Below are 135,766 nucleotides of genomic sequence, written 5' to 3'. Positions count from 1 at the left end.
TGCAGCCCGATCTCTGCTCGCCGGAGCTTTATTATGTCTTCCCTGGTGATCTCTCCCGCAGGCTGAGGGTGCTCTTCTCCCTGCCTGCTGGCCTTCGCCCCTTCCCGGGGCGGCGGCTCCCGCTGCCGGCCACGCAGTGCCCGCGGGGCGCCCAGGCAAGCCCCCCAGGCGGGGCAGCAGCAGCCGGGTGCTCGCACAGCCGGAGCGGCAGCTTGGCAGGGCCCCCTCAGTGCCCTCCGGGGGACATTTCTTCTCGTTTGGGGTGACTTGGGGCTGAATGCCCCCCGGCCGGGCCGCGCTCAGGAGGTGCAGCCGTGAAACTCCGGTCTGGGTACCCTGCTGGGTCTTGGTTCTGGGCAGGCACCGTGTCGCTCCGTGGTGCCGCCTCCCGCCGATTCCCACTGAATTCAGCCCTGCCGGTGGTTGCCGAGGGGTCGGGGCGCTGCTGGCGCCGTTACCGGCCCTGCCTGCCGGTGGGGCGAGCCAGGGGGGCAGCCTGTCACCGCAGGGGCTGCGAGGGGGCCGCACGCCTGCTGGCCCCGGCAACAGCTGAGCTGCTCCTCGTTTCTCTGAGAGATGGGCGAGTGTCCAGTAGTGTCAAGATTCACAAAGTATGCCTAAAATTGCTGCAACTATCTCGTTCTCCATTAGTGCTTAAGTTGTAGTATGCATCGTTATGTATATTGACATTAGACAGTCTTTCAGTTCTAACGTGCTGATGGTTTTGATTTCCTAGGGCTTGAGGAGTCTATGGTAGGTGTATTTTAACGGTCAGTGCACTCAGAAGAGTGGCACTTGCATAATTTGTGACAAAATCCTCCATGTTTTCTGAAAAATCACAGTGGTGAAGTGAAAACTGCTGGAAATTATTTTGATAGCTGTCAAAATGTTGTTGCTATGTTTTCTGTTTCAGCTGAGTTGCGCAGTCAGGCTGCCACTACAATTTTCCTTTAAAAACAGTTGTAATGATAGAGCATTTACTAACCACTGCTGCTCTGTAGTACTGCTGCAGCTCACAGCATACTGAAGGTTACTGCAGAGCTGCCCTCAGGGGCCTGTTGTCATCTAATGAGGTTCCATAGGTGCAGTCTTGAGAATTTCTACACTGACGTTTCATTTGATCACAAAGGGAAAAAAATAAAAAAAAGGCAATGGGAGTCTGTAAGAACTAAGCTCTTGAGTCTAAAGTCTCCTTTGTTCCATTAATGTTGCATTTCAAACAACTGTCCAACTGAGCAGTGAATTTATTATACCTTCAAGGATTTTGACATTTGAACAACTAAAAAAATGTAAATTGAACACTGATTTTCTAGTATTTTTAAAATACTCATGAAAACTGACATAGCCAAATTGGTGAGGTTTTTTTTCAGTGAGTGTGGTTTTAATAACTAGTGCAACAAGAGGCAGTAGCAACCTCACTTTTTTTTTTTTTTTCTCCTAAAAATGAAAAGATACTGCAATCACATTGGTTTAGGTTAAAATTTTCTTTTTCTTTCTGTTTTCAGTCACACTGGCAGGAAAGAAAATGCCCCCCCCCCCCCAAAAAAAATAATAATCAGGGAAAATTAGAAGCTTTCAGGTGTTCTTGTTTTTTACAAATAATGAAAATCTCATTTTTCATTTTCATGTTTTTGTATGTAGAAGGATATTTTCTGATAAATTTTAATAATAAGTCAGGTGGAAATCTCTTTTCTTGTCCTGTGTAAATCATCCACTCAAAAGTCTGAATAGCACATGCTGTGTCCTGATGATTAGTGGAAGCTGTGTATAACTACATTACAGACAAAAATGTATCTTTTTTCCACAGAAAGAAAGGATATTCTGCAGCTGGAGCTAACTTATGTTGTTAGTTGTTCATTCAGTAATTGTTAGTAACAGTTACTTTCCTATGTACAAGTATTCATAAAATACCCTCAATTTTATAATTTCTTTCTGTGTAAATACAAACAGTTAAGGTGCTTCAGGCTAAGTGTAGAAAATAATTAACAAGCATGGAAAATAATTAACCTGCCAGTGAGGAACACTCATTTCAACTGACTGACAGGGTGTCAAGGTACTCTAGGCAGAAGGAGGGTGGAAAACCAGAAAGGATTGTTTTGATGCTGAATAACTCAGGTGAAGAGTCTTTTCTGTTGAATACTGGGGGAAGAGACAAAACATTTCCCATATTAAACCTTTAGAAATCTACAGTTACTTGATCTCTTTGGAAGGAGATTGTTAAATAGCAGTCAATACCATTTTAACAAATCTGTGACAAAAGACGTCATTGCGCAATGAATTAATTGCGGGGATTACTGAGTTTGCAAATCCAAATTCCAAAAAATTGGCTATAGTCATTTCAACAGAAGCTGAGGAAGCTTTTGAGGAAGCCAGGGCTGCTGCCAGTGCAGCTGCCAGCTCCAGCTGTGTCTGAATTGAGCTGCCTCACCAAATGTCAAGGGAGAACAGCAGCAACACCAGCTTCGTGTTTCCAAGCCTTATCCATAAAGGGAGTCACCAGAGATTTTGTCATTCAGCCATTAGCGACTGCAGGATGGCAAACAAACATAAGTGATGTAGTAGCAGAGAAAGGTAAACATAGTGTTTTCCACGCATAGTGCTTTCACTTGTTTGGGTTTTTGTTTTTTTTTCCTTGATAAAATCTCCACCAAATGTCTTGTTTCTTAGAAAGACCAGAACAAACACCAGCTACCCTTCTCTGACCGCCAGTTTGTAAGGTGGCTATGGCAAAAATAGGAACTATGGGCTAGCAAAAGGGGGTGTACATTGCACCTTGTTGCATGAGCGGACTAGCTACTCACTCCAGCCACAATGTGGAGACCCTTGCTAACCTGGGAGTAGGGAGACAGACTCAGCTTGCAGGCAGAGTAGTATAGTCATGATTTAACCCCCTCCTACGAGACTGCCTATGATAAATCAACTCCAGACTGGCTGGGTCTTGACCGTGAAATTACAACATAAACCTCCTGGTGCCTGGTGGTTTTGGCAATTATTTTGTGTTGCATTGTCTCTAATCCTCAGCAAAATTTCCGTAGCCATTAAAAAAACCAGGAGCTCCACACTAAAATCCTGAAGCTGCTTGTTGAAGAACATTGCTGTTCAGCGTAACACTGGACTCTGCACCTTACAGGAACTAATGAAGTTGTTTCTCAGCTTCTGTGAGGACCTCTCTGGTGTTATTGCATGAGAGCTGCATTGTAAACTATTCTAAACATCCATGAAAAATTAGGAATTACCTTAGTTTCTGAGATATCCTTAGAGAGAGTTCTATTTATCGCTCAAAGTATATCTGAAACTTTATAAAAACTGAAGAAATTCTTAATAAAAGGGACAAATGAAACTGGAGGTATATCTGAGACTATTGTGTCTGGCAGTAACGCCTAAGATGAAGGCAGAAATCATCACATTTATGGGCACATCAAACTGTGTGGACTGAACTGTGGTTTTCAGATTTCTATCTGTAAAACCAGCATGAAGGGATGGTACATAGCTGAGCAAAGATCCAAGACACAAGGGCAATGTGAAGTTTCAGGAGACCCATTGCAAGACAGGTTCTAAACTGTACATCACGATGTCTCTTTGGAAAAAAATTACTTGGTCCTCTACAACTACTTGTTTCAGAATGTGTTAGTTTTACTCACCAGCATGCACCCCTTTTAATAAATACAAAAAAATATATTTTTTAAAAATTACCCGTTTTTTGGCTGTTATAGCCGTTCTCAAGAAAAATACAATGTGATAATATACTGACCACCTAATATTTCCTGTGTCATTGAAAAATGGCATAATCCTGCCTGCTTTCAGTTTTAGTTTGCCATATATTATTGCAAATTTAAAAACTGTTACTTTAATAGCTGTTAGATTGCTGGCAATAATACAAGCAAACGATGAAAAGCCTTTACATTAGCAATAGGAAATACTTGCTTGACAGTAATTGTCTTTCCAAGCTACACAATAATACCTTTATTTGATTTCAGAAAAAAAAAATGCCTAAACACCTTTAAACTATAAAATCCTGACATGATGACAATGTATCGGCAGTATTTGCTTGGAAGCACATTGTAAGATGTTTGAATACTTTAATGCTACCCAAGAAAACACACATTATGCTGTTATCAGTATAATCTTTCCAGCAATACCAATTTTAATACCTAATCCACAAACCATATCTAAGTGGTCTGCACAAGCAAGTCTATTACCAGGAAGAATACTTCTGTACCTATGGATGGTGGAAAAATTGTAGGATGTTCACCAATAAGAAGAAAAACAAAAAGAAAAATGCTGTAGTAGAGTAACTAGTCCAGTTGTTTCTTGAAGACCAGAAATGTTAATTCAATGCTGCTTCCAGTGAGATTAAAAGCAGTGCTCATCAATCTGAGAGGCATCTAGAACAATGCAATACTGTAGTACTGTAACAGCCACTGCAGCTAGCTGGTGATTTAAAGAAGATAAATCTTTCCTTCACAAGTTAAATGATGTGTTGCAATTTAAACTAGAAATATAAATAGCAAGTATGTTTGTGTTCTCATCCATTTTAGTCTCTGCATCATGTAGACATGCTACAACAAACTCCTCTTTCAGTTCCTGCCTTAAAACCCATTTCTTCTAAGACATCTATAACAACTTGGTGGTCCAGAGGGTAACATAGAAAGGTTGCTGTGAAATTACATCGACTAACTCTCCTCTGAATCTGTTAGATGAATTCCTAAGGCCCAGGCTCACCATCCTAAATCACATTGAGAAATCCTCTTACATCTCATAGATTTTTGACAACTCAGAGTGAACAAGATTCAACACAAACAGGGATGGAGGGGAAAAAAAAAAGGCTTTGAAAATAGATGGTCAACTAGGGGCAGAAATTTAAAAAAAATGTGTAAGGAATTTTGCAATGTACATCCTGCATCTCCAGACAGATTTATATTCCTAAATCACACAGTTTTGTAATCCACCTTTATTTCATGCTTAAGAGTACAACAACTGCAGTGTTAAATCAGGTTAAAGAGCGGTCAAAGATCTGCAACTGAGAACATTTTTAAGCCGGAGGGAAGGTCTCCTGCAAAACACTGTTTGAAGTAATTTTTCACCATGTCTAACCACTTTTTGGACACACGGATACTTTTAGCATCTACTCCATTCTGCAGTAAGAAGTTTTGCAGTTTAATTCTTGGTGTCTGAAGAGATACCTCTTTAAATTTTAGTATTTATTGTCATCATGTAAAATATGTAGGTCAGCGTAATCTGAGAAAGTCCTGTGCCCTGTATAGTAGCGCTACCATCCAGATGCTGCATGTCTCCATTTCAACAGCTACAGGCATTGGCATTCACTGCCTTTTTACTGGAAGCAAGTGCATGGTATGCCAAGCTTTTACTTCACTGTTAGAACAATGTCTATTTCATATGAATATACTAAAATGTCATCAAAACAAAATTCTGGAAAATTCTTTTGAAAAGTACCCAGAATGATGTTTAAGACTGACTGCACTGAATTATCACAGGGGGGAAAAATTGTGATTTTCACAATGCAAGTGATTTCTTCCAGTGTTCTAACAGACCATGAATGATCCAGGAACTTGTTGCACACTTAAGGAAACATCTGGTATTGTAAAATATGATATTACTCAATAAAATCCACACAAAATTAAAATACTATGTGTAGGGATAATGAGTACCATTTGTTATTCCTTTCAGAAAAAAAATAATGAAGGCATAAGACAGGAGTTTAAACATTATTAACATTAATGTTATACTTGGCAAGTATAACATTAAGACCAAGTGGAAAACTCAAGAGATAACACTCAAAGATCTCCAGAAGGGAGGGAGAGGAGCACACAGGAGGAAAGAGAGGGCAAGTTGTGTCTTTGGTTTTTAATGCTGCAGATGCAGTTTCTCATTCATCTGAATTTCAGTGCTGTATATGCAAGCATTGTAAGTTTAGGAGACAATCAGATTCAACAGAACAAACACCTAATGAAAACGTTTAGTTGTTCAGATCAAATTCCCCCTCCGTCAAAGGATATCTGTAAAGCCTCCAAGTAAATGGAATAGCTGTGGTATTTCTGTGCTTCAGAGTAATGACCACAACAAATACTCCATGTTTCTGGTCTTGACCTTCACAGCCTTCACTAGACATCTGGTTCTGCAATCCTGACAGGTCTGTGCACAAACACTTTTGAAAGCTTAAACATCTTTTAAGAACATCTGTATATATATTTTTTATCAACCAAGTGTTTGAGAGCTCTCTGCTCACCCGTTTTACTTCTGTGCTGCTTTTGGCTTGATGTGAGCATGTACATATAGAAAAATTCACCAAGCAGGGAAACCCTGTCTCCTGGTTGGAAATGTTCACACTCTTATCTCCAAACAGTGTGAGTGGATGTGACCAGTACCTGAGCTCACCCCAATCCTCCTTCAACTCTAGAGTCTTCAGCTCTGCCTTGTCACCCACCTAACCTGTGCCACTTCCTCTTAGATCCCACAACAAAAAACTACCCAGGGAAATTCCAGGAAAACATTTTAGTTATGATTCTTTTGGGCTTCATAGTTTGCCTCCTCTGCATTTATGAAAACCGGTGTCCAGAAGTATTTATAAAAGTACAAGAGGATGCAAAACATTGCTTCTGTTAAAGCTGCTTCAGAGTGATAAAATGAAATCATTTTCTAGGACATGGCCCAGGCAGGAAGCCCATTGGGAAAGGGAAACAATGCATGTTTATATGATTGTTTTAAAATAAACCAAAACAGGATGACATCTCAAGGATGCAGTAGGTGTTTTGGGGCAGGGCACTGCATTTACCCCTTTTTTCAAGAACCAGCAAGAAGCCTTTAGCAGACATGGCTGAATCTCTTCTACTTTAGGACCTGCACATATTATATCTGACCAAGGTATCATCAAAATACTCTTCAGAGATTCACCAGAGATAAGTGTTGGTAACAACAGCTAATTCAGGCTGTGGGGAACGCCAGGAATTGCATTCTTCCAAGTTTGATTCAAGGTCTATACAAGGTGACCTAGGCATGATCTTCAGGAGCCCAGAAGATCACAAGGGATATCTTGCCACCCAAACTCAACCCACTGCCCCACTTTCAGAGCAGAACTCAAGTATGTTGTTATGAATCATAATATTGTTGGTGGAAAAGAGGTGGTGGACAAAGACAACTGAAGTCTGCAGGTGAGGCTGACAGACCCCATCTAGGGAACATGCTAAACCAGTCCTAAAGGGACACATAGTGCAATGCACTATTGACTAATAGTCAATACTGGCTTCACAATCAGTTTAAAGAGATAGTGAAAATAAGTCTTCCAGTTCCTACTGCCTTCCTTTCATACCTTCCTGTAGCCCATAAATGAAGTGGAAGGCAATACTCTTGAATCTGTTCAGGAAGTGGAATAACAAAAAGAAGGTCTTTTACAAACAGAGCAGCCACTCCTCTGCTGACTCCAAGCCTGCACTGAGTATTACAGCCAGCCAACTGTCAGCCCATTCACTGCTCAATCCACCCTATGTTCCAGCTTAATTTGTGAATGAATCTTCTGAGAAGTTTATATCCTTTAAAAAAAATCTCCTATATCATTTGTCATTTGTTAGCAAACTTTTTTTTTTTGCAGATTTCTACATAAACTTAATCAGCAATGCCTACAAGAAATTCCTACAAGAAAAAAAGGCCTACAGGAAAACTGGAGAGGGACTTTTTACAAGGACATGTAGTGATAGGACAAGGGGGAATGACTTTAAACTGAAAGAGGGTAGAGATAGATTAGATATTAGGAAGAAAATCTTCACTGTGAGGGTGGTGAGATATTGGAACAGGTTTCCTGGAGAAGTTGTGGACACCCCATCCCTGGATGTGTTCAAGGCCAGGCTGGATGGGGCTTTAAGCAACCTGGTCTAGTGGAAGGTGTCCCTGCCCATGGCAGGGGCTTGGAACTAGATGATCTGTAGGGTCCCTTCCAACCCAAACCATTCTGTGATTCTGTGAATTCCCTTTTGTGGACACGACACAACCAGATTGTCTTTAGATGTCAGACAGATCTGCATATTCCATATTTGCTTCCCTTGCTTAAACTTGTTTGTCTCCAGTTTCTCAGTAGTCCATCACTTAACGAGAAAGTCTGTATTACTCAGTAAATCTTGACTAAGAATCACTCACTGTAGGATATGTAATGCAAACTCTGTGCTAGTGTTGCCTTCTCATATATGAGGTCTTCCTGCCAGGACTAAGAAGCTGGAATAAAGGAAACTATCTGAAAAGATGAGTGTATGGAATTCACATTACAAAGCACTCTCCTAGAGAGAAACCTAAAAGCTCATTTTTTATATTTTTTTTAATCCATTTGTATTTTTGTAAGATAGAAGGAAAAATTCCCCAGTTTTATTGCTGGCTCTTGTAGGGATGTTTCTTTAGAATGTCACCATTTAAAAACGAGTATGTTCCACCAAATCCAACTGTGTATTTTAAGGGAGGTTGAATTGACTGAACCAGGATGTTAATGGTGTCTAAAAGTCATTTTATTCTCACCCCAGAAGGAAACATGATGTATTTTTAGTAAATTTATTTTTTTCTGGGGTTCCTTTTTCATGTAAAGTTCAAAGAGTTCTATGTACCAGATATCTTGGCCACATACTTTACAAGTTATTGGTAAATCAGTTTGTCTCAACCTAGCTGTTTAAGCTTCTGAAGAATTGCTTGTCTTTGGAAGGTATCCTCCTATTATACTTTCAGGGTATTAACTCACCATGGAGTTGTTGCACTTTAGTCACCCTGGTACTTACTCTTACCTTCTGAATTGCAGCATAATTCACAGAGAAAGCATCTGAACAGTAGCATAGCTGACATTTTGAAGATGGCAAAGCATTTGTGCTAAGGTACTTCTTTGTTAGTTACTCCTGTAGATTTGTTCAGCATCAATAATCATGGTAGCATTCATCGACAGCAAGTTGCCTCATTTTGTTGCCCTATGACACATGGCTAGAACTGTTAATCAAACAGCTAGACAAGATCTTATATTTTGAATCTCAAATCATGTTTTTCATTGAGCCTATTTAGAAAAAGGTCCAGAGTTTACTTTTAATTGCTCTCCATGGAGGAGAGGGATAGGGCAAGCAATTCCTTAAGGTTAAATAATTGATTGACACTCAGAGGTCATTGCCTATATTCTTCTGGCTTAGCCATCCACCATGCCCACGGGCTTTCAGAGCATGTACAAACAATTACGGAACAAGGAAAATTCTGGGCATAGCTCCTTGTTCTTGGCATTCTTAGAGGGCAATGGGCGTGTCTAAGAAGATTCTGTAAATACAGATTAGCTTTTCCACAGAAACAACACTGACTATTTCTCTATGTAGGCAAGCCATAGCTTCTTCATCTGATACCTCACAGAGACATTTCCTCCGGCTTTTGTCACAGACCTCTTCACTAGCAGCAATTTATAGCACAGGAGCCCCAAGCCTGTCTCTTTCCGTGACTCACATCTCTCACATGAGGAAATCCAACTCAACAACTCTGAGATCAATCAGGAAGCCTGACATGATAAGGACGCCTACTTACAGAGGATCAGCGCATGGGGGTCCCACTGTGGTCTGGTCTCTCACCACAACCAGCAGTCCCCAAAATGAGCTAGTCAGTTGGCACCAGGGAATAAGGTGGGATGAATCCCCAACACTGGTGGCCAGTCCCAGCAATGCCACTGCCCTTGTACTCCATTCAATCTATACTTTGTCTATAAACAAAAGCCTACATATTAGCAAATATTATTATTGTTTAACTTCTCCACCATTTATTGGAAGTCAGATACCAATGGAATGGGTTTTGAGGATGCAAGGAAAATATAACTGTACTCCTTTCTCTGTGTGAGCTTAAAGCTTCAAAGTACATGCCAGTAATCTATCTTTTTAGAAGTTTTATGTGAAGAGCAGAGATAAGTAAGCATTAATTGTACCGTGTGAACTACATAAATGCTGGATCCTTGCAAGGCTTACATGAAAAACATTTGGAATAACCTTTTCATAAAAGCTACAAGGCAGTAAATCTGTTTATTCTTCCCCTTTGCAGTACAAAAATCCAAAGCGCCAGCATATCAGTTTTAGCTCATGTGCCAGCTGAAGCATATCAAACAATGTCCTTCTGATTTTCTTTCTGAGGTTATTTCTCAGCTATTGGTGTCTGTCATATACATTGTGTGTCCCCTAGGTAATTGAACAGAGAACAGAAAAGTAGAAATTTTTTTTCCCAACTACTCTGGAAGTCTGCAAACAATAGGACAGGCAGGACTTTCCACTGTCCAGCACCCTAGGGTAAGAGCTGAGCAGTCCTTTGTCACTAATGAAATAATGATAATGATGAATAGAGATCAACAGTTGCATCCTGTATCCTAAACAATAAAGAGGCAGGGATACAGCTATTATGATAGCCATGTAATAGTCACTCAGTCAATGAGCTCTCACTTCTAGATAATTTAATATATTTAATTGCCTTTGGCCTCCTGCATTTCTTCTCCATCTTCTGACTGAGTGCTCTCCATGGATATAAATGGAATGACTTGCAAGGCAGCTTCTCTGCAGTGAAAGCTTCTGAGCAGATCCAGTAACTACCATATCCTCCTTCAATGTGTCTGGGCTTTTTTGTGCCTGGCTGCCCTGCCCCAGTCTCTGTATATGTTCCAACTAAAATTCACATACCTTTTTCTTATGAGGAGTTGGAATAGGATTTTGGCAAAGAAAGCAAGGACAACAGCATGCATTTTGGATGTGCTGAAGAGGAGAGTCATGGCAGAAATGCTGTGCTGGAAAAGTTTCCTGTCCTCGGGGAATTTTTAGGGCTTCAGAAACTCACATTCTGCACCATGTCTGAGCCATCTTTCAGTCAGACAGAAAAGCAACAAAACAAGTAGCAGGTTAGCTGTTAAGACACTCAGTCAAGTTGTACAAAATCCAGCATCAAACTTATGTGTGCAAGCTGCTCCAATTATGGATTTTGACTGCTCAGCCAGCCATGGAGCAATATGGCTGTTAGCCAGAACTCAGTGAGTTCAGGTTGTTTGTCAGCTCAGAAGTCTGAAATGGAAACTCGTGGGGATGATGTGCTGGCATCTAACCTTGTTCATAGAATCATAGAATCATAGAATCATAGAATCATAGAATCATAGAATCATAGAATCATAGAATCATAGAATCATAGAATCATAGAATCATAGAATCATAGAATCATAGAATCATAGAATCATAGAATCATAGAATCAGAATCATGGAATCATGGAACCATAGAATCATAGAATGGTTTGGGTTGGAAGAGACCTTAAAAATCATCTAGTTCCACTCCTGCTGCCATGGGCAGGGACACCTTCCACTTTGAGCAGGTTGCTCAAAGCCCCATCCAGCCTGGCCTGGAACACTGCCAGGGATGGGGCATCCACAGCTTCTCCAGGAAACTTGTTCCAATATCTTACCACCCTCACAGTAAAGAATTTCTTCCTAATATCTAATCTATCTCTACCCACTTTCAGTTTAAAGCCATTCCCCCTTGTCCTATCACTACATGTCCTTGTAAAAAGTCCCTCTGCAGCTTTCCTGTAGGCCCCCTTTAGGTACTGGAAGGCTGCTATAAGGTCTCCCTGGATGCTTCTCTTCTTCAGGCTGAACAACCCCAACTCTCTCAGACTGTGCTCATAGGGGAGGTGCTCCAGCCCTCTGATCATTTTTTTGGCCCTCCTCTGGACTCGCTCCAACAGGTCCATGTCCTTTTTATGTTGGGGGCCCCACAGGTGAATGCAGTACTTCAGGTTGGGTCTCATGAGAGAAGAGTAGAGGTAGAGAATCACCTCGCTTGACCTGCTGTCCACACTTCTTTTCATGCAACCCAGGATACATTTGGCTTTCTGGGCTGCAAGTGCACATTGCTGGGCCATGTTGAGCTTCTCGTCAGCCAGCACCCCCAGGTTCTGAAAACTGTTTTGCTGACGAAGTTGTGTCTGAAAGCAAATTCAGACTCTTCAAAATGATTTCATCTCAGTGGGCTGACTAATTCATACCAAAAAAAATTCCAAAAAACCCAACTAAGTTTTATTAAGCTTTTTCTGACCAACTCTATCCATGCCCTTTTTTTCCCTAATTAGTAAAAGGCACTTTATACAAACATTTTCTGGCTCAGCATGATGCCTTCTGTTATTACCTTTCATAGAGGCTCTCTCTCACATACATTCTTGCAGATGCTGTGCAAAACAGTCAACAAAGTCAATACAGGAGGGAGGTATTGATGAGTTGCATTACAACTCCACCCTTGGAATAAAGACCCCTCCAAGCCCCCACCACCTTTTCCTTCAGTTGTTCATACACATACTTCCCATCCTCACAAACACAGCTGGAAGTAAAGGAGGTAGGAAACAGTTTCCCTATCCAAGTGTTCAGGAAAATGATTCAAAAGCAGTGAAAGTGGAGTGGGAGCTCGGACTGCTGAAATGGCAGCACAAGCAGTGCTAATACAAATCCTGGCAACATAGATACTTTTTATTGCAACAAACCCAGGTAACCATAAAGACTTCTGGTGTTAATTTCCATTAAATATCCTTGAGCACTGTCTCAATAAAACAGATCATGCATTATCTTTTACAGTAAAGATGCTTTATTTTTTTCTTTCATTTAATTTTCATTCATTGATGCAAAGAACACAGATCCAAATGAGTCATTGAGGCAGTTCCCTGTTATCATGGGTAACTGTAATTCAGGCTGATTCATAGGTTGCCCAAGCTCTTTCTTAAAAGTATTTTTGTTTATCCCTGCAATTTCCATTGAGTAGCTGTTCCAGAAATTTACTGTGAGAATCTGTCTTTCGTTTTCCAGCTGGAGTCTACTGGTAGCAAATATATATATATCATTCTAACTATTTGGTGCCAACATTTTTCTATACCATAGATAGCTCTTTTTTTTTCTTCCTCTGCTGTTCGTCACTACTATCAATCCTAGCAATACAACTAGAAAGAGTGGTTTATCTCCTTTCAGGTTCTGGGTTCGCTGCGGTAAACAAGGCAACCTTTTAACATCTCTTATTGTTTGGGAAGAGATTCAAGTGTCTAAGAATTTAGGGACTTAATTTTCCATGTCATAGCAGAAGCCTTCCTCTGCTACTGCTCCAGATTGAAATCACCTCTTCAGTAACTGGAATTACAGTGTTCCCTTACAGTTTGAAGTCCCTTTCACGTACTGAACAGGAACAAAAATGTATCATCAATGTGCATTAGCCAGACTTACATCAGATCTACTCTGTCTCTACTTACACCAATACTACCTCTGGAGACCATGTGAACAACTATTTGACAAGCTGCTTAGCTGCTGACAACTAGCAAACCAAGACAGGGAGGTGTTGCCAGTGACATTCACATTCTTTTTCACTTTGAAGCAAGCTTTTTGTTGGTAAGAGACTGCTGCAGCTCTGGGTGAACTCTGTACAGGCTTCAGGATGACTAAGGCCACTTTCTTGGAATTTTCACGGCCACTGACGATCATTCCAGGCCTACAACAGAATCCTTGTGCTATCTAATCTGAGCTGGCCAAACCTGTAAGTAGCTATATGCGAAAATTACTATCTAAAGAAGAAATTGTGCCATTCTTTGTTTCCTTCTCTACTTGGCCATTAGGACATTACTACAGTTGTTACTCAGTCCAGCCAAGCCCATGTGGCTATATAAACAGCAATACACATGTAATACCTCATTTGCATTCAAAGTGATACGCAGAAGTTAGAGCAGTTCACAAATGACACCAAGTAGTTAAAAAGCAGACGGATTATCAGAGACCAGGAGGAAATCATTGTTTTCTTCAGTTTAACCTCAAACCTCAGTAAACTATCCAACATGTCAGACAGGAAAATCCCCGAGCATAAACAACACACTGGTGCATGATGTCCCACATGTCATTATCCCATGCTATAGCTGTCCAGAATGCTATGCAGCTTTGTTGGACAAGAAGTAGACTGTGGATCCAGGGATTCATGAAGCAGAAGCTTTAATCAGACATCCAGAGTTTGTCATTGCTATTTTTCTCTGCAGTTATTCTGCCTTAATCACAGTATAGAAGCTTATAATAGAAAACAGAAATTCAATTCCTATGAAGGAATATAATCTTTCTTACAGCAGGTTTCATAAAGTTCCTGAGATACTCCAGAAATCAGACAACTTTCCTTTTGTCTTCATGTCATGCATTAATTGTGTTTCACCAGGACCTGTTTTTCACAGCAACCAATCAACAGATTTGTCAAGAAATATTACAGCCATCTGTCCATGGTTGTATTAGGCTGTTCATGACTGGAAAAGAGGGAGCTTTCCACAACTGCATTAACAGCAGATAACAATTTCTGCTACTTTGAAATATACACTGCTTGTCCTTGTGTGAGATACAAAAATATTTCATTCTATTTTATTTCTATTTCTAGATTTCTTTCACACTGCTTTTATGCACATCTTTTAACATTTGGTTAATAATAGCTTTTAATGCCTAGAACATTCGGCAGTGCTACTGACAAAATTTCGGCTGAGTTATTTCTCTTAAACATTTTTCATGTGAGGAAGATACTGAATGGAAGACTATACATACTTCTGCAATTCATACAGCTTTATAGCATCTCTCATACAATGATATTTACTTAGAAGTTCTTACCCACAAGTCATTCAGACCAACAGAAATTTTCTATCTAGGGGTCTTTACACCAGTACATTAAATTAAATCTGTACCTCAGAGGACAGTTACAATGACATATGTTATCATAAAATGTTGAAGTCTTTTGTTACTGAAAATGCTTATTTCTGGACTTCTCATAACTCATCATATTCCTTTGGCAGAAGCCATGTGATTGTATGACTAAATTCATCACTTTTACATTAAGCTTTCTGGAAGTCCTGAGTTGTAGAAGCAGCATGATCTGTGGTCTGAGGAAGCGTGGTTGGCAGTGATCACAGTCCCAAAGACTGAGTAGGGAAATAGTTTACATACTGGTTTTATACCAGTTTAATTGTTTGGGGAGTAAGGTTGGCACATGAACAGTTGCGCCAAATGCTAAGGGACAAGTTGGACAAAGGAACGGGGACTCCTTTCATTGCCAGTGGCAACAGCTGGAGAAGCCAAAGATCAATTGAGCCACAAGTGTGGGGGAGAAACACGACTGGGAAGACAAAAAGACACATATTGGAGTAAGACAAATGATAAGCAGGAGCCATGGCAAAAGGAAGATGCTGCTCAGCAGATACAGCCCGTGACACACTGCACAAAGAATAGAAAGTGATGTGGTTGCTTCTTATACCCAGTGTTTTGGGTCAGCTACAAAGAGGGGTCACCGGCCAGTTCTTGTGCTCTCCACAGCCCACAGTCTCCTAGGGAAATGTTACCAGTCCTTTTTGAAACATGCTTCACTGCCATCTCCTTCTCTTTTCTCATTCCTCTGCTTTCCCACCAGACAGCATCCTGTTTGCTGTCGCTCCATCTGACTGTGCCTTTAGGAACCAGGATTACAGGGAATTATTTGCTGCCAAACCACCAGAAGCATGTTTTATAATGACAAAGAGAGCCTCAAAATTATTAACAATGTTCATAAATAAAATTTTACTAAAAAAATATACAAGATCATATCATGTGCGTTTCCTAAGTCTATGCATATAAACTGTTTCCAAAACTATGTACTCCTCATAAGATTAAGTTGCGTACCACATAAAATGTGATCTAACTCATAACTGAGGAAAGGAAATGAGGCAAGTTTTCTCATTCTGTGGAAAGAATTAGAGTGAGCAACAGTTTGAACTCACCTTTCCCATAAGTCTGTAGTTAAGCTTTTAAAAATGCCAAGGAAGAAAAAGGAATATTTTGGGGTTTTCTGCCTTCAGACAGTGCTTTTTTTCTGCCTTTCTTCCTCCTTGTAACTGAAGACTGATCTGAAATGCTTAATGGTGCTACGGAGATATTCAGCATCCGTAATCTGAACAAAAAATTTAGAATATAAACCAGTGAGATGAAAAAATGTGGACAATGCCCCTTAGGGAAGACTGGAAAGGAGGGCTGCAAACTAATCTGTTTGGAATCTGCTGCTGCATGAGTATGTGCTCCCAGATAAAAGGCATCTTTTTGCCAAAATGGAAGAGAAATTCATAAGGAGAAATGAAACCCAACTATCATTTCTGAAGCATGTTTTGCATTCTTGGCTGATGGGCATAATCTTCAAATGTTCTAGAGATGATAGAAATGGTATTCACAAATCTGTCAGCTTACATCTGAAAACAAATAGAAATGGGATAAACCCCCAAACCAGAACAGCTGAATAGATGGAAATTACATTCACTGGCTTGCCTGCAAAGCAAAAGGAGCATTCCTTTCCAAAATGCTTTTTCTCAGCCATCCCCTGTCAGTCCTCTTTCTTCCCCTGGAGACCTCGTTACTGCTGAGATTTGAGAAAGAATTATGTGGCATGTCCTGCATATGATAATAAGAGAAGGACAGAAAGATTTTTAGTTCCATAGTTACTGGGGAGAGGCTTTTTGGTTGATCAGATTGTGTGGTTTATGTTTACAGCTGACTGATACAGCTTCCATCTGTGCTGATAAGTATTAAGCTGCTCATACAAAAAAGTCTGGCATATCTGAAACGCAGGACTTTGAGAAACATTTTACCCTGCCTACAGAATAACAAGCATGTTTTCTGCCACTAAGAAAATTTCATAACAATAAATAAAACCACTGGCTGCAAAAAGCATTCCTGATAAAGCATGACAATTAGCCTTGCAACTTTTGAGGCATTCCCATTGCTGAGTAGTCACTAGTGATCTATATCTGGCCTAATAGTATTCAACATCTTTATTCATCATCCACATGATAAGGCTGAGTGTACTGTCAGCAAGTTTGTTGATGACACTAAACTGGGAAGAGTGGCACACCAGAGGATTGTGCTGCTGTTCAGAGAGACCTCGACAAGCTGGAGAAATGGGCTGAACCTCATGAAGTTCAGCGAGAAGTGCAAAGTCCTGCACCTGGCTAGGACCAACCCCATGCACCAGCATATGCTGGGGGCCAGCCAGATGGAAAGCAGCTTGTCGGAAAAGAACCTGGGTGTCCTGGTGGACACCAAGATGAACACAAACCAGCAGTGTGCCCTTGTGAGAAAGGCAGACAATGGTACCCTGGGCTGCATTAGGAGGAGTGTTGCCAGCAGGCTGAGGGAAGTGATCCTTCCCTTCTACTCAGCACTTGTGATGACATACCTGGACTGCTGGGTCAAGGTCTGGGCTCACTGCAGGAATGACATGGACATACTGGAGAAAGTCCAATGAAGGGCTACTACAGTGATAAGGGACTGGAGCATCTCTCCTGCAAGGAAAGGCTGAGAGAGCTGGGACTGGTCAGTCTGGAGATGTCTTGGGGGATCTTATTGATGTGTACGAATACCTGAAGGGAGGGTGCAAAGAGGGCAAAGCCAGGCCCTTTTCAGTGGTGCTCAGTGCCAGGACAAGATGCAAAGGGCACAAACTAAACCACAGGAAATTCAACTGAAATGTAAGAAAAAATCTTCTTTGGTGTATTCAGATCCGCTGTGTTTTAAATTACCTAGAAAATGCATCTAGAATACCTTAAAGGTACAGGCCTTTTCAGGTTTTTCTTCCATCTTGCTCTATAAGTGGTCCTTGTAAGCACTCAGAGATCCTCCTGAATTACTGTGGATATCCTGCCTGGACCCTGCTTAGAAGAACACAGGTTGCTAAATGACAGAGAAAAAAAGGTGGGGGTTTCATTCTTAGGGGGATGAAAGAACTTTGTCTTACTACACCTTTGTCAAAGGGTAGAGCCTAACCAACAGTTCATTTCTCTTTCAGCTACGCGGCACTACAGACAGTCATATAAATGATTAAAAAGCTCTCAGATGCCTTTTTTGTATGCCTTGTAAGTGCATCGGAAGTTGGTATGGTTGGTATATATGTTTGTGAACTGTTGATCTCTCTGAAGTCACACTGTGGTCAAAATTCACTTGTCCAGCCATGGCTTTCGAAAGAAAGTGGCTTCTCAATCATCTCCTGCTGTCATTGTAACTGTGAACATCTGTGAATAACATCTCTTGTTGAGGTACAACCAGCCAGAGAAATCACAGAATCACAGAACCACAGAATGGTCAGGGTTGAAAAGCACTCCAGCGCGCTGCTAAAGCAGCTTCACCTGCAGCAGGTTGCACAGGTTTGCACCCAGGCAGGTTTTGGATGTCTCCAGAGAAGGAGACTCCACAGCCTCTCTGGGCAGCCTGTGCCAGGGCTCTGTCACCCTCAAGGTAAAGAAGTTTTTCCTCCTGTTCAGGTGGAACTTCTTGTGCTGCACTTTGTGCCCGTTGCCCCTTGTCCTCTTGCTGGGCACCACTGAAAAGAGCCCGGCCCTGTCATCTTGATACTCACCCTTAAGATATTTGTATGCATTGATAAGGTCCCCTCTCAGTCTTCTCCAAGCTAAACAGGCCCAGCTCCCTCAGCCTTTCCTCGTGAGGGAGATACTCCAGTCACCTAATCATCTTTGTAGAAATGGCTTCCTTACTGCCAAATATCAGATTAGTTGAGCCTCTTGTTTGGTAAATGTACCCACCATCTGCCCAGATGAAACCACCCTGCCTCTTAGCTTCTGACACCACCCTCTACAGTCCCTAATCTTGAGCAAAACCACACATGCCTTCAGTGAGTTGTTCCATCCATTAGGCAGCAATCTTACTCAGCGATAAGAGGCAGCGATAAGAAGCAAGCTAGACAACAAACAAAACTGCAAGTTTGCCTTTCCTTGGAGAGCCCCTGGAAAACTCTAGTCCTCTTCTCCCTAGCCATGTTTCTTTCACACGGAGTAAGACCTGGAGACCTGCCGTTCCTTGCAGCTAGTCTTGGGAAGCACTTGGTCTCCTTCCAACTTTCAGCCATTACAACTATCAGGCAAAGCAGGCTGTGGCTGAGCCTCACGGACAGTGGGCAGTCTGGTTTATGTGCCACATCTTTTGCCGGGTGTCCTTAATATACATTCATAAGTAATTTGAGTCCTTGGCAAAAGATTCCTCCCATTTCATGTCTGGTTGATCTCAAACACAAAGCTGTCCTAAGCCCTGACCCCGGCTGATGCTAAAACATGTTCCTCCCACCACTTTTCATCCTTCTGAGGACACTCCTGTTCTTTGTTTCCTGCTCTAGGGCCTGGGAAGGATTCAAATGTCCTGCTACTTCCAAACTGTGGGAAAGGAAGCAATTCCAGTAGTCTTCACTTCCCCTTCCCCAGGGGAAATGTGATGGGACAGGGAGGTGCTGCTTGATTAAGAGGACACTTCTGAACCTCCGCTTTTGCCAAGACATCAGGGCCAGAGGCATGACAGATTTGCCTGCCTCTGGATTGACAGCCCTTCACCTGGGGGCAGGAACACTCTGCCCTGCACAGAAATGGCACAGTTAGGGTAGAAAAAAAATTGTACTTACACAAGTGCACATTTTGCATATGAAAAATCCCAACATCCTATTTGAAAAAACAGCCTTTTCCATATCTATTAATACTATTTTCCTTAAGGAACAATGCCCAAGGTAGGAGTCAAGGGTATTCTGTGCCATTTAAGTGTTTGTGCTCAGCTTGGAGGGTAGCCTTCAGTGAGGTATTGGCAAAAAGCCAGTGGTCTCTATAATAAATATTAAGGGGAAAAAAAAAAAGTCGCAGAACCAGGGTGTGGTGTTAGGGAAACAGTAACACTTGCTAAAAGCCAGTGAAGCTTTTCCTTGCTCTGGCTGTAGGATTTTCTGGAGAAGCGTAGGCTGCTTCCCTTGCCTGCTCTCTTTCATTATTACTATGCCTTGCTACAGAGACAAGACTAGCTATAGGTAGCGCCAAATTTTTGTATTTGCTTACAGGTTTGGTTCTAATACTCTAAAACTCAAGAAGAAAAAGAAAAAACACAAACCAAACCCAGGCGTAAGAGAGGGAAACAGCCAGGTCCTCCTGAGTCCAAATTTTCAACGGCTACAGGAGTACTCAGTTTCTCAGCTTCAATAGAGGTCTATGGAAAATCACATTTTACAAGATTTACATTTTTAATTCTCACACATGAGGTGGCTGTGAGAGCTGGGACTCAGCAACATCTATTTTTACAGTGAGCAGATTGATTTATGCCTATTCCATTCCTGCTTTATACTTAGGGATCCCAAAACTGGCTGAAAAACATAGAAAAAAAAGGACTTGCCATTTATGGGAAGTTATACCCACATGTCCTAGGAAACAGGAGAAATTTGAAACTTTGAGAAACAGCATTTCTTAGTTCTCAGGACAAAGCAGAGGGGTGATCAAAGGAGTAGTATGTTTTTAAATTAAATATTTTCCATATGCTGGGTTTACTATGTGTTATTGTCTATTTGTTGTTACTTATGCTGTTTCTTCATTTTAACTTCTGAATTTCTCAGCATTTCCGAGTAAAAAAAATAATACATTTTATACATTCAGTGAACTGTTCTTTATCCTGCTTTTCTATAGTAAGGAATGTATCCCAAGTAGACTTCTTACAATGTCACATAGAGTTTCACTGCCTTTCAACTGCAAGCTAGATCCTATTCCCCTCCTACTCGCCTCTACATACCAGAACTTTTCTATATTTGATAACTTTAATGAAGAATAAGTATTCTTTGCTCTTGAAATGCAAACCAGGACAACCAGTTGAGAGTCTTGAAATGTAAGTGGCTGAAATGTTCCAGATCAATGTTATCGGAATTAAATAAATTTCTTAAATTCTTGGAATGACTGTGCTGCAGTTTGTAGCTTGGTGGCACATGAATTCTCTTTGAAGCTGTTTATTTCCATCTCCATGCAAACTGCAGAGGTTACTCTGTTTCAAGGAAAAGGTCTGTATAAATGTCTTAGGGAACTGCGTAAGTTTCAGGCTATATCCCTACTGGTAATGCAACCATATGTACACAGTATTGAGTGTATTCTCATGAACTGGAAAGATTTTTCCTTTCTTTTTTTTTTTTTTCTTTTTTTCTCTAAATGGATAAATTTATTTCCAAATTTAAACAAAAATGGTTGCGCAAGCCAATGAACCTATTAAAAATTTTATATAAGATCACCAAAGGCCAAACACTAATCATTTTCCCTTGCTTAAATCTCCAGGGTTTGAGAACTGCACTTCCTCCCGATTATGTGACACAAGGGCGGTACACAGAGCCAAATCTGTCCCCTAATCATCATTCTATCAACTTCACTACTAGTTCTACCAATTGCCAATGCAGGCACCAGCTCATGTAACTAGGGAAGGGAAAGCAAGAAAACTTGGCCCACAGTTTTCTACCAAATCAGTCAGAAATCCAGATGTGTTCTAAAGCAGTCAATGACTAGGCTCCCTGGTTGAGCTTAGTAGTGATGGGGAAAAAACTTCCCATGATTGTTCCTGTAAGTAACAAAAAAATGCAACGGGTTTAAGGATGTCTGTGAAACCACAAGATCAACTAACAGATGGACATTACAGCCTCTGGGGTGAAGGAGAGGGAACACAGTGCTGCCAGAAGCAATTTATAGCAAAGTTTATGTCATGGCACATGACAGATGCTGTATGATCCTGCACAGAGAATCAGCAATGAGAAAGCTGGAGATTCTGCAACATGAAGGGAGTACCCAGGCACCAGCACCAAGGGTAGAATAAAGGGCTAAGAACCAAATTCTTTATTCACACAAAATTTTCAGTGAGCAATCTGCATACTTTTATCTGTAAATGACCCACTACACTTTTGAACACTAGATATTATGATAGCTGAACAAATAGCAGGGGAAATAAACATGACTATAGCAAAACCACTTTCATATTTGCTTTCTCAGAGTAAACTTCAGACTCCGTTAGACAAAAGTCTGTGTAAAACCCAAATATGATCAAGATCCTCTTGTGTTGGATGCTATACAAATGCTGAATGAGAAATACAGTTTTTGTCAGCCTGATAGGCAGGGATCTTTACACAGAAGGGGCCAACTTTCATCAGCAGGGTGAGGTGCTTTTGGAGAGGGAGGCTACAAATTTTTATAAATATTAAAGAATCTTGTGAAGGAGGACATTGAATTAATTTTGCTGCTGTTTAACTCTGGTACCTGTCATGTGTGACAGCATGGATGAAATTAATTTTCAGAAGTCTGGGCAAACCTCAAAAACATTATTTCATCATGCAGGTACTCAGAAATGCACATAATTCAAACATGAGTGTAACTGTTCACAAAGGCATATCTACACCAGAAATTTGCTTTCATAATTGAACTAGAGTATTGGCCTGAAGCCTGTATTGCTGCCATGGTTGGTGATACAGGGGTTAATTCAAATTTAAAAATATCAAGTCATGACAACATCACAGCAGTCAAGCTAGTTCTACTTTAAATTGCTAATGTAGACATACCAAATATACTCTTCAGAAACTGTTTCTTCTTATCTCTGCAATTAATTTTATGATTCTAGACTAGTTAATTTACATGCTTAAACTAGTATGTGTTATGTAGATTCATCGTCTAGAATTAAGAATATGATTTACTATGCAGAAAATCAGTTGCATTCTTAATTGAAGCAGTTTAGCAGAAGTCTCCGATTTAGATGAACAGACTTTGATGCCCCAGTGTTGCCAGATGAAGTACAATTCCATGTTCAAGGAGGTGGTGTAATGGTTATCAAAGATAAAAACCTTGGCATTCAGCTTGGTTCCACATCTTGATCTAAGATAAATATTGCTGAGCTACATTGGGAGTGTATGTGCATACACTGATCATCTAAGACATAGGAAAAAAAATGTCCTGGGGTGATTTTGGTTTTTATAGCTTCCTTTTTTAAACAGAGATATGTCCTTCAGTCCACAATTAGTTACAGACTGAAATACTCTTAGACTATAAGACTCTGTCTCTTTAAAACTCTCCCACTCTACCTATAAATCAGACAAATGGTCAATTGTCTGCTGTAATTCATACCTGCGCTTAGCATCATTTTCAGTGGAGAAAATCAGCTCAACACTCAATTAACGCGTCACATTTCTGTAATAGCCGGATCTGGGGATTTCCACTGCCTTGCCCCGCTTACCTGCCCTCAGTAGTAGTGTACAGCACACTGTGATTTAAGAGTCTCTGTGTATAAAGTCTCTATGGAAAGGAACACCGACTATTTTTTTGATTTCACTGCCAATTTTGTGCTCTAATCTCAGGTTTAACTACTTAAAAATAGACACAAACATTTAGGTAGTGCCAGGCATTTGGAATTGCAAATACAGGTATATATCCAGAAAAGATTATTCTGGCTAGAGTGTTTCTTTTACCTCTTCATGTTCAGAATGCTTTACAATTTCTGAAGGGTACAGAACAGACCTCATTTACTCTAATTTCACTTCATTTGTTACTAGCATAATAAATTAACCCAACAGGGCATGATCATAGAAGACACTTGCATTATATACTATATTTTTGTGAGTCTAAGTAAGTTTTTTAAATAGATAGAAGTTTCCATGTGAACTAATAGGTGAGAAAGAGAAATTCAAAACATTTCAGGACTACTAGTATTAGATAACCATAACCTCTCTGATAAACACAAGGGAGAAAACACACACACTCCTCACAAACTGTCTCACTTTCCAACTCCATTACAGAAATATTTTCTATACAGTTTACAACACTGCAGTCTCTGCTACGAAACATGTTCCTTTTGTAAGTTTTTTCAAACCACTCCTAATAAAATACTCTTTATTTTGAAAGCCTGGCTCAGCAATGATGGTTTAATTTTTTTTAGATAATTTTTATTCAGTTGGCACAAAACACTTGACCAAAGAACCTGAACTTGAGAAAAGAAATTAGCTCCTCTAAGTGTGTTTTTCTATAGAAGAGCTGTAGTCATGTTTCCTACATACTTCAGCAACGAAAAAATTTAAATCACTTAAATTTGCCTTCTTCCAAGCACTGACACATTTTTAACAGATACTCAGTTAATTTCAGTCTCAAATACTGGCAAAAATGTCTTCAGTTGTAAGATATCGGAGATGGGTTCCTTTATTTCCTGGTAGAAGTCAAGCCCAGTTAGCAGTTCCACATCCCGAACACGTGCAGAATGAGCATGAATTCTTTCTTCAACCCATTCAGAAGGTGTCTTATTTTCCTGGCAAAACAAACAAGAACAATGTTTAAACGCATGAAAGGCATTCTGTTGTTTGGTGGTGATATTAGACAATAACTAGTGTTTGAACTGGTTTGACAGACTAACAGCTTCCAATTGGTAAAACTTTCAGGTTTTCCTACGCATCTTTTACAGACTTGCATTTAGGGATCTCATTTAAATAGAATCAAATGGATGTCCTCTCCTCCCCACCTTCAAAATATCAGAGAAGCAAAATGAAATGGCAAATGTACAGTTGAGTCATGTTTTAAACACTCACGTAAGGATAGTTTTAGTTACAATATCAATTAGCTGCAGTGCTCAGGCTAGCCAAACAACAGGCATCTGACAACCTGAACAAAGCCCTTACAGCAACTCAGTCTTGATTGTTGGACAGCAATAACAATTGCCAGATAGACAGGGAAAACAATGGAAATGTAAGCACTAATCAATCAAAAATGTTATTGGTCAATTTTTTTACTACAAAGTTTTTTTGCAAAAAGTAATTTGCATTTCTATTCACAACCTCTCCTGACACAAATGGTTCATTAAATTTACATCACTGCAAGACACAATGAATATAGTGCAATGATAATTGTGATTTGTTGTTAAACTAACAGATAATTTCTAAAGTATAAAGACTAACTAATTCTAATTATTTATTTTGTATATTTAGTCAGCTCTCAACTACCAAAAAGATCACTGGGAAGTTACGGATTTTCCACACCACAAATGAGGAGACACCCAAGTTGTTTCTAAGCAGTGTAAGCTCACACCTGCCTGCAGTTATGAGTTCAAAGTTATAAATAAACTAAATAAACACAACTGTACTGCTTTGAAAGCCAGTTCAAGTCTGTGCAGCTATACCTCTGTGTGTGGACACTCTTTTAATACACACACTGAGCTAAATAACTTTGCATCCCAGACTTTATGGACTAGACATTCAGCTGGCTCAGCCATACGTATTACATTCAGCTAATTTATTTTGTTTGCTACAAAACGCCAGCTTTATACTGTTAGTGGTAAGTATAGATTTTATTTAATTTTATTTAATTCAAGTATGAATTTCAACTGCAGAATCTTCCAAATGTCTAATTTTTGATAAATGTGGAAAAAAGGATTGAAGGAATTCTTCTAGCTATACTTCTAGCTATGCACCCTTCCATAAAGCTACCTCATCACCTTGTTGGCTGTGCTGCTGTTCTCACCTCTTCTCAGGTGACAGCATTTCCAAGCCCTCTTGTCAAAGCCTCCTTTCTTCTTCTTCCTTGCTTCCTATCAGCTCATTAGTTTACAGCTACCTGTCCTGGAGCTTCTTGGTCTCCTAGTCATACACTTAAGCTCTCAAGTCACTCTCAACTCATGGGGAATGAATTCATTAAACACATGGACTTCTAAAGATTGTCCAGATGACTGGATTACACTGGGAATTTGTTCAGAAAGTTCACTGACACACAGGAGCATAGAATTATACTTACAGCACAGCTTTCAGTGTTGTCAGGTCGATGAGGAATGATAAAAGACAAAGCATCCAAGGAGCCTAAACAGTTCAGTGGAGTAAAGGTCTTGTTCTTGCAGCTAGTCAGAACCACAAAGTAATGGGTTGGGACAGGGATTTCTGTATTGCCTACGTGCCTGCAAAACAAACGTTAATTAAGATGTATCTAGATACCAAGTATTAAAACTACTGATACCACTAGTAACTTACAGAACTTGCGCCAGCACAGATCTTTCACTACTATATGACTTTGATTTATTTTATAACTGAAATAAATTCTTGATGGGATATACAGCCTCATTATGTTTCACAAACAGCCAAACACACATGGATTAGTCCTTTTGCTACAAGCAGTCCCACTGAAACCAAGAGGATTACCTACACAGTCAACACACTATTTTACCAAAGCCAGAGATCTGTACATCCTGAAGAGGCAGAATAGACCACTATATTTGCCCCTCATTACGTTAAGAATTTCAATCACATGAAACTGAATTGGAGAAGAATGACAAGAAAATTAGCTTCTGTTTCCTTGCCAGCAAGAAATGCCAGAATGATTACTTGTGGCCATGTGGTATAGAAACCAATTCAGGATACCTAATTGAAAATATCTTTGCCTCCTTTTCCTGTCTATTCTGTAAACATGGTCACTTTTGTGTGTAAACTTGTGAGGAGCTTAATGCTCCCCAAATTTGCTGTACATCTTCAGTATCCAAAAACTACCATCACTGAAGTCATTATACTGCTTCGTATGACTGACTAACCACGTTGAACAAAACATGCTTATTCCAAACTGTAGACAACATTCTGTGGTCAACTGGCTATTACAGCACTCTGCTTGGAAGGAAGTTCTAGTCTCTCCTCCCTTCCACCCTCCTACTTCGCGGCAGAGCTGATTTTCCTATTCTCAAACCATTTTTGACAGATGTGGTATTAAGTCTAGCCTTGAATAAAACATCTCCAGTGACAGATTCAGCTATGCAGATTTCCCAGCACTTTTCTACTACATAAGTGTTCTTACTGCCACAAGGCATTTTCCCTATGTTTGGAACAATCTGTTTGTTCTTATTCTGTTTTTAACTCCTCCTGCCCTCATTCACTAACATAAATAATTGTTCTTTATATTTTATTTTTCTATTTTATAGATTTTTTTTTTAATGTAAGTCTCCTCATACATCTGTTTCTACACACAGATGAATTTTTAAATGTATTTTGTTATGCTACCAGAGCTTGCTTAAATGTAGCTGGTGTAAGCCATAGCTATGCAAAGATACCACTCAGGAACATTACATTTTACTTTCCTGGTTATATGATTCAGTGAAGGCAAACACAGAAACCTGATCTTTGATAAAACACATTCATTTGAGACAACAGGGAGGAACAACAAACAGGTGAGTGAGCACAGCATGAAAGTGAGAAAATTATGCTTAAGCACATCTGCATATTTAGATGTCACATGTTCTCCCAGTATTTCTATTACAGAGGCCCAGAAATCTAGGCATACATTTTGGGAAACAAATTACTGGTCTGTATCTGTGCATACAGATAGATACACATGCAACTGCAAAGCTTTTTCCTCTTTACTGGAACTTCCACTTCTGCAGTACTGTATCTGTTTGCAAGATTATTTGCTGTTGTATGAGCAACGGTGGATGCAGTATTATAAAGGGAATACTTCATTCTCCATGATACTGGTTTCTTATTCTTTTTGCATAGAAGTTTTTTTGTGTGGAAATGCAGTGGGAAATAATCTGGAGTTTGACTTCTGGCTTTTCCATGTACTTACTGCTTAATTTCACCAAGAGTATCAAAATGGCCATCATAATTGTAATCAAACACCGGTCCACTGATAACATTTACTCCATTCCTTTCTCTAGCATACACCTGAAGAAGCACATTATGGAAATAGTCCCATATGTCTGTCATTAAAAGAAAATATAAGCATATTTTACATAAATTTGAAGTTATTTCACCTCTAAAGAAAAAGAACGTATTTTCTTTTCTGCTATAGATGAATAATAAAAAGTTTCAAACTGAACCACCTGCAAAATTAGCTCTTTGTTACACAAAATTTGAATTTCATCAGAAGGGACATACTCACTCACCACTGAAGAGGCATGGTAAATGTTATTATAGCTCTGCAAGGCCCACTGCACTTCTGGAGAAAATGCATTCAATTTGAAGCTGAAACTACAATTATAGAACTGAGAGGTCATTCATTTCTGGCTTATCTGCTAGGACTTGCAACTGTGCCAATTAGTAGGAACTGAGATAATGGCTTTGTGAGAGGAATATTCACTACCTGAGAGTCAGTCTAAGTCTACAGAACTCTTGTCAAATGTCACTAGACAATTTGGCTTATTTCACAGATGATATTTGAGAAAATACAGTTTGTAGGATATAAGCTAGTGAGACTATTCAGATATTTACAGCCATTATGGAAAAAAAACCCTCCAAAAAACAGGTGGGTTTTGGGGATTGAGGGCATCTCCGTCTTGCTTATGATCTAGAGTAACTTTTTGTAAGTTTAATTATCTTGTAGAGTTTTCCTTGAAAAAATGGATTTTTCATAATGTCTGATATACTTGGATGATTAAAGCCACTTAGCCTTTTTTGGATCTCTGTTTTTATACAACATGAGTGAATGAATTAATGAGATCTGAATGCATTAGAAAGGTAATTACACCAGTGCTTTTCCTCCAGCTTTTTCTTTACGCATTGCCTCTTTCTTATCAGTGATTATAAACGAATGTGTGTCAGGCTGGATGAAAAGAGTTAAGGTAAGCTGTCCTGGGTTCAGCTGTGACAGAGTTAATTTTCTTTAGTAGCTGGTGCAGTGCTGTGTTTTGGATTTGGTGAGAGAACAATGTTGATAGCACACTGATGGTTTTAATTGTTGCTGGGTAATATTTATACTAAGTCAAGGACTTTTCAGTTTCTCAGGCCCTGCCAGCGAGAGGGCTGGAGGGGCACAAGAAATTGGGAGGGGACACAGCCAGGACAGATGACCTGAACTAGCCAAAGAGGTATTCCATACTATATGATGTCATGCTGAGTATATAAACTGGGGGAAGAAGAAGGAAGGGGGGACATCTGGCATTATGGCATTTGTCTTCCTGAGTAACTGTTACGCATGCTGGAGCCTGGCTTTCCTGGGGATGGCCGAACACATGCCTGCTGATGGAAAGTAGTGAATTAATTTCTTGCTTTGCTTTGCTTGCATGAGTGGGTTTTGCTTTACCTATTAAATTGTTCTTATCTCAACCCTCAAGTTTTACATTCCTCTCCAATTCTCCTCCCCGTTCCTCTGGGTGAAGGGGAATGAGTGAGTGGCTGTGTGGGGCTTGGTTGCTGGCCAGGGTTAAACCATGGCAGTAGCTTAATAGAAACACCTGCCTGAAATTAATATTCCAAGATTAATATTTTCTAGTTTGAGTTCTTGTTTGATGAAACAGCCACTGTATCAGAGCATTGTTTACAAACTTCCTTTTGTCTTCTCTTGAGACCTTGCAAGAGGAAAGAAAAAATGTATTTTCATTCACTTTAAGCATTTCCCCAAGGGGATATTTTCATGAGAGGTTCATAGCTAGCTTTTAATGTTAGGTCAGCACACAGGAGATGAAGAGAAAATTCAAATGTGAACAGGTACACCTAAGCAGAGGTCAGACAGGACTATACAAAAAAATTTAATTAACTTACATAAATGCATTTTGAAATTTCAGACATCTACTTTTAAAAAGTTTTAAATATATTTACATAAGATCCGGATATACTGCAGGCCATGCATTAATGTTTCTAAGTCTTTGTCATAACTTTATCAAATCCAGAAATATAATTACAGAAAATTAATCAAAACTTTGCAACCTACCTCTGAAAGCTCCATACATGGGAACAATATTGCTGGTGAGTAAGGCATCATACTGTTCAAGAGCAGATGAATTGTAGTCTGTATAAAAGAACAAAGTGTAAATTAATGAAATACTATACAAAGACAAATTTGATTCATGTCACTATACATTGCAGGTACATGTAATTCAATTACATTTTACATTTGAGCTTGAGTGTATGTTCCCACTGCAAACATATCTCCACATTTGTTTGTAGAATCTCTTCAATAAAGTAATTATCAAAATTGACAATAGGAAATGAATATTCATACAGAGAAAGAGCCACTCAGTCCAACCCTTTACATCTTTCCAACTAGTTTTCATCTCAGTCAAGTTATTCCATTTTTTAACAAAAAACTTGAATGTTCTAAACTGAAAATATTTAGATACAAGTTGCCCTGCTTTTGGTCAGTCTACAAACACTGGAAAGCTTTTTCTGCCCAACACGCTGATCCAAAGAAGTTTGTTTTGGTGTTTGGGTATATGCTTAAACATAAACCCACATCCAGCTGATTAAGACTTTCTAAGCTCTAGCTATAAAAAGAACCATGCTCACTGGGAGGATAGAGGAAACTGCGGGTGAAGGTCAGCCCTGCTGGGTAGTCGGAACAATTTTGGCTCTGAGCAACAGGGATTCTAACATCAGCCCGCAGACAGTCTGAAACAGTGGGAGGAAGAGATGTGTTTTCCTGTGAAAAGGGAAAAAAAATATATTACACCCACGGCTGTGGCTAACCCAATGCTTTGTACGGTTATAACTTTCTAGAACAGACTTCATTGAATCTTCTATTTTCATAGTGAATCAGGTCAATGCAAGTAATAGACACTGATGTTTTCTGCCTAGTGTTTTTCCTCTACTTCTGTTTTTAGGTAATTCAGGGAAATCCTTATGCAGCATGTAAAATTGTAGTAGCAAAATAAGGTTATACCTTAGGCAAAAACAGGTGACAAGTTTGGCTCATTCACCAATTTTACATATTTCTGGAAACACAAACTTGATGTCACATCCTCCTGAAAAGCAGCTAGCCTATAAAGATGACACTATCACCTCATCTTAGCATCTGAGGATGCTGTCTCCATAATAAGAGTGTGTGCTGCTAAAGAGTGAAGGTTAAACAAATTCATAATAAATTCAGTACATTTTACTGGTCAGCTTCACTAACTTCAATGAAACATGTTAACATGCACACTAGCTAAAATCAAGCCAAAAGTGATTCTAATTCATATAATTTTTTCTATAACCTTTACTTTTTTCTCTATAACATTTTCTGTAACCTTTACCATAATTTTACGATAACGTTAACTGAAACATCAGAATATGCTTTTCCATGTTTAACTGCATTTTCCTTTTCATACTTATTTACATGTAATTTATTTTCATTTTGGTAAGAACGGAATGTATTTATTTGCTTTATACCTTTATAAATGATAGTTAAACATTGATTTTTGGTACATTGTTTATTTTGATTGGTTAAAATTGAGCAGAAATAAAGAACTGGAACTTTCTTCTCATGCATCTTTATACCCCTTGATTTAATTTCTTTACTTACTTTTATAAAAATTCTTGTAGATGCCCATATTATGGTCAGGTTGTATATTAATGGAAAATATATATACACCACATAGAATGAAATATAAAAGACAAAAGACTGCCTTTGCCACCTAAGCAGATAAGCTGTCATTGTCAGCCACATGTAAATCCCAATACAAAACTGACATCCAATTCATTTGAGCAATTTGTCCTTTCTAGTGTCCAAATCAATAAGGCAAGATTAATGGATCAGGGTCACTGAAGAAACCAATATTTTAAACTTAGTAATTGAGCTGTGATATTCAACAATGAATGGCTTCAACTTCTTTATGGTCTCTGAAGGGAAACCTGAATCAAAGTAACAAAGGTCTGAGTAAATATGCCAAGAATTGTCCTGAAGAAAGCTTCATTATTCTCAGTAAATACCACAGTCACACTTAATGTTATCCAAATACAGCAGGGAATCTATTTTTGGCTTATATAATGAATCTGGGTTATTAATAGCATTCACATTTTCTTCAATATGAAGTGATGAGGACAACATTCAACTGTCTTATTACATCACGTTTCCTGAAACTAAGTACATGATCTATGAGCTCTAATCCAACTGTCAAGGCCAGAGGGGACAGTGTTTTAGAGCTGGCTGTCCATCACATATGTAATATATCATATAACCTGTATTTTCACAAACACTCCCATATGTTTAGGAAATGAAGGCTGCTCACGGCTATTTCCATTGGACATTACAGGAAAAAATTCTCCAAGTGAAGAAATAAGAATTCATAATGAACCTACGAACTCTCAAAATAATGAAAAAGCAACAACTCAAGACTATTTCAGCTTGTTTTTTCAAGGATCTACAAGTCAGAAAGTAAACAATATCAAAAGCTGTTGAGAGATGAGAATGGCTGTCGGTGTCATCTTGCAATACAATGAGATCAACAGTTAATGCAACCCCAGATCGAAAGACATATTGCTAATGCTCTGTGAACACTCGCTGCTACAACCTCTCTTTGTTTCTTTTCCTCAAAATAGAGGGATAAGATATTTTTGATCATTTGTCAACAAGAATAGAATGATTCTCAAAGAAGGTGTTGAAAGTGCTCATTTATTAAGAAATGAGATCCTGACAGTGATAACAACTGCCTCAAAACATCAGTCAGAAAAAAAACATTCCTCACCAATTCAACAGTTTTAGCCCTTTGTCTCCTTGTCTTTCAGGTCAAAGAACCATTATGTCTTTTGAAAGAAACAGTTACAACTAAAAAATGGCTTTGCCTATCACATCATGCGTGACCTTTTCTGATGCAAGTTATTGTCTTTTGATGAGCTAGTAATTAATGTCAAGAAGCATGAACTATCTGCATTACAGACTTTCAGCACCTGCCGTGGTCTGTCATGTCAACTTCAGCCACCTCCAGGAATCTTTTTTCAGTAGTCAAGAAGAAAAAATACTAAACCGCAAAAAACAAAACTCCCATAATCTCCAGTGCACTGAGCTTTAGTTCCAAAAATCCCAATGTTTTATACAAGTCTCATTGCTGTTTTCATCCCATTGCAGGATAGATTGGATTGTTACACATTTTAATATATTTTTACAGTAAACTTTAGTGATTCTACACAGCAAAACTGTTTAAATTCTACAAGTGTCTGCAGGCAGGTGGAGGGACTATCTTTTTGCAAGATAATCTGCCTTCCTCCCTGGCAGACGAATATAGAACCTCAAGAAAATAAATGTCCTTCAATCTTAAATTTTTCTTTGACTGAGAATACTAAGTAACCAAAACTCTATCTGACATCATTTATTTAAGAACTGTAACTATATACTATTCATAATAACCCTGATTCTGATATCACATGCAGATACAATAAGTCTGTGTGGGCTTGAATGGCCAGCCCAGTTTCAGAACTTTGAAATCACACAAAACCAGCAGAACTCCAGCCTGCATGATCGATTTTATTGTTTAAGCCTTTCTTTATAGCTACCTAATGACCATAAATGCCCCACCTCACAACTTGTGTAAATCACTGCACCGACTTTATTCACATCATAAATACCTAGGATGCAATAAAAATTCTGTAGAAATTGCAATTTTCTGTCATTCCCAAGTATTTTAGCCAGCTCTATCCCTCCGTACTTCCACTGCTGTTATAATTTATAAAGCTTTTTTCTCCTGATTAGTACATGCTGTAATAAAAAATCATTATGTCAGCTTACTCTATAAGGTCAGCTGACTCTATGAGGTGTCAGTGAGTGAGCTCTGACACTGACGGCCTTTCACCATTGTGACTGTGAGAGTATTACAGAGGAAATTTATTCTTTCCTATCCTTTCTATAGAAAACATACATCATTGTGTTAGAGTCTGCTGTGAAATATACGCTCTAATACTTTAGTTTCAATCATTTGCTGCTTCCCACAATGTTGCATAAACCACTATAAGAAACTCCCACAAATACGTATTTCTGTTGATTTAGATGTTATATCGGGCAAGAACTTTCTTTATACACTTCTTTTCCAATTAAGAATTTGGTTTCCAACAAAGGAAAATGTCTGAAAAGTTACTTGCTTTTATTGAGATTTTTTCTGCTGGTGCTGAAATATTAGAAAGGCTCCAACTCTAGCAAGACTTTTTAATCCTTTTAAAGCAAAATCAGAAAAAAATCTGCCTACAATTACCTGGTTTTCATTATGGTAATTCACTTTCATAGTAAGCTATAAGAACAGATCTTCAAACATGACGAAGTAAAACAAATCTTTGTTGACATGGACATTTGTTTCACATGACTAGGAGCCTTCTTAGGGCTGGATTCATGATCTTTCACTCAGATTGTGAAAAATCAGTAGAAAGGATGGAATAAAACTTTCTGAAATATTGACATTCTAGCAGCATATATGTGATTAAAATAATTTCCCCATATTTATAGTAATAAAATAAGAAATTATGTAGACATCAATAACAGTTCCTTTCAGACAGAAAAATCAATGTAAAAGTTATTTCCTCAGGGCGACTTAGAAAAAAGGTCAAAATTATAGGAGGAAACAAACCCATGAATGTCCACTAGTTTACTGACCCTGAAAATTCTGTGTGTTTCAGAGCCACATACTTGTGCACTCTCAGAGGTTCATTCAGCTATAATTATATTTTTCAGAAATTATATAGCATGATAGGGAGCAAATAAACAGAACACAGAGAAATATGCATTAGTACAAACTGTCTTGGAGAGCTGTACAAAGGTTTGTTAAGTGCAGAAAGATCATGATATACATATAAAAGCTTAAAAGTTGCTGATTTTGGAAATCACAGCCTGCTTTTCCTCAGGAATGACAGACAAGTTGGAGTCCTGCCCTGACAGCTTATCCCATTTACAGAACTTAATGGAACTATTACAGGCTTAATGGAACCAGCTCACCAGCAAGTAGCTCTATTCTTCTATATTGTTTGTGTCGGTAACAGGTGGCCATTCCTATTTTTTAAACAATATATTAAGGTAGTTGAAATTAAAAACATATCAAAGACATTTTTTCTTTTTCAGATATAAGGGCCTTAGTCACATGATATCAATCAGTCCTTAACCAGAATTCCTGATGAATGAACCACATTTTCAATTCATTATATTACATACTTAAGAATAGTATGGGTATTTGATAACCTACAGGCTTATTCACAGTGTATGCAGTCCACAGTGGCATCCAGATATCATAGCTGTATCCGCTCACATACTGATGATGAGAAAGGAGGCAGTAGATATTGTTCTCCTGAAGAACTTTGGGTCTCCCATATGGCAAATGATATGAGTTTGCCTTCTGTACTAGAATTTAAACAATAATTATTAATTCATTCCTCTATAACATCCTGGGTGGCACAAAGGTTTAAGGGAGTAGAGAAAAAATGTAAATTAAAACATTAACAAATACAAATAAACCCTACAGTAAACACAGGTGTATGTTTCTTTAAGATTTTAGTTTGAGTGAAATAAAAAAATGTAGAAAATAGTTTTTATGTTGTTTAACGTAAAAAAGTCAATGTAAGTATCAGACTTGCAAATTCTTGGTTTTATGCAATTTAATACCCATATAAATCTTTTTAACTTATCGTGCCAGTAAAGTGAAATTTACATCTTATTTGGCTAGGAAGCATTATAACACTTGCTAAGATTTCCAGAAAGCCCATAAAAAAGCACACAAAGCAAAGTTATGGTTACAAGGTGGGGAACAAGTGTTATTCTATATAGCCTGTAAGTGCTCAGGCTTTTTCCAAAGACCACTGAAACCTGTATGTTTTTTTCTGAGATTTTAATGGGAATCAGATCCAATTCCTATGCATAAATGTTGCTATAACAGTATCAGTTAGCAATTTTTAAAGAAATGCAAAGAAAAAAGAAAAAAAGTTATGCTTCTGACTTGGTTTTCCTACTTCACTTTAAATTGTAATTAACATTGCAAAAAATCCCACTGAAACCAATACTGTAAAATCTAAACTGGGCATAGATTTTAAAATATTGCTGTTCATTTAATTCCTTGCTACTTACTTTCTTCTGTGGTCAGATTTAACCTCTCGTTTAGTACTGACTCATCTACTATCTGTAAAACATGACAATCATTCAGAATGAAATCATAGTTTAGAAAACCAAAGAAAAGACAATACAGTTGACAAAGACGATTAAAAAAACCCAGAAGCCCCTACTTACACCCAGGCATGTGCATCCCAGGTCATGTACGGGAATCAGATGGGAAACTGGACATGAAGAAGGAGATGAGTTTTCTTTTGCATGTGAAGGAATGTAAAAAGGTTTTTTTAAGAGGTGATTCAAGCTGCCATGTGTTCCATTGTTTGGTGCTGGTGTTATATGAAGCAAATCTGTTTAAACATTTGAAATTTAAAACATATTTTAAGACTAAAATGGCATTTTTAAAAGTCATTATCTTTGCAATTCTATGCATTCATTCTAACTATAGAAGAAATAGCTTATTCCATTATCTAAACCATTATGGTAACTGCTACCATCAACTTGCAATTTTCTAGGTATGAAAGTTCATTGCTATCTTCCACTGCATCAAGATTTGGTAATTATGTATTTGAATATCAACAGTATTTTTTTTTTATACAAAGCCATAATATTCATAAGGTTAGATGATTTAATGCAGAGTACAAATGTGACTACAAATGCATCACATTGTGAAGCGTATTAGCCTGTTGCATTTTTGTGCAATGCCTTAATCCATATTTTCTGAGGCGCATGCTTCCTACATGCTCACTGCTGGGACTGCAATGGTCCATCTTAAGTTATGAACAAGAATGATAACTCTCTACGAGATTCTTATCCCACAGGTATCATTTCAACAGCAAGCCCATGGGGCAGGAGCACTTTTCTCTGTTTCTTTAGTGGAATACTTTTGCAATCAGAAACAACCTTCAAATCAGAATAATATTTGGCAGTTAAACTTTTAGCACTGTACAGAAGACAAAAGCACAGAGCTTCAGTGTTCTGTGTGAAAAACCTAGCTTCTGAATGAATTCACTCAATTTTTTGTTACCCTTCTTTTAGCTCACTGGTATTTGAAAACACCATTGGTTTAATATCTAAAGTACTGGATTGTTTCTACTCACCACACATAAGGTTGTAAACCTCAATGTTTTCAAAAGCATCCACTTCTGTTTTCTCTTTAAAGCTTGGGCCATATGCTAAGAATATAGCCTAGATTGTAATAAAACAAAAGTTGTTATCTAAAGGAATCAAAAAAAAAAATTCAGTTGCACTTTACAGAAACAGGGACCCTGGTACAAAAAAGTATTTTCACAGTCATAAAAGCTAAAATACAGGATTGTTCTGGTAAAGAAGGAAAATTTTGCCATTGCATATAATTTGAAGAAAAATGCAAAACAAAGTCATTTCTCAGGATACTTTGAACTATTGGAATGAATCAGGGAGGGGATATGTTCTTTAATACTTTGATGCCTACTTACAAAAATTGTTTGTTATGTTTCAAATTCACACATTTTTATGTTTTCATTGCAACAGCTAGTAGCAATGCCATTTCAAGAAGTGAAGAGTTATGACACAGGCACATCCTATCTAAAGGCTAATATTGAGACAGAAATATAAGCAATGGTGGTGGTGGGTGGAGTTTGTTTTAATACATGTTGCATTTTCAAAAGTCTTTGGGTCGCTGAAAAGCCTATAGCCATGGCTAAAGCAAGGAGCAGGGAACTGCAGAGACCCATCCCAAGCTCAGCAGAGACCTGCATCAGTACCATCAATGGTACAATGTAGTGCTGGGCAGGCCTTGCTGGGGTCTGCAAGCACTGTGGCAGAACACTGATAGCTACTTACAGTCCTACATTATTTCTACTACTTTATAAGCCTCCTGAGCTGCTGTAAGACACAGGAAACACAACAAAGCATGACAATGATCTGTTCTAAAAGAATATTCTTATATTCTCATAATAGAAAAGGAATTTTTAATTTATTTTAAAAGGACAACATTAAGATATTTTGCTCCTTTATAAAGAAAAAAAAATCTTCCTCAGTCATTGTGCCACCAGCATAAAGTTATTTATGATTAAGGTTTCTATGGTAACCAAAATTTACCTTTTCTTTGCATACAAATATTCAGCACCATTCTAATCAGTATATTGACATATGGTTTTAATATACTTGTGAAGATCTAGAAGAATCTGATTCTCAGGCACAGAATAGGGGACTAGTAGTGGCATGCTTGACCTTACTTACAGGTTCACATCACATAAAGTATACGAAAAACCAAACGCTCAAGACCTCATAATACTCTCATTGTAACCAGAAGTGAAAATGAGATGAAACTGCAATACAGGCTATACTAACATTCAGGTTATACTAATGACTTCTTTTCTCTGATGAAAAGAATAAGTCTTGTAAGAGAAGCAGAGACAGTGAGATTGAGTTTATTTGAGCACACAGGCTTTCAGGTGCAAAACTGAACTCCCAGATCCTACGGAGATTTTTCATTCATTGCTTCAGTAGAAGAATGAAAGAATGAAATAATTCAGCGTCTCATAGCTAAACATACGATCCTGTTTACTGTGGTCTATGTGGCTCCATGGAGCTAAAGTGAGTCCAAACAAGTTTTACTACAGGATCTCAAGGAAGCAGGCCTCATACACATCAATGAAAGGAAATATGAATATGTGGCCCCAGTATTTGTCCACAGTTTATGTCTGGGTGACACAGAAGAAATATTACACTGCAATAAGTATCATCTATTCTATTCTGGTGGTTTACCTAGCACATCATGATTCTCTATATAAGAAGGTGCAAGACTTGAATCAAAATCATCTTACCTCCATACTTTTAAATTCATTGTTATAGCCGTGGTTACCCCTATCACAAAATGTGTAACTTCCATCCCTAAGGAAAAACCATGAAATAGTGTAAATAAAAATGGCACAAATAGAACCAGTTCATAATAGTCATCCTGACCCACTGGACTTGGGATCATGTCTTAAGAACTGACTCTGGCATTATACTGTAGTACTTTTTGCTCATCCAGTGTTCACATATATGAAGACCTCTTCTCCTGTAACAGATACCTATGGACAGAAATAAATAGTTCTAGGTAGCTACTGAGTGTACAGTGAATCAATGTTTAAAAAATAAATTGAAAAAATCATGATTTTTGAACTGAAGCTTTCACCTAGCTAGAATTTGCAGAATATGTGTAATCTGTTTAGGAAGATTTCCTCAGTTATGTTCTGTGGCATCTGCTTTTTAACAGAAAACTTCTAATGGGAGACCTCCGCTGTTAGCCTCTGTGGAACAATACAAATAAGACTGCAAGTGATTTTGCCTTACAAGACAGTGCATTTTCATCACGGGTTCTAAAGGGTGAAGGAGAGATGTGGATGTGTGTGTTATAGAACTAAAAACATGCCAGAATAGTCTGATTTATAATGACTAACACTTGTTTTAATTTACCCATTGCTGAGATACATGGAAAGACAAAGAGATAGTCATCCCATACTGATCCAATGCACAGCTGTCAAGCACATGTATCCTGTTTTCAGAGGCACAAGAACATCTAAGCACAATTTTTAAAAGCGTGAGTATGAGATTTTTCAGTGGGCATCTATTTTTATATGTCCAGGACAATTATTTGGTTGCATCAAAACAATCAAGTCATATACTGATCAGGCATTTTCTATTATTTGAATAGTCTTGAAATTCCAAGTCAGCCCATGCTCCTCCTACTGTAATGCTGTAGCTCAGTATATACAGTATTGCTACTAACACCACAGGCTTCGCATTGAGTTTTCAAAGCCTCAGAGGACTAAGACTTCTCTGAACTCCTCTTGACCTGCTATTTTTTTATTGGTTAGCTCTTACAGCAATTTTTTTTAATGACAAGGTGGTTATGTCTAACTTGTTATCAGCTTATCTTTGCACAGCAAAGACATCGTTGTTGCACAGGCAGCAGTAACGACTAGTTATTCTGTGAGACCCCAAGGCTAAAAACAGCTCACTGATGATCAATTAAGGAAATACAGATCTGGAACTGAGCAAAGCCAGACTTAGAGGTAAAAAAGAGAATAAAGAACAAATATCTAACACGTGCAGAATGCATCATATCTAGTGAACTGAGGTGTAATGCTAACTTGCAGGCCAGTGAAGAATAAGCAAGTTGTAGTGTTAGCATACATATAGGAAGGACTCCATTCAGATCACAGAGCAAGGAAGAAGAAACATCATAATATTCTCCCGATGAAGGACTCATAATGATGATTACTGCCATATCCACACATTCACCACATTGAAGCCATCAACCTTAGGACCCAGAAGTGGTGGAAGAGTGACTGTAACACCAGGAAAAGGGCGAGATACTGGGAAGGCTTTGTATAACAATTTTAATTGCAATATTTTTGAGACTTTTTGTGTGTAGTATTCATTTATTTTCTTTTTTCTTCCTTTTTTTTTTCCTGTAAAACTTTGATCTGGAGTGATGATTATTCTTTTTATTAGACTTAAGATTTGAATCACACTAATAATGCATTCTTTTTACATATAATAAGATTTTAAACATAAGAACATGGAAATGTAACAAGTCTAAAACAAAATATGAAATGAGGCATCTGAAGGAAATTAAAAGGATGAGAATGGGATGAAAAAGATAAGGTAACAGTCACATAAATTAAGTTACCTCACAGCCAGCCACTGTCGATCCACCAAAAGATGAACTTTATCAATACGAATATTGTTAGCATAGTGGAATCGTTTTGGCAAGTCAGGCGTCAGATAAGGCTTGAAGTGCTGAGGGGATCTTTTGCACTGTGCAAAAGGAAAGAGCTCAGTCATGAGCTTTGCTCAGCATAAAAATAAACCCACCATTCAACATTATCACAAGCATCTTAGTGACAGGAATATAAGCAGAAAGCATATTATTCACAGATAGCTTCTTGGATAACCTGCAGATCTCATTTTTGGCCCAAGAAGCAATGGAGGAAAAAAGCAGCTTTTTTTGGAACAGTTTGAAAATATACTGCTATAACATGTATAGCAAGTTCACAAATACTGTGGTAAAATACTCCTAAGGGTGAAAGATATTTAGTAGTAGCATTTAGTCTGTATGTCCATACTAAGGTCACTGGCATCTAGTATATAAGATTACACTTTACAAGAGAAATTTCCTGAGCAGCTTATTTCTGTCACCTTCTATACTTTACCATTCACAAAATAACAAAGAAAACAAAGTACACGTAACATAGCACAGTCTAGGGTTTTCGTTTCAAGGCTGAACATGTACTCTTATGCCATGTAAATGTCCAGTGCTCAGCTGTTAGCTAAAAGCCTTAGATTTCACATCCACATTTAATGTGTTATTGTAACTATTGTGTTAGCAGGCATGCCATGAATGAGTTTGGCATTGAGAGCCTAATGACAACCATATGAGATACTGCAAAGATTAACTACATGTGGCCATCAGTAGCCATTCCAGCTGGCTGCAAGCATCATGGCAATGTTTCAGAAGTGTTGCTCCTGATCAGGAATCCAGCACTGGGACAACACAGAACATCTAAAACGCTGAGGGAAGAGCTGCTATGAAGCTGGGTAAACCACCCCCCCAAAAAAAAAGTTTTACCACACCAACTGTCCAAACTATAGCATACTTGGAGTCTGATCTGACATTTTCACCTCTAAGTACTAGAATTGTATATTCTATACAGAATGACATTAATGTGAAATGAGAGTAAATGTGCCTGAACAGTCACCAAAGAAGCACAGTGGAATCCAGGAACATGAAAAATAAGGATTCAATGGGCTTGCTAGCTCAGGAGAGGTCATTCTACAAAGGATAATCTAATTAAAAGGAAAATTAAGGAAATCAACGTACATTATGACTTTATGTCCATTGATTAGCAATTAATATACAATATACAACTCCCTTCTCTGCCCAAAACTCTTGTTCTAAGAACATGAAAGGGACAAAATACACTATTTATGAACAGAAAGGGGAAGCGGAAGTATCCTGATACTAGGCTATTCCTGTAAGACACAGATGTTACTGTTACATCTCTGTAACTATTAGCAGTTGCAGTTTCAACTAGAGTTGAGAACATGCAAATTGTGCTGTTCCCCTCACATACACTCTTGAATATGACAGGCTCCACATCACACGATGGCGTAGGGGATGTAACACTGAAAAAGCTCCTTCTGCTATTCCCAACCACGGATATACTACTCTCACCTCTGCTTTGGATGCTGGGGAATAAGGGACGTGTTCTTAGGTATTCATAATCAAGAAAAAAAAAAAAAAAAAAGTAAAAAATCACTGCCTTTTGGACTTCAGTGGCAGGCAAAAGCTACCTGCAATATTGCACAACTGAGCTGTTCAACAGTTTAAAGGAAGACCTCTAGTGGTGGTTTATCAGAAATATACGCAGCTGAAACAGCTCAGAATTTTTCCAAGCTGATAGAATTTATTCTAAAACTATCAGAACATCTGTCCACTGCTTGAACTAGGACTAGTCACAGAATAGAAAAAAAACTGGCAATGAAGGAAAGAAGGGAAAACTATGACAATACACAGAGAGCAAGCAGTTTAAATGTTTAACTCACTGTAAATCATAAATGCAAATAAATAAAAAAAAGACAGCTTTCCTACAAGCATTTTAGTTTGCCCACCACATTCATCCTACAAGTAATAATGTATATCTTGAACACTAAAAAAGAAAAAAAAAAAGAAAAAAAGAGCCAGCGAATTATCTATCTAAAAAAGTATAAGAAAAAAATGCATTATCACCTTTCCTTAATAGAAATAGGCTTGGTCTTCCATGTTTTGCCCTCTGTTCTGTACTCTCTTGTTTGCACCCTTCAGAGCTCAGATGTCACGGAGTGTACCCACAAGGAGCAATGGTCTACACGGGAGACACCAACAAGCTTGCACCTGCCCTGAAGTCTACATCCATACAGCATGGCAGAGATCCAAGCAGAACTACTGGTATGAGGCCCAGTGGTAGTACAGCATACCTGAAAGTTCTGTGGTTACCTAAGTGAAATGTCATAAAAGATCCTCAAATAGCCATACTGCCTCATGCCAAAGGTTAATCTTGCCTAGTACTCTGTTTCCATTCAGATCTCCAGAATTTCTAGAATCAGATACTTAAAGTTTGTAAGAACAACTGAAGTATTGAATGAACCTTCTTTCTTGTACCTGCTCAGTTTTCTCTAGGCTTCTTAAGTCAGAGGTTGCTTGTGGATCACATTTAATAGCCCTTACAGGCCTGTCCCCCATTAATTTGTCTAAAATACTTCCTTCCTATTTATATTTCTAGCCTCTACAACACCCTGTGGCAATGTGCTCTACAGTGTCATTATCTGTTTTGTGGTAAAGTTGCTTTAACGTAGTGTGGGTGCAACACTTGTGGTCCAGAGCTAACAGATACCTATTACCTAAAGCATCTCTGTGTTGTATTCTGTTCTATAATAAAGATACACTCTTCTTTCTCCACGTGAAGTCAGCCACTTTTTTCAAAGTGAAGTACAGAAGACTCTTTTTCTCTGAACAGAGATTCCCCATGGCAAACTTTTGTGCACCATCTTTGAATAACTTCCAGAACTGCTTGCAATTGTACACTGGAATCAAGACACTATTTAAACTGGCACTGTAGCCTCAGTTTTTCACAAATTGTGCTTTCTGATCAGATTCATATTAAGAGGAACTACATGGAAAAACTATGAAAATATTACTCACTGTGAGGTTTTTAACAGTTCCTTCCGAGTCAACTGTTAAAAAGAAAAGAGAAATTTACATACATTTAAACAGCAGAAGGTCCAAAGGCTCATGAGAAAAATTTCAACATGTTTTTTGTCTGTAAAATTGAATTTCTTTATTATCCTGTGAAGATTATGGTAACCATAACCTTCCAGGGGTAGGAATGGTATGTTTCCAAGGGTAACTGTCTGTCAGTGTGATACCCTGTGGAAATACCTAGTACTTTGGGTACATCAAGACAGACTGTAGAAAGCTGTCATGGTACTGACTGCCTACACCTAAAGCTGACACATGATCAGAACCAAATTTTCTTCTCCCACCTAACCTCTGTTGGAAGTATAAGCTTTTTTACATTAAACTGGACCTGGAGCACTTGTCCTGTATTCCACTTCCAGTGGCAGTCACAGAGACAAATCCAGTCTGTCTTAGTACTTTCACCTTCTACATTTTCAAAGAGTGACTTTAACCTTTTGACATTAGCTTTTTAAAAAACAAATCTGAGCACTTTACAGAAGGAAAAATCCTTCAGAAAAAGTAAGACTGTTAGAAGAAATGAGGCAACAATTATATTAAGACATATACAAAATATCATTATTCTTTCCACTGCTTATTACTCTGCTCCTGTCTGACTTAGACTGTCTTCTATGTAAAACAAGGAAAGTCTGCTTTATGCTTTATAAATATTGTGCCTACAAATATAAATACAATTAGAAAAGCTAAGTAAAACATACAATGGGATCCTATCTCTTATTTGAGATTTGCAGAAATTATACCTTTTAGAATACTTTATGAATTATATATATGCTCACTAAACAGAGAGCTTCCATGCTTTACCTCTTTCCATTTACTTCCTTGATACAGGAAGTTTGGGGATGTTTTGGTTTTGGTTTTTTTTTTTTCCTCAGTCTGGTACCACAGTATCTGTTCTGAGTCAGAGTCAGCTCACATGGTTTCAATTTTCTGTTCTTTTGAGATACCAGCCAAAGGGCTCAACTAACTCTTGGATTCCACTGTGCTAAGATTCAGATTTTGTAACTTTGTACAGAGTTAGAAATAGTCATTGCTTCAAAAAGACTGATTCTGTCAATGTTGCACAAGGAATTTATGAAGAGCAATGCACTTACAAAAGACCTGAAGTTCCAGTTCAAAACAATAAAACTAGCTTTACTTACGTCCTAAGCTCCTTAAGTAAAACTTTCCACATGCCAAGAAAATGTCAGCATCTGCAACAAGTTTTTCTAATCTTCAATGTCATCTAAAGAGGTCATTCTTGCAAAAAAACTCCCAGCTTCCATGGATGTTTAAGCCAGGTTAAGGGAAATGGAAAGCTGTTCACTCTGTTGATTATTACTGATTATCCATTTTCCCTATTTATTTATTTCCTGTTATACTGAGTTTGCAATCCCAGAATTGGTCCACACTTACAGGTAAAATAGTCCTTTGGAACATTTCTTGCTCGAATGCGAGCTGCAGGCCCAGCATATATGTAGAAATCAATCTGTTTGAAGTAATTAGTCATATATTCTAACTGTCTGCAGTAGGTCATCTCCATCCCTAAAGGACAACATAGAAACAGTTATTTTTTATATACAATATATGGCAAGGAAGATGCAGTGAATTACAAAATAGATTAAAACTAGTAAGCACACATATTACACAGAGGAAGAAAATAATGACTCAGTAAAATTAGATTGAAAAAATAACTATATACCATGATCAGCTACAACAATGAGGTTTACACATTTGTGCAGGTTTCTTTGTTTAAGTCCATCCATTAGCATCCCCAGTGCTTGATCTGCTATCTGTAAGGCTTTGATTACCTGTGAAATAAACCAGTTTCATTAGAATTTTTCTTATTTCAAGTTCTTGCTTAAATACAATCATAGAAGTCTAAAAAAAGTGAGCTTTTCTGTCAGTTTTCAGTTTCTTAATATTGTTTCTTCTTTTCTTTTTCCATCACTACTAGAATATAGATGCACGGAATTCCACTACTCTACCACAGAATATGTGACTTAAAAAGTGACAAATAGTTTTTTTTCTATTACCTTAGAAAAATTGAGCTTCAAAAAATGTTTATTGAAACAAAAAAAAAATCAACACATTCAGATCAAATTTGTTCCTCACTCCAAAATTTATATAAAATATCAGATTTATAACATTCAATACAATTTTTATTATAGTATGAGCAAGTCATTTTATGAACAATAAGCAGTGCTTCAAAAATATTTACAGGCATGTATTGCCTGTAAGACCAGGGGGGGCATCCAAGAAAGCATGGTGCCCTTCTCTCATGTATACATTCTCCTTCCTACAGAAAACCATTAACCACCACTTAAGTAATACAGGAGAAATTCAGCACAACCCACCCTACAGCCACTCACAGAGGATGGCTATTCCCTAAGATGGCACAGCTGTAAGTCCTACAGCCAGAACGACAGCTGATTGAATCTGAGGACTCCATGTCTGAGCACCTGCACCCTTCTTGTCCCCCTAACTCTGCTGCATTCTCTTGAATGTTTTGTGTGCAAATAATACAATTGCATATACAGTAATGGGGTTTTAAGTCCTTTATGTACCAAGAGACATAGAGTTCCCTTTCCAATCAGGGAGCCTAAAGCTATCCAATAAAGATCAGTTTTTCTGTCCTTGTCCACTGCAACAAGGTCTTTTGCTGAAGACCATTTTCAAATATATTAAACAAGATCATTCCAGGAAGGAGGTGAGGTGATATGAGGAGTCCTAAGCTCCTTAAAGACTGAATTTTTTCCTACATGCAAGAAAAAAATGTACTATTTTTGAGTTACAAATTAACAAACATTGAAGTACAGTGTTAGGAATAAATAAAAGAGAGTTTTAAGGATTTGCCAGGCCACATGTTTCCAAATACCTCTTGGCAATAACCTTGAAGTTCAGTCTAAATATAATCATTAATATTATTGCTAATCATATCATCTGAAATTATTCTCTGCCGGTCTGTTTGGTTTACACCTCTTTTGATTCACACACAGTGTTGGAATCATAAAAATGGGCTCAACCACAAGCAAGAGTTCTTAATAAAACTTCAAAAAACAGTCACAGTAATTTTTAATCTACTCTCCAAATGTTTAAGTTGGTTAAGTTCACAGTACAGCACCATTTTTAGGGCAATTTAGGCTAAGAAAAACACAAAACCTACTTACACCACCACTAACTGGTCCAAATGAATGTCCAGAAGAATCTGGTTCATCAATATATAAAGTATAGAAATCAGGCCTGAAGTTAGAAATAATTAAGAATGGGATATTATGAGAATTTGGAGATAACATTTCAAAAGAATACTTTCATTAGAAAAAAAAAAAAAAGAGACTTAAAAGGGAATTATGAATAACTTCTTTAAAACTTAAGAAAAGCCCCTACAGAAAATATAATAATTCAGTTTCCTCTGTGTTTTGTAAGTAATCAACATGGACTATTTGAAGCTACAATTTCAGAAACAATTTTCAGAAACAGTATCCAGTGACTTTATTTGGTATTCAGAAATCACTGAAAAACTTCAAGACCTCAGCAGAGCAAGCTGTTCCTTTCTGAGATGTAAGCAGAACTACCACCTAAAGGATCTCTTCCTGATTAAGCAGTGAGATTCTAAAGAGCATCTCCTAATTGTAAATACATTAGGAAATTGTTAACAAATCACCATATAAAAGATTTCACTTGATAACATCACAAATTTGAGCACCACAGTCAGTGGTGACATCTACCTTTCATCCTGAATTACTGCCTGCAATTACTTTCAGATATTTAACCTTTCTTGTGCCAAATCTTTCATATAAAGTCTCTCATTCATACATTTAAACAAGAAACTGAACGTTCTGTTCCTCTAGACCATGCACCATGAAAAAAGACACACCAATAAAACTTATACAACAGTACATCCCATTCAGATACGTGCTCACTTTTTCATCTTTTGTATCTACAATCCTATCTTACAACTGGTTAGCTAATACTTATACAACAGGCTTAAGTTCAGCAAATTACCATTTGAGATCGTGAGGAAGATTCCATATTTCACAAACACCAATAGAAATTTCAGTGGCTAAGCATTAAAACCTTTCTAAGTGATAGTCTTACAACCAGTGTTACCTCTCAGATTTGGTATAATCAAGCCATTTCAATATTTCTGAAATTCTCTCTTCATATGTAACCGAACTGGGGGGGGGGAAAAGATAACAATGTTAACAAGGCTTTTCTGATAAGCCCTTCTAATTCCAAGATACATAGAAAGTGTCCACTGTAGTCACATAGTAAAGTCACAGACTGGGATTTCAAGAATGGTCCATCTAAAAAAGGTACCAGCAATCAATTTTATTACTCTCATTTTTTATCAAATGTAACTCACTTTTAATGTTAGATTAGACAGATCCTTATTTTGCAAACACAAACGTGATGTTGGTGGCATACTCATGTATTTATAATGAAATGCATGCAAAAAAGATTTCAAGTTCTGGACATAAACCTGAAGTACAAGTTCAAATAATTTTTATTCTTTCCAGCAAGTATAAACCTTGGACTTTTATAGTTTAAAAGCAAGTAATGTCTTCAGCAAAATCTTTGTGACACCATGCTTTGTCTCCTATGAAGGAATTCACCCATTAATAACTTTGCTTCCCCCCAAGTCATGCATAAGCTTTATGTTAATAACCTACACTACTCACATGTTTTCTGAGTACCAATCCCACACATCAGTGCAAATCCTTTGTTAACTACAAAGACTTACAGTTATACAATTGCTTTAGATTATTTTTGTAAATGTGAAGAATCATGGACCTTTACTAAAATCATCATGAAAATGTAGAAATAATTTACTAATATCAATGCTGTCCATAAGAAAAAAAATACTATGAAGGTAATTGCTATATTTTCATGTGTGACCTGTGAATTAACTAGAGAAAACATACAGAACTATGATTCAGCAGCAGTGTGCACATTATCACACACCCAACCAAGACCAGAGGGAATTGATCTAGAGCCTATCTTCCTTCAGTCTTCAGAGGCTTCCCTGTCCTGCATCCTCTTTGCCATTAGTTTCTGCCTCTTATATCCTCTTGCCATGGCTTCCAAGTTTGTGTTCATTATCTTAGGGTATATGTTATCTGAAATCTTATTCTCAGGTACAAGTATTTTTAAAGGGCTATATAGTAAGTGTAGATTTTATGTGTGGAAATATGGTAATCCTTGGTACAGCTTAGCAGTGGCTACTAATCAGTTATAGGATGCTTTCCTAGTGGGAGATGAGAGGTTTGCAGTTGGCTGAAACTTTCAGAACTGTCTAGGAGAGCAGAATATACAGTACCCTTTGACTTTTTCATTGTGAATCCCCTAAATGGTTTTGAAAAATTCAACTAATATTGGTAGTTCTGTGGCAAAACCAGGATGATGTGACATGGCACGTATCTCTCAGACTGTTGTTTAAAAACCTTAAATTTCATTTCCTTCAACTGTCGTACAGCAATTTGGATTTTAGGAGTAATTTTCAGGAATCTACTACAAGCCCTGTAAAAACTTACCTGTTGAATACCCTGTACAAGTTGGGGTATGTTTCATTAATCGGAACATCAGAGCCTGGCCAAAAGAAGGTGCCTGCTTTCAAATTTTGGTACATTGCTGTCAGCCAGATCTAGAGTAAAGATATAAACAAATGATTTTATGGCATTTACACTGCTGGAGGGCCTCAGATCACCAAAGTAAAAATACATAATTGCATCAGAAATATGGGCTGCAGGCATGCATTTCTCTTTCTTTCACACATCACACAGTTGCTTAATGACCATATGTCATTAGCGGTTTGTTTTCTACACACACATTCTGAAGAAAAATCAGTAGCAACGAAGCCAGTATGTTGCCATTTCTTGGGTATTCTCAGCCTAGGAAAAAATCATATAGGTATTTCCGTAATTGGCAAGGAGTAGTAATCTTTCTTCCTGTAGTAAATGCCAGTGAAATGGATCACGAAGATGGAAAAATGGTTCAAAGCCGTGTCAGGGATGTTCAGGCTTGACATTAGGAAATATTTCTTTATGAAGAGGGTAAAGGAACCAGCTTCCTAGAGAGGTGGCCAATGTCCCAAGCTTGTCAATTTTTAAGAAGCATTTGGACAATGCCCTTAATGACATGCATTAACTTTTGGTCAGCCCTGAATTGGTCAGGCAATTGGACTAGATGATCATTATAGGTCCCTTCCAACTGAAATTATTCTATTCTATTCTAAAGATATGGATTCTAGTTATATGACTTTATTATAAGAGGGAATATTTCTATTCATTTTAAAGAGTGCAGCTGTGGTTCTCTTACAAACCTGATGAAATCCTTCATGAAACAATAGCACCAAAACCTGGGTACTTGAGTATACTGTAAACATGACTACATGGACACACAGAGATATATACACATACAGACACATGTAAATAAATATATAAATGTAAACTAAGTAAATACACTATATACTACATGTGTATTTTTTATATTTTGTACTGTTATCACAGCTTGATATTTCTAGTAAATAAATAATATTAATCATAATTATAGGTACAATCAGGGTAGGTTGTTTTTTTATGAAATGTGCCATACATTATCTATAAGTGTTAATTCTGCTGGAAATTAAGATCTTTGCTATTCTTTTCATTGCTTTTATATGCCTGGACTTTGTAAGTGTATTTGTAAATGGATATAATCTGGAAGTAGATTTTCAGATTTAGTTTTGTAGCTAGTTGTCAAAAGAGAAGCAAAAAATTACCACACAATAAAAGCCTGTCAAAAATTTACTGTGGCTTCCTGCGGCAAGAGATCCATCCCGATACTAGGCAGAATATCTAAGCCTTTTTTACTAACTGCAACATTAAGTGACATTTTTAAGTCTTGGAATTATCATTTTAAGAGTTCTTTTACTTTGATAAAAAGCAAACTGTTTTTGTAGGCAGCCTATAATACAAAACCTACAGGATATTTAGCACATACTGCAAATATATCACACAACTTTGCATTTTATTCTATTTTTGTTTTTTTTAATAACAGTACATGAGCCACTCTAGACATAAAGCAATACCATGATGAGAAATAAACCTACTGGCTGCCCCTTCCACCATGAAGGTTTGAATTTTTCTGTTCCCGAAAGTGAGAAATGCTCGTTCAAGTGTACATCATACATGTTGTTATCAATAATGCCATGAGATTCTGGATACAGTCCCTGCAAAATGAAAATGAACAAAAAAAACCTGCTGAGTCTTGAAATCAAATGGAGCCTAAACTATGTTGCAAAACACACTATTGCAGTGTTGTAACTATTTTTAGGGCTGTTTTATCACAGAAACTGAACATGCTTTCCTAACTCACACAGATCATCAGATTCCTGTCAAGATCCCTTGATTTTCTCCATTTGCTCCCCAGCCCAATTAAAACCTGATGTGCTATAGATTAAGTACCATATGTGTCATGTGGCTATATATCAGCTCCCAAACCCATCCTAAGCCACACTTCTATCAAATGGCTGTGTCCTCACACGTGCTCACTTATATCCAATTGAACTGTCAAAGATCAGGAATAACTGTTTCACAGGCCGGAATCAGATAGCATACATATATAGCCACATAGATCACACCTGTATGTACTATCTCAGCATATTCCTTTTGTTTTTTACTCCTATAGCTTAAATTCCCATGTCCCACAAAAAGATTGGCACCACAAAATTATTTCTGTCATCCAGGTAATGAAAAGAAAAAATAGAAAATTCTCACTTACTGTTACAATAGTATAGTGGTTTGGGAAGGTTTTGGTGGGGTAAACAGCTCTCATATATTTTGAATGCGTGCCACATGTTTCTGCAACAAATCATGGAATTAATATAAATTTGCTTTTTTTTTTTTAAATTTAGAACTAACAGTCTTAAAAACAAACAAACAAACAAATCACCACAGTTAGTTGCTGTGGTATTAGAGAAGTGTGACTCCAAATGAAGACATGTACATTCTGGTGTCTGTGACCCAGACCTACCATCCCACTGCAGTCAGTGGACCCTGGACACTCAATTCAGCTGCCTAAAGCCTAGATGCTTAGGGACATTTGTGACATTTTTAATGACCTTGCGTGGCCTTCAGATGCTGCTCCTAAATCCTGTCTGCCAACCCAAATGAGTGTCTCAGATATTTCTGAGATCCAAAATGGCACTAGACATATATGTTTATGCAATAAGACGGAAGCCTCAGGTCACCCCAGGCAAGATATTCTGCAGAGCTGTGCAATGACCAGAGGCATGGGAAGGAGTCAGTTGCTCAAGCACCAAGTCCAGTGCCACTTAAGATACTGTCAGATATCCAAGACATCTGCATGAAAGTTGGCGGTTTTGATGCAAGATCACTGAGAGATCTGTGTCCTCCTGACAGCTGCTGAAGGCCACCTAGGACGCCATAGCAGTCTGAAGTGTTAGAAACATAGTGTTGGAAGAAGGGTTTGCCGGAGTCAAGAGGATGCTCAATATGAGTTATGCATCTTGCTCAACTTTATTAGTTTCTAACACTACTTATATAGAACCGATACACATGCATATTCGTAAAGCAGAAATATAATTGGTTAGTAGTCTCTAAAACGTGCGCGGTTCTCACACCCCTAATTATCATGACTAAAATAAGCATTTTATCCATGTAGCTAATTGTGTTGCTGTGCTTCAGCCTTGTAGTTTGTTACTCCCTATTTTCCCATACCGGTCCCTATCTTTCTTGGCCCTGCACCTGCTTTCCCAGCAGCTGTAGCTTGTTACAGCCACGGCCTGTTGGCACAGCATAATTACTTGGTCTCAGGATTCAAGAATAGCTCAAGGCTACCTTTCTTGTTAACTTCAGCACAGCAACTTCAGTACAATTCTGATTACAGGCCTATGCTAATACCACGCCTGGATTGTGCAGATCTTCAGAGATTCTAAGGCCATGCTTCTGCAGCCATTCTTCTACAACATAGGTTAATGCAACAATCTGTCCTGTAGCACCCTCTGTCTGTCGGTTGAGCTGGCTTGTTCTCTGAGCTCATGCACTGCACTGCACTGCACAGACTGTACTAACCATAAACACACTGACTACAATGAACGTGAACACATCTCACATGCAGTCACCTCCAAGAATGTATCTAAATGTAGGTGGCCTGCTCTGGAGTGAATCCCACCCCAGGTGTCCTACCTTTATCTCTAAACACTGTACCACTTTTCAGCAATCCAAGGCACTTACCATGCCCAAACACCTGTAACATCTAAATCCAGTGTAATATCCAACTTACTCAACCACAAAACCAAGGTGTGAAGACTGGAAGATGTCTTAATGCCATTTTTAATCTAACTTGCGTGGAAAAACAGTTCTGTATTAAGCTGAGTCAGATGACTACGCACAAACACACTTTATACTTTGATGTACAGCATTTCAGTCAAAGAACAGAAACTGATTTTAACTAAGGAAGCTCAACTACACAATGAAAGGCCAAAATTTTGTTCAACAAAACTGTTCTGGTGTAGTATAGAAAAAAAGGCTTAAAGAGTGTTTAAAGACGGGCTGGAAAATGGACAAATAAATGAGAAAATCAACATAATTTTTGATGGATTTCTCTTAAAGGGTAAAGGAGCTGCATTCATAATGTACATATTCTAGAACAACTAGCTTGATTAGCTCTACTGAAAATCCTAGGTTAATGGACTTAATAGAGAGAAAATATTTTATGCTACAAATCAATGTCACTTTTTTTTCTTTTGCAAACAGAGGAATTTCCCTTTCCTTTCCACTATCAATTTCTGAGAATAATTAGCATGAATATGTATAATCAACTGTTAAAATTGACTACAAATATAAGTAATGCTGAATTACACTTCTTTGTGTTTGAAAGGATTTCCTGGATAAATAAACATAGCATGATTTTCATGCCTTTTGTCAATTTGGCACTTCCTTTTAAGTTGTTTCAAAAGACTGGAACTTAACACTGACTTCTGTGAACATGATTTCTTCACTGACTCAAGTTTCTTCCAAAGTCAGAATGACATCAAAGAATAAAATCTTTGCGCAAGAAGTCAGGTTTGCACACTGCTTCAAGTTCAGGCTTATGGACACTCTCATTATCCACAAACAAGATTGTTAGTTATTCAGTAAAATGTAGTACTTCGTAACAATCATGTGAAGTTTTCAAATGAGCACAATAGAAACACGATATGATATATTCAGAACAAATACAAACACTGTCAATTTAGACTATTACTGCTGAGAAGAAAAAAATAAATATGCAGACATTTTGTCCAGGTACAAAGTATCTTGAGAGCTGAGCTCTAAAGTATTCAGGATATTTTAACAGTGTGCAATAATTGGTCTCACTTTTTAGAGTCCTTTACAATACAAGCTAAAGATCTTCAACTTACTGTTTCTCCCAAGATTCAGAAATACTTAGAAACAGTTACTTGTACCTTACTGCAATCATAACAATATATTAAATTCCACCAATATGTAAATTACATTGAAGTCTAATATAATAATATTCACAGATAAAACTGTAGCTTCTCTTTAATATCTTATTAATATGTATTATTTGATATCTAATATAGATATTAGGAAGAAATTATTTACTGTGAGGGTGGTGAGACACTGGAACAGGTTGCCCAGAGAAACTGTGGATGCCCCATCCCTGGCAGTGTTCCAGGCCAGGCTGGATGGGGCTTCGAGCAACCTGGTCTAGTGGAAGGTGTCCCTGCCCATGGCAGAGGGGTTGGAACTAGATGATCCCTTCCAACCCAAACCATTCTGTGATTCTATGACTCTATGTTCTTAAAATATTTGACTTTGACAAAGTGCATCTTTGAGGAAAATTTCCCAATAACCCAATGTATTTTTTCTTTGTATTATACTTTAATGATGATCTCCTTATCACCTAGAATTTTTCAATGGAGTACAGAGAATGCAGGAAATCCTTCTCTGGAAGTTTTTTCCAGTCTTAAATTGTATTTGAATGCATATTTCAAACTATTTATTTAATGGAAAGCTGATGACCAGTATTAGAGGTCTTTTTTAAAAAAGTCATGTTTGCTGTGCACTCAAATACAAGAATTAATGTCAACATATAATAATGAAAATACACAACTGATGAGGGAGACATGATTTGTGATTTTTCTTATTGCTGAGCAACACATATGCATGAACACACAAAAGGGACTGGAGAGGTTGCATGCAGACTTTTAAAGAAAATAGTCAAAGCACTCTTGGTAACTTACTGAGTTTTTGAATATTTGGCAGCAAAGAGCTCCAGGTTTGCAAGTATTCTGCTCTAAACCCATCCATTGAAAAAAGGATAAGTGGTGGCAGATCAAACCTGCAAGAAAATATGAGTTTGTCATTGTAAAGGAGTTTAGACAGTTGGTGACTTGTTAAGATATTTAACAATATAAATTCTATTTTTAAAAGCAGGATCCAGACATTTAATGTACTTCCCAGAATTAATATCACAGTGTGAGATAAACAAATAGTTCAATTTTGAGAGCAAATACACAATACTCCTGGAAAAAAAAATACTGGAGGAATAGAATACAAGCTAGTCAGTATATCCAGAACCTACAAAAGAAATTGGATTTGTTAATCTTTTAATAAAAATACAAACAAATACAAATGCTGCTGACTACTATCCAAATACAGACCCAGAGTTCAGGGCAGCCAAAGTGCCTCTGTACATAGCGATGGGTTGAATTCTGTCTCTTATTCCTTAGTTCATCTTAAAAAGTCTTTCAGGGCAGCTGCACAATGACTGTAAAAGTACAGCAGTCACCCAGCAAGCAGTTAGGGCCAATTAGCCTCAGCTGAGAAACAATCTATTTGCAATGCCAGGTTTCAGCTAATCCCTTACTTTACCACATTTCCTCTGTGAAGACATCACTAAGCAGTCCATGTTCTTTGCAGATTATACCTCTCATGTCACCCAGCTCTCATTGAGCTGGAGAACACTTCTTTTCCTCAAGGACCCTGACAAACTGAACTCAAAGCTACGAAAAGAATGCAGCAACTGCTAGTTTGCTTACGGTAAGACTTCATATATATAAGGATAAAAGCCTCAGATCTGACTTCATATAGTAGATATGATAAAATAGGCACAAGCTGCAGCTGATCTCTAGAACAGTATTTAAATTCTTGTTATAAAAATTATAACTAGGAGGTGCCAGCTGTGCAAATAAACTTCAAAGTTATTAAACATACTTTCTCTTAAGCAACCTAAAAGGACTCTTAAAGAAAAATGCATCAGCAGTTATGAAGTGCTGGTGCTATAGCACCTTTTTTTCATAACACCAAGTGACAAATTCAGTGGGATCAAGTAACGTGATTTTTCAAATTCAGTCTTTTAGTTAACCATCGTTATATATTTCATAATCTCCTCAGAAACATACAAAGAAACATAAAAATGGTAAACCTAAAATTAAATTTTAAATGTAGTTTGAAGTAGGTTTCGCTACATGTAGTACCAAAAAAAAAACCCCATCTGTTTGTAATTTATAGGAATTATAAGCCTGGAAAATACTGGGGGAGAAAATGGTTGATAAAATGCAATTACTAATAACTGACTCCATTTTTTCAAGTAATACTTCAAGTGTTAACTATGAAAAAAGAAGTTATATATTCACATCAGACAATAATCACCATCCCAGTTTGTTTCTTTCACAGTGGTCTTTCCAAAACATGGAAGTACACTGGCATTAATGTTTGTATAAAAACAGTTTGTATAAAACAACTTCCTGATTTGAATCTGAAATCAAATGGAGCTTTATATAGCAATTATGTTTACAGTCCTTAAAGAAGGTCTCCTCCACTAATTTCCAAGTTGTAGCCTATGAAACTGTGTTAACTCAGCAAGTTATTTGTTAACTTAAAAAGTGTATTTCTATAGCTATGTTGAGAGGCTTATGCAGGAACCCATGAAGAGGCCACAATACTACAGCTACTATTGTTATAATGAAACTAAATTTGCAGTAAAATAGATAGAATAATGGATAACATCACAAATACCATAACTGAACCAGAAAAGAATTTTTTTTTTTGAGAACAACTTTTAAACTATGTTTCTGCAATACTGCACAAATAGCAAAATATCTATAGGTAGATGTCAGAATTACCATGTTACAGTGTTTGTAGACATACGGCTAATTTCATAGCTTCCTTCTTCCACACCTTTCTTTTGGCAGATAATTCAAGTAAAAAAAACCCAACCTGTTAGTTAGATAAAGGACTGCAATCACAGATTCTAACAGTTATTAAAGTTTGCATAAGGTGATTTATCCGAATTGTCACAGACACAATATAGTAACATAAAATGGACTATGAACATTTTGTGATACATGAACCTTGAGATCACTCCCACAATTTTTCCAGGTCTTTGCAGGCCGACTTTCAGTCTGGATTTGTACTCTAAACAGTAAGTGATAAATTAATGTGCAACGAAATGAAAAAGGTTTTAGAAACAAAAAACATTGCTAGCCACAAACTGCTACTATAGAATATTCCTCAGGGCAGGAACCTTATTCTCAGTAAATATAAACACCTCATGAAGACCTGCTTAAAGCCACTGGAGTATTTCTGACCATCACAATGATTTTATTTGCTAAGAAGACAAAATTATTTTATCCTACCCAGCTGGACACTGAGGAGTTTCAAGTGATATACATGGTTCTTCTGCCCAAGGTATTTCATCTAAAAGAACAAAAGAAAATACTGAGTCAGCATTAAAAAAACCCAAACAAACAACAAAGTTTTCTAGTTGATCTTTTTAGAGTTGTTCTTGGTACATTTTCTGCTTCAATACAGAATTATAGAAACACAGGGCTAAAGATCCCTTTAGAAATCATTTAGTGTAACCTATTAGTTAATCAAACCTGGAAATGGCTAATGCTTACAATATTAAGTTAAAAATAAAGCACATATACCAGACAGACAAGCAAACAAATGAAAGAAGGAATCACTATGAAACCTTAGCCTAATTTTTAGCTGGTTTTAAATGGAAAACATTTAAACTGTATTCTGTCCACACTGGATTACTGCCTTCTTTATTTGCAGATACCACTTATGCATGTAAAGATGATTGCCAGCGCTCTTTTTAGCCTTTTTTTTTTTTTTTCTGTAAAGAGCCCAAACTCCTTCAATCTTTCCTTGTTGACCATGGCTTTCAAATTTCAAGTAATTCTTTCTGTTCTCCTTTGAATATTCTCCATCTCCTTCACAGCTATACTCATTTATGTTGTTTGCCCATCTCTTTGGAAGAAACAAAGGAGGTCAATAAGAGAAGAAAGAAGAAAAACATCTGAAAAGGAAAAAATACAAAGAGAAGCAGTGGCTGTTGAAGTTCTTAGCTCACACAGAAAGCTTCTCTCCCACGAAGCAGCCAAAGGCAGGGATGTACAGTGACCTAGACTACAGGTAAATTTGCATTTAGGTGACAAACACAATTTTGCAGGAGCTGCCTTAAATTTCTGCCACCTCACCAGATAAAGGAATTCTGATAACAGAGACCATGTTTTATGCCACTGGTATGCTCCTCGTGTGTCATTCCTGTAATCTGATTTTACTAGTGCTAGTCTTTGAGTGTTTAGCCAGAGTCTGTATGAAACACAAAGATATTCACACATACATAAGATATAAGAAACACCGTCTGAAAATTAATTTCTAATAAAAAGGATGGGATATTTTAAATTAGGAATGATTACTACGATATGTACTTTGGATCCCATGAACTTTGAAGCAGAAAACATGTCTCCATCTATTAAAAAAAAAAAAAGGAAAAAAGGAAACAATCCAAAAGCCCCACATTTAGTATACTGCTGCAATATTCAAACTTTCTGTGTTTCTTAGGAATGACACATTCACATTGTTCTCCAGAAACTATTTTTTCCCAGTCAAAAGTACCAAAAAGCTTCACCTTAAAATATCTTCATTCTCAAAAATGTCACTGTAAAACTCTAATCTTGAGAAACAAATGCATCTACCTTTATATTTGCCATGTTTACCCATCTATTTATTTCACAGGAAAGTTTATATATATAAATCTTTTTGTCTTTTGATTTACCTTTGCAAACACTGTTGTAGTTTACACAGCAGTCTTTTTTCTGCAAGCAATCATCCGAACAAGAACAGTAACTTCCAGGTATCCGTGTCTCACCACAACGGAAATTAGTGCACCTCCAAGACTGGGCTGAAAATTGGAAGAAAAGGGTTATGATTTGGCTCATAGAACCTCATGTAAACTCCTTTGTGTGGAAATCTCCCAAACAAGTAAAGAAAAAAAAAAAAACCAAACAAAAAACCAAAACAAAACCCAAGAGTTTTTGTTGAACTATAATTTTATATGTCCTGCTTGAGTTGCTTTAGCAGTTTTGTCTGAAAGGAAAGCTCAAGATTTTCTTTAACACATGAAGTCTATTTCTGTGGCCATGGAATGGTAATGCAGAGTCATAGAATAACTTTACTCCCCTTCAATCTTCAATGCCTTCCACCTTTCCAGGAAGATTAAAAAAAAAAAAAAATCAAACCATCAAACCCATATTTTTCCTAAAGAAGAGAAAGAGAAGGAAGCAGATCTTTTTCCTGCTCTTGCACGTGATTCCCAGCAAAAAAAGATGATGTAAGCAAAAAAAGAGATGTAAGGGCTGAAGCAGGCAGAAAAAGCGATAAAGGTGAAGAAACATCCAAGCAGCTGCTGGGAAAGCAGAGTAACTGGAGAGGTGTCTGGCCTTGATGCAGAGCCAGGCTGCTCCCCTGGAAGATGAGTGCACTACTCCAGCCCCGGGGCACCCACCAAGCACTGCATGAGGCTGGAGAGTGCACCTGACCAGGAAACACCCATTTGTTTTTGAGAGGGAAGAGGTGCTGGCACAGCAGCATTGTTTCAGGGCCCTGGTCAAAGGTAGCCTGTGATTTCTGCTCACGCTTATCCACAGCTTTATCTGGGCCAGGAAATATGTATGGCAAATGCTTTGGTTATCCATGAGGGAAAAATGTACAGGGATCTGATTTGAGAAATACATAGGAAGATTTTGTGTCCTGCCAGGTCACCACCACCACATCCTTCTCTCCCTGAGGGAATGTGACGTAGCTTCCGTACGTCTGCATAAATACAAGAATGTATCCTTTTCGTATTAATATCACATGAAAAAAAACAAACTCAAAATAAAATGGAAACTAGAGAGCACTGCCAGTAGGGGAACATACTTGGCTCCACGCAGGTGTCTTCATAGTCCCAGCAGCAGTCCCCACGCTCCTTGCAGCCGCTGTCACACTGGCAGCCAGGTACCTCTCTCCTGTGTGGCTCATTGCACTTGTGCCTGCAGCTGACTGTAAGGAGAAGGCAATGATTCTGCGTGGTTGGATAGCTCTGTCCCAGAGAGGTCAACTAAATGGATCACAGACACAGGCTGCAGCAAGAAATGTGCTGAAACATTTCCCAAATCTGTTTCCTAAGTCATTTTCCAATGCCCACTAGCACACGGGTCAGCAAGGTGAAATGAAAGCTGTAGGAAGTCCTCTGGACATTGAAGGTCCTGGTGGCTGTTTGGGCCACACTTGCCCAGAGCCTGTGGCAGGGCTGTTCCTATAGCAGGTCTCCCTAGGACCAGTGGCACAGGAGACAATGCCTAGGTGTCTCCCCCTCCAAGCATGAGGAGCAGGAAGCTGGCATGTCCCCTGCTCATTTCTGGGTCCAGGATGCAAGAGGAAGAATACCTCCCACTTTGGATGCTCCCTAATATACATGGCAGGGAGCTGTGTGGGATGGGGGTTCCCTCAGGGCTGGGCACCCAGAGCCATGGGGGCTCCCCAGGGGTGGCTGGGCATAGCCTGGGAGCCAGGGCACATCCCACCGCAGTGGGGCAGCCAGCTGGGGGGACCAGGGCAGCCCACCCCAGGCACTGGGCACTACCCTGGGGACAGGGACAGGCCAAGGCCAGACTGTTGGCCTGTGGGTGGGCCTGGCTTAGTGGGACCCATGGCCATGCAGGGCATGGCTGTGCGGACCTGGAGACCCGCCCTGCTGCAGCATTTCTGGGGCAGGGACTGATGGCCCCAGGGGGCTGAAACAGGGTCCTGGGCCATGGGGCAGCCCTGGGGGGTTGGGCAAGGCCCATAATATGCCTTACTAGTCCACTTCGGATTCTGACCATATCTCTCCCTCTTAATCATTACAAGGTCCATTAGAAATCTGCAGGTTTGGTTGTTTTGATCAAAAGAAAGAAAAGGCTCCAAATGAGGGGCCTTGTGCTGGAAATGGAGACGTGTTTCCTCACCACAGTTCTGACACATTCATGCAAGGCAAAGGGAGAGCTCTGGCTCTCCTGAGGACAGCTGAGGACACCTTAGGAAAATGCCAAATCTCCAAAGATCATGCACAGCTCCACACCAGCCTCCACCAGGATGAGCCTTGTGTCTGCATTCTCTGTACTGCAGAAATACTGTTTGAACCACCCTGAGCACCTACATTTCCGGTTTTCTTGTCCACTCACACCATTAGACAAGGATAGGTATAACTACTCGTGTTTGCTGGTGCAATTTATTATAGTTGCCAAAAGGTTCATGCTTTTGTAGGCTGTACTGGCTACAAAATTTGGGCTTTAATATCCACTGTGTAGAAACCATGTAGAGCTAAAATTAGTTTTTTCAAGAAAGCCAGTTTGTTTCACAGGTAGAAAGTTCTCATGTTGAACTTTGTGCTCTTAAGTGCTTACAGCAACTATTGTTCAATGCAAGAAAGTTTTGCAAATAATTAGAATAACAAACAATATATGTAATGAGCATAAATGGATCTGTCAAAAGTAGAGATGAAGAGAACTAATTGAGGGCTACAGGTTTTATGACTGGAGTCTGTTCTGTCAAGAAAGAGCTACAATTTTTCAGAAATGTACCTAAACATAGGCAAAGAGCTTTTCTGTGCTTCTGTGGCTGAAGTTTAGAGTATTTAATTAAATTTTTCCTCTATCCATTGGCGTTTGAACAACTCAGAGTTGTTAAGATGGTCTACCTGATATTAAATGATACAGTATGGTGAGTTTAAGTCAGAAAAAATACAAAAATATTAACCTTTTCCTCTGACTGTATTGGAACTGTTCACACCCTTCATAATTTGCAACCCATACTTTTAATTTCTTTACAATATTTATATAACTGTGCAAGGTCAGGAATTTAGTATTACATTAACTTTTATTTGGAGTAGTTAGTACCACTACAGGAGCTATAAGGAAATTCACATTGAGTATATAAACAGAATCAATTGTACTATATGCCAGGCCCTCCTGACTCCTATCCAGGCCCCTTCTCCTGAGACCACAAGCCTCCAGCACCTGTCTTGACTGCAACTCCTTTTGCTCCTGAACACCACCACTCTTTCCCACTGCCCTCGCAGCAAATGCAACTGCACAAAGGTGCACGCTGCTAAGGGCTGACGCTTCACTTCCCACTCTGCAGTGTATGTTTGGCTAATTCATCTTTCCCAAGTAGGTCTGGTTATGAAAGCAGCAAATAATGTTAGTCAGTCCCTATTTAGGGTTGCTCTGCAGCACCTGCAGAGGCACCAAAATGCTAACACACTGATTTGTTTCCATCTTTCACTTACTACAACTATGACCAAGTTCCTCAGGTAAATGTCAGTGAAGACTCGAAGTTGTGGGTATCTACATATTTTACACAGGAAGTCGTAATAAAACATATGTAATCAAAAATCAACTACAATTCTATCTCACTTTATTTGCTAGGCCCATAGTATTGAAAAATCTCAGGAACTAAGACTTGATGAATAAGTAGGTGAATAAGTTCAATGTGTTGATATATGTGTTGATTAGGAATGAGAAAGAGACTGTTTCCTTGAACTCCTCCACTATGACATTACTATTGTTTTGCTTCTAAAGGGAGTGTTTTATTTAATTCATCATGTCGTGTGTTTGTTCTCATTTGACTTGACTCCCTAACATCAAAATGCTACTTTGTTTCTCTAACTAAAAAATAACATTCCACCAAATCAAACCGTTATCCCCTTTATATCATAGTTTTATTGAACTGAAGTTTTCAGAGAAAATTCATAATCAGTTTTAACAGTAGCCACCGGAACTATGCCAAATGTACCCACAGCATGAGTCCCGAAGCTAGCCCGATGGTATTTCTTCTACAAAACATACTGGTTAAATAATTGCAGGATATTATATGTAATAAGATAACTCCTATCTCAAATTTTCCTAAAAGTTTCCTAAAAAAAAAACAAAAAACACACCAAAACAAAACAAGATTTCCATACCTGTTGTGGACTAAGTTTGACACTTCTAGAAGGAGACGCAAGGCATTCAGTACTTTAGGACAGGTTTTTCCAAGTATAGATTGTGAGTGTACAGTTTCTATCCAATCCAACTTCAAGAATGCAAGAAATTTATTTTCAAGGCTGGTAAGTTTTCACAGAGCATTTACATGCTCTGTGAAATAGCTGCTGAAGACGTTTACCAGATCTAGCTTTGGTGATAATTATGCTGAAAGTATCATAAACATACCTTGCTCCTGGTCTCCACGGTTCAGTCCTAGTCCTAAACCTAGTCCCAGGGATACAACCACCAAAGCACACAGCAGAACCTGTCACATAGACACAGGAAAATTAAAGTTCACAACTGTGATAAACTATTATGTCTATTGGAAATTAACTGTGTGATTATCATTTCTATGAACGTATGATTTCTTATGAACTAATAATTTCTCTGAACTTGTTCATCAAAAAATTGGAGACATTCTGTGCCTGAAGATAGAGGAGGCACAAGAATGATAATCTTGTGAACTCCTTACAAGCCAACACCTCAATATTGCACTTTTAACCTGTGGCCAGTCCCGTGTTGTAATCAGGGAAGTCTTTGCTCGGGAAAACACAGTAGGAAGCAGTCAATATATTTACCTGTTTTGCAAATTCTTTATCTGTGTAAAGAGATGGTAATTCATTTTACTTAGCTTTCCCTGAAATGCTCACAGGGATTTCTTAAGAGACTCAGCTGGACTGAGGCTGCAAGTGTCACATTTCCATCCACATGCCAGTTTCTCATAAGTCACCCCATTAGCAACGTTAAAGGAAACTGGAAAGAGACAAATAACCCAAGGAAACCTCGTAACAGAAAGTAACATAACCTTTGGGAGACTGGGGAAGAGCTGAGGAGGCCTCTATCAGCTTAACAGACACTCAAGATGAATGGCGATGTATGCTGGCTGAAAGGTGCAGTGAAAAGTGACAACCCTCTCAGAGTATTTCACAGTGTATGTACTTTTCACTAAGGCAACAATGGGACAGAAAATGCTTATCACAGAAAACCACCATAAACCACCCCAGTTTACTTCCCATTTTTCCCTCAGAGCCTTCGTCTCCTGCCATTTCCAGGAACCACCAGGCACTAGCAAATACTAAGATTCAAAATAAAGTAGAAATAAGAGAGGCTTACTCTCATGCTCAGTATTACTGTATTGGAGCCTCGTAACTGAGACTACAGCAATTACAAGGAGCTAAGAAAAACTGCATGTGTGAGTAGGATATAAACAAGTGTACATACACTGTCCTGTTACTTTTTGCCCGTCCTTGCTCACAAAAACACCCTATTCTCCTTGCTACCACCCAGCCTGTCTTGCAGGTGCTGGGCAGAAGTGTAGCAGAACGGGGGGGCCTGCTCAGTTCTGAGGTACGGGTGTACAGCTTAGCCATGGAGCAGCTCCACACTGGGACAGTCCGAGTGCACAGTATTCCTTCCCATAGGCCAGGAAGCCAGAAAGCATACGAGCCAGAAAGTCAGGAATGTGGCACACTCCCAACTAGCCCTCTAACAGGGACAACCAAGAGACCTAACTGTGGGCCTGGCGTTGCACATACCTCTTCCTCCGGACAGATACAGTCAGAGGGGCTCCTTCCAGACCCCCCACTTTCTCCTCCTGCTGCTATCCTCCTTGCGACTGTGCTCAAGAATTTCCTGTCTCCCCCTTGCTTCCCACCCTCTCCAGCTCTGTCACTGATTTTTCCCCAAGCAACACCAAACACCAGCAATGCCAAAGTTACTTCCTTCGCACCTTCTCTCTCTCAGTTTTACTTTCTTCCAGCTGCTCATTCCCTGATTTTTGTGCTGGAGAAATACCCCAAAAGTAGGAATGGAAATGGAACTGCTGAAAGAAGTGGGTAAGAGACAGATGGAATAAGTACGTAGGGAAAGATTGTCCAAAGTGGCAGAAATGCTGAAGACCCCTGAAGAAAGACCCCAGATGTGATGGCAGCAGTTTAATCCTATGTCCAGTCAGCAAGGACAGAATCAGGAGGTGCATTTGGACTAGAACAGTGGCCATTCTTTCTGGGCAGGGAGGATAACACTGCCATGGTGACCTAACAGGTCTTGTCACTGAGTACAGATAAGCCAAATCACCATGGCATGCACTCTTCACCTGGAAGTTCACTATGGCTTTACCCTTCATTTTCATTAAAATTCACATTTGTAAATTAAAATAAACAGAAAATACTAAATTGAAAGTACAGCTATTACAGCAGGAAACATTTCTACCACTGCAAGCAAAGAGGGAGATGAAGTAAAACCCAAAAACTTATAACAGGTATACAGATGAGATGCTGCCTTTATTATAGCATTTACAGAAAGACTCTGGAATTTGGGACATACATCCTTGAGGTGAAATAACATTGGTAGCACCTACTCAAATCCTAAGACTTTCCACAGCTAACTTCTATGTATCAATTCAGGACTATGGATACTTATTCATTAAAAAATTCTTCTCTAGAGGATTTACTAGACAGTGTGATTACTATTTGTACTTGTACATAATTCTCTGCCTAAGCTTTCAGGAAAAAAGTTGCCAAGGAAGTACTTCATGCATATTGTTTATCAAAAATGGTGTAAAATACTAAGTTTACACCTACAATGTTTAGATTTTGTTTTTTCATATAGACAGAAAGAATTAATATGTTTTAGGATACTTATGTTTCTCACTTTATTCTTCAAAGTGCCTCTTGAAACTATAATTTACTTTCCTTCCTAGTTAGGCCTTTTTCCCACATTGTTTCTCATGATTAATTTATTTTTACTGAAGACTTAAGGAAAAATGTCTGTTAATTTATCTTCTCTTTTGTTCTCAGCTTCCAGCATTTCCCTCATATTTTATGAATCCTTGCACAATGCAGCATTAAATAGGAAGTTCTACTATGTGAAATTGTTCTGATGACCTAAAGCTGAAGAGTGTCATAATCTAACTCGCTTTTTCATAGGGCTGTTCTGAAAATTAAGTTTTGAGTCTTTCTAAAACCAGTACCTGTCATTTTCTTTAAATTCCAAATTACAGATGCAGTATCTCATGCAAACATATACACATACATATATTATATGTAATTTGTTTCTTTCGTAGTCACAAACAGAAGCCTAAAACTGTGTTATTTGCTACAACAAAAGATTTAAAAAACATAACAAAACCCCTACACATTATTATTTACAGGGACTCTTAAAGCCCTGGGGAAGAAGGAAAGAGTTAACCATGATTATTTGACTTGTGGACTGACAATACTGTACGAAATGGTTCATTAGTCTTTTCCCATGCCTTGCTTCCCAAATGTTCTTCACCAACACCTTTCCTACATGTCTGTTTTGTTAATGATTAATCCAAAGATAAATAGTAATCAAAAAGGAATCATGGCTGCTTTGGCCACAAGTACATCAATTTAAAACAAATGTATAAAATAAAAGATTGAAGCAATGTCTTTGCTGTGCAAAAGAACTGTCAGGTTGTTATAGTAAAACAAAAAGCACAGTTAACTACCAGAAACAAACATATTTGCTTGATAAGTACCAGAAGAACTTTAGAAAACTGCCAGTGAGGGTAGTACATTCATGCAGTAAAACTCTGAGCACCAATTACTAAGCTACCATGAATGATCATATTAATACAATGAAACTTCTAAAAGTCTTGCAGATTTGAGAATTGTTAAACTAGCAGCCCTGAAGAACAGCATCTACTTACAGCACAGGTAGCTTTGTATTTCAGCAGGGTTTTTTTCTTCACATACTCTGTTTGTTTTAAAGGCACTTCATTCAAACATCTGCTTTGATACTTAGTAATATCATCCTGAAGCTCCATTTTGCCAAGATCTGCCTCTCAGCTGCATGTACGCTGCGTTCCTCAGCCTCCCCTGCTGGGTTAGCTGTGACTAAGCTGCTGCTCCTGCTTCAAATATGTATGTACTTTGTTCATGCACTTTTTATGAGATCCTAGCTTTTGCATCAGTGATAGGGTTTGCAGGAAGCCAAAGTAATCAGGAAAATTACTCAGAAAGGTCAAAGGCTAGAAAGCATTATCTGTGTAGAGAGAAACTTGTCATGTTTCAAGATAAGGACTGTATTAGTTAAACTCTTAACTGAGATTATGTAATACATTGCCACACAATAAAATGCAAAAATGACACAAATTCAGGTACTCAACTATTTGGTTAAAAGCTTGTCATCCAAAGTATTTGTTATCTTCAAAGAAAGCGCTAAATATATTAAACAAAAACCAATATGAAAGTAGACAGTTTCTTAACTCCTGCTCTGTGTCATGTCTGTGTTTTTAGGTCCCTTCCCTTATTTAGCATCAGAGGATTCCTCCTGTTTATTTTCAATCCATATTTGTCACCTATTTCTTTCAGCTTGTTACATGTTTTTTTCACTAGTGATAGATGTACTCATTAAAAACAAATGGTATACAGCCAAATCAAATTCAATATTTTTTTTTTGTACGTAGAATTTAAATCTGTTTGTTTTTCAGTTTGGTGGTTAATTGAACAATTGTTATGAAAATGTACCTTCATAGCCTACTAGGGCTATGCAAGTGTAACTACTCAAATATTGACCTGATTCTAAAATTGAGTACCATGTGAGATGTAATTTATGATAAATAAAATAATAATATTTATAATTATTAAAAAAAATCCAAACCATGCTACTATATGAGCTGGTATGAAGAAAATTAACTCCATTGCAGCCCAAACCATTACAATCTCTACCTTCTATTCTATAACATTGTGTCATGCTTAGGTCCTGTATTATTCAATACATCCACATCAATAACCCCCCTGTCCACCCTCCCCGCACTCCACCCACCCTTGCTATATAGAGAAATATAATTGCCTTGGTCTATTTACCTCTGTAAAATGTCCAAAAAATGTCCACTGAATTCACCAGGGTTCCATCTGTTATGGTGGTTCCTCAGGACAGGAGAGGCAGTATTTGGTGTGGAGTTACTGGCTGCCAAAACCTGTTCAGATCGGGTCACCCTCACAGGGCTTCTTGTGAGCCTTGTCTTCTGTTCAGGAAGCTTCTGTTGTATCGTTTACTATAATGCACAACTCGACTTGTTACAACATTTTAAGGTTACATCCGTTACAAATTCCATGCCTGGTCCCTTTGAACCAGGCTATAAGGTTTAATAGTACAATGAACGATTCACCCTGCCCATAAGTATAGACTTATCCATGGGCTCCAGTCCCTACCCTTGGCTGGAAAGCTAACCAGCCATAAAAGACCTGGGGCCACAGGCTAAATATAAGCCTGCAGTGTACCCAGGTGGCCAAGAAGGCCAACAGCATCCTGACTTATATCTGAAATAGTGTGGCCAGCAGAACAAGAGAAGGTATTGTCCCCTGTACTCAGCACTGGTGAGGCCGCACCTCAAGTACTGGGTTCAGTTTTGGGCCCCTCACTGCAAGAGGGATGCAGAGGTGCTGGAGCGTGTCCAGAGAAGGGCAATGAAGCTGATGAAGGGTCTAGAGCACAAGTCTTCTGAGAAGCATCTGAGGAAACTGGGGCTCTTTAGCCTCAAGAGGAGGAGGCTCGGGGTAGATCAGGGCTCCTCAAACTGTTTAACCAGGGGCCGGCGCGCGGATGCAGTGGCAGGCAGCCATCTGCGGCTGCTTGGTTTCCCCCCCCCAACCCCCGGAGGGGGTGGGGGGGTGGGGGGGTCTGTAAATACCGGGGGCCAGATTGAGAACCCTGGGGGGCCGTATCCAGCCCGTGGGTGGGCCGTAGTTTGAGGACCCCTGGTGTAGAGGAATGAAGGCAGTGGGTTGATCAGCATTGATAACATGCAGCTGTGGCCTTGCCTCAGAGGCAGTGGGTTGATTGACATGGATGATGGGCAGTGGTAGCTCGTTCCTAGTAAGTGGTTAAATAGCCCTGAGGACTGGGGGAGGGGTGTTGGATGGAGGAGGAGCAGTGTGGTTTGACTTCTGGAGGAAGGTGATACAGTACAGACGGTAGAACCTGACCAATGATAAAGCTTTGTTGCAGCCTACTAGTTTGTGCTGCAACAATTGGTGCTACGTGTAAGGCTGACTGAGTTGGACTCTGACTGCAACAGCTCAGGGGGAACCTTATCACTCTCTACAACTACCTGAAAGGAGGATGGAGCGAGGTGGGTGTTGGTCTCTTCTGCTAAGTAACAAGTGATAGCTGGGGGAGGTTTACATTAGATTTTAGGAAAACTTTCTTCATCAAAAGGGCTGTCAAGCATTGGAACAGGCTGTCCAGGGGAGTGGTTGAGTCACTATCCCTGGAGGTATTTAAAAGATATATAGGTGTGGCACTTAGGGCTGTGGTTTAGTGGTGGACTTGGCAGTGCTAGGTTTCTGGTTGTACTCTATGATCTTAAAGCTTTTTTCTGGCCTAAATGATTCTGTGATTCAGGGGTGTACCTGCTTCACTGTGCACCTGTACACACTCACACATGCTCATGTGTAACTTAAAGGTCACAGTCCTTTTCAATTGGAGTGCAGACTGTAGTTACAGCATGCCTACTACAGCAGTACAGGAACAGCAGCAATGCCCTGGCCATATGCCAGCCTAGGCACATGGTCAGTGCTGGTATTGAAATGTTCCCTGGCACAGCAGAGTAAGATGGTAGGCACTAGCAAATAGCAGCCACTAACAATCACTAGAAGCAATTGCCATAGGAAGCACAGGAAGTAATCAGCTGGACCAGCTATAAATCCAGTCTAGTACATTCTGATCAAATCTGTCATCTCAAACTCCTCTGGCCCCACACTGGGTGCCAAAAACCACTCTTGTGGGTTAACCCTAGTAGGCAGCTGCTGCAGTGGGGTGCTGGGGAGAATCGGAAAGCTAAAAGTGAGAAAACTTGTGAGTTGAGATAAAGACAGTTTTATAGGCAGAGCAAAGGTGTTCATGCAAGCAAAACAAAATCAGGAATTCATCACCACTTTCCATCAGCAGGCAGGTGTTCAACCATTTGCAGGAAAGCAGGACTCCACCATACATAATGGTTACTTGGGAAGACAGACACTACCACTCTGACTGTCCCCCACTTTCTCCTTTTCCCCTGCCAAGATTTTACTGGTGAGCACAATGTCATATGGTGTGGGACATCTCTTTGGTCAGTTTGGGTCAGCTGTGTCCTCTCAACCTTTTGTGCACTCACAGCTTATTCTCAGAGAAAGCCTTGAGGCTGTGTAAGCTCTGCTCTTCATGGGGTGGTGTGGAAGTTATCAACGCTGTTTTCAGAACAAATCCAAAATATATCACCATAAAAGCTACTATGAAGACAGTTAACTCCATCTAAGCCAAAACAAATACATAAATTTATAGAAATAGCAAATATGACCTTTGGGAGAGTGAATCATCAGTGTAGGCACCCAGGATGAATTTCTGCTCTCATGGATATTAAAAAAAATAATTTAGCAAGTGGAACAGCATGTGAACTCATATATTTGATTTTGATAATTTTACCTAATCATTGCTATAATTTCACAAACATTACTGCCCACATGATGAATTCCTGTGAAATTTCTCACTGATGAAATAAGAATATTAAACTTCATGAACACTGACCAAGAACCCAGACCTTTCTGTTTAAAGATCTGTTTAAAGATTTAACATGTTTTAAATACTTTTCATCCCTACCAAAAGACAGCTCACATTAAAAAAAAAAAAAAAAAAAAAAGGCAATCCATATGATCAGTCCTTAAGGGTAAAGAAAACAACAGGGAAGAAGGAAATAATTACAAATTATCCTTTCTGTTCTCAGTTACTGAATTGTAAATATAAGTGATCACTTTGCATACAGTCTGACACTGTACAAACGCAGGGCTAAGGTACAGACAAAGCCATTCCCCTATACTCAAATTGCAGTCCTCAGTTAATCTGGAACTTCCAGAAATGGAAAGACATTTTTGAAGAACATGGGCAAGACGGACATCTCTGACATAATGTTAACAAGCACCTTGGGAAAACTGGGAGAGAACATTTCTGCATAGCAGTGTATTATAGCAGCTGAAAGTCCTCTAAGGCCAACAAGAACTAGACAGGCCTTACATATCACCTGTTAAAAGACACCTTTATACTCATTTACCATCTATCTTCTAAAATGAATGGCACTCATTTAGGGAAAAAAATCCCAAAGCTTAACCATTTTTCTCAGAAATGTTTATCATCCCTAAACAAATGGTCATTTTGATGAAGGTTTTTTCCAGAGTAACATGATGTTTACAGTTATTTTGAAAAATGCATTTCCTTTTCTGTCTCTAGATGAAGAGGCATTTCTTTATCTAGAAATTTTCTGGAATAAATTTTCATTTCTTTCTCATGCAAATGCTGCTTTTCTTCCTTGTTTGTCTTGCAATTTTGTGTTACTTAATACACGGAGTCTGACATGGCTTCGTGCCTTGGCAGAGACACCTGGGTTCAGTCCTTGTGTGTAAGATCTGCATTGTTCCTCCTCTTGGACACTTGGTTCCCTTAGGGAAAGCAGGGTGACCATGACTTAGGCCTGGCCTGCTCTGGCACCCCTGGCCCTCAGCTCCACACCAGTGACCAGATTCACTGCCCAAGGTATGATCATAGGTTGTTCACTTTGCGTAGATGAGGGGTTAATTTAGGAGATAAATCACCGTTGGGACGTCTTAGGGAGTTCAAGGCTATCACATGGTCCAGTTTTAAAACTCAAAACTGGGCATAGTATTTGGGCCAAGCTGTCAACCAGGACTCAAGTTACGGTTAGACCAACTCTGTCTAATAAAGGTAACCAGTTATATTTGGCCTGGCATGGTAAGTACAGTTTTGAATGAATGTTGGTTAATGACCTAAAAACAATATAAAGTTGTATTAGGCATGGAGCTGTGGACAGATTGTGGTTTGGTACGTACTGAGGCTGGATCAAGATCTGGAGCCCAAGGCACAGTTAGGAATGGCTCTTAGCCTGTGAGTGTGACAGAGCAGTAAGGCAGGAAAAAGAAAGAATAGTAGACTGGACCTGAAAATAAGGATAAAACATAATGATGACTAAAACAACCTCTTTCAGGCTCATTTTCCAGTCCCATTATGGGTCACTATGGTAATGGATTAGGAGCTTGGCATAGAATTAGAGTAGATACCTATCCTGAGCATTGCCATTTTGATAAAATATGAGGTGGTCCATCCAGGGTGGGCAAATACTGACACTACATGTTGACGGGACATCCAAGGGCATGTTCGATCATACTGCAACACACTTTAAATAAGCACACAGGGAGGAGTATAATGAACATTTCTTACAGAATAAATAGCTTTGCACTAAGACTGACGGCAACCCAATTCTAAGAGCAACACAAGCATGTACAAACAGACCTCCAGCTATATCCTCTCTATTTCCAATGATCATTCAGACATGTATATGTATGTAAATAAGATATAGGTAGCCATTATTTGTTTCCCAGCCAGGTATTTCCCATTACTGACAAGAATACACTGACTTCGGTGATGTATAGGGCTGCCTGTTGGCTACAGCATGTACCCCCACTGCCTGTGCAGGTGCTGGCACTCCACATACCACAATTTCCTGGAGTACTTTTTAAATTTATTGATAACATTTCTCATTGTTTGTTATGTATTCTTCTAGGCTTGTTTACACAAAAGCTGTTTGTTTACAACAAATAATCTCTATCCAATTTCACCTGAGCTTTTCCCCTGTGGATACACCCGGTCATTTTCCACTTGGCTCCAAGACTGGAAGTGTTAATTTCCTGATGCTCGGAGGCTTTCATCTATCAACTAGAATTTGGGATGATCAGCTTTGTTTTTCTGCTGTACACCTAAGTTTGTACCTAGTTGCCAGCACTCACTGAACTTCGGTTCACGGCCAAACAGCCACAGACAGCTCAGAAACTACAGTGCCAGCATCAAAAGAGCCACAAAACTGTAAAACTCTTTTGAGTTTACATTTTACATTTACTTATCACTTAAAAACTACTGCACATGCGTGAAGTACCCTCAGATGTTTTCAGACAAATGCCTTTTCAGTTTACTCCACCTTTATGACTTTTTATGGGAATAATACTGACTCTATAGTAATTACAGCAAACTATAGTCCCATAATAAGTAAGGGATCCTTACTGTAAGAACTAGAACATTTATTTTATCAAATTATTTTAAGAACAGATTATTCAAAACCCAAAGAAGCCTAAGCAAGTAAATAATCCCTCCCAAATTTAACAGGGCTGCCGCTTTTGCCCTTCGGATTCAGCTCCCTCTTCGCCCCGCCGCCGGCAGCGCCTAGGGGCGGCCAGGCGCAGGCGGAGCGGCCGTGCCGGCGGCTGCCGAGCCCCGCGCCGGGCGGGCGTTGCCGCCCGGAACGCTTCCGCCGCCGGAACGGCCGGGCTGAGCAGCCGCTTCCCGGGGAGGGGCACCGGGGACGGAGCTTCCGGCGGGGGAGGGAACGCGGCGCCGCCGTCTCCGCCTGACAAAGGGCCCGGCGGGGGCCGGCGCTCGGTGGCGGGGCGCGGCGCGGCCTGGCATTATGGCGATCCCCATGGTGCCTATGGAGACGCAGTTACAGAGCATCTTCGAGGAGGTGGTGGTGAGTCTGTCCCCGGAGCGCCGCCGCGGGGACGAGGGGGAGCGGTGTGGGCCTGGCGCCCTCCCGTGCTGTACCGTCGGCGGGCCCGTCGCGACGTGTGCCCGGGGGATGCGTGGGGGAGGTGGTTTGTCAGAGCCGAAATCCTCGCTCGGCTTAGTTTCTATGAAGAAGCTGACGCAGAGTAGAACTGGGAGTAAAACAGTGAGAGGCAGATTGCTTACCCAAAGCCAAATTATAGTGTGCTGGCTTATTCTGTAGAATAAGCAGTTTAAGGAGGTGCTTCGAGGGAGGCTATGAGAAGATGAATGCCTTGAGGAGGCAGCATAATGAGCAGGTCATGGAAATACACCCATACCATGCTATCTGCAAAATGAAGCATAGTTCAGTAGGTTATTAGAGTACTTCAGTTGGAATGGACCTACAACAATCATCAGTCCAACTGCCTGACCAGTTCAGGGCTGACCAAAAATTAAAGCCTGTTATTAAGTCCAAACACTGATGAGGGCATCGACCACCTCTAGGAAGCCTTCTCCAGTGTTTGACCACTCTCTCAGTAAAGAAATGCTTCCTGATGTCCAGTCTAAACCTCCCCTGTCGCAGCTTTGAACTGTTCCCATGTGTCCTGTCACTGGATGCCAGGGAGAAGAGATCAGCATCGCCCTCTCCACTTCCCTTCCTTGGGAAGCAGCAGAGAGCAATGAGATCGCCCTTCAGCCTCCTTCTCTCTAAACTAGACAAACCCAGAGACCTCATCTGCACCTCACAGTACATTCCTTGCAGCCCTGTCAACAACTTTGTTGCCTTCCTCTGGCTTCACTCGGGGACCTTCACATCCATCTTAAATGGTGGGGCCCAGAACTGCACACAGTACTCGGTGAGAGGCTGCACCAGTGCTGAATGCAGCAGGATAATCACTTCTCTTGATCTGCTGGTTATACTGTATTTGATGCACCCCAGGATGTGGTTTGTCCTCTTGGGTGCCAGGGCACACTGCTGACTCACACTGAGCCTGCTGTTGACCAGCACCCCCAGTTCGCTTTCTGCAGGGCTGCTCTCCAGCTACTCCGTTCCTCTCCTGCTTTGTACTTTTACCTGGCGTTACTCTGTCCTAGGAGCAGGATCCAGCACTTGTTCTTATTAAATTTCATGCCACTGATGATTGCTTAGTGCTTCAGTCTGTCTAGATCCCTTTGCAAGGCATCTTGTCCTTTGAGAAAGTCAACAGCACCTCCCAGTTTAGTATCATCAGCAAACTTGCTAATGGTTCATTCAACCTCTTCATCCAGATCATCAATAAAGATGTTGAACAGGACTGGCCCTAGAATTGAGCCCAGAGGAACACCAGTGGTGACTGGTTGCCAGCCAGATGCAGCCCCATTCACTACAATTCTTTGAGCTTTGCCCTTCAGGCAGTTCTTCACACAGTGCACACAGTGGTCATCCCATGGCTGGACAGCTTGTCTAGAAAGGTGCTGTGAGGGACAGTATCAAAAGCCTTACTAAAATCCAGAAAAAAACATATCCACTGTTTCCCCTTTATCCTCAAGGCAGGTGACCTTATCATAGGATATCAGATTAGTTAAGCAGGACTTTCCCCTTGTGAACCTGAGTCATTGGGCAATTAGATCATTGTTTTATAGAGCACAAACGAGTGAACTTATTGGTAGATTTGAGCACTTCATGGTCAGAAACAGTGGGGTGACAGTAGCTGATAAAGTCCTGACTGACACTTCAGATAGAAGAGGCCAATCAAATTATCTGAACTCTAAAGAATATGTAGGTCTTGTAGAGAAGTGTAATTGAAAAAGATGTCCATATGATGAATTTCAGTAGAGGGAAGGTTGTTTTTTTCTTTCTGTTTTATGTTTGTATTAAAAAATGCATGATGTACTTTTCTGTGAATGGTGTTAAGTTGCTTGTAGCATATTAATTGCCCATACCAGATTGGTTTCTTGTTTTGGCACTGTCATTTGGATTATGTTTTCATGTGTTTAACATTGTGATTTGAGTGTGCTGTCACATTGCCTGTATTTAAGCAATGTTATTTGCTTAGAATTTTTATGTAACAATCCCCGCTCCCCCCCCCCCCCCAAAAAAAAATAAAACAAATCCTTACAAAATTTCATTGAATTTTTGAAGCCAGAACTGAGGAAATAGTGAGTACTTAGTTTCACTGCTGCTGTTACCAACCTGGTGGACAGCAGCTAACTTTTGACAAACAGTTGACGATTTCTCTTTTGCTTTGTGAGAAAGCTGTGCATAGCAGTGACAGGCAGTTCTAGGATGTATGATTGAAAAGGATACCAGAAAGATTATTTTGTTAACATGCTGATATTTCTACAATATAAAAATGAAAATACATAGTGGTCCATTGTTATAATATATATTATTATCTACAATATTGTAGATGTTATCTACAATATAAAAATGGAAATACATAGTGGTAAGTTATAGATCACATCTGAGTATAATAAGAAATACTTACAGAAGGTAGAAAAAGATGTAGGGTAGTATTTTCCAGAACCTGTTTGCTGATGTATTAGAATAATGATGTAGAAGCCTTTGACCAAATTGCAGTTTAAAAAAAGGAATGTTTTATAAGGGGGAAATTGGATATTCATATATAATCTTTCACCTAGTACAAGACTGTCTAATCACTCAATGGAATTTAAAAAGCAATGCTTCTAACTCAGATAAGAAAGTATGTGATTGATTTGTGTGAGTGTCATGGAACATAACTAGAATAAAAACAATGATATTCAAAAACATTAATTTTTTCAAAGTATGAAAAAAGAGCTGCAATAACAGAATCTAACAATTTATCCAATTTTACAAAGTAAATTAATCTCTTGGTGTTTAGAAGAAAAAGAAACAAACCACAAAACAAAGAGCCTTAATCTGGATGCACAAGGTATATTGTTTATATGAAAACAAAGCAACCTCAGCTTTGAAAGAGTCTAGCATAGCAGAAGAAATACATCTTTCTCTGATACAGTCCTGTAACAGTGCAACTTATTCTGTTGCGCTTCATCCTAGTGGTGTGATACTCAAAGAAAACCTTTTTACAATAGCTCACTTGGGGTTTTTGTCTTACAGAAAACAGAAGTAATTGAAGAAGCTTTTCCTGGGTGAGTTTAATACTGGTTTATTTGTGCAAGAATTTCTGTGTAAGTGAATTTTTCCGCTTGTGCTTTTTCATTAGGTACTGCTAATAACTAATGTTCTTTTTACATTAGTATGTTTATGGACACTCCTGAAGATGAGAGAACCAAACTGATCAGCTGCCTGGGTGCTTTTAGACAGTTCTGGAGCAGTCTTTCCCAGGTTAGCATTTAATTTGTTGCTTATGTGTACTTTAGGTACTTCTTTTAATATAGCGATACCTTGTCCAGTAGACAAACACTCAAGCTGAGGTCTGTGTCCAGTCATTCAGAATCTAGTTTCAGATGTGGTGGAGTAAAGAATATAGGAAGACTTTGCAAGAAAAAGGATTGGTTTTGACATTTACAAAATTATATAATTGTTCATCAGAGGTTGGTGTACAGTGCAAATAAATATAAGCAAATGGAAGTATAATAGTAAAGAAATAAAGAAAAAAAAGTAGTTGTTTCAAGATTTCTGGTAGAACTGAGTAGGTAGGGAAAAAAATCATTGTTTATGTTCAAAAATTACCTTCTAAAAGTTAGGTATCTCTAGGCACTGTTCTGTAATTGGAGACCTGGTCATCTTGGTTTTCATTGAATTTGATTGTAACTGTGAAAAGGAAAGAATAATGTAGAAAAGTTCTATTTTGTTCTATTCTGTGCTTACTTATATGTGAACACCAAAGTTGACTATAGAAATCGATGTTTCACTAGGTGGTGTTACCAGTACTGGATGGCTGGACTTGTTAAAAATCAGACCAAAAGACTTGTAGAAATAACTGTATGTGGGACAACTGGACAACTTCTGTCATTATAATCTTGTTCTTGTATTTGTTTCATTTTTTCATGGTAGGATACTGTACAAATTATGCAGTTTGTTTCACTACCTGTATTCTTCCCTCTACTGCTTTTTCAGGAATCCCATGAACAGTGTGTCCAGTGGATTGTAAGATTCATTCATAGCCAGCATAGTCCTAAAAGAATCTCTTTTCTTTATGACTGTTTAGCTATGGCAGTAGAAACTGGACTTTTGCCACCCAGGTAAGCTGCGTCAGAGTGAATCGATGGGATGCATACAAATTGTAATATTGGATGGTATTTTACGAAGGCATTGTAAAATTATTGCTGGATAATATGTGTTTATTATCTGTCATTCATTCTTGCGTTGTCTCCTTTTGCTAGGATGGTTTGTGAATCTCTGATAAACTCTGATACACTTGAGTGGGAAAGGACACAGTTGTGGGCACTAACATTTAAATTGGTCCGGAAGATTATTGGTGGTGTAGACTACAAGGTATCTTCCACCCATTCCTTTGTTTGTGCTAAGACATGGTATTTTCTGGCTTTGTTTTTATGATTTTGTCAGACACAGTGAGTGTTTCAAAGTCTGCTTTGATTATGAAAGAAAAATAATTCGCTGAGACCACTTTTAATGCTTTTTCATAGTTGAGCTTTACCTTGATGGGTAATTCTGTATGAACAATGTAATTCTTCCTACTCTTTTTGTATTACACAGTCATCTTTCATCCCTCATTTCAGTTACAAGCTAAGTAACCCTAATGCAGTTGCAGAAGTAGCACACATGGGAAAGTACTACTATGAAGCGTTAAGGCTGAAGTTCTGTCATCTGCTCTGACCCCTCTTGCTACATAGGAAAAAGGTCCTGAAAGCCCAGTCTTTGGCAGGCTACAGCTCTTAACAGAAAGAGTATGAAAGCGGGTATGTCTTGCAGAGAATCATCTCACCAGCATTGGTGAGCGTGTTAGAGCGAAAAACGTAAACTACAGCATTGTACGTTGGTCAGCACAAGTAGGCTGGATTGTAGGTTGGATGTCTCTGGATGCACACCAAAATTTTGACAGTTCCTTTCTCATCTGTGGTATCCTAAAATGGAGAAGTTCTGTAAGGAGTTTAAAGTCATTAGCATTTACATTCTCAGTGGAAGCCTGTCTTCTGACACTAAGCAACAAGCAACTAATTTGTCTGTCAAAATATTGTCTGACTATTTCTTGTGTAACGTTTCTGCCAGAAATAAAGAGGATCTGGGAACATTAATTTTGAGTGCTTTCTTTTAGGGTGTGCGTGATCTGTTGAAAGTGATCCTAGAGAAAATCTTAACAATTCCAAACACTGTGAGCTCAGCTGTTGTACAGCAACTTTTAGCAGCAAGAGAGGTAACTATCTGAACTTTGAATATTATCCCTGCAGAGGAAGATAGGCCTCATTCTTTTGTTATTGGTGAATTTCTAGTAGCTGGGATGGCTGTCTTTCAGAGTTGGTACAGTTCAATGCAAAGACTTACTGTTTGTGCTCTTTAATTCTTTTCTGTAGTTCTATTTTATACAGTAAACAGAGATTTTTGGGGATATTGTAGATAAGCACTAAAATCTCTTAACAGGAGAGTCAGGCCCAGTGTTTGACTGACCTAAGTTAAGATGTATGAGGTACAGTATCGAGATTAATTTCTTTATTTTTGTCCTTAGAGACTAAAAATAGTAATTGTTTTCAATACTTTGTAGGCAGACGTAAGGCATAGTTTTACTTAGGCTTAAACAATATAATTTACACCTGTACAATGGAAAACAGGTTTGAAACTAATGTAGTATTATCAGAATACAACTTAAGAGTATTTTAACTCTTTTTCATGGGCTGCTACAGACTGGTAGACAGGCTACACCTTTGTTTACTTTATCCAAAGTCTTTTACACTGATGTATTTTTTTATTTATAGGTGGTAGCCTACATTTTGGAAAGAAATGCATGTTTGTTACCTGCCTACTTTGCAGTAACAGAAATCAGAAAACTGTATCCTGAAGGAAAACTTCCCCATTGGGTAATGATATCAGATCATGTAATCTGAGTTTTGTTCCACACAAAACAAAATTACTTTCATTTTTAAAAACAAAGTTTAAATGAAGATTTTAGTTCTCCTATGCAACAGTAAGCGTTGTGTTTAGGCATGTAAATTAAGATACAGACTTGATGTGATTGCAGCAGTAGCTCCCTGTGTTCTTGCATGAAATTGATGACATAGTTTTGACTTATGGCCTGATTGAAACTCTTGAAGCACTCAGTTGGTTTTGTTGAATATATTTGGAAATGCAGGTCATGCTTACCTATAAGTTTGTGCTTTCTCTGTCGCTTTAAATAGCTGACCAGTGTTTTCTTTTTGTTAAATTCAGTTAGCAAAAATACTTGGGGCTCTGGTGCAATGAAAATGATCATTGTTTCCAGAAAGAATGTAATGTTGATACAGTTATTAGTTTTGTATTCTGTTGAAATAACTAGGTGTTGGCAAAAGGATAAAATTTCGACTCCCTGGAATTAATGGTGAGACTGTTACCGGCTTCTTGAGCCATCCAGAGTGTGCTAATCTGGGTCCTTTGTTTTTGTGGAATTGTTATTCAGACGCAAACAGAGATTTGTTGTGAACAGAAATTCTAAAGTTTTTCTTAAATCATCTGTTACTAAATGGTGTGCACTGAAATAATACAGTATGTATGGGAGAAACAGTTATTATATAAACTTTTACTCAGGTGCAAACTAAGAGTGCTTCCTGTCCCTTCTTTACAGAGTCACATTTTTCCTTTTGTGGTTTTAGGTTCTGGATGATTTTTTCCAGCATATTGAAATGTGTAGGAAGCTAGTTATTGTAGTAGATTCCTGTATGTTTTATTAAAATGTATAAACTGGTTTTAAGTCTTAAATAGTCCTTATCAGTATCTGGAACTTAAACCTTTAACTTATTTTTTCCTCTCTCCTCACCCAGTTACTAGGTAATTTAGTATCGGATTTTGTGGATACCTTCAGACCTACAGCAAGAATAAATTCCATTTGTGGTAAGAGAATGACTTCATTAATTTCTTCAAAATAAATTATTTGGACTATTTTGGTTCTTATACCCTTTGGGGCATATATTTGCCTAAGCAAAATGATTCAGAGTTTATGTTTCACGTAGTATCTTTACTCGTGTCGGTTTGTTCTCAGACTTGCTTCTCTTATTTTTTTTTTTGCTTTGAAGAGATTAATTCATTGTGATGAGATCAAAATAATTTTTTACTACAAGTTGGTAGTGGGAGTGTACTGCTTGTTACATGGCCATGTAGTTTCTAACTACAGTAGACATTAAGGAAATTGTAGGTTTTCTTTGCTCAAGGATTTTGAGTTAATACGGATCCACTAGTGTGTTAGTCACAGAGTGTTTTCTGACTTCAGTTTCCATTGGAGCTTTTGTAGCTGCTCAGTCTTATCCCTGTTGTCGCAGGCTTCTGTGTGAACATTTCCTAGCTCTAGAGAGTACTGGTTCTCCTTTTCTGTGAAAGGAGTACTCCTTTATTTATTGCTAGAAAACTGAAGAATCAAATTTGACTGTTCTAATATGATGTCCATTGCATTTTTCTTCAAAAATGTCTTCTGTTTTCTTTGAGATTAAACAGCTGCAGTATTTCTTGGGTCTGAGCAAGGATTATTGCAACTGAGCTTCTTCAGTGCAGACGTTAAGAGTGTAAATTCATCTGTAGAGCTCCAAAGAATTTTGTCTTTCGGAAGCCTTGGTTATTCTTCTATTGAAAGGGTGGCATAGCTCTAATGCGTATGAGTCACAGGGGTCATGCACAAATTTTTACACGTCTTGCATGTGTAAATGACCTGTATGCTCCTAAATTTAGATGCTGGTATGCAGGTGTGCTAAGGGCTCATATCAAATGTTTAGGTTTAAGCAGCTGAAATAAATCCCAGGTGCCTAATCTACACTGACCAACAAGTCTTAAGTTTACCCTGCAAAAAACTTGTCATGTGTAATCAGCTGAATCACATTGGCCTACATTGACTGAATTGACTAGATCTCCACTGACTAACTGGGGTACAGACACTTGTATTTGACTAGTTTGCTGAACTGTTTCCTGCCCACAGTTTATCTTCCGTGGTGGATGAAGGAAAATCAAAAGAGTTGATTATATACTTAGGTTAGTAATACCATTTTCATTGCAGGAAGGGTCAGTGAAGCAAAATTAAATCACTAGGTCAAGCGATGGCAATGGAACAGTCTTTTGGTAACCTAAAAGGGCACTGTTAGGTGAATATTTGCAAATACTTTTGGTTTTGGATACCCAATCTGAATAAATGGGGATTTTACTCCTTAGATATTTCATTAGTTGAAAATTAGGAAAATAAAGTCAGCCTGAAGCATTCCTATGGTAAAAAGCTTTAAACTGGAAATTTAAGGAGAGCATAAAAGTGACTGAGGCTAGTTTTTGTATCAGAATGATTAAATAATAGGCCAGTTTCACTGTTTTAGGATTTATGTTTCATTGCATGTAGGTCGCTGTAGTCTTCTTCCTGTGGTAAATAACTCAGGTGCCATGTGCAACTCATGGAAGCTGGATCCTACAACCCTTCGCTTTCCTTTGAAAGGTCTCTTACCATATGATAAGGTATGCCTTATTAAGTTTCTTAAGCATGTTATATTCAATAAATACAAAAATTTTATGTCATTAGAGGGAAAAAAATAATTTAAACTGTTAATATCTAGTTGTTCCAGCTAGGCTGACATTGAAGCCATAGATGTTTTCACTGTATTAAATACTTCAGTGATTGCAAGCTATATGCAAAGGACCTTTGAAGTAGTGTGTGGTATAACCCGTGCCCAGAATGCGGAAGAACATGAGATTTTTAATGTGCTTTGCGGGTGTGTGCATGTGAAAGAGCAAGTGAGAGCAAAGAGTTGACTGGAAAATTAGTTTAGCAATGGGAAGATGTAAGAGAATGGGAAGGTAATTTCTTCTTTTCTGTGAACTTTGTTATTCTATAGGAAACGAATTTCACAATTCAAACTTAAATATTTAAGTTATCTTATTTAAACTCAAAACTTTGAATGTGAAATAGTGCTGTACCAAAAGAATTTAAAAATTGTAAAGGATCAGGACAAAAGTCCACGTTGTCCAGCATCACATATTCTGGTATGCTAGGTATCTAAGGAAGAATATAGATAGTATATCTAATGACATATATAGTGTTCACACTGTATAGCCATTATCATTTTGGGTGTTCCCTGCAGCAGATTTGCTTTCTGTATATTTACTAAACCTTCCTCTTGCAAATATTTGTTCAGTCTCCTCTTCAGCCCGTGTAAGCTTTTAGCATCCTCCACATCCCTTTGACAAGGAGTTCCGCATTTCAACTTTTATGTTGCATAAGGAATCGGCTCCTTCTGTTTATTTTGAACCTAGCTTCAGATAGCATTTTTCTTTAAACTTATTCAGCTATTGGAAGATACAGTGAGCAGTTGTTCCGTATCTGCTGTCTTCATGCTACTCATGATTTTTATGCTTCTTGATCATGTGCTTCCCAGTTGTCTTTCCTGGCTTCCTTTGAGTTCTCGACGGTCTTCTAGTATTTCAAGTCTGTTTCAAAACATGTGCCGTTCTTTTATTGGATGAAGAATGTTCTTCTGCTTGGTCTCCATAAAATCTGTCACTTCTTAAGAGCTGTGATTATTTCCTCCATACTTTTGGGTATCAGAGACCAAAAAGATCTGCCAGATAATACCTATCAGCATAAATTAAACATTCATTCTTGCATTGTTTAACTCAGTTAAATGTAAACTCAATATTAAACGTAATCTAGAGGCAATATATGTTTGTGTGTGATTGCTTTTTTTTTTTCAAGGATCTGTTTGAGCCACAGACTGCTTTGTTGCGATATGTGCTGGAACAACCGTATTCAAGGGATATGGTCTGCAATATGCTAGGTCTGAATAAGCAGGTACTGTACTATGCTGTAACACATGATTTAATTCTGCACAGAATCTGCACTATTCTTTTTCTCTTTTCTTTGCTATAGCTAACTAAGCAAAACAGTTTAGGTCCAGAGAGTGATTTATTTTTTTTTATGTTATTTTATTTTTTTATGAGATCACATTAGGTTAATTGGACACTGTTGTTCCTATCATTTGTATATTGCTTTACGAATGTTAAATTGAAAAGTGGAGATTTAAAATATGATTTTTTTTTGGCATTGCTTTTTTTTCCTATAAGGCCAGCCTCAAGTACACCTTTGACAGACAGTAGGAGACTGCTAGCTCAAACAATAAAAATGGTTATTGTTCATCAGTTTTTAAAGCATTGTTGTACTCTGTTATATTGGCATGTTGTAGTATTAAAACAGTGAGAAGCTGGGTTTTGGTGTTTTGTTTGTTTGTTTTTTCTTTTTATACCTTAGAATGGGAGGGCTTAGTCTGACTTGGGGAACCTTGAGGCTGGCCTCATAGTCACTGTTTTGTCTTTTCTTTTTTTCTTCCTTTATTTTTGTTCTGTCCTGTCTTGTCCTGCCCATCCTCCAATGCTCTAGACCTTGAACATTGCTCAGGTATGTTCACAACCTTACTGTTGTATTGTGACTAACGATACGCTGGCCGCTTTGTAGCCACTGATTCTAGTTAGAGAATACATGTACAGTCAGGGCTTGAAATTGGCAGGACCATTAGTCAAGGACAAATTCTTACTACAAATCTCTAGAGATATGAGAGATGTAGTATAAAGCTGACAGTCAGTGGTCCTTTGGTCCTAAAATTTTTGTTAGAATGGACTGCTGCCATTTACCTTACCAGTCATAAGAACTTTTACCTTATCTGCTGGAATTTTCAGATCAGGAGAGATTCTTAGTTCAAAATTTCTTTCCTTATGCAGGTGGAAAAACATCCACTGCACGTGATTGTAAAATTAAGCTGCAAATACATGTTTACGTAAAAAATCCAAAAAACTTTACTAGTGGAATTTTCTTATCAGCAGGAAGCCTCTGTAAACAAACTTCCCAACAGGCAATTCTAATATTCTCCAGGCTAGGTGAAAGAAATGTAGTGCAGAATACCATGTGAAAAGTAGTACCTTAAAATTTGACTACTTGTGTAAACAAATTAATAAACACCTGAGCAAATCAACCAAGTGGATTTCCACTTGAAATTTGAAATATGGGTATTACATTTACAGTTGATCCCTTGTTACAATAATCAATTCCACACCTACTTTAAAAAAAACATGTTCAAGATTTATAAAATAGCGTTGCTGTTTGCAATACTATAGTGAAGGTTGTGTCAGTGTTTCCATTCAAGAAACTTTTTTCAGATTTGTAACTTGACTATAAAATTTACATGATCCTGAAACCTTGTGTATATTTCCCATTGTAAGTGAAATACACCAGTGCTCTTTCTGGATTGGGACAATGTTTTTGAATGCGCAGATTCCTACATCTTGGCAAACAGTACTCCGTGTTGTATATGACAGTCTTTTGTATTTGAGACTTAAAGCAGCTGGAATGTTAAACCTTGGAAACGAGCTGCTAGGGTTAGTGTTGAAATGAGTAGTATTTGTATTCTGTGTCTATTTCTGTGTCTACATTCAGTTAATTAACTACTGCATCTTGTATCTATGCATCTTGTAGCTGGTAAATTATACAAGATCTAGAAAAAAAATATATTGAACCCATTTTAGTCTTCTAACTACATATGTATGGTCTGTGCCTTCAGGTCAAAAAACATTGATATTAAAAATGCTGGTTTCTAACTCTACTGTTCTCTAAAAGTAACAAGAAAATCTAAATGAAATAATGAAATATATTAAACTATACTTCTTAAAATTTGTTTACTAGTATAGCAATTCCTACACAAAGTTTCAACCTGGCATGAATTTTTATGGCCAAGGAACAAACTTGAAGAATGTAGCTTATAAAGGAAATGCTGACAGAACATGAACTATAGCTGTGTTACTACAGTTACACCAGCATAAAGATGTTTGGGCTGTTGAAAATTTGTTAGTTAAAAATACAAATACAGAGTAGGGTGGTGTAGTGGTATAGAACAGGAAGTTAATGTTCCATTTAAACATTAATATACTCGGTTTAAATCTGTGTAAAACATTAAAATTTTACTCACTTTTAGGTACAAATTAACTTCATGCTATAAATTAATTTGTTATTGTAGCCACCTGACAAAAAGTAGTAGCATGCTTTTCACAAGTTGTGTAACTATATCGATGCTTTCAGTAAAATGGCTGATTATTCTGTATTTTTATTATTAGAACTGAACTAACCTGCAGAAATGAATTGTCAGTATAATAGAAGACACTTAGAAATGCAAATAGTGCCAGGTTTCTTTCAAAATAAATACAGAAACACCTCAAAGCAATGATCATTATATATTTATGATCATTAATGATTTATGTGAAGCTGCTTGTATGCCCTGTCAACTATTTACACAGATCCAGTTGCAGGATTGGAGCCTTCATTTGAATCTTTTGGCATCACAAACTAGGTATGGTTCAGCCAAATTTGTCCTAGTTCTCAAATATTCTTGAAGATGAACAATGAAATCTTCTGGTTCAATCTTAACTAAGCAGATCTGTTAGAAAACTCTTCACTTAAGCCATCTCATGAGTTGTGTAAATAAAAAAAAATAATAAAAAAAAGAGTACAAATCCAGCTGTCCTGTGAACTTTGCAGAGAGAAAAATTAAGAGAGTAAAATCTGATAAGTTTATAGATTCCTATGTTCCTTTCAGGTTTCTAAGTTTTACTGTGGGATTTTGTTGTGGGATGGAGTTTTCTTACACCTTCATCAAACTTATAGCTGTAAGTCCAAATGTAGCAATATGGACTTGAAAACGTTTCTTCTGTTGGAGTCTGGGGATTTTTATTTTTTGCTGCTGTTAACTTCTGTGTGGGACAGTACCTTCTCTTGTATACCTTTTTGAACTGGTCTGTGGGAAGCAGAGATTTAAATTGTATTCTATCGTGTATGTTATTACAGTTTATGGTTGGACTCTTATCTTAAGGGTCTTTTCCAACCTAAAGGATTCTGTGTCAATTTATATTCTCCTGTTAGATCTGGGGTGATAGTCCCAATACTTAATTATCTTTTAAATAATTTGTTAAGATATGTGACAGTCTGGTTTTTTTGGAAAGTGATAAACACTTCAAAGTGTCTCAATGCACTGATGCCAAAGTACGATTCAATTTAGGAATCCTACAGTTGGTTCTTAAAATTGAGCTTTAGTAATGTCTTAAGGACACAAAGTCCCTTTGAACATTTTGGTTTATATCTTTACCTTTGCTGTATGTACAGACTTACATGAAGATAAAATGCCATTTTTGCTTGCATAATTGCAGTCAGGATTGTATTGCAGTCCTCTAAACGATGAAAAACTTTGTTAAACTTTGATTTCTTTGGGTTGGGAAATGTTTGAAAGAGGAGGTAATTTTCAGTTGTCTGGTTTCTATAAGGTATAAAAACTTTTAATTAGCAGCGATAGTATTTAAAGAAAAAAATGATTAATACAATATTTGGCTGATCACCTTTTAAACCAGCAGTGGTGATCTGCAGTTTGAGTAGGAAATTATTTATGCCATACTCTGTTCAGGTGGATGTGTAGTTGTATTCCCTCCTAGTTACAAACCAGGATAGTTTCCTTGGGGAAGATGTTATTTCATGTCTGTCCATGTGTGGTGTAAGCAGAATCATTAAGTGAGAGGAATGACATAGTGCAATATTCAAAAACTGACTTTCCCTTTGATTTTTAAAATATCTTAAGTTGATGCTGGAAACTTACCATCCAGTATTACTAGTGTTAACACAACAATGCACTTTAATTAAAGGGCTGTGGTTATTTTTTATATACTTCTGATAGTAAGAGTGTGTGTTGAGAACACTTGAGTGCAATCTCCTTGTTGAAACTTACTCCGTATTTTTTTTTTTTTAGTGAAGAAAGCTTGAGAGTGCCCACTGAATTTGGTAGGAATAGAATCAGGCATAATATAAACAGCAAGCTTTAATGTTTTGTGTCTTGGTAGCATACAGTTTTGGAAAATGGAAGTGAGGGAGCAGGTATAGTTCTGTCTTGTATTAACTACTTCAAGCATTTAACTTACACATTTTGAATTGGACTTTTTGAGACTGTTTATTCTTGCAGGGATCTTGGGCTCTGCAGTTTGGTCTTATGAATCCATTTCTTAAGTTAGATATTGATTAAATATTTTTGAGCTAAATGTTGTTTACTTAAAATATTCAAAAACTATAATAGCTTGCAGCTAGCCTTACTGACTTCTTAAGATACTTTTCTTTCAGGGAACACTTTTAACGTGTTAAATACTTCCCCCAAAATACCTCAACCAACCAAAAAAATCCCACTCCAAACCCAATTGAAGCGTTGATCCACTTAAAAAAGTACCACTAGTCCATCAGAGGGCTGGTCTCAAAAAATTTTAGTTTCAAGTTTTCATGGTAGCACTTCCCCTTCCCTACCCCATGCCCCTTTATTACTGTATGGATTAAAAATGTTTTCAGTGAGATTATGTATTTGTCAGATGTTTAAATATTATTTTCAGGGCAAAATGGAGAATATGTATTTATATAATCAAATTACAAAAATTTGAATAATGTTCTCTTTAGGAAAAAAAGAGTAGTGGTTTTGAATGCTATATGTTTTAATATATAATCCAAAACAGTGTTTGGGTTTTTTTTGTTGTTTGTTTTTGTTTTGTTTGAAAAATACCAAAACATGAGCTCCTGCTTGTTTGTGAGGGGAATCAGCTCTCACCTAATTTTTATTAATCTCGGTATACGCTGAGATGTTCTTTCAGTTATGAGCAGTTAATAAAACAAGGCCCCAATCCTGCAAATTCTTATGCAGCACAGTATTCTATTTCTGCTCCAAAACTATAGCTACAAAATTTATGCAAAAATGTATATTCACTGAAAATACAGAAAAAAAAATTGCCAGAAAATTAAATTAATGGAGATGGAATGTGAAGTACTGCTATATTTCCTTTTGAAAATTGTTTTTATAGCAATAAAAGGCTGATTTTCAGAATTAAAGATGAATATTTTTTTTTTTCATTTCCTGGCTCCTAAACATTTTTCAATCTTAGAATTACTCAGAATAGTGAAAATTCCTACTGGAAATTCTGGCTTTCTTTTTAACAGTAATATTTTCCTGTTGTATTCTTTGAATAACTTTATTCTAAATTAATATAGCCTAACATGATTAGGCTTTTGGACATTAACCCATCGCTTAGCAAACCTAAATTTCAAGCCCTGTACGTAGTAGTTTTGCATGCTGGATTATAAACTAGTCTGTAGTGTTGTCTGTTGCACCCTGCTCTGCTTCATAATTAATTGCTTTGGGAGGGGGAAAAAAACGAACCACAAAAAACCCAAAGTATTCTCAACTGGTGTTGTTAATACTGCTCTCTGTAAGCCTGTAATGTGGTTGATCTGTGATAATGGCGTTGTGTACTGGAAGAGAAGGTGAGACTGTAATGTAATCAATGCTTTCTGGTTTAGTTAGAGGTTTGTGTTAAGCATGTGTCAAGAAAGCACAGCTGGAATTGTAGCTTTCTGCAGTTTTGAGCTGGCAAACAGCATGCAACAGGGGATGCTGTTCACTATATTTTGTCAACTCTTCCCATTCTTGCGTTTTATTTTTAATTGAAGAGAATCTCTTTTTTTTCATAGCAAAAGACTACCATCGATGAAGGTAGAACAAGCATCTCCTTTCAGCATCTCTTTCTTCTATTATTTCTTTCTTTATTAATTAAAAGGGTTTTTTTAGGCTGCCTGGCTAGTAAGTCAAAGAACTCATCTAAGGCATCCCTAAAATGTTATATGAGCATTCGGGCAATCTTTTTAAACCTTTTTACATGCAACTTTTTGCCTCTAGAAAGGGATACTGCATTTTCATGATTAGTGTTTGAGCAGCTCAGTTCCTTTTCTTTTGTATCATTAAAGTAATAATGTTTTCTTTAAGGTTGCGTTATGTTACAGGCATCAGGTGTAAAAAACCAAACCAAAATAAAATACACCAACCTCACACTAAAGAACTTGTGATATGTGACGTACTTCATGGTCTTAAATTAAAGATTTATAATCTGAGTTTCAAATCACTGGTAGCAGGCCTGCTTTACATACATCTGTACTAACTTACGTATCTGAATATAGAATGCATTCCTTACTTGACCGTTATTAAAAGTCATCATGGAAGGCGTGTATTTTAAATGATGCCTGTGTTTCCATATCTCTCTGTGGAGATTGTGGCAGTCTAAATCTAACCTCTGAAGAGCTCGTCACTATGATATGTAGTTTTTGTTCTATTCACAGGCTGTAGAACATACCACTTCTATCAGATTAATTTTGAAGTCTGTGATCTTGTACCAGGTGGCACTGTGTCAGGAGGACAGCACCTAACTGTAGGGGTATTAACCAAATCTTGATTCTGCTGCTGGTTGTAGGGGAGCCCAAAATGAGAGTGAAAAAGAGAATAGTCATTGAACACCTCTATCATGTATTGGGATGTTGCCTCTGGGTTTGGTGGTGTAATTGATACATCTGCTGTATGGTGATCCCTACTTTTGAAATTGACTTAAAGGAGAAAAGAAGGAAGGAGGAAAAAAACCCAACAAATAAACCCCAAAACAAATGAAAGAACCCCCACCAGTGCGTTAAAAGAATGGACTTTGTTTTCCATGAATGTAAGATCAGAGAAATAACATTCTGCGTGAATTTATTAAAAAAACAAAAGCAAAATCCTCAGATTTTATTTGCACGTTGACGATCTGTGTTTTGGAACTGAATAGAGAATTATGTAGTGTGTGATAAAATGTAAAAATCATTGTGACCTGTAACATAGTGCAGCTTTAATACACTGGCTTATCCTTAACTTAAGTTCAGACTTCATTTCATGCTTCCCAGCCTTCTGTCAAAATACTGTACTGTAACTGCAACTGTAGAAATTCTGAAGTTAGTGGCAAGGCTTTTGGAATACTGTATCTGATCTCTGCCTTACAGCACAAGCAGCGCTGCCCTGTGCTGGAGGACCAGCTGGTGGATCTTGTGGTGTATGCCATGGAACGGTCTGAGACTGAAGAGAAGTTTGATGATGGTGGAACCAGTCAGCTTCTGTGGCAGCATCTCTCCAGCCAGCTCATTTTCTTTGTGCTCTTTCAGTTTGCAAGTTTTCCTCATATGGTCCTGTCACTCCATCAAAAGGTAAATTGTTTGTATCACTCCCAGGTGGTAAGAGAGATTTTAAAAACAAAACAAAAGACGTTTTTAAAAAAGGCACTTACACCTGCGATAAGTACCTTATACGTAAGAATTAAATTTTTGATTGTTGTGCTTTGTAGAAGTAAGTCAAATTCTCAAGTTGCATTGCTGGTGAGCTAGGTCTGTTTCTAGTATATTCAGTTACAGGATGTTACATTACATGTTGATTCAAAATGTGCTAGTAACTAGAATAAGGAGATAAACTGGCATAATTCAGAAGATCAGGGTACTGTGCTGTTGCATTCAGTTTACAGCCAAGCTTCAAACAGACCAAATGCCCTGTTCAGTTTGTGAGCTAATGAAACATGCCATGTAAATGGATGCAAGAACTTGCTTCTCTAATCAGTTTACTCAAAGATCATGTGTCCAATTACAGTCATACTGGCAGTCACAGTCCAAAGTTATTATTACTTCCTAATAATAATTCCATTAAAACTATACACTTCCTAGCATTTACCCTTTTCTCTGGTGTTCAGTGTTTTTGACTTCTAAGGGTGGTGGTGCCAGTCCTCCATAAGAAAGGCGAGGAGGGGCTACAGTAAGTCAGGAACATCCTGAGCCCTTCACTGAAAGTATGGCATCGATGGTAGGAAAGGGGTGTTCTTTCTCTTCACTATAGGATCAGCTTGTAGCTATTTAGATACAATTTCTAACATGGACTACACATTGTTCCATCTTCATTTGTCCACAGTTCCATGTTACATCAGAATGTACTATATATGTTACGTTTCACTTGTGAGGCATTCTAATTCTCTGCTTGTTTAGTTATCCCTGAAATTAGTTTTACCAGGGTTGCATTCCTTTAATTACTGTTAATGAACCATTGAACCAATAGATGCTATACAACACAGTTGCATAAATATGATCTAAACCTAAAGCAAGATAGATAAGATTAGAGTACTGGTTAATAGAGAATTGTTACAGATAAAGAGGTTAACTACAAAAAAATAAACCCAGGTGGGCCCAGATGAAGCAAGCCCAAGTTGTTCTGATTGAGACTTTCTTTATAGAGCTAATATAGACCCTGGCTGCCTGCTAGCAATGACAATACTGTACTGGGCTACAAGGTGACAATTTAAGTCCGATATTTAAGAGTTGGTACTTTTTCAAAATGGTGATCCTCAAGAGGTAAACACATTTTAAATCTTACCTGTAATTGTTGTGGCCCTCCTGGAGTCTGTTTCTCTGTTTCAACTAATGCACCTGTTTGCCATCTTTCTGAAAATACAACATGCATTTCTGCCTAAGCCCTGTTACACAATTCCCAGTAGTCTTGTCTGGAACTGTTTTAGTCTGCCCTTCTACTTTCATAGGAATCTTTGCAGCGATTTTTCTTCATGCAATATTTGTCTGTTACTGAGTGTTTTTGACAGTTGGCAGGCCGTGGTCTCATTAAAGGAAGAGACCATCTGATGTGGGTGCTACTCCAGTTCATCTCTGGCAGCATTCAGAAGAATGCACTGGCAGATTTCCTCCCAGTTATGAAGCTTTTTGACCTCCTGTATCCTGAGAAAGAAGTAAGTTTTCTCTCTGAAATTAAAAGTTTTATTTTTAATGCAACTTGAGACCCATATGCCAATAGCAGTTGCTGCATAGTTGGACAGAGACTTCATAATTAAATGAAGACTTTCAGGATTTTCTAGCTGTGTTTTTCCAGTAACCGCATTTGTGCAATGGTTTTAGGGGCAAAAAAGACTTCTGTTAACATCTTTTCCTTGTTTTTGGTGTGACTAAGGTTTGGAAGAGCTTGTTAAAGCACTGAGGATACTATTAAAGAATAGTACAGAATTGTATTGTTAAATCTGTAACTGTAACAGAATAATACACTGTGACACGCTTTAAGGTGCAAAGAACTGACCAAGACACTTTAAATCGGTGTTGTATTCATGGTTCCTTAAAATTCATTCTGTGGTAGCAAATCAAATGCTAGTTGTGCTTTGTACATTCCTCTAGAACACAGGTTCCTGAGGAAGAGGGAGTTAGAGGAAGTTCTTAAACTTCCATTGTGACAGCATTGTCAGCATGAAGTCCTGGTTGCTTGCTGTTGTCATATTGCCTTCTCTTTTGGGTCAGTAGATGTATAAACACAAATGTTTGGTGTACCAAACTGATATGTAGCAATTTGTTCCGCCTCTTAAGTTAGTTTTGACCCACAGAAATTCTTCAGTACAGTTAGTTTCATGAGCTTGTAATTCCTTTTCTCAGCACAAAATATGGGAAGAGTGACAGGACTATTTAACTGTAGTGGTGGGCTCTAAGTTACACTTGTTTAAAATGTCTGTAGGACTAGGGCATTTCTGAGGATTCAATTAAATAAGCAGTTTAAATGTTATCTATGGCTCTTGTTCTTAAGAGGATCTGTCTTGCTGTTCCCTTGATTATGTGTTGCTGCTGTCTCACTTGTGCTGCCAGTGGTGCCTGTGCAGTAGTAACTGTACCAAAGGGAAAGAAATGTGGATGCTGGCCAAAGGAGAGAGCCAGTGTACCTTTTCCGGTGGCAGTAACATATCTGACTCTGTAGCCAAAACCTTTTGAGTTTTGGGGTGTATCTGTTCCTTTTCATAGGAAGTGTATTAATCTTTTAAGTATGATGGTGATGCTAGACAAGTTAGATTTTTCAGAAAATACTGGCGAACCACTGACTACCTACTATAGACGCACATACCATAACTGATTTTGGAATAATGTGTAAGTGTGAGGCTGAGAGTAAAAGTATATGCTTCGCAACTATGTATGTCTTGAATTTGGATACTCTAAGGGTGAGCTTCCATTTTCTGAGGTCTTAATTTTTTTGCTTTGGGTTTTTTTCCAAATTACTGAGTTCCAGGTGTCTTCCAGAGCTCTTGATTTAGAGTTGCACACACAGCTGAGGGTAGAATCTGTTCTTTAAATACTTTGCTTATGGTGTTCCAAGTCAGAAAAAAGGAAACTTGACTTTGTGAATTCTGGCTATCTAAGTTGGGGTTTTGTTCATTAATATATGCAATATGTCACATTCATGTGTTCTTTCTTTAGTGTATTCCTGTACCTGATATTAACAAACCCCAGTCAACTCATGCTTTTGCAATGACCTGTATTTGGATTCATCTGAATCGGAAGGCCCATAGTGACAACTCCAAGTTACAGATTCCCATTCCTCATTCTCTTAAACTTCATCATGAGTGAGTTTTGGGGGTTTCGTTGTGGTTTTATTTGTCTCAAGACATAATGGAATAGAAAGCTCCAAGTCTGTCTGTATTCAGAATGTATTGTGTGATCACAAACTGTCTAAGGGTTATCAAAGGAATAAAGTAATTCAAAAAGAAAGCTCAAAGTCAAAATATTTCATAAAAAGTGAAATGCTGTTATCGTACAGATAATGGAAGTAATATATTACATCTCAGACTAATAAATCTTTTTTACTGAGGGAGCACCTGAAAGTAATTTGACAGTTTTGTTTTATGATGCTGCTGTATGGAAATGTGGGTAAGCAGCACATTGGGTAAAATTTTGTCTGGAAGGGTGATTTTTAAAGTACATTTTTCTGCTGAGGTGTTTCTCTGATATAGGAAAATTGTAACATAGTGAAACTGTGGCATAGTCATTTTGATGTGGTGCAATTAATAAATATTTGGGGTTTTCTACTATATTACAATGGAATTTTGAGTGGGGTTACTGTGGCTGTACTCCTGGAATGCATGTGTGTTCTTTTTCTTGTTTCTTTCTACCTAATGTTTAATCTCTTTGTCACTCAGGTTTTTGCAACAGAGTTTAAGAAATAAAAGCTTACAGATGAATGACTACAAGATTGCCTTGTTGTGCAATGCTTACTCAACCAATTCAGAGTGTTTCACTTTGCCAATGGGTGTACTCGTAGAGACTATTTATGGAAATGGCAACATGAGAATACCTCTTCCAGGGACTAATTGTATGGCATCAGGGTCTATTACCCCCTTGCCAATGAACCTATTGGACTCACTCACTGTTCATGCCAAAATGAGGTACAGTATGCAGCTAGTTTTTTTATTTAACCTGTGAATCTGTGTGTAGATAATTATCATCAGGAAACCTTTTCTGTCTCTGGACATGTCATGTATAGATCTATTGTACTTAATAAATTTCTTAACTTTCAAGTTATTGTTTTTAATTGAAAAATACTTTCTCTCCTCAGCCTGATTCATAGCATAGCTACAAGGGTAATCAAGTTGGCACATGCAAAATCTAGTGTGGCCTTGGCTCCTGCTCTTGTGGAAACCTATAGTCGCCTCTTGGTTTATATGGAAATAGAGTCCTTGGGCATCAAAGGCTTTATCAGTAAGGAAGAAAACCTTGGTTTTTTCTTCTCTTTTTTTCCCACTTCCTTTTGTTCAGTAGCATTTTCTTTCATTGGCAACTAGAGTCCATAGTAAAAATTAAGATCTAATGATGCAACATGTTGAATACATGTATAAATTATTTTAATATAAAAGAAATTGTAATAATTATCATAATGCTACAATAATTTTCAGATGAGTGTGCTGCTGTCCCTTTATGCCTTCACTTCTATTGTCAGGACCTTCCTAGTTATGCTGTGTTGTGCAAAAATGTGCTTTTAAAGGAAAATCATAAGCGAAGTTACTTAATGAGATGCAAACGATGCTTAATTGCACTTGTTAAAATAATTTGCATGGCTGCTGTATATGTTCATGTAAGAAGTTACTGAGCTCTACATGTTCACAGCATCTTCAGACAGCACTTGCACACACCCTTTTTGGAGTTAACACAGTTTTCAAATCAAATATCTATGTTGCAGCCTAATATAACTGTCTATCCACAGTGTATTCTGTACAAAACTTTATTTAAAAAACTTTGTATTTTAAAGTGTAATCACTTGGAAAACTTACTTTACAAACTCATTTTCATAAGGTCAGCTCCTGCCAACAGTGTTCAAGTCTCATGCATGGGGTATTTTGCATACTCTGCTGGAAATGTTTAGCTATCGGATGCACCACATCCAGCCTCATTACAGAGTTCAGCTGCTCAGCCATCTTCATTCCTTGGCTGCTGTGCCACAAACTAATCAGAACCAGCTTCATCTGTGGTGAGTGATGATTGCTATATTTAACTGTATTATCAGATTCCTTCTTCCTCATATGTGGAAAGCTGTGTGAGAACTATGTTTAAATGGGACCTAAATACTTCTCAGTTCTGTGGCTCAATTGTTTTTTGGCTAAATTGTATCTCAGCAGGTCACATTTCAGATAGTAGTGGTAGTACTCCCCAGAATTGCATGAGGCAGCCTCTTCCACAGACATGGCAGCAGTGTCATGGGTCAAAACACAGGAATGCACACCAGAACAGTCATGTCAGGAAGTGTCAGAAAATTGTTGAGCTTCTTGCACTGGAGATAAAGGGAATGTCTGCTACTTGTAGTCACAGTGATTGGCTTGTCTGCCAGTCAGACTGCACTTGCTTACTCCTGTAGAGGATGTTTAATTCAATTTCAAGAGTTAAGCTGGTTCCACTTAATTCTTTAGTGAAGTCAAATTTCAGTAAGATCAGAGAAATAATCTGATTTATCCTGTAGCTTTAAAGGAGTTGGAGCAAACCTGTGGTCGCTATACGTGTACCTGAATGGAGAAAAAAGTATTACTGCTTCCATCGTATGGTCTTAGATCAGTGTAAACCATGCATAAAACCATGACTAATTTGGATACAAGAAAGACAGAAAAGCTGATTAAAGAAGATCTAGAGTTGATATGCAGAAAATTGTAGGGAAGAGCTTTGACTTTAGCTTAGTATTAACAAAGTTGAAGGGTATGAGATTCAGTTTGTATGTAGAATCTGTGGCTGGTTGTAGAAAAGTTGAGGGTAAGTGCATCCAGTCACTCACAAGAGCAGAATACTTCTTGTGAGGGTATGTGTTGGAGATAGAGCAACCTCATTATTATCAGTTCATGTCAAGGAAGTCTAATTACATAGTAATTTTTTAGTCCAAATTCAAATTGCTCAGCTGGTTATCCTTTATCAAGAGTAGAGAGAACAAGTAAAGACAAGGTTCTCCTTGAATTCAACGTCTTGCTCTTTTTGTTCACCTAAGTCTTTTTCTGTCATCTTAGTCTGTGAAATATGGATGTTAAGCAGTGACTTTTGGTAAGCACCGCATGCAGCTAGATTGGAGTAAATTTAACCTATGGCTCTGGCATTTCAAAACCACAATATTATGAAAGTCTTTGAAATTACTTCAAACTACCTGGTGTAAAAAGCACTTCTAACTAGAGCACTAGAAAATAAACTGCTTTTAATCAAAAGCAGTACTTTCTCACTTCTTCAATGAGGACAATTTAGCGCTGTCTGCTTCAAGGTGATAGTTAGCTTTGACACTTCCCATGCATTATTTGTGCCTTTTTAATCTGTTGCATACATACCTGTGTATCCTTGTTTAGATGGCGATGTTCAAAAGATAGCAAAAAGGTGGGGGGCTCTAAATTGGAGAGACTCAAGACCCTTTTTCAGGGGCCCTGCACCTGGAATTTTCACTAAATCAACTTTTGAGAGGTTTATTTGAAAATAAAGTACTTTTAATAAATTTTTATCAACTATTTAACAGCGGAAAAAGTAAACTTTTCAAAACAGTTAAGAGCATCGCTTTCAAAAAAAAATATTTTTGTATTATTTAAAGCAGAAGATAAAGGAAAAATAGGTATTTTTTTTAATCTTAAAAGCAGCAATATGAGCATTATTTGCTAACTGGACTGTTTCCTTCTTTCAGTGTGGAGAGTACTGCTCTAAGGCTAATCACAGCGTTGGGCAGCTCAGAAGTCCAACCACAGTTTACACGATTCCTCAGTGATCCCAAAACAGTTCTTTCAGCAGAATCAGAGGAACTCAACAGGGCTTTGATCTTAACTCTAGCAAGGGCAACACATGTGACAGGTAATGGCAGTACTGTGAGATAATGTCTAAGTGAAATCTGTGGTCAAGCCATTTCTCTAAAATACTGTTTAAGAGAATATCATGGAAATGACCAAGTCATAAACCACATGCCTTATTCTTCTGGTTTTGAAAAAAAGTGTAAATTTAATTTCCAATTACTTATTTTTAGGCAAAAAGCTATTATTATAGCAATAGTGAAATCAGATGTTGTTTAGAAATTTATTTTTATACAAAGATACAGTGTGACTAGGTTTTTTTTATTACTGTTGTAGTTTGTTTCATTATTTTAAATTTAAATGTTTGGATTGATTACTGATACATGCCATTAAAAAAAATGCCTTAAAAAAAAAAAGGAATGTTCACAGCAAGTATGTTGCTCATGTGGAATCCACCCCCTATAGAGAATACCTTTAAGAAAAATTTGTGTGATTGTTGGTTTGCTTTCTTGGGGAAGGGAGAGGGGGAAGCTTTTGGTGGGTGTTCAAATGTTTTAACAATGTGCAATGACATGGGTCAGGTTTTTATTAGCTTTGAGGGGGATGTTTTCTCTCCTTTTTTATGGTTCTAGTCTGGAGCCTTGCTGGAGGGTTAAAACAACTGAAAACTGGTGGAGGTGGTTTGAAAGGGAAAGGGCTTCTTTGTTTTAGATTTTTTTATTTGTTAACCTTTGCTCAACCTTTAACATTGTTGACACTGGGGTTAGGGGGATGAGGCTTCTGTTTTATTTCCACAGCTTAATTGGGAAAGGTACTGCTGAGCAGACTTTTTAAAGCAATATAAAATGGCATCTGGCAATTTCATCATCATTATCTTCCTGAGGATTTTTTTTTAAAGTCTGATCAGTTAATCAGCAAAAGCTTGTCTTACTGTCATGACAGGAAATTAAATACAAAATTTTAAATCATGATTGCTTTATTTCTAGCTCAGAACCTAAAAATATTTTTTATTGTTAATAGCATAAAAAGGAATACCAATAAGAAATGTTTTTTAAATGTGAAATTGTAATATCGTTAATCCATTTTCTAGACTTTTTTACAGGCTCTGATTCAATTCAGGGAACTTGGTGCAAGGATATATTGCAGACTATCATGAGTTTTACTCCCCATAACTGGGCATCACATACACTAAGCTGTTTTCCAGCTCCTCTGCAGGTAATAGTTTCAAACTGATGATTTTATAATTGGAAATACAAAGAATATATTCTCTTAATGAGATCCTTTGCCTTTTGGTAGTTGATGAGATTCTTGTCCTGTCCAGACTACATTAATCTCAAGTCCCTAAAAAAATGCAGCATGATTGTAACATTGCTATTTCTTCAGAAATGTATTAACTTTGAGTATTCTAAGGCCAGGTTTGGCCAACTGATAATTCTGGTGGAAGGTAAATCGGATCTTTTAAAAAAACTACAAAAGTCAGAGGAGCCTTTTTTCTTGTGGCAGTTTGTCATGTAGCTTTGTTAGCGACAAATCACTGTGGTGTCATGGTGAAGCAACAGCACTGTCTAGTAGGTTGTATTGTAACAGGGAAATAGGAACTCATAAGGCAAAAGTTTGCTTGTGCGAATGTTTTTTTCTAGGCACTCAGTCACAGAAAAGCCTACTTTATTTCAGGTATTCTTCAAGCAGAATAATGTACCTCAGGAAAGCCGTTTTAACTTGAAGAAGAATGTGGAAGAAGAATACCGAAAGTGGAAGTCTATGACCAATGAGAATGATATAATCACACACTTTTCTATGCAAGGTTCACCCCCACTTTTCCTTTGTCTTCTGTGGAAGATGTTGTTAGACACTGATCACATTAATCAAATTGGCTACAGGTGAGCTTAAAATTAAAAGATGTGCCGTTTCAAAGTTACTACAGCAACATGCCGTGTTCTGAGACTTACGCTTTGTACATTAACAGCTTGATTTGTACATTTTTTTATTAATGCAAAACATGGGAAAAAGGAGGGGAGCTAGGTATTAGCAAGCATATCATCATAATTGTGCAGTGTTGAAGACTGGTTGCACCACACAGTGATCTGCAGTGTATATTCTTCCTGGTAAAAGACAAGGCTATGAGGTGTGATTTAAGCATGTTACTTGTAATGGCAGTGTTTCAGGCAATGTGAAATAGTAAACAGAAAATATAAAGTGTTTCTTTATTTCACCTTGTAGATGAATAAAGGCCAAATAATTGGTTTTTTGAAACAAATGTTGGATTAAGATGAAAACTTACTATAGAATTAGTAGTCCTACAGTATTTTTACTTGTTCTCAGTAGTAACAGCATCACCTCCAGCCGTGATAGATGCTTTGTTTTCAGTCCTTCTTAGGTCTTTTATTTATGATAACATGTGTTACTTCTCTGTGCAATAAGGAAATACCATTATTTTAATGCTATGGAAAGTTGAGTTGCAGAAGATTGTCCTAAGAGGTGTATAATTAAAAACGCATAACTAAAGCATGGGTTCTGGGCAGAATATGATACATAAGAATTGGTGTGCTTGAAGCATTTCTTTTGATTAGTAACCAGACTGGAATTCTGTTGCTCTAAGGACTTCTTGCTTTGCTTTGGAATTTTCTTCAGTTCATTTAATAAAGGGAGGGGGGTTGTGGGGTTTTTTTTTCGTTTGTTTGTTGTTTTTTTTAAAAAGACAATTGTATTAAAACCCACTAACTAAAAATAGACCAGCTAAAAATGTAGTAAGAACAGTAACAATTGCTTGTTGCTTTTTTTTTTCTTCCTTGTTAGAGTGTTAGAAAGAATTGGGGCCAGAGCTCTGGTGGCACATGTCAGGACATTTGCAGATTTCTTGGTGTATGAATTCTCTACCTCTGCAGGAGGCCAGCAGCTCAATAAATGTATTGAGATTCTCAATGACATGGTGTGGAAATACAACATTGTGACACTGGATAGGTTGATACTGTGTTTGGTAAGTATCGCCTTAGAAGATAAGATGCCAGTTTTTCACACAGAGTCTGCTGAGTCACTTTTGTAGGAGCAATCTTTTTTAAAAATGCGTTAGTTTTAAATAGTGACTCTTTACTAACCGAATAATGAAGTAAAATAATAGTTTTCTGTAAGCAACATAAAACTTGAAGACTTACAGTTCTCTCAGTCCTTCAGCGGAAGCTTTTTGGTTATTTAATGACAGCCATTGAATTGGTGTCATTAAATGTCGTTATTAGTGCTTTGGGTCTCTGACCTCAGAGCTATGCAATTATTTAGGCTCTAGAGAGGGATCTGGACCGATGGGCCAAGGCCAGTTGTATGAGGTTCAACAAGGCTGAGTGAAGGGTCCTGCACTTGGGTCACAACAATCCCATGCAATGCTACAGGCTTGGGGAAGAGTGGCTGGAAAGCTGCCCAGCAGAAAAGGACCTGGGGCTGTTGGTCAACAGCCGGCTGAAAATGAGCCAGCAGTGTGCCCAGGTGGCCAAGAAGGCCAACAGCATCCTGGCCTGTATCAGAAATCCTGTGACCAGCAGGACTAGGGAAATGATTGTCCCCCTGTACTCGGCACTGGTGAGGCCGCACCTCAAATCCTGTGTTCAGTTTTGGGGTCCTCACTGCAAGAGGACGCAGAGGTACCCGAGTGTGTCCACAGAAGAACAACGAAGCTGCCGAAGGGTCTGGAGCACAAGTCTTCTGAGGAGCGGCTGAGGGCGCTGGGGTTCTTCAGCCTGGAGAGGAGGAGGCTCAGGGGGGACCTTATTGCTCTCTACAGCTGCCTGTAAGGAGGTTGTAGGCAGGTGGGGGTGGGTCTCATCTCCCAGATAACTAGCGCCAGGACAAGAGGAAACGGCCTCCAGTTGCACCAGGAGGTTTAGATTGGATATTAGGAACATTTTTTCACGGAAAGGGTGGTCAAGCGTTGGAACAGGCTGCCCAGGGAGGTGGTAGAATCACCATCCCTGGAGGTGTAGATGTGGCACTTAGGGCCAGGGTTTAGTGGTGGACTTGGCAGTGCTGTGTTAACAGATGGACTCTGTGATCTTAAAGGTCTTTTCCAACCGAAACGATTCTGTGATTTTACAATTTCTGACCATGATTCAAAAGCAAATGGAAAATCTTGTATCCATTAGAGTATGCATCCTTTGCTTAGAATTCAGCCTGTTGCATCAGAAAAATAGGAGAGAAATGGTATTCTTTGTCTTTCCAGGTTATCCTACAATATAAAGCAGAGTTTACCTAGAGAGAATTAAGGTTTCCTTCAGTAATTATACTTTACATACATTAAAATGAGATTTTAAAATACATGGCTTTTTGGTTGAATTTTAGTTTGGTTTTCAAACTGAAGTCTAAACATGTCAGATGGCCAGAATTTTGAAGCAACCTTAACTTAATTATCATTAATCAGTTATTTTCAGTAAAAGATCTGACAGCTAAAAGCCTGAATTCTTGAAGAATGTGCTATCGCTGGGGAGTTTGTAAGACTTTCTGCCTATGGAGTAAAAAAATATGATTATGGATACTTTTCATAGATGATTGAACCTGCCTCTGTTCTGTGACTTCACTTGAAACATAGAGTTGAAAGACTGAATGTTCAGTGTGAATTTGCGTGTGGCTGTACCAGATGCGCAGCTGAGTTTGCTAGCCAAAAAGGTTATAAAGTTGACAGCAGCATCAACTGTAATTCCATGTTTTCTGATCCATTTTGTTTAAGGCTATGCGTAGTCATGAAGGAAATGAAGCTCAAGTCTGTTACTTCATAATTCAATTACTGTTACTGAAGCCTAATGATTTTCGAAACAGAGTGAGTGATTTTGTGAAGGAGAATTCTCCGGAGCACTGGCTGCAGAATGACTGGCATACGAAGCATATGAGTTATCACAAGGTAACAAAGCTAAGAAAATTCCTTTACTCTAATACTTTCTGTGGTGTTGAGATCAGCCACAGAGTCTTTTATCTTGTAAATGACAAGACAGCTCTGTCAATTTTTGAAGTTACTTAGTAAGTTGTAATTTACTTGGGCTGATATCTATTAAAAAAATAATCACTGATTATGTAATAATGTTAAAATTATAATGCAGTGATATTCAAAGACAGAAGCAGCTGAAAAGTTGTCTGGAGATTCATTCTTCCTCATCTAAATCTCATCTTTCTGAAATTTCTTAGGTTTGCTGAAATTCATTTAGAACAGTTTTTGTGCATCAGGGAGAGGGTATTTCCTTCTGTTGTTTTATGGCTGTAACAATAGTTAAACTGACATTTTCTTGTAATTATTAAAGCTTCTTCCATGTCCTGTGTGGCAAGAACATGATACTCTGTTATGTTAGGGAAGTGAAGTGCTGAGATTTTAATGCTGCTGTAAACATGGTGGCTTCTGCTGCCTGGAAAAGGATGTACCTACCAATGGAGTGTTCTGTAAAAAGATAAATAATCACTGAGATGAAACAGGTAGAAGCAAACTCTCATGTAGCTGAACACATACAATCTAGTTCTGATCCAGAAGCTCTTCGGTCTGTATTAGCCCTCTGCTGTAGCTGTACAGTGTCTCGAAGTGTAAGGGTAGCAGGGAGGCAGATTATATTAGGCTGGGAAGTGCTCTGACATGGCTGCACAGTTACTAGAGACACTGTGGCATATAGAAATTTCAGTCACAGGTAAAACACTGTAAGTTCAGCCTTCAGCTGTAATCATCTGGCATTTGCGTGCACTGCAATTCATTCCCAGGGAGTTATTACATGCATATTATTTCTCAGTGTTCTGATTCAGTATATGATGAATGATGAACTTTCAGTAGTGCTGATTTCCCCTAAGTTTTCTCTTAAAGTTGTTGACAAGGACACTTAAGCACTGGCTGCTTTCAGCTTTGCTTTGGGATGCTTAATGTTCTCTTACACCTGCTTTGAGTGGTGGTGAAACTTTGTTTTTCTTTTTTTCTGAAAAAGTTATCTACTAGTCTAAGTGAAATGGTCTCACTCGTTCATATATGATAATGAGGGTTATGAAGTGTCTTTTTAAAGTAATGTAGATGCTGAATGTTTAATGCACTGCTTTTAAGGAGAGAGCTTTTGATTTTCTTGGATTTCTTTCCCTCCAGAAATATCCTGAAAAGCTGTATTTTGAAGGTTTGGCAGAGCAAGTCAATCCCCCAGTTCAGATCCAGCCCCAGTACCTACCAATTTATTTTGGAAATGTATGCCTGCGCTTTCTGCCAGTGTTTGACATCGTAATCCATAGATTCCTGGAATTGCTTCCAGTGTCCAAATCACTAGAAACTTTATTGGATCATCTGGGAGGTTTATACAAATTCCATGGTAAGTTATTTGTGAATGTATACTTTTATTCCTGTTGTGATCATTCTCTTCTTCATGATAATCATCTACTAGCTCAGCAGTTTTTAATCCTTTCCTATTTTCTAAGCCCTGCATATAGAGAAGTACATTCGCTTCACAATAATGAATTTCAGCCTACCAACAGTGAATTTGCTTTTATTCAGGTAGCTTTTACTAATTCATGCTTCCTTCACAAATTTCCCTTTCATTTCCTTCTAGTAGTAAGCATGTGGACCTGTGTCCTAACAATCTTTCTGATACCAAGACTGAAACATCTAAAAAGCTGTTCCTTCATCTATTCTTGTTTAAGATTCAAATAACCTGTTTTTTTTAACACTTCTGTAACTGCACTTATTATAGTAAGTTTTTGTATAGATGTCATTGCTTTGTTACGCCCAGACAATTTACAATGTTCTTTCCTTATTGTGAATTCATTCCTGGATTCTTCCCATTTACTAACTTTTATATGAAGAGAAGATTTAGACTGTTTAATTTACAGATATATTAGTATTATCATTAGGATATGATCTGTTAGTAATAATGACTTTCTTTGCTTGACTTCTGCCCTTCTGCATACACATTAAAGTGTATGTACAAGACAAAGGAAAATTAGTGTTGTATAGTGAAATAATGAGCATGAATCAACTCCATGTGCAGTTTTTAAATACATGCAGTGTAATCCTGTAGAGCTCTTATTTTAATTGCCACCATAAACAGTGCTGCTAGAAGTTATTTCTGTTTTTTGTTGTTTTCCTTTTCTTGGCAGACCGTCCAGTGACTTACCTGTACAACACTCTTCACTATTATGAGAGGCATCTCAGAGAGCGCACAAACCTCAAGAGAAAACTTGTTCATGCCATAATAGGCTCTCTCAAAGATAATCGCCCATTAGGCTGGTGTCTAAGTGATACTTACCTCAAATGTGCTATGAATGCCCGAGAAGACAATCCGTGGATTCCTGATGACACTTACTATTGCAAGCTCATTGGAAGACTAGTAGACAATATCCTTCTTCAAGTTCACGTTAAGCTGTGCCAATGCCATATAGCTTCATTTCATCAAAATACAAAGCTCTCAATTTCTGTCTGTTCAGATGTGAAATAAAGCTTGGAGTCCATCTTTAGCTGCATATATCAGTCTAAGTTCATATTAGATGACTTCAGTGTACTTTATTTTCTACACAAGGACTGTGCAGCCCTAGTAAAAACATCTTAAAAGATATTGCAAAAGCAAAGTACAGTACAGCTGTATAAATATTTCACTTTTAATGCATCACTTACAAGTACAAATACTGATGTTTATGCATTCTGAATTGAATTCTAATTGCCACATAAAATCAGCTTGATACAAAGTATGATTATTAAAAACATGTAGAAAATTAGGTTACTTTTTTCTAATGCCATTATCAATATTACTAAGAAAAAAAATATTGTAAGCAGTGCCATGTTTAAGATGGTATATAACTAGCTGTGTCTAGTTGAAGATCGGTATATGTGCTGTTAGCAGCTGCTGAGATTCTAGTTTTTAGGAGGGAGAAACTAGAAGTTATATTTCTAACACAAACTTACATTTTCTTAATTGCTGCCTTCCTTTTAGTTTTTACAGTTATGACTACAGCTGATGTCATTTCCTGTGTAAATAGCTGGTGAACCCGTGCAGCTATATTCTAGAGAACAGCACTAGTGGAGTCTCCCTGGATGTTGTCTTCTTTCTGGGTCAGTGTTATGGGAGTTGACCAACTTTCTCGATACGTCTTTCTTCACTCCACTTCCTGAATTTGCCTTTCTTTTATTTGTAACTTCAAAGAAGTTTTTTAGGTCTCTCTAAAGAAAGCTAAAATTATATAAATCCCTGCTTTTGTGGGGTTGCAGGGTTGCTTATGCAAATGTTAACTGTGTTTTGAGATCACTTCTATCTGTAGCTCACATGAATTAGTCTTGGTTGGCAAAGTGGAATATTTTCAGAGACAAAGCAGGTGCTCATTTTGCTTGAACTGTCACCCTAGAAGTCTGCTAGATGATCTTATACTAAAGCAAATTAATTGTTTCAGATTATGCAAAATAGAAAATTCTTGTTATTTTTATTTTCTTGTCTTGGAAGCAGATGGTGAGTGAGGTGGTTGGTGTTGTTTTGTTCCACCTCTTAACTGGCAAAATTTATCCTCTGCATGACCTTGTGTGTGTAGTATATTTATAGCTATGTATGCATGCAATCCTTCAGTGATTCAGTGTCTTGTATTTTATATATACGTTGCCTTGTATTCATCCTTTTGTCCATATGTCTCTAGTTGTATGAAATGCGGTTGTTTTATTTGCTCTTGGTAACTTACCTTTCAATTTTACTTAGTATGAGTGATATGTATACATATATTTTTAAGCAGTGTGCTGCTTACACTAGTCTATGTTGGGGCAGCTTTTTTTTTCCTTAATCAGTCACCTATGGCAGGCAAATCACCCGGTCCGTTTCCAAATTGTGACTGGAGGTTCAACGAGTTTCCTAACCCAGCTGCCCATGCTCTCCATGTTACGTGTGTTGAGCTTATGGCTCTGGCTGTTCCAGGGAAGGATGTAGGCAATGCACTACTGAATGTTGTGCTGAAGAGGTATGTGGCGCTCTGAAATTGTTTTCTACAATATATGATACATAATTAGAGATTGCTAAGGTACTCTGTGATACTAATTTTCTTAGGGTTTTTTTAAGGTTTTAATTAAGTATAAAAACTTTTAAGTTTATAGAGAAAAGTGGTTTTTAAGGACAAACAAGGCTATAGGGATCAAGCAGAAAAATTGTGTTGGATTTCAGTGCTGTAGTGGATTGTGTGCTTCAGGAGCAGTTGATTTGGCTTGATCACCTTAAAAGATAGAGGGAAGACCTCACATACACTAAGAACTTACCCAGTGGGTTCAGTGGCAGAGAGGCTGGAAATAGTGTGTTGTCCTTTCAGCTGTGCTGGGAGGAGGACATTTCATCAGTTAATATCACAGCATCTTTGAATGCAAAGGAAGGGGCAGGAAGCATTGGCAGGACTCTGAATCCTCCTGATGCTAATGTAAAATGAGAGGTACTTTGAAACAGAGTGGTGTGCCAAGGCTAGCGTTTTGTCATGATGCATTTATTTGACCTGTTTCTTGCTCAGCCACTGTGAAAAGAGCTGAAATGAAAGGACCTAATATTCTTGCAGTGAACAAATGCCATCTTTGAGCAATGACAAACTGAAATTATTTGATTTCGGCTTCATTCAGCTTAGTAATGTATTATTGCTAGCTCTATTTGGAGCACATGGAGGGAGGAAGTCAATAAAGGGACAAGCCACCCTCAAGCACTGAAGCCTGTTTGGCAGGAAGAACAATGTGATAACAGCTTTTGAAGAAAACATGCTACTAACAGAAAATCATGCCTGAACAAAGTTTTGAAAGCAACATCAGAGTGGCATTTATACTGTCTGTTTGCTCTCCTAAGTACCTGTATGTGGTTTTATGGTTATCTCAACTTGAGAAGTATTCTTTGCATTGGGTCTTTAGGTGCACCAGAAGCACAAAGTGCAATTGTGAATTTCAGAGCATTTCTTTTCTTTTTCTCTGTCTCTAGTCAGCCCCTGGTGCCAAGAGAGAATATCACAGCTTGGATGAATGCAATTGGACTAATTATCACAGCCCTACCAGTGAGTCAATATGTTATATTTTAACACTAAAAAAAAAATATCTCCTCTTCCATGTAAGGTCTATCATCTTTATACAGTATATTGTAAAAACTTATAGCCAACGTCTGTAGAATCTGCATAGAGCTATATATCAGAAGGCTGCTTGCATGTCTGAGAAACTTCTCCTCCAGCATAGAAAAATTGACCAGATTTTTACGTTTTGACACTAGAATCAAAAGAGGTAAATCACTCCTATTTAAAAACATAGTTAAATGCCAAGTTTGTAGTATTGAGAACTGGATCTATGAAGTAAAAAGAGATCTGTAAGGGTTCTGTTGCAAAGCTAATTTTCTATTAATGCTTGCACTTGCACATCGTGTATCTCTTAAATCACATCAGTGAGATGTGCTTAAGAGTTCAAAAGCAAATGTGTGCAGTATTAGAGTTTGTGTATCACTTGGTACCGGACTAGGACTGCCTGAGTAATTTTGATCCTGTTACCTGTTGCTTTTATGTGCAACAGTTATCCTTTCTTCATGACTTCTCTTCCACAACAAAATGATTTCTTTTCTTGGAAGAAACCCAACATGGAAAAAAAAAAACAATAAGGATTTAATCCTTATTATTTTCATAATACTGCTGACTATCATTCTTGTTTCTTTGCATCTTCATCTCTGTTCTTTTGGCTTTTGTATCTTTTTGTTGTTTGCTTTTTCCATGTTGGATTTTCCATCTACCTTTTTCCATCACATCTGTTTGTGCCTTCACTCAGAAAATTATCAGTCTCCTTTCATTAAGGTTTTTTGCCTCTGCTCTGCTTCTTTTGGAGACCTTTATGTTAACTACCTGTATGTTAGCTACCTAAATAACTAAATTAGTGAAACATGTCTTGATAGTGCCACACGTTTGAGTGTGCTACATCCACTACCACGGATGCTTTCTGTATTGTGCTTCTTAATTTTTATGTTTGTCAGACAGGGGTATAAGCCACCATGTAGTTTAAAACGTTTTAAAAATTAAATAGTAGTATTGAAAAAAGATAGTAAAAAAAGTGGAAAAAAATAGTAAAAAAAGAGTTGAGGAAGCATTGTCTTAGGTGGTGTTCTTTTCAGAAGCATTTCCAACTTTCTGTTTTTTCCAGGAGCCATACTGGATTGTTCTTCATGATCGCATTGTGAGCGTTATCAACAGTCCCAGCTTGACGTCAGAGACAGAGTGGGTTGGTTACCCATTCCAGCTGTTTGACTTCACAGCATGTCACCAGTCTTATTCTGAGATGAGTTGTAGCTACACCTTGGCTTTGGCACATGCTGTCTGGCATCATTCTAGCATTGGACAGCTTTCTCTCATTCCTAAGTAGGTGTAATGGTATTTGATGATTTACTTTTTCTTTTAAATTCCATGCATATTATAGATAACAAAGCTGTATCTGTAGCATTAGACCAGCAAATATGTACAGGGGAGCTCCAGAACTCACCAGATAGATTCACAAGTTCTTTTCCAGCTTGCCCTTCCACTGACATAATTCTTGTTACCTGTAAAGTTTGGGGCTTTTATCTAGAGTGTGACTAACTTTAATGAGCCTTTTTAATCTTTATTAGCTTTTATGCTTTTATTAATTTAAAATTTTCTTAAACGGTTGACCGTAGCATATTTCTAAAGCATCAACTATAATCAGTAAACGTATCCTTAATTCTAGCAAGTACCCTGTACTGCAAGTTGAGATGCTTTGCTGACTGAAGGATGTGGTAGTGGTCCACTTAATCATTAAAGCAAGCAAAAAATACCACTACATTAGAAGATTAGACTTTTGCCAGGGCTGTGTTAATGACAGAACTTACAGACTTCAGTTACTAAGTTTTAAAATAACTGAACAAAAATGAAGGTGGTTTGCTGTATTCCTCAATTAATCCTGAACCTTGATTTAAGGGTAGTGTTAAAATGTCAGAGGACAGCTTTTTAACTGTGCGTAGTGTTATACTGAGCTCAGAATCATTGCCTGGAAATGTTCTGGAGCTTCACTGAAATAAATAATATTTGAAATAACTGATATTTGCAGAGCTACATGGTATTTTCTAAAATGAAGGCCCAAATCTGTGAAAGAGAATGTGATGTTTTGGCTAGAATTTGGGGTAGGGGAAAAAGTCCATTTGAAGTATTAAGTGTCCTGAAATACTGCAGGTTCCTCACAGAAGTGTTGATACCCATAGTGAAAACAGAGTTCCAGTTACTCTACGTTTACCACCTTGTTGGTCCTTTTCTACAACGGTTTCAGCAGGAGAGGACACGATGCATGATAGAGGTAAAGTGTAGCTCTTGGCATACTTTATACAGTATATATTATTTTAGCTTTGCAATTATATTACAAAGCAGAATCTGATAGAGGTCTTTGATAAACATTCAGAATTAAATTCTATAGAAATTAAACAGTATTTTCAAGGGTCTGAATTGCTGCGTTGGTATCCAGCTACCCAGTTAACTGCTATCTTGTCAGCTTGGTTCAAGGATAAAATAGATTTCTTTTTTTACCAAAAAAGAAATACAGCCTCAAAAATAGCAAGCAATGCATGCTTTCTTTGGCTGTCAGACTGCATGCATCAGACTTTCTGTTTTAAAAGCTTCTCTGCAGAGGAAGGAAGTATGCAAGAGGTGAATTGTGAGGGTGGAGGACCACAGGCTGTTTCTTACATACCTATCAATGTGGATAAGGTTAGGAGAGAAGAAGCGAGATGGAGATGGCCAGTAGGCAGATGAGCTGAAGAACGGCATGTAGCAGAGACCCTTCTGGAAAAAAGAGCTTAACTTGGGATTCTGTCTTTAAATATCTATGCTGTTGGTAAATATACATAAAGCATGCTTGTCAAGTATGCAACTTGTCTCCCTCCAGATTCTGACCAACATAACATACAGGTCTATTGCCACTACTGATTACTCTTTCATTCCCAGTTACCAACGTCTGTACAGGGGACTTCGCTATTAATTTTCTAGGGTCCCCATGAGTTCCTGTCCTGCAACTCTCCCCACCCTCCAGTTCTTTCTAAAATACTTGATTTGAATACATTGTTTTTTGAAGAAGTAAAAAAGTGTAGGGATGCATACACAGTGGGAGAAGTCTTTGTTCCCGTGTTTTTGGATATATCATGAACGCAGGATACTGTATGAAACTGATCAGCTAGTTAAGTAATCTTATGGCAGTGTTTCTGTTTACTTGTTTACATATTTCCTCCAGTTTTGTCCAAGTTACAGCCTTTTCTAGTTCTTTGTAAGTATACTTTGGAAGTAGGAAACAGAAAATATGTATCTAATTGTTTAGAAATCTTGTTTTCTGTGGTGGTTTTTTTCTATGGGTTTTGTCTGGGTTTTTTGGTCTTAAAGCTACAATAAAAGTAACTGCAAAAAGGTTTTTTTCTTAAAGCAGTGCTTGAGTAAAAGTATTGGTAAGCAACAGAAAGTACTGTTGGAGCTTTATAGATTCCTCTATAGTACTATAAATTGCTAGTAACTATTGCTTTGACTGGTTTCTTCCTTCCTCTGTCAGAAATGATTTTTTTCTGTGCCTGCATTGAACCAAAATACAAAAAAAGTTAAAAAGCTGTCAGCTTTCCATGCTTCTTAACATTCCCATACCACTCCTTTTTCTTTGCAAGGAATTGATTTTGGTGTGAGGAAATCACAAGAAGTTGCTACCTTCAGAGTAGACAGCAGCTATCCTGTGACTTAAGTGACCAGCCACAAAATTCAGGTTTTCACAGTGCCATCTTTAAATGGTCATAGGCATACATATGTTTGCACACAACACTTCCTTAAGTATGTTTGAATACTCTAGTGGTAAGCTCTTTGTAGAGAGTGCATTGTATGCATTTGTAGAAGACCTTGCTGGAGTCTAGATACAAGCTGAATGCAGTAAACTGTAATGTCTGCTCTCTAAAAGACTCAAATCTTGTGCTAAACTTTCTTCTAGTTATTTACTAAGATGCACTTTTGTGAAATTGGTAGGCACTTGCTTAAACCATATTGCAGTCAATGACATTTAAGCACTAATTACGTAGCATGTACCAAAATACCATCATTGCACTCACCGGAAGTTAACTTGGGAAAATGGGGTCATTTAATTGGGCATAATGGGATGAGTTAGACCTGCCTATTTGTCCTTGTAAGAAAATAGTTAGGAATCACAGATACTTAAAAAGCAGTATTTGTTGCACTGTTTAACTGTATTTCTGCGCTAAAGAATTTTAAAACCTGTTTTCATTTGGGGTGCTTTTTGTGTCTGTGCAAACAGATCGGAGTGGCATTTTATGAGATGCTCCTGAATGCAGATCAGTACAGCTCACACCTGAACTACATGAATCCTATATGTGACTTCTTGTATCATATGAAGTATATGTTTACAGGTGACAGTGTGAAAGACCAAGTAAGTAAACAGTAGATATTGATACTTTAATATCTTTCCTCCCACGTAGCAGTTTAATCTTTTTATGAACTATTCTCGTAGGTAGCAGTCCAACAAAATGCTTAACGGTTGACTAGTCATTATATGCAAATTAGGAAGTTGGTGCACTTCTACACGTTTAAAAACTTCAGATTCAGTAGACTAGTAGGTATCTCAGATTTCAAGATTAATTTCTGTAGTCTGAAATTTAAAATGTAGCTTGAGGATGCTTTAAGTACTATTATTAAAGTAATCGCTAGAAATAAAGCTATGGTATGTTTCATAACTTTTCCTCATTTCAATCTACATAATTTAAGCTTTACCTCATATCTGATCCATTAATATAACTTGACATATGACAAAAGTAAGAATGCATCCATGCTCAGTGAAAAATCATTCACCCAATTTAAGTTTATAACAGTATGTGCTTTTCAAAGTGTCAGTTTTGTGAATTGTTTTGCAAAGCTTTGGTATATAAATGTAACACCAGAGAGGTGTTTTTTTAAGGTTAGTTATCAGAAGAGGTCCAAAGGTTAACATGCTAAATAAATTATTGACATAAATATTACTATTTGCTATGTATTTTCTTTTTTTCACTGTGCTAATGTGATGTTTGTGTACAGTAGTGACGTAAGTCAAAATACTTCTGTTTTACCAAGTGCATTTCTTTATTTCTTTATGCATTTTTTTAATCAGGTTGAGAAAATAATTTGTAATTTAAGACCAGCCTTGAAGCTTCGGTTACGCTTCATAACACACATCAGCAAAATGGAACCAGCTGCTGTTCCACAACAACCTCTCAGTAACGGGTCACCAGCACAACAGCCTAGCCAAGTGCCTGTTAATGTTGCTTTGCCAGTAACACAGTGAAATGAAGTGTTCGGCTGGCCTTGATGTGAAGGCTCCCTTCTGTTGCTGATCAAGGTGAAACAGCATCTGATCTGAAATCTCATATGCTGTATAAAAGGAAGGAGAACCACATACAAATCTCTGCTTCATTTTCTGTTGTGTAATGAAGCTAACTCTATACCTACGCCAGTCTTCTTAGACTAGATGAGGTATATATTGCCTTTCTCTGAAAGCACTGAGTAAAGGTTCTCTGCAAGCAAAATACGTGGATTTCTGAAGATTTTACAATGTCCTGCTCCCTGTCCTGATTTGAGTCATCTGGATTCTTCCTGTTTGTGATATGAAAGGACACTCCATGTATGGCCTTTTTAAATTTGGGTTCAGCCTTATTAAAAATTTCTGATCTTTTTGTCCTGCAGAAGAATTTGAATTCTTTTTCTCTTTTGGACAGACAAGTTACACCCTTATACAGAAAAGCTCCTAGACAGAGAGATTGCATCAACTGTATTGAATTAATTATAACATATTTCCAAAGACTAAGAATGAGCTTTTGAAAATATTTGTAAATTTTGTATATACAGTTTACGTTCAACAGATGACCAATGGGTTTGATCTAGCATCAATTACTAGTCTGTTAGATTACTACTCAGAGACTGTCTCTAATGAATCTATTGGAAGTTTGCATATCCCGTTCAGGCTCTGCTGGTTCGTATTTTATCTTTCCTGTTTGGGAAATGGGGTCATTTTTAAGTCAATCACATGAATTTTATTGATATCTTATTTTAGATTTGTAGAATATTCTACTTTAAGTTTTATGTGTTCTATGTTCAGCAGGTTTTGATAACAGAATTGAAAGGCTCAATGTTTTGTAAATACTTACCTTGTTTGACAAAATTTTTAAATTAAAAAAAACCACTTTAAAAGACTGCGTTAGTATTGTTAAGCTTATTTGTTTTCTACGCCCATTACCTTAAGAATAAGGATTGACCATAGCAAGTATACTTCCATGTCCCAAGTTCTCCATCAGATTTACAATAATGCCAATTTTAACCTGTTACAAATAGAGTCCAGATTAGTAAGGGTCAGGTCTGATTTACATCTCTAAAAAATTTAAGTTATGAAAAGGAGTTGTTGATTCAATGGGTGGAAATTTTTTTCTCTGTTTCTTTTTGAAGGACAGCAAACCTGGATTGCTAGAAACTGCTGTCATTTGTATTGTACTTGGATCCTAAACTCCACCAAATGTGATCTGAGTAACGGAAAACTGAGTGCTTTTCAATGAGTGTAGTCTGACAGAAAAACATGTTTGCATGTCATATGCTGTATGTTTGCTTTAAAAGGTCTTGTATTCCATTCCAGAGTCATGTGACTCGAATACATTGGCTTGATGAACATAGTTGGTCCCCAAAGATCCAGTGACCTTTCTGTATAGGCCTTCCCATAGGCTTTCTGGGGCAGACCTGAGAAGCAGAAGTCTGGTTATGGCTTTGCCGACTTCTGTCAGCAGTGAAACTCTGTTAAGACTACTTCTTAAATAGTTTTTGGAGTACACGAATAGAAAAGCCTGTAGAAACAGCATGTTTCGTAGCCGGTCTGCCTCTATGTTCTGAGCTCATCCTAACACCACAGCTATTTTTCTAAATTGTTTTATTTCATATTTAAGTAGTTTTGGTGTTGATGTGGGACCCAGAGCATCCCTTTTAATAATCTAGTACCTGGTTTTAGTCGCTGGAAGTTCATTGATAGTATTGAGGAAGTTAGATACCTGTCTTGAGAAGCAAATCGTGAAAGTTACTGGACTTCTTTAAAGCTTTGGGTGGTTTTAGTGTTGGTTTGTTTTTTTCTTTTCTTTAGTAGGTCTGGGAAATTAACTTCTTTAGTGCAATGGCAGGCAACAGTGTTGTACAGAAACAGCTGTCTCATTCAGCTTTGTGTCTTTACCACTCATGCAGTTAAGTTGATTGCAATACACTGGCCTTGCATTATGTGGAGTTGATTTGCCACAGCTGGGCTGGCAATAGTAAATCATTGAAAAACTTGTTCCATCAGTACTGGACTACATTTGAACTTTTGACTCAGAGCTCTAAGGCTCTATATCCCACCAACAGTGCTGTGAATCAGGACGGAGCCCTTGCGTAGCTGGTAGAGTTAGTGATTTACGTGGTTTATGTATTACAGAATGCAAAGGGAAGTCTGTCTCTTCCTCTGAGCATGCATGCTTGTTCTCTGCAAAACTCACCTCGTTTCTGGAGGTGCTTAACCCTGATTTGGAGGAGGTTACCTTGGAACAAGGTATTTCTTCTGCTAAAATCTATGCTTGCATCTTCAGCAGTACTGGTCTAAAAATTAATTCTTAACAATGCTTTGAGTGAAATAATATGCCCTTTAAAATTCACTTAACCAAATTCACTTTCTAAAGTACTAGCACAGTAAGACAAAATTCCAGTGTAATTTCAGATGTGTTTGTAATTGGTTATGACTGTCATATGGCTGGTTTTTACAATTTAAAGTACTGCATTTGGCACTCTGCTGGAACTTGCAGCACCGTGAATAGTGAGGGGTTTTGGTTTTGACTTTTGTTTTGTTTTGTGGTCATTGGTGGTTTGGGGTTTTTTGTATTCCAAATTGCAGGTAGCCAGAATAGACACAATATAACAGGCTTCCTCCACCTCATCTGACTTTTACAGAGAATATTTATTAAGACTTGAACAGCCTATTAAGCTAAAAATAATTGAATATTCTACCTGGGCATAGCAAGAGATTAGCATAGCAAGCCAAATTTCTGGACAACAGCTAACTTTGGAGCAAAACATACTGGTTGCTGTTGTTGTCCGTGTTTCTAACAGAACTATGCTCAGATGTTTTCTTTTGTTCATGATGAACCCTTCAGTTTCCTGTACTGCTATTGTCCTGTTAACAGTCCTGGGTTAACAGTTGGACTTGACGATCTCAAAAGTCTTTTCCAGCCTAAATTACTATGATTCTATAATACGGCTGGCTGATTCAACAGATGATTAGAAAGAAATTTGAATTCCCTCTTCAACACCAGAGGGAGATTTCTTAAAAAAAATTAATCTGATCTTCAGCTGATTCTGTGTATAATGGAAGATCCTGAACACTCCGATCTTCCTTGGATCTACCAACACTTTGATGCAAGATTTAACAACTTAGAAGCTATACTACACGTTGACTTAATGTTTAAAATATGCTTTGTTATTTCTCTTCCTCATAAATAAGTTTACTGGAGGACTCCCTAGAGCTAGGGATTTGCAAAATCTTCCAAACAAATACAAAGATTTTAAATCCTTCAAAATTGTCATAGATTTCTTTTTTTTAAAAAAAAAAAAGCCAATCACTTGATGCATGTAACACAGTTGATGAGAGATTTTTGCACTTGATCACCTCAGAAAATAAGCAATAGATAAGAACAGCGTATTTTACTTTGATTTTTAGTACTAAGACATTTTAGGACACAAATGGGTACTTGCGGCTTGGCAGGCTATACATAAAATCATGCAGCCTTTTTGAAGGTGCACCAAACAAGGATATCATTGTGAATGGCTGCTTTGACTGCTGAATTCACTTATTCCTGTGACTCTGCAAGACAAGTGTACCTCCACCATGCCTACTGCTGAAAATAATCTTACAACAATGAATGAACAGCAAAGTAAAATAATCATGCAATACTTAATTTACAGTGCCTTCTCTAACTCCAAAAGCTGGTGAATGTTTTTTGGCTTCCACTGTGCCTTTGTTCCTTCAGCAAATCTATGTGCAGTAAGGCACAAACTTCTTTTTCTGGTTTAGGATCCAGAAACCTAACATGGAAGGGTTCCCATTCAAACCCCCTGTTTCTTCACTTATACTGCTGTGAGCCATGGTCAGAGAGACAGCAGTGTGCTTTTCATCTTTTCTTCTAATAATTTGAATTGAAGCAAAGGTCTTTTTCTTTTTGGTCTGTGCTCCACCCCCCCCAGCACCTTTTTCCTTCCCTCCCTTGTATATCTGTTCTGTATAAGAGCTTGTGAACTGTGGTGCTGTGTAGGTCTGGTCCTTCATCTCATTAGTGTTCCACACAGACTGCTTTGTGACTCACTGGTGTGCATCTGATGTCAGATTTAATAGGAGTGAGTTGTTTTAAAGGTAAGAGGGCACTTCTAATGTTTTTCTCCTGCAATGTGAGGGAATCCTGTCTGTTCTGCTAAGAGGAGCGTGGTGGGTTCCTATCAGCAAAGGCAGAGGATCTGTAGTTCTCCCCTAACTCTGTTAGAGCACTGGGTGGGCCCAGGCTGCCTTATAGTTTAACTTTTAATTATAATTAAAAGGCTGAAATGTCTCCGCATCTAATTACTCCCCCCATCAGTGCTGCATGGGACATTTTTAAAGCTGAGCTGCATGAAGAAGGAGAGACTGAGGGAGGCCATGCAGGCACAGGGAAAAAACTCAACCTTATTTAATACTTCCTAGGTATATAATTTCATCCACATTGTGCAGGTCTCTGATCATTTCGTATCATTGTTCTTAAATAAATTGGAAGTTTGATGTTCCAGATTTAAGGTGCTACTCCTTTAATGACTTTTGCTCACGAGAAGAGCTATGTACAGGAACGTAAAGCTTTGTGTCAGAATTGTTTATTGTGGTGAAGGCTTAAGGGGATGAGATTTATGTTTGGAAAGTGAAAGCAGAAATACTGATGTGATAGCAAATTGCACTTGGGTGACATTAGGTTTCAAGAAAGAAATTTAAAAACGAAAGAATCCTGTCACGGTAGTAAAGCTACTGGTTTTTGTTAGGCTTGCATCTGTAAAAATATTAAATTGCAGTAAGCCCTGCCTGTGGACTTAAACACAGCTGCTGTGCTGTAAGCCCACAAATGCAAGGTGATCCTCTTTCACTGCAGGCTGAGCCAAGGCAAATCAGCCTGCACGTCAACAAAGAGCCATTCTCACAGTTACTGTCTCTCAGAGGCACTTTCTTCATCATACGTTTGAACCAAGATTCATGTGCTTTATATTTTTGTGGTCCCCCCTCCACCTCCTTCATGCATGTCTCTGTAATGTGGAGGGGGACTGGGGAGTACTTTGTTCTATCTGTGGCAGGATAGGTTAGGGCTTGCATTGCATTCCCCGGAAAATACGTGATAAAACAAGGCTGCAGGTGACCTCACTCTCGGATTAGCCATTACAGCATCCGTTCATCCTCTCCAGTACTGGACATAAGGGGCAAGACAGACAAATGAGAATGAATTGGTTAGTTGGTTGGTATTCTATTGGAGGCAGTCAGGAAGGCGAGTAATGTTGGTTGCAAGCCTCTGTGGTTTGGTTCTTGCTCTCAACTGGCCTCTGGGAAAGAGCCTGCCACTTTCCATTTACTGCTTATCAAGGCAAGGGAGACTGGCTGGCCACACTAGGTGCTGGATGCTGGATTGTATGAATACCATCCAGTCTAGTGCAGATGGGATGTAATACCCAGTGATCTCTAGGACATGTTAAATACAGCAAAACAAGCAAGGAGAGGACATACAAATGTCAGTGAGTTCCATGATTCACATCATTACATATAGATGGCTACAAACAGTGACAAATGAGCTGACAGAACAGTTTGATAGTCCTTCTGTATAATACTTGTACTGAGATGCAAGACTTGCAGAGGCCTATTCCACACTAATGTGAAGAATGTAACTGTTGTGACATCTCTGCCTTTTTTTTTTTTTTTAAGCACATTTTCCCAATGCTGCTCTTGAAAGCAGTGGCAGGTATATTCAAAATAGTAAAGTTCTACCAAAAGTTGTATAAAATACAATTAGCATGTTCAACGTGAAATGACAGCACAGCAATAACTGTATGATTGCAATGGAGTTGAGAAATTCAGTTGATTCCCACTGCAGCTATAACATAGGCATGCCATTATTTATTAAATACCATCTAAGTAAAGAGCACAAAATGCGCTCCTGAATGAGCCAGTCCCTGAAGAACTTACAACCTATAAATGAAGGTATGCAGAAAGAGAAAAATAGTATAGCTGAGAAAAAAAAAATAATGATGATTTGTTGGGTTTTCTTATTAGCATATCAATTTTCCTGTAAGTGCTGCAAAAGCAGGATGCATGTGTACTATCTTTGAATGATAGTACCACTTATGGTGGTGTTTGGCAAATGGAGGAGGACCTTAAGGGGTGAGAATGAGATAAACAGATGGGAACGGAAACTGTTGATGTTCTCAGAAGGGTTGAGAGGTTGAATTCTCTTAAGAAAATCCCTGTAGGCTCCTTCCTTCCTTGACGCTATTTCTGCTAAGACATAATTTAGCGGAAAGGAGACCTGGCCATAGCTTATCACGTCAGTATCTTTTCTGTTGCTTTATTTGTATTATCAAGCCCCAGTGAACCAACCTTTAAGGACCCTTACAGGACTAAATTCCCTCTTTTTTTTACTTGCTTTCTTTAAAAGGCTAGATGAAATGATTAAAGGAGTGCAGATTGACTCCACGCATGGCAGTAGACGCAGATTGTCATCTGCCTTAGTGCTCTCACTGTGGATAAAAAGGGGAAAGAGAGAGAATGTATCCCCTCTACCACTGCAGAATTAGCATTGCTTTGGGAGCAAAAGCCACATTAAAATACATCACAAAAGAGTTCAGCAGCAATACTGTCTTCCACTTCTCCCTTCCCACCTTTTCTACTTGTTCGTGCCCCCACTGAGTCCCCTGCTCCCTAATTGCAGAAATACCTCATGAAGATTAAAAAACCTTTTCCCCTATGGGAGCAGATCCCAACTGGGACCCCGCATGGGAGAGTCTAGGCAGGCACCAGGGCCTGGTGGAGGATCAGCATTGTGAGCGTCGCCCAGCCTCCACGCTGCAGGCAGCTGATGCAGCTTGTGTTGAACATGCTAGTGTAGGGCTATCAGCACGAAATGAAGTGTTGAATGGCTGCATTTGGGCTACTTAGTAGCTTTAGAACTAGATCAGTGATGGGGAAAACTCTGTGATGTTAAAAAGAAAGATTTAAGGTGCAGTTGTCATCTAACTAAGCCCTGGCACAGACTGGTGTTGCTGGTTGAGTTGCAAAGGACCAAGCCCATGCTGGTAATGAGTCTCTAGGTCTGGATGCACCCACGCTGTGGAACTGCAGGTCACACAGCAGCCATGTCATCTCCTCTTTGATGGCTTTGTACCTACTTTCCTAATGAGAACTTGGCTGGACAAGCACATTTTTCTACAGAAATGCCTTTTTCAGAGATGTTGAGTGCAAATGCTTAGAGCAGCTGAAAACAGAGTCCTTACAGTGTTTCCTACCTGTGGTCTCAGATTAAGGCCTGTGACGCCTGGAAGTGTCCTGGCCCTCTTGAGGACAGGATGGAGGATTTCACCTCTCCTGCTACTTCCTGGCTGTTGGCTTGTCCCCTGCTTGTCCCAGAGGCCCCTCGCTCTTGGTGCAGGCAGGAGGGTGCTGAGGTCTCACATGTTGCAGGTCAATCTGAATTCTGACAGTGTGCGAATCAACATGCACAATAAAGGCTTTCTGAGCCTTCCAGCTCTATAATTAAAAGAACAAATGAGGAAGTCTGAACAGCACCTAGACATTGACATTATGGTCTGGAGTCCTGAGGGCCTCAAATTTAACATGACAGAAGCACTGTATGTGCTGTATCTAGTTAAAGAAGGAACCTCAAATAATTTTATTTCGTTATGTTGTCAGCTGTGTGCCAGTCTCCACATTTCAAGATAGCATTAGGATGGGTAAAGCTCCCATGCTACAGATGCAAGAGAACAACCACTGTAGTAATTTCACTTAACTCCCCCCTTTTTTCATAATAAAAAGTCAGATTTTAATATTTAGACTCAGTTTTACACATTTTAACAGCTGGTTTTGAGCTTTGCAAAATTTGCAGTTTGGAGAAATAGGCCAAAGGAGGGGGGTGAGCTAAGACACTACTGCGGGGCACAATCGCTCCAAACACTGGACAAAATTAACTTCCAAAAACACCTTCTGTGTTAAGTTCAAAACCAAGGCAACAAATGTCAATCCTTAAAGCAACATTTATGGAAAGTCCTTTTCCTCCCAATTAGAAAAAATGTGGCTAAGAGTTTTTCATATTTTCCATGAAGCTCCTTTTTTCGCATGAAAAGAATGAACAGCTGTAAAGAAAGGTCACAGTCAGTGGCAACTTCCATCATTTATAACCTTGCACAGTCTGAACAAAAGTGTTTCTAGATTGATCTGACAAAATCCAGAGATGATGGTTACCTCTCCCTTTGAAAGAGGAGCTCAAATTATTCCAGCTCACAGCTTCAACTTGATGCTCATTATGACACCTGAAACAGGATGAAGTTACTGTAAGGAGGAATTTATTTTTCTTTCCACCCACAGGAAAAAAACAAATGCAGAAATGCAGCAGCAGCAGTTACTGCTTTCTTGCCCTTGAGCCTCTTGCAAGGCAGTAATTGTTTTACTGTTTTCTTAGACTGTTAATTCACAGTCTTTCATATGACCAAAATGATACTTCAGCAGTATTTAAGAAATACGTGTTTCCATTATGTACAATGCTGGGGGCAGCTGAGTATCATTGAAGGACAAAACTTACAGAATGCATCCTATCTCATGTTGCTATTTATAATTTAGGTCAATTCTTTCCCGCCTACCCCCCCCCCCCCCCCCCCCGCTTCATTTTACTGTAGACAAAGGCATTTGCTTTAAAAGGATGGATAACCCTTGACTGATAAAAACTCTGTCACGTCTGCGCTCTTCAACTACTTCAAATTCTTTTCGAGATTTCCTTGGGGATTTTTCTATCATCTTTTTTTTTTTCACTTAGCATTTTCTGAAGGAAAAGACAGACTGTCCTGGTTTTAGCTGGGATATAGTTAATTTTCTTCTTAGTAGTTAGTACAGTGCTGTGTTTTGGCTATGACATGAGAAAAATGGTGATAATGTGCTTATGTTTTTAGTTGTTGCTGGGTGATATTTATACTAAATTAAGGACTTTTCAGTTTCTTGGGCCCTACCAGCAAGAAAGCTGGAGGGGCACGGGAAATTGGGAGGGGACATGGCCAGGACAGGTGACCCAAGCTAAGTCAAAGGGATGTTCCATACCATATGACATCATGCTGACTGTATAAACTGGGGGAAGAAGAAGGAAGGGGGGGACATTTGGCATTATGGTGCTTGTCTTCCCGAGTAACCGTTACACATGATGGAGCCCTGCTTCCCTGAGGATGGCTGAACACCTGCCTGCCCATGGGAGTAGTGAATGAATTCCTTGCTTTGCTTTGCTTGTGTGCGTGGCTTTTGCTTTACCTATTAAATTGTTCTTATCTCAACCCTTGAGTTTTACATTTCTTTCTGATCCTCCTCCCCATCCCTCTGGGTGAGGGGGAGTGAGCGAGTGGATGCGTGGTACTTGGTTGCTGGCCAGGGTTAAACCATGACACAGACAAATCAAGACCAGAGGATTTTCATTTTTCCCCACACTGCATTGCCATATTTCAGAGAAAAATTCCTGTGCCTCAGTGTTTATGGGAAGCTCCACCCCAGGTGCAGAGCACAACTGAACAAGCCCATGGGGGGAGGGCGATGCAGAGGGGGAACACAGAGAGCACCTTTCCATGCCTGCCTTCCTGAGCTCCACTGCATTTGGCTGCTGCACCTCTGAAGTTTCTCCTCTCTCACCCAGAGAGGAAACTCAGAGATTTCAGACCAGCCCATGACGAGTTGCCCTGTTGTGAACTGGTGCAATGTAGTTTCTTTATCTTCCACAGTCTCCATGCTGGCATTATCCCATTTCTGTCACTTTTCCATGCTCCCACTTCCACTGATGTCATCACAGCTCTCATCTGCATAACCTCAGTGGCCACTGGCCATGACTTCTACCAGATTCAGCCTCCCCCTGTTGTGAGCTACTCATCCCTGAAAGCATGTGAGGCAGCCAAGAGCTGAGCATGCTTATTGCAAATAGAAGTAACCATTCAATGAAGACATGGGACTTTTTGTCTTTAAAAGAGAACAAGAGAAATTACAATAATCAAGAAAATAATAAGCACATTCACTATAATATCTCATTGTTATTTTTAGAGGAAATCTAAAAAAACCCTTGAGAATGCTGGAAAATGCAATGAACCATATTTGCCCCATAGCTTGGATAGAAATTTAGGTGGGTTTTTTTTTTTTCCTCAGTCACCCTAACAGGTAAGTGTGATAAGGATATTTGCCACCTGCAAAGGAATGTCACCATGTAATTTTATTTTCCATAGCTTTCTGAGAGATGGGCTTTCACATCAGCTGTGGCAACAGCCCAACCTCCCAGCCTGCAAAGAGTTTTATTGTGCTTGCTGATGGTGCTCTCACCTCTTTCAGAGGCAGTTTGGGCCATCAATTTCTTCTTTTCAAAATGAGTACTCTAGCCAAAATAAAAATAGCAGGGTGCTATAATTATATTCTCTTTTTCTCTTGGTGCATGAAAACAACACTCAAGAAGATGTTGGCTTGATAATATTCCCAGCCAGTGTGCAAGCAGAATCTGTAGTACTGCAAGCTGTGAAACAGGTTTTTATACACATATTCTCATCTGGACATTATTTACATTAGAGATTGTATGAAGTGTATTCAAGCTGTCATGCACAGGAGGAACTGCTACTGTTTTATCCCAAAATATTGGTATAGCCCTTAGAAGAGACCCTGCTCTATGCACCTTCCCAACATTTTGGCTCGTGTAAGAAAATCTTAAAACAGAATGGTTACTCAGACATGTACCTTTCTGTCCTCTGTCAAATCATAGTGAAGACCAGGGAAACTTTGCCATCATTGCATGTATTTGGTTTGCCTGGCAAGGTTTCAGTAGATGAAATTGGTACAGGAGTAGCTTCTGTGAGAAGATACCAGAGTGTTCCCCCACGTCCAGCAGGGCCAAAGCCAGCCGGCTCTGAAACAGACCTGCTGCCAGCAAAGGCCAATTCCGTTAATGATTGTGGTAGCACATCTGGGATAAAATATTAAGAAGGGAAAAAAAAATATCTGTGCCAGCAGAAGAGAGGAGTGAGAATCTGTGAGAGCAACAGCTTTGCAGACACCGAGGTATGTGAAAACAGAAAGGGAGGAGGTGCTCCAGGCACCGGAGCAGAGATTCCCCTTGCAGTCTGTGGTGAAGGCCATGGTGAGGCATGCTGTCGCCCTCAGCACATGGAGGTTAATGGTGGAGCAGATAGCGGCCTGCAGCCCATGGAGGACCCCATGCCAGAGCAGTCTCTTCCTGAAGGACTGCGCCCCATAGAAGGGACCCACGCTGGAGCAGTGTGTGAAGAAGTGCAGCCCATGGGAAGGACTCATGCTGGAGAAGTTAATGGAGAGATATATCCCATGGGAAGGACCCCACACTGGAGCAGGGGAAGAGTGCGAAGAGGAAGGAGCAGCAGAAATGATGACGTGTGATGAACCAACCGACCACAACCCCCTTCCCCACCCACCTGTGCTGCCTGGGGAAAGAGACAGAGAAATTAGGAATTAAGTGAAGCCCAGGAAGAAGGGAGGGGTGGGAGGGAAGTGTTTTTCTGATTTGACCGGTAATCCATTAAACTAATTTCCTCAAGTCAAGTCTGTTTTGCCCGTGACGGTAACTGCTGTGTGATCTCCCTGTCCTTATCTCAACCCATGAGCCTTTCGTTACATTTTCTCTCCTCTGTGCAGTTGAGGAGTGTTATCGATTTGTTAATAAGTTAAGATTGATTGACTTTATTTGATTGATTAATTGATTTTATAAAATTATTTTATAGAATAGAAAAATAGAAGGATAAGAAATATTTTTAATGAAACTTATAGTTGCACAGTAAAAGCTGCTATGAGATCTTCTGTACATCCTGTACCAAGGCTAGAAGAAGGGGCTGGAACCATTGTCAAAACTTAGGTAATAACTTTAGGGTTTGAAAGGTTTCTTTGTATTTGACCAGTCTTCTGTATGTAGACGTGTATTGAAATGTCAGAATATGAGATTAATGGAAACTGGGGAGAGTCGACTGGAACAGCTTGTAGTTACCTGCCAAGAAACCGTGAACTTTAGTAAAAGGTAATTCCGGCAGGGGGAGATCGCGACCACCGACTCATATACCACCTACCCAAATCGTACCCCAGACCCATTTCTGGACCTTTCTAAGCTCTACTGCGCAGAATCGGATATAGGAGGAGAATATGTTAATGATTTATGGGAAATATCATGGTTATGCATGAATACTTAATGAATATGTATGAATAAGTTCTATATATGGTGTCTGATTTTGAGACCTGGCGTGCGTTGATCGTGAGAGGACTCGCTCACGCACCCGGCCGTTAATAAAGAAGTGTCTGCTTATCTACATCACATTGGTGTTGATAAGTTCTTCATTCCGTGATTTCGGTAACAGGAGGGGAGTGACAGAGTGGTTTTGGTGGGCGCCTGGCTTTCAGCCAGGGTCAAACCACCACAGGCATGACATTTGATTCATTAAAGCAGGGAGCAACTGTCCTCTCTGAGGAAGGCAGAGGAACCTGGGAGACCTGATGGGTGCTTCTGCCAACTAAAGAGGTCATGAGGAAGGGAAGGAAGTATAGAGGGTCCAAAAGAGAACTCAGTGGCCGCACTTTGTCCTTCTATCCTTGGCTGCTGTGACCGGGAAGACATGAGGTCTGGACATGGCCAGAACTGGTAGTGCTCTGCAGGGGGATTGCGATGTAAGCTCTGAGGCACTCCCGAGCAACGGAGCATGCAAGGAGCTGGCCAAAGAGCTGTGGTCGTGCAACACCCCGCTGTGAACCAAGCTCCTTGTTCCCTGGCACCATTCACCTCTGTTGGCATCTAGCTAACAGAGCTCTGTAATGGCCTGGTGTCAGAAGGCCGAGCAAAACCTCAGAAAACCTGGTGAGAAGGAAACCCTGAGCACCAGAGTTTGGCTTGGAAGGTGGCTGGTAGAAGAGGATGGCTGAGGACACTCGCAAAGCAGGCACTGAAGGAGGCAGCCTGCGAAGCCTCTACTCTCTCTCAGCAGTGTCAACCAGCTAGTATTGTAGACGGGCTTCTTGGCGGTTCAGGTTTCTATTTGGTCCTGAATTCTCCAAGACTGGGTTTTGCATTCCTTTTTTCCCACTTGGGTTGTGCCTGAGACACTGTCTGGTTTTTGTCCTCGCAGTTTTCGTGGCAGACTCGGTGGTGCTTGGTGAGGAAATGTCCCTGCTGCCTGGGCGCTCGCCTCAGCCCACAGCCTGGACTGACTTCTGGGGAATCCTCCTGCCTCTGGGTCGAAGTTTGTCCTGCAGCACTGTTGCCAAAGACCCCCAGGGACTGATGAAACATCTCTCTCGGCTGAGTGTAGCTAGCCCGTGTACAGTAGTTTCTGAGGGCAAATGGCGCCTCTGCTCTATGCTTCCCTCGTGGTGCTTTGGGTGTTTCTTTCCTCCACAAGACAGCCTCCCAGGCGTTCAAGGGGGTGGCTAGCAAGGGGAGGTTTCTGTCTTCCCTACCCTGCCTGCTCCTTCCTAGACTCTTGCAGAATCTTTCCCTCGCAGAAGGATGGGAAGCGCAGGTGTGTTAGATGACTGTGAGCATTGGTAGAGGTGAATGGTCAGCAGTTGAGAGGCTCGTGCAAGTCTCTCCTGCTGAGAATGCCGCCTTGTTTCTTTCAGGTAAACCAGAGTTTTAATGGCAAGTCAATGACTGGAGAAACACACCGCTGAGAGAAGAAAGATGAAAACTGCCTTGTCTTGACAGGGACAAATTAGGGGGCAGAAGATCAAAAAGCAAATAAGCAAAGTACTGAGTAGATGAGGATGTACTTTTTCTGAAGCTCTGTTCTTGTTTTTTTCTCTGTGCCTTCTGAATTCTGAGTCATGCTTTCATTTTGTTTTTTTTCCTGTCTTCAGAATTCATTTTGCATTACAGAAGTTTGAGGACAGATGCCAACAGCATCCTGGCTTGTATCTGAAATAGTGTGGCCAGCAGGACAAGGCAAGCGATTGTCCCCCTGTATTCAGCACTGGTGAGGCCGCACCTCAAATCCTGTGTTCAGTTTTGGGGTCCTCACTGCAAGAGGACGCAGAGGTGCCCGAGTGTGTCCGCAGAAGAACAACGAAGCTGCCGAAGGGTCTGGAGCACAAGTCTTCTGAGGAGCGGCTGAGGGCGCTGGGGTTCTTCAGCCTGGAGAGGAGGAGGCTCAGGGGGGACCTTATTGCTCTCTACAGCTGCCTGTAAGGAGGTTGTAGGCAGGTGGGGGTGGGTCTCATCTCCCAGATAACTAGCGCCAGGACAAGAGGAAACGGCCTCCAGTTGCACCAGGAGGTTTAGATTGGATATTAGGAACATTTTTTCACGGAAAGGGTGGTCAAGCGTTGGAACAGGCTGCCCAGGGAGGTGGTGGAATCACCGTTCCTGGAGGTGTTTGAAAGACGCGTAGATGTGGTGCTTAGGGACATGGTTTAGTGGTGGACTGTGCAGTCCTGGGTTGATGGTTGACCTAGATGATCTCAACGGTCTTTTCCAACCTAAATTATTCTGTGGTTCTACAAAGGGTTTCCTGGCTTCTACTGCATGAAGGAAGCTTCAGTTATTACAGAGCAGTCATGCTGAGGAACTGGGGAACATCCTTTGGCTACTGGACCGATACTGTACAGGGGTTCCCGCTGAGGAACTGTCTTGACCGCGGGGCCTGGCTGATCATGTGGCAGAGATGTGTGGAGAGGGCACAGGCCTCACAGCAGGTACATGCCAGACCCAAACACAGCAGCCCATGGCTCAGCTCCACTCTGCTCATGGTGATGCCCCATAGCTGCTTCCCAGAAGCCACCAGCTGCCTCAGTGGTTTCCCACTTTTTGTGTGCCCCACACACTGCCCTTCCCCTCCCCTCCCCTGCTTTCTCTGCCCTATCTCTCCAGCCACCACCCTGCCTGCTGGTCCTCCTGCAGCAACACGGTGGCATCCCAGGGGTGCCACAGTCTTGGTGAATCGCCTGGCCCTAGCCCACCCGAGGGACAAGCCATGGTGTTCATGGCAACATGGCAATGCGCCCTTGGCCTCTGCCTCCTCTGCCTGGTGTGAGCAGCTTAGGGGTAGGGGATGCTGAGGGTGTTGAGTGAGGGCATCACTGGCCCTCAAGGAGAGTTGGTGGGCTGCAGCAGCTCTTGCCAGCCTCCTGCATGGGCTCCTCCACACTTCAGTAAAATATGGATTTAGGATTTGGCTGCCTTCTGGCATTGGCTCATGCACCCCTGCCACCATGTTTTTCAATAGCCAGCTGCAGGTAAGCAAATGCCCAAAGCAGGTTGCGTGACACAAATGTAACTTTTTAAACTTTTCAAATGTGCATCACATCACCCCTTAACATTTAACTTATGTTTGTGTATATACCTATTTTTTTCAGATTAAGTGTTTGGAGCATATGGTTTTCAGCTATCTTCAGGAAAGTACAGGATGGATAGTTGCATGAATTAAAAACAGAGATGGTCTTTAGGAGCATGTGATGCTTCTTGAAGTGGTATCCTATGTCAACCCTGGCAGAGAAAAGAAAACCCTTTGAAATGGATGGGACACCATAAAAATCCAACTTCTGTGATCTGTCAGCAAATTATTTCTTACGCTCCAGTAGATGACAAGCTGACAAAGCTTGTTTTAAAGAACATTTTGAACTTACTTAATAAATCATAAAAGGCAGCTTGAAATGGCATATTTCATTTGCAGTGACATAAATCCCAAACAGATTTTTCAGTACTGTTACGAGTTATATAAAGTGATTTATAGGTTTCCTTGCCATAAATTGTCTTTCTCTCTGAAATTAGACAAGCTAAAAGACAGAAAAGTAGGACAGCATTAAGAAAGCATTAGGATGAAACATCACAGAGTAGGAGTATTTAAGAAATTATAATATAAAATGCTGACAAAACTACCAAAGAATGATGGGCTCATGGCTGAGGTACAAGAAGGGACTGCAAGAACCTAGATTCATTCTTCTTCTCTGACACAGTCTTCCCAAGTGACCTTAGACAAAGCTCTGAGATTCACTGTGGTTTTATTGTCCATCAGTAAAATGTGGCAAATAAGGCTTTCCTACCTCCTGGCTGGGGTACGGAGGCTGTGAAGTATGCACTTATACACAGCAACAAGTAAAACCATGTGACGGCCATAGGGAAATAATAGGAAAAATCATGAACTAAACTACTAAAAGCATCCTTTCCCTTGAGCCTGACACTGTCCATGTTGTCTTCTGCAGTGGTTCCCAAACTTGTGTTGCTGTGCCGTCACTTTTGTCACTGTCATCAGTGCCCTGGTTTCTGTGTGTTACAGAAAAGTCTCAGTTGTTTGGTCAGCAGCTGTAAGATCTGAAATAATACTTCATGTGCCTCATACCAAATCTGCCACAATTCAGGAATCCCGGGTCAGAATATAGAATGATTGTTAAGGTGGAGGTGGGTTTTGTTTTCCCCAGAGAAAAGAGGATAGAAAAGGAAGTTTCAGATAGAAACATAAGCATTCAAGGGACAGGATCATATTCATCCTTCAGATATATATAGGTTTTTAAGAGCTGTTCCACACACCCCTTGTTTCTCAGAGTGGGTCATGTTTCTGATGTTATCACCCCATGACATGTGCCACCTTCCCTGGACGTGGGCTATGACATGACAAGGAGCCTCCCTCAGCAAGAAGAGCAGCATGATGGCTCTTTTACTCTGGAGTTCATCCTGTAGCCAGGTGACACAGGGAGGACAAAAAAACCCCAAAACATTAACAAAGGCATGGGAAGACTATTGACAATCTCCCTACAGCCGAACAATTAAATTCATCCCTGTAGTAAATTAGTCAAGCTCCTCAATTTGAAACTGTCAGGAGATATTAGTCCACAAGAGAACTAAGAACTTGTTTATAGCAGAGCTTGTATTGTTCAGCCAGGTGTGTGCGTTAGAGTGGTGCAACTCCATAGCTTATACAGTGGCTGATACGTGGTGCCCCTCATTAAGCTCTTCCACCTCGCAGCGAGTTTTCTGCGCTTGTCCTTCCACGTCTTGTGCCAAGGTGTTTTTAAACTTCTGCCACCTCCTTGTTTACAAAGTAGTGAAGCAACATCACAGCTGTAAATGAGGAAAAAATGGACTCTTGTCATTTACTCAGCTGTATATCAAGCTGTTTGTCTTGTAAACTGTACTCATGTGATATTACCAGGAGTCCAGTGACTAGGACAGACAAGTGATCAGGTATGACTATAAGCACAGGTATGCTGTGACTTAACACGTCGCTGTAATCCCTGCCTGGTATCAAGCATAGGGACGTGGTGTGACAGCTCCTGCTGCCACCAAACCAGGCACATGGACATGTAGTTTTCTTTCAACATGAAAATACACTTTTATGGATAATAATAGTCCTTCTTGATTTCTCATTGTAAACATATGTTGCGGAAGAAGCTATGCAGGGGAGGATTACTCCACCTGAACATAAGACGTAGCAGGGGTAACTTGTTAGGTTGCACTGTCACTGTTTCTTAAGACAGCATTTTTTCTGAGCAAGTATTTGCCAGCTGAGCCCTAGAGAAAGAGAAGGCAAACTTATGCAGTTACTCCTTCAAGTGAAAGGTGGGATGAGGGCTCTTCCCCATCCCTTTCCCCTTGCCCTTCCCTTTCCCCTTGCCCTTCCCTTTCCCCTTCCCTTTCCCTTCTCTTTCTCCTTCCCCCTCTCCACTGCCCCATGAGGTGTGTCAGTCCCTGGGCTGAACACTGATGGCTCCATCCTGGTCCCCAGGCAGCCACAGACAGCTGCTGCAGTACTGCTTGCACTCCATGCACTGAATATTGGGATGCCACTCCGTGTCACCATCATGACCCTTGCCAGTCCAACAGGCCTCATGCAGGTCTGGAAAGGGTGTGACGAGGAGGCTAGGACAGGGTGCCCATGCCCAGCATCCCCTGCAACAGTGGTGCCCTGAGCTCTTCTTTCAGGAGCCTGATGCTCTGAGGACACAACAATCCAGACAAATAGGTGACAGCAGGAATACAGCCTTTACTTTTGTGGTTACAAGAAGGTTTTTGTGGAATAAATTGAAAGCTGAGATGTTCCTCCAGCCCTGCTAGGTCCCAAGGGTGCTGAAAGCAGCACCCTGCTGAGATGTGGGGAACCCAGGCTTTCACTTAGAAGTGTGTGTAAATCCAATTACCATAGGTTTATACATACAGATTCTAAGCTTGCAGTAGTGTGCTTAACTTAATATACTACAGCTAATCTCATCAACACTTCAGATTAACAGATTGAGTTTATGCAGCCGTAACCGAGAATCAGAAGCGACAGTTGTGTCAGTAACAGCAAACATCAAATCCTTCAGGCCGCTAGAGCCTGTGTTTTTCCCACATGCAAATATGCAAGACCACAGTGACCTGATAAACTTCTCTTCTGATTGCATGAAGAGGTAGGACTTGATTTTCCCAGTGTTTGCAAATTGCCTTCTCATCTCACTGTTACCAGTTGTTCAGAAACAGGTATTGATGGGAATTTGTTACCAGAAACTGATGCAGAGAAATTTTCTCTTCTGTCATGTTAGCACTCCTTTTCCTCCTTTCCTCCTCTCCCTTTCATAACAAAGACATTTCCATTTTTCTTCTGAATATTCAGAAGAAGAGCTCATTTGCTGAGTGCAGCAGAGTCTTGCCGAAGTTACTGCTTTCAAACCAGCAGCTGCTTTTATCAGCAGGCAGTGAAGGGGAAAAAGGTTTGAGTGGTGTCACGCAAACTTTGCGTGGAGGTTCAGGAGTGTATGAAGGAAGACAGATAACGTACTGATGCTTTAGAAGTCCCAGTAGTCACACAGAAAAAATTACACTCAGCTTTGCTATTCCCCTCAGTTTTCAAGTGAGATATTAAACTATCTTTCAGCTTCAGCTGATGCTCATACTAAATGTGATCATTTTACATTGGCCAAATTCCCTGCGTGTTTAGTGTGTTTGTTTTTCTATTGTGCTTCATCACATAAGAGGCCTAAAGTTCTCTGGGACAGAAACTATCTTGCTTAATGTATCTGTTCTCAGTAACTTATAAAACAGAGCTTTAATTCCCCTCAGCAGGGCTTTTAGGCACAACAATACCGCTGCACTAGGTGCTCTGAAGCCGCAGATCTTCAAAGATACAGAAATCTGCAGATTATGACATTTACTTTTCCTTGAGATGTCTACACAGCACCTCTCAAGACCTTTGCTTGTGCTGCTGGGAATGCTGTAAAATAGTCCGCAGCTGTTCACACTTTTGGCTAAAATCCTTGAAACCAAATCAATGAATAGCAATTGTAGAAGACTGATTTGTAACTTCCTGAGAAGGGGGAATATAAATGTAGTTACTTGTACTAGTATTACAACCTTCATCATAATTATGATGCTGCTACTTCAATAAAAATTCCTGGCTTCCAGGTGAACTGGATTTTGCCTCACTAACGAGTATTTTAAAAGAATGCAACTGGGTACAGGCTCCATTTCAGAATGCATGCTCTTTCCAAGTGCTGTACCACTCATATAAACTCCCAGCAGACTATATATGGTTATTTAGTCATGTTTTCATTTTATACGTTCCAAAGATCACTCATTCAGGCTTGAGCATTCACCTTTTACACCAAGTAGTGCTGTAGCCGAGGAATTGATTCTAGCAAAGCAGAAGTGTTGCAAGGTATTCAGTAATATGCAGAATTGTAATTTTGTGTATTAGAGTAAATCATACTCTAGAGAGAATTAATTAAATAATTAAAAAAAAAAAAAAACCAAACACGAAAGTAACAAATGCAAACCTGGAGTTTGTTCAGACAACCCAATTACAAAGGAAGAAATTCAGACACATGTATTGAACAGCACTGAAATTGTGACACAGATGCAAATTCTACATTAAAGATAAAGTGTACCACATACAAGATTTTATACTAATCAGTTGGTTTTCTTGGTTTTATTTAGCAATAAAGATCAGTGATGTTCCTTCATTACTTGTCAGCTAGGGAAAGACTATCATAATTTTTCCAGCTCCTAAAATTCTGCAATAGCACTGGGAGGGATTCACAAGTACTTTGATTAGGACATAAAATCACAATGAAATTAAAAAAAAAGAAAAATAAAAAGCAGAAGATAGCTTTTTGTAAGTGTGGTTTAAAATGAAAGAGACAGGAAGGTAAGATGCACTCTGGTGTTTTCTTGCTGTGCAGAGACCTTCCCTGTGGTGGCTGGGGGTCAGGACAGCAATGTGAGTACAGCAGACCTTGCAGTGCACTGGAGATGCTGTGGGTCAGTCTGCAGCTACCTGAACAATGTTTAGTCTTCGTAGCCTAAATAATTTCTCAGGCCCAACGGGCTGTTATCAGGCAGAAACACGTCTATAAGTGACACACGCAGAGGGATAGGCAGTGCCTACCAGTCTCCCCAACCTAAGACAAGCCCGGTGAGATGGCACCAGGGGATCTGGTGTGACAGCCCACCTCAGGGAGGCTTAAAAAGAGCCAGGTTTGGTGCTGGCTGCCCACCCACTGCTGTTCCTCACAGATCTAACCCTGAGGGGCAGGATGAAACTCCGTGTCACCATGGTAGTACAGGACAGGCAAAAGTGTGCGGCAGCAAATGCAGAGGCAGTGTCTGCTCATGTCCCCGTCATCTGCTACACTTAGGGTCAGTCACTGTATGCTTAGGGTCGGTCATTGCCTAATCCTGCAGAGCAGCACAGCCATGGTGCTGCACTCAGCCTATATTATCCAAGTTCAGCCTAGCACCTCTTTCCTGTGATATCCCCTATGTGAACTAAGACCTTTTACCTTTTGCTCTGACAAATGCAATATGGCTTTGTCAAGAGCCTTTTCCGCTACAGCTGCATTTCCCACTTCTGCAAACACTTCAGTTCCTGGTCAACAGAAAAGCTGTGGGAGGCAGATTAAAGATTTTGGAAGGCAAGAGAAATTTCTGGATTTTGAAGATCTTGTGGTAATATAGCATGCCACAAGATGGTGCCAAAACAGCGAAAGCAATCTCTGGAAGGGTGGCTTTTTTCCCCACTAACAGATGGACCAAAGTCTGAGGTTTTAATGTAGGCTTCTAACAGGGGGAAACAAATCATAAACTTAGTAGAACTGAAATCCTATTTAAATATTTCATAGTTGTATTTAAATAATGTAGTAATCATAATAATAATAACAACAGCATTTAATAATTTGATAAGTGTCAATAATTTAATATATAAATACAAGATCCTTAAAATCTGTATATTCCACAGTGTTGTGCAGAAGGACAGTATGAATAGATAAATACATGTTTACATTTTTTATATATTTTTAAATATATTAGTACTGGACTTGTGAGGGTATTTACCTGTGTTGTCTTGTCCAGGACTGCTGCTGGCTCATCACAGAAACAGAAACTTAGAACCAGACTTTAAGAAACAATAAAACAAATCATGCTCTTTTCCTTGCTATATCCTCTCAGCGTTCATCATCTACACGTTATGAATTTGCGGTTGAAAGCTGTGTTCATAGGGTCCTATATACTAATGATTAATGAATCTTGTCTAGTTCCTTTCCAAATCTGTTTGGATGGCATATATACACATCTATATAGCACTCAGTGCTATAGCATAGTAGCACCTTCAGAAACAACCCCAGATGAACCTCAGAAGACTGATATATAAATGGATTGGTTCTGCTCATACTCTCTCCACTCGCAATACAGATCTGTAAAATGCCTCCACAGTAAAAAAAGGAACATGGAAACAAATCCTTGGTTTGAAAATATCAGTGTGCTTCATGTTAATGCTGTTGGACTAGAATAGTTTGATGTTTCATTAAAAATAATAGGGTTTGGTATAGAAAGGAAGCAAAAGTAGAAAATGAATTTTTTAGGAGTTTAATTATGCACAACATGTTTTGTTTTAGTTGAACGAATCATCAAATTGTTTAGGTTGTTTTCATCTGAGAGGATATTTGTTCTGGCTTAATTAAAGCTGTTTGTTTCCACGAGTAGGGGAGGACAGGTAGCTCCTAACTGTTCACCTGTAGACCTAAATCCCTGCATTTGTACACCTGGTCCACTCTCACTCTGTGCCCTTTCTGAAACCCTTCCAAAAAGCCTGGTTTTGGCCTCCTGAGCCTCTGGATTCCAATACCTCCCTGTGATCCCTTCCTTTGCTTTGATTCTGCCACATGTCCCATGAGTCTTGAACCTTACCAGCATGTTTCCCACAGCCCTTGCCTTTGGCTAATGGGCAATTACAAACATGGCAAGTGTCCTTGGACTAATTAATGGTTACTATCTATGTGGTTTGAGAACAAGCTGAAGAGTTTAACAAGTTTGTTTACACGAAACTCATTCTTTAACAATGATTTCTGTGCATTTCCCTCATCTGAGCAAGGTCAACCCCTCTTAAACCTGCCTGGGGAGATCATTTTGCCATGCAACGTTCTTTGTGATGCAACATTTTTTCAGTAGAAGCCTTTGGCTTTTGGTAAGGAGGAGTAGGACAAAAAAGCACTGCTACCAGATCAGTTTTAAGAAAATGTAAGTAGGAAACTGCTTTATTTTTATCCTTGAATAATTTAGATCACAATCAGAGCAAATTATGTCAACAAGCAGCTACCTAGTAAGTTAATTAGCTGTAAATTTTCTAGTTTGAATTCATCAGGAATCATATCACCATAAGCCAAAGATGGGAATCAATCTTTTATGTTATTGTCCTAATACTCACAGCTTTCACCTCAAATGAGAGAAAGAGATTGATTGACTGACTGACTGCACCACAATCTGGTGGTGAGGAAAAGCTGTGAGGCTTTTTTCGCTGCTTGGGAGTTGACAGCAAATGTTCTGATGGTGTCATCCCTGTTTGTGCTGGAAAACCCCATCACTTCATGCACACAGGTACAGAGGGGCAGAATTCCACCTATTTATTCATAAGGTCCAGCAAAGGCAGATGACATTGGAGCTGTGAGTGTGAAAACATGTAACATGCTAGGGAAGCAAAGCTTTAGTGACCCAAGTGCCTCTATAAATACTGTATCTGAATAAAGAAAAAGGAATTGATGAGGAATGTCCCCCACACGATCCTCATAACAGCTCTTCTTTCTAAATAAATATTTTTAACTGTTCTAAAGGGACCCAATAATGTGTAAGACTTGCTTTTTTGCAGGGAGCATATATATGTATTTTTAAAGGCCGTTCAAAAGGCTCTGCTTGTTTAAGAGGCTGCTCTGTCAACAAGATACACGGTGTTAGGGTTTTTTTAGTTTTCAAAGATTCAATAAGACCAAAGGCTAGTTATGAAAAGAGATTTTTCTATGGAAGTTCAGAC

At 38.9% G+C, this 135,766-nt stretch overlaps 2 protein-coding genes across 5 annotated transcripts; one reads left to right on the top strand and one right to left on the bottom strand.

The window, feature by feature from the left end:
• Nucleotides 1–23,744: 23,744 nt before the first annotated feature.
• Nucleotides 23,745–66,520, bottom strand: ENPP3 (ectonucleotide pyrophosphatase/phosphodiesterase 3). Of its 3 annotated transcripts, XM_037391295.1 has the most exons (25): nucleotides 66,311–66,520; nucleotides 62,824–62,902; nucleotides 59,510–59,632; nucleotides 58,368–58,493; nucleotides 56,938–56,998; nucleotides 54,541–54,638; nucleotides 51,051–51,130; nucleotides 50,380–50,499; nucleotides 48,824–48,933; nucleotides 47,400–47,465; nucleotides 46,460–46,532; nucleotides 44,992–45,100; nucleotides 44,706–44,834; nucleotides 43,260–43,291; nucleotides 40,209–40,336; nucleotides 38,356–38,422; nucleotides 36,646–36,733; nucleotides 35,726–35,895; nucleotides 35,567–35,618; nucleotides 34,692–34,846; nucleotides 30,061–30,193; nucleotides 29,486–29,563; nucleotides 27,404–27,536; nucleotides 25,598–25,754; nucleotides 23,745–24,122 (listed from the first exon to the last, which is right to left on the bottom strand). In XM_037391295.1, exons 1-25 carry the CDS (start codon nucleotides 66,425–66,427, stop codon nucleotides 23,949–23,951), a joined length of 2,658 nt encoding a protein of 885 aa, XP_037247192.1. In that variant the 5' UTR covers nucleotides 66,428–66,520; the 3' UTR covers nucleotides 23,745–23,948. The 3 variants fall into 3 exon arrangements, with proteins under 3 accessions (XP_037247192.1, XP_037247194.1, XP_037247195.1); XM_037391297.1 differs by lacking the exon at nucleotides 44,706–44,834; XM_037391298.1 differs by lacking the exons at nucleotides 23,745–24,122; nucleotides 27,404–27,536 and having other exon boundaries at nucleotides 25,643–25,754.
• A 6,486-nt stretch (nucleotides 66,521–73,006) lies between these two features.
• On the top strand, nucleotides 73,007–113,406 carry MED23 (mediator complex subunit 23). Of its 2 annotated transcripts, XM_037391612.1 has the most exons (30): nucleotides 73,007–73,171; nucleotides 76,268–76,299; nucleotides 76,408–76,495; nucleotides 77,231–77,355; nucleotides 77,497–77,608; nucleotides 78,390–78,488; nucleotides 79,045–79,146; nucleotides 80,083–80,152; nucleotides 81,633–81,745; nucleotides 82,980–83,075; nucleotides 83,661–83,678; nucleotides 90,144–90,344; nucleotides 91,775–91,918; nucleotides 93,417–93,562; nucleotides 94,136–94,381; nucleotides 94,552–94,694; nucleotides 95,286–95,460; nucleotides 97,132–97,295; nucleotides 98,322–98,446; nucleotides 98,906–99,111; nucleotides 100,028–100,208; nucleotides 101,943–102,113; nucleotides 103,323–103,539; nucleotides 104,324–104,560; nucleotides 105,994–106,159; nucleotides 107,146–107,218; nucleotides 108,339–108,553; nucleotides 109,379–109,499; nucleotides 111,480–111,611; nucleotides 112,326–113,406. In XM_037391612.1, exons 1-30 carry the CDS (start codon nucleotides 73,112–73,114, stop codon nucleotides 112,497–112,499), a joined length of 4,152 nt encoding a protein of 1,383 aa, XP_037247509.1. In that variant the 5' UTR covers nucleotides 73,007–73,111; the 3' UTR covers nucleotides 112,500–113,406. The 2 variants fall into 2 exon arrangements, with proteins under 2 accessions (XP_037247509.1, XP_037247510.1); XM_037391613.1 differs by lacking the exon at nucleotides 83,661–83,678.
• The last annotated feature ends 22,360 nt before the right edge of the window (nucleotides 113,407–135,766 follow it).

The sequence above is a fragment of the Falco rusticolus genome, chromosome 6 (assembly GCF_015220075.1).
Source record: "Falco rusticolus isolate bFalRus1 chromosome 6, bFalRus1.pri, whole genome shotgun sequence".
In the NCBI taxonomy this organism is placed as follows: Eukaryota; Metazoa; Chordata; class Aves; order Falconiformes; family Falconidae; genus Falco; species Falco rusticolus.
The sequence above is the reverse complement of the archived record's forward strand: the minus strand, read 5'-3'. Positions and strand labels throughout refer to the sequence as shown.

Coding starts and splice junctions, on each gene's coding strand:
- ENPP3 (XM_037391295.1), bottom strand. CDS start 66,427: ATGGAGCTTCAGGATGATATTACTAAGTATCAAAGCAGATGTTTGAAT. Junction 56,999..58,367: donor CTACAACAGTGTTTGCAAAG/GTAAATCAAAAG, acceptor TTGTTCTTTTAG/ATGAAATACCTTGGGCAGAA. Junction 36,734..38,355: donor ATGAATTTAAAAGTATGGAG/GTAAGATGATTT, acceptor ATTACAATCTAG/GCTATATTCTTAGCATATGG.
- MED23 (XM_037391612.1), top strand. CDS start 73,112: ATGGCGATCCCCATGGTGCCTATGGAGACGCAGTTACAGAGCATCTTC. Junction 81,746..82,979: donor GTCTCTTACCATATGATAAG/GTATGCCTTATT, acceptor TTTTTTTTCAAG/GATCTGTTTGAGCCACAGAC. Junction 103,540..104,323: donor AGGTTTATACAAATTCCATG/GTAAGTTATTTG, acceptor TTTTCTTGGCAG/ACCGTCCAGTGACTTACCTG.